This window comes from Melanaphis sacchari, unplaced genomic scaffold, assembly GCF_002803265.2.
Source record: "Melanaphis sacchari strain LSU unplaced genomic scaffold, SCAv2.0 Contig14_pilon_pilon, whole genome shotgun sequence".
NCBI lineage: Eukaryota > Metazoa > Arthropoda > Insecta > Hemiptera > Aphididae > Melanaphis > Melanaphis sacchari.
The window spans coordinates 220,127-364,305 of NW_020270656.1; the positions used below are offsets into that span (position 1 = coordinate 220,127).

General features: G+C 26.2%; 3 protein-coding genes across 7 annotated transcripts; 2 read left to right on the forward strand and 1 right to left on the reverse strand.

Moving 5' to 3' along the window:
* Positions 1-12,318: 12,318 nt before the first annotated feature.
* On the forward strand, positions 12,319-55,722 carry LOC112591943 (putative fatty acyl-CoA reductase CG5065). The gene is made up of 8 exons (XM_025335908.1): positions 12,319-12,986; positions 34,826-35,268; positions 43,559-43,813; positions 47,280-47,535; positions 48,688-48,880; positions 52,615-52,854; positions 55,187-55,444; positions 55,503-55,722. Exons 2-8 carry the CDS (start codon positions 35,020-35,022, stop codon positions 55,573-55,575), a joined length of 1,524 nt encoding a protein of 507 aa, XP_025191693.1. The 5' UTR covers positions 12,319-12,986; positions 34,826-35,019; the 3' UTR covers positions 55,576-55,722.
* Positions 55,723-56,392: 670 nt separating this feature from the next.
* Positions 56,393-70,768, reverse strand: LOC112591942 (glucose-6-phosphate exchanger SLC37A2). 5 transcript variants are annotated; one of them, XM_025335902.1, is made up of 17 exons: positions 70,644-70,768; positions 69,442-69,614; positions 69,261-69,337; positions 68,929-69,147; positions 64,883-65,052; positions 64,683-64,761; positions 64,390-64,525; positions 64,230-64,311; positions 63,926-64,146; positions 62,701-62,793; positions 59,337-59,423; positions 57,555-57,653; positions 57,396-57,486; positions 57,176-57,324; positions 56,914-57,115; positions 56,730-56,830; positions 56,393-56,558 (listed from the first exon to the last, which is right to left on the reverse strand). In XM_025335902.1, the coding sequence occupies exons 4-17, from the start codon at positions 69,027-69,029 to the stop codon at positions 56,514-56,516; spliced, it is 1,656 nt and encodes a 551-aa protein (XP_025191687.1). In that variant the 5' UTR covers positions 69,030-69,147; positions 69,261-69,337; positions 69,442-69,614; positions 70,644-70,768; the 3' UTR covers positions 56,393-56,513. The 5 variants fall into 5 exon arrangements, with proteins under 5 accessions (XP_025191687.1, XP_025191688.1, XP_025191691.1 ...); XM_025335903.1 differs by lacking the exons at positions 69,261-69,337; positions 69,442-69,614; XM_025335906.1 differs by lacking the exon at positions 62,701-62,793 and having other exon boundaries at positions 68,929-69,337.
* On the forward strand, positions 69,626-103,031 carry LOC112591944. Its single transcript, XM_025335909.1, has 2 exons — positions 69,626-69,739; positions 102,670-103,031. The coding sequence occupies exons 1-2, from the start codon at positions 69,688-69,690 to the stop codon at positions 102,972-102,974; spliced, it is 357 nt and encodes a 118-aa protein (XP_025191694.1). The 5' UTR covers positions 69,626-69,687; the 3' UTR covers positions 102,975-103,031.
* The last annotated feature ends 41,148 nt before the right edge of the window (positions 103,032-144,179 follow it).

Here is a 144,179-nt window from a genome sequence, read left to right on the forward strand (position 1 = left end):
GTATAACCATTTAGACGAGACGACGGTGCAGAGGATTACGCGCGATGGCTATACATACATACCTTCGGGCTATGACGTTTTATTTAATGATAATAATAGTAATAAAAATACACAGAAAGAGATAGGAGCCAGACGAATCGTCGTCATCGTTAAATAATTCGTAAATGTTCGTCATCGTTATAGTGAGTGTAATACACTCAGTGTGTATACGAGTTCCTGTATAGGTAATGTATGTTTATACAGAGAGAAAGAGAGATAGAGAGTAAGTAAGAGAGAGAGAGAGAGAGAGAGAGAGAGAGAGAGAGAGAGAGAGTGTGTGTGAGTGAGAGAGAGAGGGGAGTGAGAATGAAACAGATAGACAGATAAAAACGAAGTACAAGTACCTATATATTATGTGAGTGTATAGAAAGTGGAAGTGGTTCCTGAAATCTCATCTGGTTCTGTCTGTGGCGGCGTAATAATGTAATAACATATTATGTGCATAACATAATGTCTGAATGAGTAAACTAAGTACGCATATATTATAATATTACGCACTTGTGTGGCAGTGGTGGCGGTATTAGTTACATAAGGACTCAGGACACGACGACGATGATTTTAATAATAATACTATTACGTAAACGTTATATATTTATTATTACGTGGTCAAATCTTTTACGTCCGTCCGGAGTGGACACGGTATACGATACGTCTTGGACTTCTGCTGGCGGCGGCGATCGGAATCGTTTAACACTGACCGCGGAACACGATGGAATGTATCGAAACGGAAAATAAATAAATTAATACGTTATTAATTTTTATGATAACCGTTTATAATTTTACGTAAAACAATATAATTCGTATAGTACAATACAAGTTGCTTATTATTTGGTCCAGTGATCTCTGTTAAAGAAGAATGAAATAATTGATTAAAACAATTACAATGTATTTATTTTTTTATTATTCTGATCCGAGTAGCAATGGATATACTGGTTTAACAATAAATTGTATTTTCATTTTTATGTCTAACGTCATCTTTAAGAAGAGTAAAATTTTTCTTTTCGAATAAAAGAGCTGTAACATTAAGTATAAAGCTATTCACAAGTCGTTCATACGCCATTTAAAAAACTACTAAAATACAACGTACCTAACAACTATTTTTTATAAGCGTAAAAATTTAACGTTTTTACTGATTTAAAAAATGTACAAATCAACTCTTGAAAATCTAACATGAGATTTCTCATAAGTTTAATTTAAATAAAATTAAGGAAGTATCTAGCGTAAAGTAACATATATTATATAAATGTTTAATGAACTACTGAAATTAGAATTTTTCTGACATTACACGAAATTAAGATTTATAATAATATTTATTCACTACTAATGGCTTTTATTATTTTGTTATTATTTAAAAATGTTAATCATATAAATTTGAAATATTCCAGAGTTACTAAAATTATCATTTTCTATACACAATAGCATTTTATAAATATTTAAACAATTAATTTTAAGCTATTTAAAGTTTCAAACTTTTTTTAAGTGTTAATCAATATACATATTATTTGGTTTTGGTTGAAACTTTAAAGTTTACTTTAAGATCTTGCATAAGTTATTCTCATAGAAATTTAAAAATATTAAATATACAAAGGACAATAATATTGTCCCTTGCAAGAATTATTGTTGTAATATGAGTTTAAAGTTAAAACCACAAAAATATTTTATAGTTAAAAATTTTAAATCAGTATTATTTTTCATTTTTAGAACAATGGCTTATAATTGAATTCAAAATCCCATAAGTTGTTCTAACTGAAAATTTCAGAAGTAAAATGCACCCTTTTTTGTAAAGGAATTTCAAGTTCCGATTACACCTTTATTTTATAGTGACCTATACAAGGTACATTCGACGTACGTATATCAGAGCGAGTTTCCTGGTTAGAAAAAAAAACTGTAAATGTATTATAAAACTTGGATTTCACAAATATACTAAATTTTTGTTAGTATTGGCTAATAATGGTGACTGTCGTTTATGCTTATAAGAAATTAATGTAAAGAAATCGTGATACATAATACGCCATCACATACCATCCACAATCAGCGAATTAACGGGTTGTTTACGAGGGTAATGTTAGTTCGCTGTTGTAAAAGTGTTTTATTTTATTATAATATAAATTATAATTTATAATCAGCTACTGTTGTAAACTTTTTATATGCTATTCTTATTTGTTTTATATAATATTACGATTGTTCAGAGTTGACGCGATATTAAATTTTTAGTATGAATAGGTATTACAAACTATATAGTATAAAAGTACTTTTGAAAAATGAATTTTAAATTCTGGATAATGTATAGATTTTATAAATTACAGCAGTGATTTTTTTTTTTTTTGAGTGAAAATAAAAATGTAGACATTTTTAGATAATATTATGTAATAAAAGATTAATTTATATTTATAGTTTGCAGGTACACTGCAATGGTAATTTTCTAGTTTTCCCAATGGTTGGACCAAAAAAATAACCATAGGTGCAATTTTTGAAAAATTGACTCTTAGATCCATTTTTATAATTCATTATTGCTTTAAAATATACATGACGTAAAAAATGTTCACTATATAAACATAAGTTTTTATACCTTGTCTGACTTTTAACAAAACAAAAAAGAAGATATTATAATCAATTTATGTTTTGGTGTAAATTTTCGGAAAATTATTTCTATAAGCGTAATTTTTTTAACGTTTATTATATTTGTAAATTGATCACCTTTCTATATATTTAGGCACAACAACGTGAATAACTCATCATTTCATTTTCTGCAGCATAGGAATATTTTGCATTTTGTAGCTTTAGCGTTCTACGAATCAATGACTGCGGATTGCGGAGTCAAGTACCTCTTATACATTTTGTAAACTATAAATATCATGTTCAATTGTTCAATTATATTATGGTTAATTAACCTGAAGGTATGCTATTTTCGAAAATTTCAGTCAGTTATTTTCGAACAAATATTTGTTTTTCATGATTAATTAGGATAACATAACATATTAAGTAAATAAAATTAAAAATAATATAACAGTTGAAAAAAAAATCAAGGAGTTGACTAAGTTGAGTATTGTGTATCGTGTATATTGAGATGTATTAAAAAAAAAAAAAAAAAACTGTATCCTTCCAGTTGGCCAAGCTTCAGATACGCTACTGGTTCATAGTTAAACTATAGTTAAACAATTAATAGGTACCTATATTATAAATTACGATTAGTCTAGCCAAACGATTATCTAGTTAACAAATATTACATAATAATTAATATTATGAAAAATTACCGAAAATAGTTTCATGCAAAAGTATTTCAATTATTGTTATTTTGTATATTTATATATTTTATTAGTACCTACCATCGAAATTGTTTGTAAAAAATTAAAATATATATTTTTATGTGTGAAACGAGTGGCGTTCGTTCAAGGTTCACGTACATACTATATTTATATATCTAATAACGCAATCTTTATTTTCGTAAATCATAACCTTATATTCACGTATATTTTGTATAACTATCGTGGCCTTTGAATGATAAAAACCTATTTTTTTTTTTTTTTCATAACCGTATTATATTATAATATATTCTAATGAGTTAATTATGCCCGATAAAAAAAAAAAACACACAAAAAAAATCGATTTTACTATATTATGATGAGTAATAGATATTAAAATATTATCTATTAATATTATACTGTGGAGTGGATACTGCTTAAATATAAATAAAAAAATTGAATAAAAAAAATTGTCATGTATTTTCTATTTTCTATTTATAGGCCGGTTCAAAACGATGACCACTTGTCATAATCATGATCATCTACAGATTTTAAGTGGAGATTTAAAATTATCCATCATTCGTGATTCGTAATTTATTATGTAATATTACTATATTAGACATGTGTTTCATTGATTTCTTTTCAGATTTTCTCGAGATGAATAATTCATGTGATAGGACATTGGTGCGTGCGGGAAATGGGTTAAGTCAACATTTAGAGTAAAATAGTATTACAAGTGTATTTACTCAACAAAAATATAGGAGCAAACATTTTCCATCGTATGTTCTAAACAATCAAAGCTCTACTACTGTAATTGTAATTTGTAATAGTAATTGTTTTGTAAAGACTTAAAATGCGATTTTATACGAGTAAAATACTAAAATACTCAAATGGTAAATGACTTAATATATTTTTATTTCAGTTAAAAAAGTTTGCAATATACATACAGATGATATGTTTTTATTACATTTTTACCATCGATCATTATTATACGTATAACAAGAAATAATAAATAAATATTAAGATATGTGATATAAGTATTTACAGCGCTAAAATATTAGGTCAGAAATTCACATAGATTATTATTAAGCTTGGAATATATTTTTATTATATTTATTATCACATACACATAACATAATATATTGCTCTACGGGATATAATATTGGTTTTAGTTATAAATAAATGAATATATTTTTTATTTCTTTTTTTTTCAATAGTTACCAATGAGGAACTATTAAAATCAAAATATTTTTATGCACCCATCTAATCTACGATTTTCAAATTTTTTGAATTTGCTTTAGAGTAATCGTTTTTTGATTTATCAACAATGGCTCAAAAATGTACTCCAAAGAATGGGGGAAAAAAGTAAAAAAATCACGGTAAATCCTTAAGAAACTTTTAAATATTTTTATTTTTTTCTGTTATTAAAAAGTTTATAACTGCAGTAGTGTAATGAGAGTACCAAATTATTATAAATTTTAAAACCCATATAAATATATATATATATGTTATAAGGGAATATGTTGTTTCACAAAAATCCTTGGATTCACCTTCTTAAATAGTTGAAATTAGAAATATCTTGCCAAAATTTTTAATACTTAGCTGTTATGCGAGAATAACCAGTTATAACCTATCCAACATGTAGTATTTACACCAAGTCGCTCTTATATGCACTTGTATAATTAAAATTAAATCAATAAATAAGTATTTTAAAAGTACCTACTATTGACTTGACAATCATTTCAAACCAACAACCGAAGCAACAGAAAGCAGATACGCTACAATAGAAACATTAAAAACTTTCAAAAAATATTTTTATTAGGATTTTCAAGATAAAATTTGTTTTCGTGGACTTCAAATATAATTTTGAAAACTTTAATATTTAGTATTGATTAAATAAATATTTCATTGATATTTTAACTTAGGTAAGAATTGTTTTTTCTTCTATGTGCGTTTTGTTTTATTTTTCAAAGAATATTTTTACTTTTTTAATGCGCTTTTTGGTGTTTGATTTTATTATACCTCTCGCTGATAAATTTTCCACTAGCACCCGTGTTAGGTTAATAATATAGATAAAATAAATAAATTGTTGAAAGTAGGTTAAAAGATACAGGGCTTTGCTCAAAATCGTTTTTGTACAAGCAACAATTTATCATTAAATATTAAATTCAAATTTATGATAATGTATTTCTACTCGAAATCTACAACCAAAGTAGAATGAATTCTCCAATATTTTCTGTTTAAAACCAAGATAAAATGTAACTTTTAAACTTTTAATACTAATCGCATTTATAACATATTTTTACAACATTTTTCATGAAAACCAATAACTTTTTATTAAAATTAAAAATAATATTTGCGTATATCATAGTAAATAATATTATTATGCATTTCCTTAAAACTAATATTTTTCCTTCCAATGAAAATCTGATTTTAAATGTGAAATCGTCAATGCATTTTAAAAATTAGTCAAATTTTCATCATTGAAAATCATAGGAATCGAGTTAAAATGATTATTTTATTTATACAGTTGTAGAATAGCACTTTACTAAATATAGGTAGTTTAAATTGATATAGATTTACTCGTAAATAGCAAAACAAAAATATGATTACGAAATATACAAGATTATAGCGATTAAGCTTGTATGTGGAGCAATAATTACTTCGATTAATTTACAGTTAATTACATGGTCCACTGTAGCCTGCATGCATTATGTACTTAAAGCTTAAACACTACCGCAGTCTCCTGTCCCAAAGGCCATAGAGACACATTAAATCAATAATTTCGAGTATATATTTTTAGGATAAATATTGAGTACTGAGACGAGCTAACACGGGAGCTCTGTATACTATTATAATAGGTGTGAAATTTTGCGCATTGTCAGTGGATCACTGCAATCACTTCGTTTTCATCGTTCGTCCTGTATAAAATTAACGACGTGTGACAATACGTTGCGAGTTTTTTGAGATGTATTAAGTGTACAATGCATATTATAATAATATGACCTCTGTGATCGGGAATAAACACCGACATTTCATCAGTACCAATACTACCACTATGCGGTTATTTCACGCTTGCATAGTTTATTGTTTATTATATACAATTGTATCAAAATTAGAAAAAGAAAAGAAAATACAACGTATTATACATAAACGTAGGTCGAGTTAACGGTCTAATAGGACAAAACGACAACAAAAATAGTCTGTTTGAAGAATGAAAAACTACTTGCATATATAACTGTATGTATAATATAGGCGTAAATTGGAGGGATGACAAATCGGTCATGCTACGATATATATATATATATATATATATAATTTAAATAATTTGTTCAGGCTTAATCAGTATCAACTGTTTGAGTAAAACGTTGGCCTATGATGAGAAAAAATAATGATTTTACGTATAACAATATATCGATATAGCCAATATCGATATCGTGTTTGAGTTGTTTAACACGTTATTATTTAGCTTGATTATTGGACGCGACTTCCTATTATTTTTTTTTTCTCATTTGAAGGTTATTAACAATTATTACTTAAGTCCAAAGGTTTTAATTAACACTGCGCGTATAATATAATGAAACCATTCAGGGACAGATTAAGTTCCTATGTATTATAATTTATAATATATCGCATATTACAATTACAGCAGACTATAAAGCGATTAAGTGACGATATAAATCGTTTTCGCATAATTTTTAAGTTCATTGAATATTTTACCACTCGTTATAAACCGATAATATAAAGGTTTAAATAAATAGGCGAAAAAAAACCGATCATCACACTCAAGATCCAGTCAATAAACGATGTATTCAAACCATTAATTATTCATTGTTAATTAATCACCTGTCACCGCCATGTGGCACTCCACAAATTGTAAATAGTAGCGATTTTTTTCACTAATTTTTGTACGGATAATATTAGTACTATCGACTATCGAGCGAGTGAATATTCGTTGATTTTTAAACCTTGGTTTTGAGCTTATTAATACTACACACTCGTTGGCGGTGGATCTAGTAACTCTTAAGCTGTTATAACATAATGATTACTGGATGTATATTAAATATAACGTTCAAAAGCCGATTGATTCACTTACATATATTTTAAGTTAGTAGCGAATATAATTGTTCTATATAGATCGATTTCAAGTATTAGTCGAGACAATTGGATTTCTTTACTCCTGGAATATCCGAATGTCGACCATCTGCAGCAGGTACCGAAGTAGTATATATGTACGTACAAACAGCTATTATTATATGAACTGTGAACTGTAAGTAAGTGTAATCCATTACTACGTTTAAATAATAAGTTTAATTTATTCAATAAGTATCTAATAATCTAATTTATTAATTACATTAATTACTGAACAATTATATTGAATTTTATTTTTTCAAAAAATAATGGTTGTTAGGTCCTATGGATCAATACTATAATAAGTTCCGTACCTATACTCTATTATATTATTTTAAATCTTTCTTATGTTCGATTTATATTATACTGATTAAAATCGAAAAATTCTCATTAATGTTCTTAAGCTATGTTATACATAGGCACGTCATGTTGGGTATTTTTATATGCATACAACACTATATCTCCTCTCCAAACGTGTTAACGCAGACATTCTAGCTTGTTTGTTTTGATTAAAATATAAATAATAAATAATGCACATTTTAATTTAAAAAAATAAATAAATAATAGTATACTCTTGAGTATTATCCATACTTATAGTTATAATTGTATAACGACTTAAAATTGATAAGACAGTGTATGGTGAATATTAAATTTAATAAAATTATGAATTCAAATTGCATTAGTAATTAAATTTGGATAATTGACTTTGAATAAGATGAGTGAAGTGTTATTCATTGTTATGTCATCCACTAGAAATATATAAATATACATGATACATGTTATTTATGTATTGATAATAATAGACAATTCAGTTTTTGTGTAATTTAATTGGAAAGTTATAGCACTTTATAGCTAAATGTAAGGTTGTACAAAAGTTTTTCTCTCATTTAAACAAGTTATATTAGTATTTAGTATTGACACAAACAAAAAAAAATATCCCATTATCCCACCACTGATTGATTGATAAAGAAATACAATTTTTTTAAAACCAAAATAATTTGGATATTTTCAAATGATTTTCCTTAAAAGTTATTTTCTGGTTTTGTTAAACAAAATCACAATATTTCAAACTGATTTAATTATTGAATAATTCAAATTTACTTGATCGTGTACCTAAAAAAAATTAAATTTTGACCCATTTTAATGTAAATACAATTTACCTAACTTAGCTATCGTCGATTTACACATAATAATAATATATACCCAAAACCAAAAGAGTATTAGTATTCCTACTTTTGTTACTCTTATCCATTATTGTTTATAGTATATATAACATGAATACATTTTCAATAGACTGCGTGAAATACACACTTGTTATAGATAAAAAAGTTAAAATAATGGAGATACTGAAAACCAGATTGTCAGACAGAACTACAATTGTAATAATTCAATGATATGAATACGGAAAAAATCTGTTTTAGTTGAATAAAAAATAATTATAATGTTATGTAATATGTCAGAATTTAATGAACTTAAACGTGAGCCTAACTATTCCAGATTTTCAGTCAATGCTGTATTGTATTATATAGAATTAAAAACATCACACGGCTATTAGATTGTTTGATAATAAACGTTTCGAAATACAAACTTTATAACACACTGTTTTTATAATTTGTTAACTTAATTCACTCTTTTCGTATAAACCGTGGTATTGAAAAAATAAAGGTGATCATTTTACAGTCAAGGTAATAATCTTTTAATGGAAAAAATGTATTTATCGTCTATAAGACTATAAATTTAGCTTTTTTTGGTCCTTTCTTTCGTGAAACTGTATTTCAACGGTATAATTTAGCTATTACACAACAACTAACTGTTATGCTGAAATGGCACTCGTACAATTATTGGATCACCAAAGTCTTGTTAGTCACTATATAACACTGGATTGCATAAACAATCATTAAAAATTTGAAGAATCAGTTGCGAGCTTATGATCCCTTAAACATGATGTAGCAGTCCACGATTGGTCCATTCAATTTTACGGAGCCATTAAATAAATTCTGCATAAGTATATTTCAGTTTTTCTTAAACTGTCGTTAATATTGCCTATACCAGACCCCCTTACATATCTGGCGTTTAACTACAAAAAAAACGATCAGAAAGCTAACGTCGACGTGTTGGAGCGGAAGTGATACGAGAACATTTTGGTTTTACACGACGATGATGACGATGATGTTTTATTTTCACCGTTTTAAGTAAATACATTCTCTGCTCAGAATAATGACGTGTATTCTATTTACAGGTTTAAAGTCCATATTTATCGTACCTTGTATTTTTTAATTTTTTTTTTTTTATCGTCTCTGCATTGTTTCTGCGAACTTTGATCAAAATCGTTCGAACACTTCAAACGTTTACTTAGACGAAAAGATTGTTTTCGTTTCTCGTAACACTAAATTTTTATCAGCGCCGCTGTCGGCGAATGTACATTGTACGTGCAGTATTATAATTATGTCAGGTTTTTTCCCCACTTTCCAGGTGACCGTAGATATTCTTGAATAGTTTATTATCATTTTTGGGATTTTAGCGAAAATTAGAAATGTTCCTACTAGTTTTAATATCATGTTTTGTTCTGAATGTCTGATTAGTGATTACCTATTGCTTTTTTAGTGCATGTTTTCGTGTAATGTATAGTAACACTGAAAATAATGAGAAATGCTCCAATTTTCATAAAATCAATATTAGTTTTCACTTTTAATTTTAATTTAAAAATCAACTTGAAAACACTTCCAATTATTTATTAAAAAAAAAAAATATATATATATGAACAGATAGAAATTATTGGTTACATAGTACACTATATAATGTGGCCTGGTGTTATATGCTTACTTATGAACTTTTGACTACGCACACTTGTATTAATACAATAATAATTATATTAAAATTATATGTGTATTATGAAGTTTATGTACTATAAGTGTGTAATAAAAAAAAATGATATGTCAAAGTAATATATGGTTTTACCAATATATATTATTATTTATAAATTATATTTAAAAAAAAAAATTCAGATTTTTTAACCTTTTCATTTTAGATTCTAAACGAAGTGATGAATGCATTGATTTTATCAATATGTTTTTTTGTGTATGAGTACACGATAATTTTTTGATAAAATACTTTGATATTAAAAAGTTAGCGTGGTTTTGGATGTAAAATTGGATCTAGTTTGTAATTTAGAGATGTCAAAATTAATCATTTTTAAGCCATTAACATCCATAAGAAATGTTCGATTTTTTTATAAAATATGTCGATTAAAAATTATTTATTTAGTAGAAATACTTAAAACTTTAATAAAAAGCTTCTCATAAGTTGATAATTTCTCAATAAAAAAAATACTGAAAATCTATGATCACAACATTTTTTTATAAATATTTATGACACTTCATATTCATCTGTAAAATAATTATTTCTCCTCAAATAATTTTTGATATTTTATTGTATCTCACAAAAAAAAAAAAAAAATAAAATAAATATTAATGGATATACTAAACATTTTCATTAAGTGTTTATAATAATATTATTTTTATGATACCATATTATTTTCAAATGTTTTTAATTCATTTTGAGTTATTTATAAACAAAAGAAATTTTTGATATTTTTTTTATAAATGTTGAATAAACATTATTTACAGAGTAGAAATGTTTGAAAACTTTATACGAAATCTCACAAAAGATATTCTTTTATCTGTATGAAAATATTAAAAATACATCGATATACATTTTTTTATATGCATTTGATGTAAGAATTTTGACGAAAGTCGTCAAAATCGCAAAAATATATAAATTATTTTGTAGTTAAAAATTCATAAAAACTTTTCTTTGTATATCTAAGTTTTAAAGATTTAATAAAATATTCTTTTTAAGTATCAACATTTTGGCGAACCATAAATTCTAAAATATATATAAAGACAATTATTTTTTACTAACATTCTAAGTTCCAAAGAAATTACTTATTGAAACCATAATTGACGATATATTAATTATTTTATTATAATTTAAAAACATACATTAGAATTTTTAAATTTTACTATCCGCAATAACATTTTTTAATGTATTTTAAATTATTATTTTTATTTAAAGGTACTATGAATCTATTTTTACCATTTTATGATATTTACAGAAAGATTTTATAACATTTTGAGTAAATATGTGTATAGTACTCACTTACCTACCCTTTTTTTTTTTTTATCGAAACACAAACACAGCGAATACCTTCTATCTATACTCGAGCACAATAAAATTTAGCAACTGCTCATTTTACATTTACGTATTATGCAAATAATATTATATGAACTCCTCGAAAGTATGACAAATAATAATATGCATATATAAATTATACGAACACAAATATACATATGTAATATCAAATAAATTAAATAAGGTTATTACCAATGTTTACATATTATGATTCACCGTTAATTTATAGAAAATTTTGATCGTTGGGATTGTATACATCTGGCGAATCGTAAAACAAACATTATACGTACTTACCTATTATTATAAGTTCCTATTATTATCGATAAAATGTCAAGGGGGTGAGGGGAGGTGCTGGGATTTCATCAGGGGGACTTAGCCTCCCGCCGAAAGTCCAAATCACAGCGCTACAATGCGCATCTATTTACTAAGTAAAATACGTTGACCCGTAGTGGTGGTGGTGGTGGTGATGGTGATGTGGTGATATGATAGCGACTTAGGTATAGCCCCGGAGAGAAACACGCGCGCATTTCACCGTATAGGTATATAATATTATACACTTTCTCGCGCGTCCTTCCTCTCCGGACATCGCCGCTGCTGCCGCCGCCGCCACCACCACCGCCACTTCCATCGTCGCCGCCGCCGCCGCCACCGCCACTGCCGCCGCCGCTGTCGTCGTCGTCGTCGTCGTCGTCGTCATCGCCGTTGCCGTTGCCGACGTCGCCGTCAGTGTCCGATTTACTTCCGGCCGACCCGACGGGCCACTGCGCAGCACACACACACATACACACACACACACACACACTCACGCACACGCACACACTAGTGCATACACACACACACACGCACCTACGCTGCACACGCGGACGGGCGCGCACAGAATCGCGCGAAGAAATCGCGTTCGACGACGTACCATTACACTATTGAGTCGGCAGTTCACGAACCCAGTAGCTTCTCTAAATGCGACCGCGAGAGACACACATAAAAACCTGGAGATTCCGACTCTGATCGTCCGCGAACACAACGAATCGTAATAATAATACAAATTAAACATTTTTTTTTTTCTGCCGTTGTTGTTGTCGGTTTTTTTCGGATCGTACTTCACATAATATTATCATAATATACTAACACGCCGTGTTCACCTGCCGAGTCGGTCGCACGCCGCCACCCCTTCGCGCCGCTGAAGAACCGCGATTTTCTCCGCTACCGAGTGTCGCCGGTGCTCGTTTATTTTTTTTCTCGAGATTTTACGGTTTTTTTTTTATATATTTTTTTAGTTTTCTCTGCTCTCCTTAATATATTACGTCGTTATTGGACGAAGTTCACCGACGATTGAATCTCGTCTTTTTTGCTGAAAACCAATCACCGCCTCAGTGCGTCCCCCAGGTACGTACACGCGTAATCGTTACGTCTCGTCGACGGTTAGCGTATATTATAAATTAGACAGTTATCATTATATTTATTATTATAATATTTTCTACATTTTATGCATTATTACCATTTATATTTTTTTTTTTACCCGCATCTTTTATGCAACATAATTTTAAATATTTTTTTTTCTTTTTTCGCGATTTCGGTTTTCCTCAAATCATTATCGGTACTATTCAGCTTGAGGAAAACCGTACCTGCTTAAGCATACCCGCGGCCGGTAGAACAAAGGTCTGTAGATTTTATTTTATGGTAGATGCCTCTGTATTAATACAATATATTAGGTAGGTATATCATAAAACAGTCTATGAGCAGAGATTAGAAAAGGATTACGGGGGTTAATCTTCTTCAAATAATTCCTAAAACCCTTGACCAACTGCAAAATAATTACATGTTTGATAATTATTATTATGTTATTGTAGCGTAATAGGTGTTAATATTGAAATGATTTTAATTAAATAATCAAATTTAATTATATTTTCGGGATTAATAGTTATTCTTTAAGATTATAGTATTTTACTCGATAAAAATTAAAAAGTTCAACACATTTTTGCTATAGTGATATTATATTTGATTATTATTAACTGTTTAAACTAGGATCTTGTATTGGAAAGTGTATTATGATACCTATGTGCATTTGTTTGTTTATTTAAATTGAAACATTTAATATATATATATATAATATAATTCTTCTTAAGTTGTGTTTAAATCTCAGTCTATGGGAAAGGTGGTTTTAGATAGCGAGGTATGGATGGTGACTGAAAACCGCTGCGGTTGCTGTTGTTAGCGATTTCTAATCTATCCATTATTAGGTAGGTTAAGTTAAGTATTGCAATTCGCGGTGTATCTGACAATAGTCGAAGTGTATGTTACTAATAATAGTAAATTAATAGTATTCGATTGTTAGAGAGCGGCGGTAAGGTTATTATGATTTTTGATGATCAATCGTGACACTAGACAAATGTTGTGCTTGTCATTGTTTTCGATCTAGTTTTGTGTCCGTCAAGACGCGTGTTCGAAAACGACAAAAATGTTTATAGATCGTAATTTGGTTAGGTTTTAATTTCTTGTTCCCTCTTATCATTATAATATTATAATACATTGTATGTACATTTCGTATTATATTATAATATACAAAGGTACCTGAAAACTTTTATCGATAGCATTCCAAAAACTGTTTAATCAATCGGAGATCATTAAGTCGCGTGTATGAGAATATTGAAAAGTAAATGCGAACTTGAAATGACGACCGAACAGACTATTGAATATTATGTATATATTCGTATTCTCATTTATTAAATACAGACCCGTCCTTATATTTGATTGGTGGTTAATCAATGTCGATAGATGGAAGTTTAGCGTTAAAGACTTTCCGGAAACCTATCAAAGTACACGTTTCAGAACAATAAATAAATAAATTATAACAACTAGAAATATCACTGAAATAATTTGCGATAAACGTCGATTTACTTATTAATTAATATTATTAGTAATACTATTTAAACAATACTTTACGATATTAAAAATAGTTTTTTTTTTTTTTTTTTTAAAAAAAGGATGTCTATATTGTACTTTTAAAATCTCATTTAATCGAAAGCGTAAAAAATAATCTACACGACTAACACAGGTGCGGATCCAGAAGTTGGGCCGGGTAGGCCTGGGCCCACCCAAAATTTTCAAAAACAATAATTTTAATTTTGAATATTGGCATTTGAGTTGTTATTCTAAAATTTGTTCACGTAATTGTATTTCAATATTTTTTTATTATTTTTTTTTTTTTTACTATTATCAGTACTGGACTATTTATTGAAATATTTATAACTATATGAAAATCATTCTTAATTAAATCATAATTTTACTGTATTATCTTTTATGGTTAAATTTACGGGCCCATCCAAAAAAATATTCCTGGATCCGCGCCTAGACCAACACAATAAATATGACAATATTATGGTTATTTTAATTTTTATTGATAAGGCACTTCTATTTTTTGTTCCAATACGATTAAGTAATAAAAAATTTAAACATAATAACATGTGTCACCAAAGTAATTCGACTAGGTATGTTCTTTTGATTATGCTATGTGTCACATTCAAAAACTCGTTTTTCGTGTAGAGAGACTGATTAAACAAGATTGAATGAAAGTTTACTTTTGTTTTATACCTAGGATTTAAACAACGTAATTGATTTATTATTTTGTGGAAATAGGTTTCTTTTCATTAAAAAAAAAAAAAAATGTTTTAAATTATAACAATTAATAAAAGAACACGCGCGGAAGTAAAGACGATTTCTATAAAATGAATTTATTGCCCTTATTGCATCTTCAACGTTCTCCGTCACCACAGGTTTCCTTCAATTTGTCAATCGCTTCTTACGTTTTTTTCCCTTCCTAAGTATACCAAAAATATATTAACACGTTCTTCTTTCTGGTGTCTGTTCGTCTCTTGAAACGAACAACTATATAGCGTTTACTTATGTGCACAAGTATCTCGATGTCGACAGGACTGTCGTCGTAAAACTGACGGAACATCAAAATTTCATGTTTGTTTTGACCTTCAGCTTAAAATTCAAACACATGTAATAACTATACATTTTATTATAATATAATAATATAGTAGTTATTATGGCTGAGAATATAGTTCTCAAAAAATTTGAAATTATGCGTGCACCCGTAAAATGCACTTATATTATTTTTAATTTAAATAAGTTTTAAACCAAAATGTTTATTAATAATAATTAAATTAAAAAAAAAAAGTTTTGCAGGACTGCTCGATTTTAAGTTTTTTACACGGATCTTAATCTAAAAAAAAATAATTATTCTTATTTAACTCGCTATTTCCACTCGTGTAATCTCGATTTTTACGACGTAGTACAGATCAGTTTGAAAAATTATGATTGGTATAAACTTTATTAGCTAATTAGAAAATTATTAAAATTTTCTTTAATTAATATAAATAAACTTAAAATAAAAAAAAAAAAAAAAATGAAATCTTCTTCGAGTACATAATATGAAACGTACGTCATTACTCATCACGTATGTATAATGTACGAGTATAACATACCGACATATCGTTATGAACATAACGCAGTTGTTATGCTTTGAAAAACGCAAAGTGCATCGAAATTCTATCCCTAATAATAATAATAACAATAGGCGTGTATTGGCAATTTGCGACGGACTGCTATCGCAGAAATTTATTTTGCTAATTATTGTCCACCGATTTAATGGTTTTAGATTTAATACGGCGATTTCAGTCTCGTATACGCGACACGACGATTCGATGACCGTTATAATAATATCATTATACCTTAACAATGTAGGTGTACAATTTTTTTTCGCTATAATTCGACTGTGAGCACTATTGCGCAGTGGAGTATTCGGAAATAGGGTAAGTAGGTACTAAAAAATATATGATTTATTTACGGTCGGTCAATTACTGTATCAACTGGCGCGTACTATGAGAAATCAGAACGGGCGAATCTGCAGTAGTAGGTATCTATAATATTATATAGGTATATGATATTATATTCGTACTGAATTTAGTAAAATGAAAAAAAAAAAAAATGTTATTGGTACTGATCAAAATATCGTATTTTCGCACGCCGCTGTCAAAACAGACGTCTGTGTAGAAAATTGGTTTTCGTTTATATATATAACATAATATATACGTAGATAGGTATGCGCAGGCAGTCAAAGAGATTATTTTATTAGATATTTTATACAGTGTCATTGCCGAGCAATTTGTCGTAGCCGAAATATTACGAATTATTTTTTTAACATTCACGCGTTACGGTTAGCACTTGTAGTCAGTAGTACGGCATGTACTCGTATATACTGTAATGGGATATTTTTATCGAACAAACATCATTCATTCCATTCTACTGCAGCGCGTTTCCCCTGCGCACCCTCTCACGTCAATTACATTTGTTGGATTAGACTCAATTCGTACGATCCTTAACAACCACCCCCATAACGGCCATTTCCAATGGAACTACATGTATAATGTATATACAATATATACATAGAATAAAGCCTATGTGTAGGTATGTATGTATTATTATATTTTCTGAGAACTATTTCCGAACATAATCGAATAAACGAACGACGGAAATACTGCTTCGAAGTCCCCGCCAATGCAACGCAATAAAAAATATTATAAACGTATTTATATATAATAGTGGTTTTATTATTTACTGAATGATCCATTTAAGTGTAGTAAAATTCATTTGTTCGAACATTTTTTTAACTATTTTGAAACGTTTTTATTATTTTACTAAATCATTATATGTCATTATCGTGTATCCTATAGTGGTATAAGAATAGGTATATTTTATAGTTAAATTTCAGTACATACAGCTCTGCTCATGAATACTTTAAACACTTAAGTACTATAAGTTCTGACTATTCGTTTAAAATTTTATTTTTATAAATCAAAGTAATCCGTAAAATATTATACATCGGAATATAAAATTATATCAATAACAAATTGTTAAAAAAAAAAACACTTTTTTAAAATAAAAATTTCAGATTGCCATGACATAAAATAATCAATAAACATTTAGTTTTATTTTCAGAAAAATTAAAACGTCTTGAAATAATGAGTATAGGCACTTCAAATAATCACCTTATACCTATATAATATAACGTTTTCACTTGGTTAAACGTTTTGTTTCAGAAAACAATTACATAATGGATGTTTTGAAAACATTTAATAATGATAATATTAACAAGAGGTTTATTTCAAAATTTTGAAAATTCGCCAAAATAATATTTTACACAGACACACATACCAATGTATACCATAGTTGCGGTGTTCACAGGTTTCAGCAGGCTGCGTGTAATATGTTATCGGGGAGAGTTTTAAAATTCTATATGCTATATTATTGTCGTTTTTTATTAAAAAAAAAAAAATGGTCAGATTTTAATAATTTTTTTTTTATTAATATAATAATATTTTCTGTAACAAGTTATATAATATTATGTCATTGATGTTTAATATTTTACATTATTTTTGTTCATGCGGTTCTGTGATGGATAAAATATTTTACTGTATATATTACGAGTACGTACATAGACAAAAGGTTTGTAGTCGTGTAAGCGTATAGTATGCATAATATTTGATATTGTACTCAAAACAATCGATTCGAAATGGACGACGATGATGATATTCTATCCACCGACAAAGAGCATAACGAATAAAATAATAGTATTAAATTGTACAGAATAATTCTTCTAACAGTAAACACTCATTGTTATGTCAAAAATCGTTGTCGTTTTGAGAAAAGTATAAATATTTTTTTCATATAATTCAAAGTTGTAAGGCAGCAGCACTTTTGATATTAATCATATTTCTCGTACTTAAGTTTTTACTTTTTTGAACGACAGCTCACAATTTTTATTCGTTATACTTCGAAGAAGTTTATTTTTCTGAGATTTTTGATGAATAAAAATCGAATGTTGACTATCTAATTTAAACTTTGAACACATTTATTAAAAATTAACTTGTTTGACATTCAATTTTTAAACGCATTGAAATTATCGGAAAAAATATAATACCTTACACGTTGTGCAGGTTGTCGTCTGAGTCGCACGCCCACGAAAATCCACTGAATGACGTAGGGGGTTTTATCTCCCTCTAAAATGTTGTAGAAATAAAAAATAAAAATCCTGCAGATAGAAATTAACCAACCATTTCATTAAAATATTGACTTGCTGAATAATTATTATTAAACGAAACGATAAATTAGAAATTCTATTTTTATTTATTTAAATTCTCAAAAAAATATTATACTATGCTTTAATTTTTCAATATCGTCAACGAGTATTGTAAACATCGATCGATCGTTCTGTTATAAAATAAGCGGTAGGTAACTGGTTGACCTGGTCGATTGTCACCGCCACCGCTACTGTCAACTCGTCGACACCCGGCAGCAATTTTACGTTTTAAGTGCACTTATTATAACATCGTCATTACGAATATCATCGCATATCATGTTATTACTTATGTTGTACACAGTACTATACGGTGTACACCCACATCGTATATTCGTATATAATACATGTGTGTGTGTGTGTGTGTGTGTGTGTGTGTGTGTGTGTGTGTGTGTGTGTGTGTGTGTGTGTGTGTGTGTGAGTGTGTGTGTGTGTGAGTGAGTGTGAACGCGTAACACTCGTGACTCGCGTGTAATTATATTACGTATTATAATACGTTGTTCCGGTCGTAAACGAGATTCCGGTTTAAACCTACGTGGGTCGTGTGTACATGTGTACGGTATTTTATACCGAGGATGTGTATGATAATGTAATAGTGACGCGTCTAGAAAGTTTCGATTCCTCGAATTCGTGTATAAGGTGTAACGACGGAACGGCGATAGTCCGACGTCTGCCGCGGTGTGTACATAAAATGATAACATTATACTACAATTAGGAAGTGATTGGTAGGATTTATCGATCACGCGCAGTTCAGCATCCACAAATCTTCTTTCGGCGGGGATCGACCTTCTACAATATGTAATACGAGACGTAACGGGTAAAGCCGCGGTGGTACGGCCCAGTGACGGACTATGCACCGGCGGGATATTCGGATTTTATGCGGTGGGCTGGTACGTAGTGAGCAGCAGTCCGCTGTTCGCGTAAATAATAATAAAATTATAGGAATTCCTGCTCATGACAATGGTAAAAAATACGTATATATACATGAATGTATTATCGAATGATATTGCAGACGTCGAAGACTACGCGTGTCATTATTGACATTGTTAAAAAATAAAAGTGATGTATAACATAAAAAAAAAAAAAACTATTTACATTTTTTTAAATTTAATATTATTTTATTATACTTATCTGAGAGCAACTCGTCCTATAAAACTTCAAAACAAGCATGCATTTATATATCGAAGAGGTGAACTAAATTAAGGGCCGGTCAAAACAAAGTTTTCCCGACTGAGTTTTTCTTATAATCTACCTCTGTATACGGCTATCTTTCTCCTCCTATTTCAACGAATAATTCATAAATAACAATTTATATTAATAGTTTGTACGATTTTGTTAGACTTTTTTCTTAACGATTGTGAATAGTTGGAGTGGAAAGTCTGATGCAGCAAGGTTTATTGTGTTTGAATTTTTCAATATATTACATTACTGATGTTCTATGAACCAAGGCAGTTAACGATTCAAAAATATGTAGAAAGATAATAATTGTTTTCAGTATAATTATCGAAGAAATGCGAACAAGGACAAAATCCTAACTAAAAAATATTTAACCAAGCGTGATTTTAAACAAAAATCAATCCATTTTTGAGTTAGCCACCTTTTTAGATAGACCTAATTATCTAATTCGAAATTAGCTCATATATTCATGTTCTATGTGCATATGCGTATAATTAGGTGTTATCGCAATATTGAAAATTAAAAATATTTTTATTTACCCACGTGTTCACCTATTCCAAAGGTTCTAATTTTCTTTTAAATTAAATAGTTTATGATTATAATATTATGTGTAAATATATTTTTTAAATATGTAATGACGTAGAAGGTGAAAATTTAAAAATATATAGGTATATTATATACATCGAGGGCATGTACCTTTCAGAAACTCCACTTAGTTTAATACATATAGTATTAATACGATAATATATTACATTATGGTACATCGATAATAAATAACACATTATAAGTTATTTTTGAAAAATTCTTCAGGATTATTGCCAAAGTGTCAAAAATATAACTTAAAGTTGACTTTCTTAATATCTTTTTATATTTAGTACCCAATACACTTTCTTCTATTTTTTTTTTTCTAATTGACATCTTTTATGTAACGCATAAATTATACCAACACTTTCAATAGCGTTAAATGTCACCATTTTTTTTTTTTTTTTTTTTTTATTATAAACTAATAAAATAATGTTTGTAAATATATGTTCAGAACGACTATAAATTAACACTACAACAACCACGATGTCTGAGCGACTAAATGTAAAATAAAAGATCAATTTTTTGATTCTAAAATTGGCGAGAAATAGGGTTCGCTTTAGGTCATTCGTATTGAACGATGAAAACCCCTTTAAGGTAAAATTTATAAATTGAATTCACGATGAAAATTCTAATTTGAATTTAAATTGTTTTTTATTTTGAATTAGGTAATAGTTACCATATAAATACATACTTATATGTATAATAACCAAATTGGCAAGTTGATAAAAAATATTAAAAAGAATATATTTTATTTGTTTATTTATATTTAAAATAATTGACAATCACAGAGTGATTAAACTAAAGTGTAATTAATATTTTATTTTTACTACATATTTTAAGGGTAATAATATGTATTAACGTGATTTTAACTTAAAATATTATATTAGAAATTAATTGAAAAGTCAAGTTATTGTTAAAATTAAAATGAATTCTTACTAACTGTATAGTTTGATTATTATTAATTAAATTAAAAAAAAAAAATTAACTTTTTAACTAGTTAAGTCATTGAGTAGCACACACAGTCAATACTCACAAATGACAATAAATAAACACAAAATTATATAATTTAACTTGGTTTACAGTGTTTACACACATAATAGAGAACGAACGAAAATAATAATTTCAGTCTCGTCGCAACGATATAACACAGTTTTATGTATGTATCATAAATCATAAAAACATTGTAATATAATTTTATAAACAGTAGTCAGTTACTCAGCTATAACTGTTCACGGTTGAACGTTAATGAAATTATTTCGTTCATCACGCATCGCAATAAAAGGATAAAATATAATTTTGTTCCGTGCACATCATGCGTGTCGTATTACGCGATCACAGCCCAATCGAAAGGGTGGCAATTCAAACTAGACGCACCGCTGTATAATAAATAATCTAATCATTTCGATGGTTTATTTGAGTGATTCACCAAGCATGCTCACCTACATTTTTCGTAGCGACAGAACACTCTTTGGGCAGTATAAAAAAATCTTCAGTTTTGATATATAATTTTAAGTAGATATGTATATTTTAAATATTCCAAAAATCAGAATTTGAATAAATTAATTTTTAAATTAAAAAAAAAAAACAAAAAAAACGGGAGTGGGTGTTCTTAGTAAATCACTATTCCGTAAAATATGGTGAATATATTAACAAGGTGCTTACGTGCTTACGTACACGACAACCGGAACTGACCGGCTACACGCCAGGTCGGAGAATGGTTGACGGTTACCGTTTTTCGGAATCATTGCGTTTCAACAAGTCTACACGATTACTTTCGGTTACCTATAATATATCGCTTATATAATATATCATAATATATTCCCACGTAACATATTGTATCATAATCCTGCAGATATAATAATAAAATGTACTAAGTGTCTACTAAAAACTCGAATAATGTTCTTAACTTAAAATTCGACAATAGATCAAATCGTTCTGGAGTCACACTAGGGCCCTACAACTATTCCATGAACGGCGAATAAATAGTATAAATAGTACACAACTAGTTACCTAACTTACTAAAAATAAACGCGTTGGCCATGTTATTACGTAGGTATAAAGCGAATGAAAACAAAATTTATCGATATAGTTTTGAATTTTCTAATTTACGCTAAAAAATCGTGAGATCTATTAATGTGTACTAAAAATTACTCGAATAAAAATTACTCGAAGATGGAAAACCAGCAAAAACTACAAGATATAACTCTCATCTGGAGTATTTACTGTTACATTAAACGAACTGTGTGCTTGCAGGAAAGCATACAGTCTTAGAGCACTCGCAAAATAATACACTTCGAATTGAAATCCTGGCCATAGTGATGACCTTGTATTAAGGTATATTAATTGTACGAGACGATCCGCTGGGATAAATAATATCAAACAATAATTTATAAATAAACGGTTTACGCTTTTACGGTAAGCTAATGAAAATTCCGTTTTATTCATGGGCAAAAATAAATACCTAGTTTAAATTTAATATAAATAAGAGCCTCAGAACGAATGAATTTTGTAAAAAAAAAAAAAAACGTTTTGTGATACTGTACAAGATGTACGCTAGGTATATAACGTTGTTGTTCGTATTGCTATTCAACAGACAGTTCGGTAGACGGAAAAATTCATTTTAATATAGATACATATACGACTCACTTTTGACACACACATCAGCGCATGTTGTGTTTATGTTTTTTGTATCTTTATATTTATTTACTTTTTTTTTTTCCTTCTACCCATAAAGCTTTACATGCACGTAATAGTATATATATAATATGCATATTATGTTTAATGTTTATGTACAATATGTACGTATGCAGTCGTCTAATGTTTTCGATTGAAAATTCGACACGCGATATCTCTATTGTCGTCGCCGCCGTCGCTTTTCACGTAACTTTTATTTGTTTATTATTGTATTTTTTTTTTTTTTATCGTACAACGCCGAACGGGTAGGAGGGCTCTTTACCTGTTTCTCGTTTCTAATCCGTTTTTCACATGCCACTCCGATTTCCCCACAGACAAAAACACGTCGTGTCGTTTGTTTATTATAATGTAAATGTATTATGTAGGTACATAACGTCGGTAGTCGATTTATTTTTCCATTTATTATGCTTGCAAGCAGAAGCCAAAACCGTACTTTATTTCAGCAATAAAGCAATAAAATATCTACACCATCAATGCGGGTAAGTGCAGACTGACAAAATTATTGGAGTGTTACAATCTGTTTCTCTTTTAAACATAAAATATCATACTGCACGACATAATTCTTACACGTCCGAACTCTGCTTGTAAAAATATATTTGTCTGAATTTGAAAAGTTAAATTTAGGAATGATAACTTTTTTAAATGTATCACTAATATGCGTGACACGTCGTCGATAACTCAGTTTAATAATGACAATAACTATATAAAAGCTTATAATTTCGAACATCAAATAGGTACCTACGTCTTACATAATATATTCAGTAAACGCAAATTATTACACCCTAACTCTGATATAGGGTTAACCTAACCTGTAGCAATAATGTTGTTCGGTATTATTTATTTCAAAGTCAACATATTGCGTTTGGATAATAAACACATATTAAGCGTATCAAGGTATAAATAATATGTTTATTCTTTTAGAAGAAAGTTCAAATTTATTTTTATTTAAATAATAATATGTTCAGCTTTCTAACCTTCACTTGCATTTTATAATGTGTATTTTAATTCCACATATTATATTATATGCTGCAAAATCCACGGCTTCAAATACGTAGGCATATTTTAAAATAATAAAATCTAATCCATAGGTGGTTCGTTTTATTTCTGGATAATTTATCAGAATATTAATATTTTGTTTCGGAAAAAATGATTAAAATTCAAGCCAAAAGAATTGGCACTGAGTATAATATATTGAATTTATTACATAGTGATAGTATACACAACATTACGTATTTACGAGTATAATTTCAGAAAGGAAATCGATTATTGTCAGACCGGCATATACGAAACGTAGTAATGTTGCAGACAATATTTGCGTATTATAAGCTTCTCGTGATATAATTATAATAAATATATAAGTATTGCCTAATACTATAATAATTATTTATTTATTTTACAATTATTATCAATAAAATCAGATGATTATATAATACATTACACTTAAATCAAAACAGTCGTTAGAATAATTATTGACTTTGTAATAGTTTGACGGGGGGGGGGGGGGAGAGGAAATAACAGTTGAAATTTAGTCGACATTACATATAGGCACTTACCTATATAGTAACTATAATATATATTATATAACGGTTTTACTGTTATATTATATAATTAAATTACATAGGTACTTCGCGAGGTCGTCAAATAACCTTTCCTGATAAAATGTATTTTATCATGTAACGGCGAATTTATGCGACAGAAGTTGACAAGTACATAATATTATTATGTAACGCACGCGGTCAACAATACTCGCACCTCGGACGCTGCAAGTCACACAAGTTCTGTTCTATTTGGAACGTAATTATCCGTCTTCTATGCGCATACATTACAACACGAGTATACAATGTGCATGGATGCAGTTTATATTGCAGATGCACATGCGATGGTACAGTTACGATGTAACGCAGTGACATTAGACTGTATTGTCTGTAAAAATTTAAGGCGATGATATTGTTTGTACATTTATTATATTGTGTAGCCGTATAAGTTAATGCACGTAGACATTGCGGGTGGTACGTGCAGCGTAATGTACACGTAGTGGCTGATTTTGTGAAGGGGGGCTACAAAGAGGTCAACGTTTCTAAAAAACTCCCTCCTCCCGTAAACTCTTGAACGTATTTGTTTCTTGTCGTCATTTCGTTTCGTGCCCTTAAAGCGTCATAAATTGATTTAGTAATCATTAAGTTAAACTTAGTTTTAAACAAGCCTATCGAAAAATTATGCCATCGTTGTTTGTTGCAATAATATATAATATTATATTATAAAATAAGAATTCTGCGAATAAAACTTTATATACTAATAAAGTGGAGGTATGATGGGGAGAAAACTCTTCACATATCTTACTCTTAAGCGATATAAACCCTATACAACCATTGGTTATGAAGTTTTGCAATGCAAGCATATTTTAGCTTCAATGAATTGATGGCGGTGGAGAGGATGTAGCGTTGTAAGCAGATTACGTGCCTTAAATTATTATTTTTTAGTCATCCATAACTATTTCATTTTACACCAACAAGCTGTAGAGCCTGAGTGTTTGATGCTCGGGTGATGCTGATGTATTCTATAAAATACAGGGATTCAAAACTGGCACCACAGCAGCGATAATGTTGAAGTAAATAATTCTAAACAGAAATTTTAAAATTACTTTTATGCTGCCTGTAACGAAAACGCCTATGCGTAATACAGAGTACAGACTTCATATATTTTGTATAGACAACCTTTTCACTAAACTATGTTTTTTACTATTTTTTATCGTTATAATTTTTTAATTTATTATAATACATACAAATAAAATTACAAACGATTAACTATAGTTAGTTATACTTATAAGTATTTAAACTTCTGTAAAGGGAAAAGAATGACACAAGGATACCGATCAAAATGTAAAAATTGATGGTCCCCTACTCCGTTCATACACAGCATAAACTATAAACTCGTTTATAACTAATTAACTAATAATTTTTAGTTCGAAATTTAATTTGTGTGTACCAATATAGTTTCTTTTCAGCATATGAAATTAAAAATGTATCACACAATCATAAAAAAAGTAAAAATGAATAACTATTTAGTATCATTTTTTTTTTTTTTTAATTAAATGTTCTATTTTTAAATTTACTTTAAACTATGTTAAAAAAAAAAAAAGTTAATAATTTTTGAGACAATTTGAGTGTTTAGTGTTTACTATTAAAAGTGTATTCACTTTATGTACAGAATATTTTCTCTCTATTATATTATGTGATGACAATGCTGTAAAAAATTACGGCGACAGAAAGGTTTTGTGCGAGGAAAATATCAACCTACCGATAGCAGATCCTATATAGGAATAATTAAAACCAATGAATTATTCGGTGTGTCTAAATTGTGCTACAAAATTCTGATCGCAGCGGTCTGTGAATTATGTAATAGAAATTTGCTCGCATTTCTCGGTAGTACTGTACGTCAATTATGGTGGGACCGCATATAACAATAATATTGTTATTATATTAAATTATTTACAGTTGGAATGGAGCAATATCTGCACAAAGACGATCTATATACGAATTTTGTAATTATACATTCATACATCCAAAAATCTGTTTTGTAGGTATATAGGTAATAATTAGTAATTACGTATAATTACAGAATGTTTTATTAGGCATAATAATCCATATTATTTTATTTTATTTATTCAAGTTCTGATTTTTTAAATTTTCAAATATATTTAAAAACCGCATTTAAAATTCTTGAGATTTTTTTGTACTACTTTAAGAGTATGCTGTGGTGGTACAAATTTCTATTATTAAATCAAAACCTCTTTTTTATTGTGAATTATTTAGTGGATAACTTATTTTTAAATATTGATGTATACCTAATTCAAAATTAGAATAAGTATTTTCTCAATTTTCAAAATTTTGATACTTCCTTAAAAATAATCTAACTAAAATATAAAATATTTGAAATTGAGTATAGTATTTATAATACTTATTATTATTGGACCATTATTTTAAATTATAAAAATTAATAGATTAACATTAATTTTTATAATTTTCAAATTACCATTAACTCACTTATCTTCTCAGGTTTATACTCTAAGTCTATTATAACCGACTTGTTATATTTAGTACACAGAGTTAAATAATTCAAAAACTACTAGTTTGAATTTTGATATCGATACGCCCAATATTTCAGAATATTCGCTAAGTAGTTTAGGCTAATTTATCAACTACGAGTATTTTTAAAAGATAGTTGGTTATTTGAAAACAAGAAATTTATATTTCCACAGTAAACTGCTTAAAGTAGTACAAAAAACTCTCAAGAGTTTTAAAATAGGTCTTTAAGTGGAACTCAACTTTTCAAAACTCAGAATTTGAATAACTATATCATTGAGGAGAAAAAATTAAGTGAGCACGATTGGTTATTCACTCAGTAAATAGGTAAATATTTTAATTTGTAGAACGATATTTTTTTTTAAGAACAAAATGCTTGGAGAAACGATGTTATTTTACGTCATCACAACAATAACAATATAATAATATAAAAATTTACGCGAGTAAGTAGGTACCTGTATAATATAATATATATATAATATATATATTATAATATCACTTGTGGTTGTGTCCGGAATTAATGCTAAAGGGACACGTGAAATTGTTTAATAATTAACATAATGGGCCATACTGTCACGTGCGAGTTATAGTATTATCGTTGCGATCATGATGTTTAGCTGTTTAGGTACAATAATAATAATTAACATAACGTACTATGGTTCTATGGTTATTATAACAAACAGAAGTCTTACTGTTCGCGGAAATCGTTGTTTACGGATTACAAATTATCATACATCGTGTATCACTGTATCAGTGATATAATATACATCTCGAAAATATATAGATCGTCTCTGGAAGATTTAGCAGTTTAACATTGAAAATAAATTTAATTGTTTTCTTGGTGATACAATTTGAATAGCTATACTGGTGCACTTTTTTGGGTTTAAGCCTCAACTAATGATGACTGTGTAGCATGCAGCCGTTGCACGCGCACTTATGTCGTTCGATAACATCAAGACAAAGTGCTGTGTTTCAGAGACGCTTTACCTTCTCATCGCCACCCCTAAAATAAACTAATCAAATTAACAATATCCATTACTGGCAGAGGATTTTAACTCTAAAACAGTTTTAACGTTTGACAAAATATCATAAATTATATTAAATTCATCAATTATTTTAATATATCTACTTAATTATTCAAAATATATATCTACACCACCATTACTATTAAGTAAATAACATGACTAATATCCACTATGTATTATAACCCGTGACAGCAGTTTACAAATTCAAATTTTAAAAGTAGTAAAGTAAATAAAATAAAACGCTAACAATTTCTTCACATGGAACTATTTAAAATTTCTTACATAATTTAATACCGCTTTTTAAAAAAATGTGAATTTGAAAATGGTATACAACGATTATTTTTTTATTTTTTACATTTTTAGAGCAGTGGCGCATCTTAATCACCTCGCTCCCTTTCCAACTAGTTTTGTCAATTGTCCCTTATAATTCCATAAGTTTGGCTAGTATACAAGAAATTAAGCCACCTCGTCCAGATGATAATACGATATAAAAAACGGTTTCAAAAGATCGTTCAATCGAGAATATTTGAAGTTTCTGGGAATCATTTATTACTTTATCGTCGTCTGTCTTCGCCGTGTATAATATGTACATACCATGTAATGTGTGTGATATTATTGCTGCAATCTTTTTCGCTAGACGTCTCTCTGTTCGATTACCGTTGGGTATAGTCAAATTTTTATCTAGATAACGTCTACAATCATCGATCAAACGTCAGAGGGGGTTTTGTTTGCGATAACTACACTTCTACGTCGTTTTTCACCGTCAACTTGGTATAAAAATCGGTTTATCAATTTCTATTTATTGTAACCGATCTGTTTATTTTATTAGCATATTATTATTAGTAATTTTAATATTTCATAAAACACGACACTTTGTTTAACGTAATTGCAAGGTAAGTAAAAACGAGTTAAATTCTATTTATTGTATATCTCAATAATACATTTAGAAATTTTGATGAACTAAGAACTAGTGATGCACTAATTTCTCCGCATATGGTGTCAGGTCAAGTACGTGTACGACGTAATAGCAGATATGCGTCTAATAGTTTCGATTATGTGTTGTAAGTTTTAATAACTACAGAACATTGATTGATCGTCAAATTCAAAGGTAAGAATATATGACTCGTATTTTATTGTTGGTTTTTTTTGTAATTTGAATATTATAACGAATTATGATCATTTTTAATTTTTGATATTTTGCATACTGATAACTAGAGTGCGGATTTCTATGCAATTGCATATTTTTTTCACTTTTACTTTTTTGGATTCTTGTCAGTTATCTTCACGAATCATAACAATTTGAATTTAATGGTGAATTTTTTTTTTTTGCATATTTCTGCATATTTAATGATTATTGCATATTTTTGCATATTTCTACAAAATTCGAAATATATTGCATATTAAAGCAAAAATAAAAATAAAAATTATGTAAAATAACATTTTGTCAAGTAGAAATATTAAAAATAATTTTGTTGACATTAAATTATAACCATAACGCAGATTTATATGTAATCAAGTATTATTTTATTTTTCATTTTTTTTAGATTTTTTTCAGTTATCTTCACAAGTCATGAGAATTTGAATCTAACGGTGAAATTTTATTAGTACATTTCTGTATATTTTTACAAAATTCGAAATATATTACATATTAAAATAAAAATTTTGTATATACTTAGTTTATTTAAGTAATTAATTATCTTAAGTTGTTTAATTTGTAAATTGTATATAAATAAAAAAAAATTTTTTTTGCATATTTATTGCATATTTTTATGATTTTTACTGCATATTATATGGCATACTTCGATACCTTTTAGTGCATAAAAATCCGTGCTCTACTGATAACTGATAACTTTGAAATTTAAAAAAACCGACAAGAGAACATAGTTAATAGTATTCTTGTCTATAAATTAGATAATTGATTGAGTTACTATAGTTTTAAAACTAACTATTTAAAATGGATTCTGTAGAATTTAAATTAGCTTTGTAACAATTACTTATTTTGTACCTATGTGTATATAGGTACATACAAATGGTACAATGTGTAACGAAGAAGATACATTTGGGATGGCGAGAATATATCACGTGCTTGTAGTATTATTTCAAATTAGGTGTACTAAGCGATATCATCACTCTTAAATGATCACAAAATTTATTATTTATGGATATTTAAACACTCATATTCATATATATGTATCAAAGTTGTTATGTCCAAACTCGTTGGTTCATATATCAACGCAGGAATGAAAACGTAATGTATCTACCTATTAAGCGTAGAAAAATCTTTATTCAATGTTAATTTGAAATACAAAAATATAAAATATAAGACGCGGTATTACCTAACCTGACTCAAAAATAATGATAAAAAAGTCAGTGAGTGGTGTTACAATCTTCCTTTGAATATCTCAATTGCCCCAAACCGTTTTTCAAACTCTTACATCGGTGTCTCCCATATTTAAGATCGGATCACAAAGAGTGATGGTCGTAGTGGTGACGACTTAACTGTCACAAGGTGTTTCATAACATGATCTAGTATGCTTGTCGGCTCGTATATCCTTATCCATGGAACATTTTGTTTCGACTTTTCCGAGAAGAGACGTGTTGGTCATTTATGAAATGTTGAATTACAATAATATGTTTTACGCTCTTTTTTCCTAACCTCAACATGCATGTGTTATTAATTATTTGATAAAAATGTGTTGCCACATTATTTGATATAATATTTATTATACCATAAAACTATATATATATCATAGAGTTTGTAATAATTGCAATATGAACTCAAATGTTGTATGTCATATAAACACGAGCTATTTGTTTTAATATTTTGTTGAGTTATATTTTTCAATTTAAGTAATAATTCGTATTAAATTATTATTATTATTTTTTTTTTTTGTGTGTCAATCGATTTGATTGTAAAATATATAATAATAGGCAATAGCCATTTATTTTAATCGAGCCCATAAAATTAATTGCCTTTTATTACAGTGCAGAAAAATGATTTTATTTTTAATTAAAAACTAATTTACAACTTTAAAATGATTTTATATTTTAATTGTTTTAAATATATATATATAATCAATAATGTTTTGCATACTTTTATTTTCAATTTTTACACATAAAAAAAATCAATAAATATAAATAAAATTAATCAAATAAGTTATAAAATATTTTTAAATAAGAAGTTTTTTTTTAATTTATTGCTGAAATATTCTAGTATATTATTATTATCGTTGTTTATTAGTTAAATGATGTCTTATTCAACAAATAGACAAAATAAAGGATATCGAAAGGTCTAACATTAGTTTTAAAAATACTCGTTCAAATTTAACTTGTGTGCGTATAAGAACATATTTGTATGCTATGCACAATGTGTTGAATAAACTAGAAATAAAGTTGTCGTTTGTTCAAAAAGAATTTCAAATGTCACACTCACAATTCAATTGGTTTAAATATGCATTTTTCCTTTTAGATGGGTCCTTAATGTTAAAAAATATCAAAGAGCCCTCGGAAATCGACGGGTAGTCGGGTGAGTCGAACCGACTCTGGAATTACTAATATAATATTTAACATTTGTTCGCACTACTAAAATATTTTTAATATAACTGAAATGTATTCGATTTTATTGTTAGGTAAATTAACAAATGATCATGTTTAACAACTTAGATCTTTTTTCATAGATAAAATAATTAAAAATAAGTAACAAAAGCATAATATTTTTACCAACTTCAATATCACAATGCGTAAGATAAACACAGTCTGTTTGATAACGATGCACAATATCCTTTTTGAAAATACAAGATCCATTATCGTTACAATTGCAGCGCGTACCAAACTACTTTCAATTAGTGCCAAATACCCGCTAAAATATTTAATTTAAAACCAATTATGAATTAATTAATTGATGTGATGAATTTTTATTTACAAATTATAATTTATGTAATGAAAATTAGTCTTATAAATGTAAATGTATGATTTGATAATTTAATTCAGCGAGTGTTGAGTTCGGAAATAATTAATATTATATTTATAGGTAGGTACATAAATGTATTAAATAGTTACATATAATATGAATACGTAATTAATATTGTTATTTATTATTATATTACTTTTGCTCAATCTCAAAACATGATTTTTCGCGAGCAGGATAAGTGAGCAAAATAAAAAACCAGCTACTCGCGAATAATATACGCAAACAGTTTTGTGTGGATTAACTTTGAACCTATAAAATTAAATCAATTTAGTCTTTTAATACTTCATTAGACTTTTGATAGTACCAACGTTAAATATCGTCTGTCATATTTATTCATCACATTACGTAATAGCTGCCAATTCATTGTTGCCAGTAACAATTTTATTGTATCAGTCCAGGACTAATTTATAGAAATAGAAGCCCTATGCACTATGTACTTTGTAACCTTATAATTTAACAAAACATTTTGTTATAAATTTTAGGCAGCTGACAATTAAATACAAGCTTAATCCGTAAATCACAATAACGTTTTCAATTATATGCGTTTATTTTTAATTTAAAAAAAAATCAACAATAACAATGTTTTTAAACGTTGATTTTTTTGTAGCATAATTGAATGACAACAATAACAGAATCCAGCTTTGCTTGTGTCAAAGTAGAGCACTTGGAAGTTTTCATGTTCAAATGTAGAAAATGAGCATTTAATAGGTACCTACTCATTAATATTCGTATATCATAACGTAAACACGTCTATTTTTTGGATGACCTTAACAGTTTGGAATCGTTACGCTTGCACATGTGTAAATCAGAGCCGGTATAACAGCACAATTAAACCGATTTTTGGATAAAATGTAACAAACCTCGTGTATAAATATTTAAAACAAAAATGTTAATAAATATTACGAAATTAATGGTCCTGAATATTGAACGATTATTAAAAAAAAAACCGGGTTCAATATCAGTCTATTATAGGTCAAAGTCCTGGAATCTCGAACAACCGTTTCCAGGTTTCCAGCGTTAAAAACTTGTTGCCAAGTGTTGAAATGGAAACTAATCAGATTACGGAACAAGGTCAATGATTTCACGGTATAGACAGGTACACTGGAACACTAAAAACGTAAAGACGGAGCCTAAGTTGAACGGCAAAGATTTAAAAATATTTAATTTAAAAAATAATTTTCGGTTTAATAAGTACAATCGGAAGACTACCTATTAGGAGCTGGTCGAATTTTAAAATTCATGTTTTTTCCGCAACATTGGAATTTAATAAATTGTTTAAGCAACTATCTGACGTTTATATAAACAAAAAAAATTTTAAAAATTAAAAAGACTAGACATCGATAATTACTATAGTTAGTTGACAGGTCGTTGTGCAAAGTACTTACACATCAAATAAAAAGTTAATTATTGTCGAATTTGCAAAGTAATAAATACATAATATTTATAAAAAAAATCATCATACTAGAGCAAATTTTCAATTTATAAGTAATAGGAGACTAATTGAGGGTCAAAACACGAAATGCTATAGATAAATTGTTTGGAAACATGAAACTCGTGGAAAGTAGGATAGACCTTAACGTTTTCAACTCTTAGTCTAGTACGACGGCAACCAATAATAATATTACACATAAAATAAATATCATTTGTATATCAAATTAGATGTCGTATTTATACTATGCTTAGTTTTTATATGTTTTCAAATCAATAAGTGGCCGTGAAAAGAGCTCGACATTTGCACGAAAAGATATTTAAAGATCGATGTAAAAAACGGCGATACAGAAAATGTTATCAAAAATATGCGTACTTAGCTGCATACGTAATACCTATATAATTGATTAAGTTGGGTGTATATAGTATATTATATGCTATATACTATATAATACACGCTATTGTGTTTTTATTTACAAATTATATTTCATATATGTGTTAATACATTATTTAATCATTTTATTCGCTGAGTGTTTAATTCGGTTAAATTATTATACCAAAAATATTTATGTATACGTAATCAAAAGAGCTCGAGCATGTATAATGTGTTTAAGTTCAAAACAAAATAAAAAAGGTCAAACAAAAAAAAATTAGTAGTTTTACACAATCAAGCAAATGTTAAAAGTTTATAGGATATAAATGACGAATTCAACAATTTCATACTTTATCTCAAAACTATAAGTAAGCCGTTTAGGTATGAGTTTTAAAATTTAGTTTATTCAAGTTAAACCAACGCCGGACGCGTTGATAGTTTAGACAGTATTTTTAATTACATTGTGAGATACGAGTATACCCACCAAAAATATTATAGTATATGATAGAAAGGGAATAGACATTTACAAGTCACTCCCTCTTACCCATCTTGTCAAGACGGTGCATTTCATCTTAAACCGTGGTTATAATGCACATCTTTTCCCCAATATCCCCACCACTCCACAGACGTCGCATAATGTACTATTCCATTCCCCCTCACTAGGAATATTCGATACATTATACAGCTATAGTCCGCGTAATACGTAGTCGATGCACTTTTAAATTAATTAGGTGAATTTCTATCGTTGCAGCGTCATATACACACAATTATCGGCACACGATGACAGGTCGTTCGACGGTTGTCAGGGTTTAGCAGCAGTGGTCACCGAACGTCTGTACAGCTGATACGTAAAATCATAGCAGTGCGTCTACAGAGATCTACAACACACATTATCTCGTTGAATATATATTATATATATATATCATTTAAGTTCACTTGATCACGATGATGACCGACAACAACAACGACCTCGGCTGCCAGGACTGGAACGTCGCGCCACTCGCTGACAGGAGAGTGGTCGACTTCTACGACGATGCTTCGGTGTTCGTCACCGGTGGCACGGGATTCGTGGGCAAAGCTCTGATCGAGAAGCTTCTCAGATCGTGCCCCGGCCTGAAGAACATTTACCTGCTGATCAGACCTAAGCGTGGCAAAGACATAGAATGCCGTTACCAGGAGCTGTTGGAAAATCCGGTAAGAAAGATCCTAATACTACGTACACATATAATTAGTGTGCTTTTAGTTTTTAATACTATCTGCAGGCTCGCGAACCACGTCATAACGAATATTTACGATCATGAGAACCTACAATATTGTGTTGTCAGCTTTAAAACAATATAGTTAATTTTTCTGTTATTAAATTTAAAACATTTTTTTTGTCTAAGGCATTTCATAGTATTTTATTGATGTTTTAATTTTTAATTTGAATATAATCAAAAAAAAAAAAAAAAAAATAGGTAGAAAATTCTTTTATTGTTTCTGAATAATAAAATTACCTAAATATATAGTATAATTTTGAAATTTTGAAATTCACTGTTTCCAAGTTTTAAACACAATATTTTGAACTTTTCAATAAAATTGATTCATTTCAAATACACTTAATATTCACGTAGAAAAGTTTATTTTCTAAAATGAATTATTATTTTGAATCAAAATAGAGGAATAATATTATATTGATGAATGAAAATAACGTTATTTGTGTTTCATTAAAAAAATGTTGGTGAAGTTTTTATTTTAATTTATATTTTCTTTATACAAGATAAATTAAAATATAATATAATTCATATTTTTAAATCAAAAAACTTGAACATTTACTACGAAATTCCTTGTAAAATAGAGAAATTATAAAAATGACGAAAATACATGGAAATATATTTCAAATAATGTAATAACAATATTTCTTCAACGTTTCAAGTCTTTTTTTTTTTTTTTGTTTCAATTCAAATAATATTGATTTTAGAGACTCCACGTCACATATATACTTATTTTCAAAATATTTAGACTAATTTAAAGTTATTGTTATGAAACTAACTGTTTTATTGTACATTAATATAGATTTAAATATATTAATATTAACAATAATATTAAATGCGATGTTTTTGACAAAAATTAATTCAACCTATAACGTATTAGAAATAAAAAAATAGATTTCTAATAGTTATATAAATAAATTATTAAGTATACTTAAAAATATTAAAAATAGAAATTAATTAAATTTTTTTTTTTATGCATTAATTAGTGAAATGTTCAAATCTTTATGACGTCAATAATTAAGAAAAAAATATTAACAAGTATTTTACAACGGCTTTTATTATAGAAAAAATAAAATCAATAAAAATCTAGTAAATTTAATTAATTGGTAATATTATAATTTTTCTATAATTAAATCAGGTTCTTTAAAGAACTAAAGAGAAATTAAACAATTTTTTTTTAATATTTCAGAAATTTGATAATTTAAAATAATTCTTAAATAAAATTAGTGTTTCTATCATGTACAAACGTAACATACAATTATCAATTATACAATTCTAACAATAAATATGATTTTATTGCCTACATTAGCTTATTGTCTGTTTTTTTTTTTTTTAAAGTCTTTAAATACAACACTTATCGAAAATGATACCGTCGATAATTGCTCGTACCAGTCATCTCGAGTTGGACATTTAACCGAATTTTTTGTGAATGTCCTAAATTATTGTTTTAAATTAACAAACAAATTCACATAAGCATACTTCTTTATCGATGTTAAATACATATTTCTATTGCCTATAATATAAGAAATACAAAAATAATACATAAGACTTTGCGGATTTATTAACAGTTAATATTTTAATAAACAAATATAGGTAGGCATTTTTTCTAAAACAACAAAAGGTCAAGAACGTGTGTTACCTAATACTTAATACTGTTATTGAAAACCTCTTTTCTTAATGTGTTAAAAAAAAAAAAAATTAAGTTTTATAAATTGTGTAGCTCTTTAATAGATTAAACATTTTTACCATGAATTGATAGTTGACACGTCCATAAAAAAAAAAAAAAAAAAATGGCTATTGTAATTCATACTCTATGAAACGACTAATGCAAATAGTAATGCGTACGGAGCGTTTTGACTTTCGACAAAATATACACACGAGAACTTTCAATTGATATTTGATTTGTACTCATTTCACGACATACGGTGCACATACCCTTTAGGATATAGGTAATAGGTAATAAGTAATAACACTAACAATAGTTACGTACATCATAAACTTGGCATTATATATATATATTATGTCATTTGAAAAAATTCATTAAAATTCTCAACAATCGGTATAGACCTAAACGATTTTATTTACACGGGAAAGTCTCTTCGATAACACCACACATTATAATATCGTAACACATACATTTTATTATCCACTGTTCGTTGTTTTATTGTTTTCACATAATAATATTATCGCGTTAGTTTTATTTCAGAAACATTAATTTTGAACTCTAATGAACCGCAGTTATTACGATTTGCGACAACGCTATCGTATTACGATATCATAATATCTCTCGCTGCGCACTAGGTAGGTACCTACAAACCGTAATATAATAATATTTTTACTGTACGTCACCGACCACCAATATCCTGTACGCCAACATCATACAATGGATATATTTTATCTATTAGGTACACGTACCTACTTATAGCGGATACTCTCGTTTACACTTTCTCGTGGCCGTTATAATTACACACACGCGTGCTGTAAATACCGACCAATTTATATTTCCGTTATCGATTTGACCTAATACAATAATCGATTGTGTTATACGTAAATTACACTTAAATTAATTTTTTTTTTTTTTTTATCAATGAGCAGTTCTATTGCATAATTTCACCACACCTACACATGGCCATGGGCGCTATAGAGAAAATTTGATATACCATCACAATAGTATGGATGTCCATCGTACTTACGTCGTTCATATAGAACGCGATATGACGTATGTACGATATAAACGTCGTATAATATCGTTGCGTTGATTATTTACGTTTACGTGACACTCGATTGCTGATTGCAGTGCTCATATTGATATTATATAATATATATTTTATTATATTTACTTTAAAACTATTATCATATAGTAATAGTTTAAAACAGAGGAAGAGAACAGCTATTGCTATCATGGGCGTCCCCAGAAATTTTTCTACGGGAAGTGGCAAAATTAATTAAAAAAAAAAAAAAAAAAAAAATGAAGATTTTTTTATACATTTTATCTATAGAACATTATTGTTTTTCGTCATTTTTACATTAAATTATTACGTAAGGTAACAAATTTAAAATTCTAGGAAAGGGGAAAAGTGCCCCGTCTTGCCCCCCCTGGGGACGTCTATGATTGTTATTCCTGATTCGTTGCGGTTTTATCGCATTTTCGCACACACAATATAGGCCTACATCAAGTAGGCTACACACATGAATATTTAATCATGTTATACATTATGTAGCTAACACGATAATATAACAGTATGGTTCGGTAAGCGTTGTAAATCTATGTGGATTCTCGGTAAATATATTTTTCGTGTTATCGTGGTTTGAAAGAAATAAAATAATAATGATTTCTTTGCAGAAACCCAGACCAATAGGTTATTTTGTTTGCTTTTCCGGGATAAATAAGTTTTTACAGTTCCTATAATTTATAAGATGAACAAACTAATTTATTTTTAAAACATTTTGACCCAGCAACTACGTAACCAAAATGCAATTTGTGCATTACTAATAAATAAATAATTAACCATTTACACGAAATGTTCATCCAGTAGGTTTCTAATAAATAGATAATTATGTATCCTCAACCCACATAATTCTGCAAACTGACGAAGTTTTAAAATATAATCAGAATATCTGATACCATTATAGGTACGATGACAGATTAATATAGTTGCAGTTGATCTGACGTTCACCAAAGGTACAAATATTACAGATTCGCGATAATGTCGTTCGAGTAGGAAATAGCGATTAATGTAGCAGGTGTCTTAAAAAGCTTTGTCTCGTTACCCAGTATACGATTAAGTGACAAGTGGCACTTTATTATGGTATTGAGTGAGAGATTGACGTGACGAGCTTTTTTGTTCAAAAATATGTCTTTTAAGAAAAACTCTCACGCTTAATAGAGTGATCAGATTTTGATATGATATATAAATTTTTTTTTCTAAGAAAAAACTTACAAAACACTTTTCACCTAATTAAAAACTTTAAATTTTTTAATTTATTATACATTCCATTTTGAATACGACAAATTTTCACAAATTTTGTTTTTTTATTAATTATTTTTACTACAATCAACGCAATGAGAATCAAAGTCCTATGCGCTCAGTAAATAATCGTAATTTTTCTTTGAAAAAAAAAAAAAATAAACAAATAATGAAACCAAACAACTCGACGAGGCGTAAGAGTTTTTCCTGTAAAATGTGTTTTGAATAAAATATCAAGCTTTTCATTTTTGATAGGCGGTGCCTTTGAAATATATGCCAATTGCAATGTGTGCATAGATAACTCGGTACTCGAATGCAATCTCACTCACAGTTGCTGATGATCATTTAGGACTAAGTAGTAACACAAAGAACACAGAAGACGCCGACATGATTGTATATTGCAAAAAATAAAAATGTTGTCACTTATTAAGTTAACTCGATCGGGATCCTTGAAGTGTATTTAAACTTAAACAGCACTGTATTTTATTCAACACTAAAAATAAATACATCAAATCAATAAAGGCTAGACAATCAAAAACACAACCAAAGGGCTATAGTCCTTTTACCTCCCCTCCTCTGCTCCTAGGATAATCTGGGATAAACCATTGGTATAAACCACTATACGTTTTCAATAAATACAATATTATACCTATCTCTGAAATAAAGATATTCGCAGTTTTTTATACTCACGACTTTTCACGGAAAAAATAAAAGCACGGGGAGAGGGGTCCGCGTTTATGGCTTAATAGGACAGAAGAGCACGTAATCCGATCATATCTCTATAATTCTGTATGATGTGTATTATAAGTCCCAAATAGTAGTACTGTTATTTTGGTATTTTCCAGACTATAGACCGATCGACAAACCATTATTATGGTAGATAAATACAGAGTGTGTAAAATGCTTATTAGATACAACGACGAATACTAGGCACAAATTATGTTACTGTATAACGAATATTTGATGTTAAATAGTTCGCTATGACAATCAAGTGTCAGTAATATGATATCAAAGTATCAATATTGTATCACGTAATATATCAAATACCAATGTCATATTATCGAAAATAAATTTATTGGTGATATTTTTTAGCACTCGTAATAAAAAAAAATTGTACAACTTTATTATATTTTATATTCTAACACAATAAAAAGAATAAAACAATAAAATATAAATTTTATTTAAGTACTTATACATTTACTATACAGTTGGCGATATTAGATTCAATCGTAAAATTTATTTTTTGTTCTCAAAATATAAATATATATATATATAAAGTATGAACTATATCTAATGTAGGAGGTATTTATTTCGCCATCAATATCATCGATATGTACTTAACTACATCCTTACATCAATATTAAAAAAAAAAAATTGTTCGATATCACTCAACATCACTATATATATTATGTAAGACCTGATTTGCTAACTTAGCAATAGGATTAAACAACCACGCAATTACTGGGAGGTACATTGTAGGCTCATCATTTCTATGTAAAATATTAAATGTTATCATAGTTATTACTGCGACATGTGCAGGTTTCAGGACCACGTGTCTCGAATATATTTAATGTTTATTATATAGATATTGACGATCGGTGTCAGACGCACGTTTGCGAAAAGTTACTTAAAGTTTATAATAATCGTATAGAAAGGTATCCCCTACTCAGTACATAAAATAACGCTGTCATGCGGCACGCCAAACTATATATCTACTTGACAGCGACATCAACTACTTAAGACAAAATTCAAAACATGTCGTAATCATGATATATTATAAACATTGTTACAAGTTGAAAATAAGTATGAGGGAAATCGTATACGCTTTGGGTGTGCTAAGTTTTTGGTTCGTTGCATTCATGGTGGCTAGATGGGCAACCGCGTCTCTATTATATTTTTTATTGTGTAAATATACATACTTATACCATAAAAACATTACACCATTCTTTAAGGATAATTTAAAAATAAGCACAAGTGATGGGTTTAATTCTTATATAATATTTACAAATTTAACATACCTTTATTTATACCTTTAACATACATTTCAGCGGTTCCCAAGCTGAGAGGCGCGGCTCCCTCGGGAGGCACAAACGCTTAATAGTGGAGACGCGATATAAATATTGATATTATGTACATGTTCACTACAAGTACTTATTTAGTACTACACACTAATAAAAATGTTTGTTACATTTATTCAAGGAAGGCGCGATTGAATTTTTTTTTATTTTTGTAAAAACGTGAACCAAAAAAGTTTGAGAACCGCTGGTACATATAGATTAAAATGAATACTTCCTCCACTATATTTGTCATGAGTCCGTCCCGAATGAGCGCATTCATATGATAATTATAAAAAACAAAGTACGAAACCTTTAAATCGATTTTTATTTGGTTTTAGCCAAAAAGTTGTAACATTTTTATCGACTGTTGTCTCGTATATTGGCATATCGAGATATTCCACAATAGTAAAAATACAAAACCTTTAAGCATGATACTATCATAGCCATAAAACGATTTTAGACTCTTGTTCTCTATGTAAGTATACAGTAATACAGTAAGCGTAAAATGCAGTTTTTATAACTCAAAATTCAATTGTTAAGGTTTTAATACTCAGTAAGTACCTACTCGGTAAAATAACCATATATTGCCCATATAGCCATATCTATACAATATAAAAATCGATTTTACATTGCACTTATTTAGTGCCATAGTTTTCAAGATCATGTAACAAGAACATGAAGTATTTTAAAAATATAATTCCTAGTCCTCGACATTATGGTGAAAATTACAATTTAATAAAAGTTAATGTAATATAGCTAATAAAAAAAAAAAGAAGTAAGTAGCCGCTCTGCTAAACGGTAAGTGTAGAGTGAACTTCATCATCGAAGAATTAAATTTAAATATGAATTTAATGATAAATAATTACATACGAAGAACGAATCTAAGCGAAAACGACTAATCGGCGGTCAGTCTATATTACTAAATATATTTTGATGTGATTTATTTATGTTTCTATTATAGTAATTTATTTTAGTATTTGCAGTGATTTTATAGTATAACAATTTAATATATTGTAAAATTAATGCTGAAACGCTAAGTAATACGGTAGATAAAATTAATTTTCGCCGAAAACGTAGCTTTTGAAAATGTTATTAAGCTTATAAAGAATGATAATATACGTTAAAAGTCTTTTGAAGTAACAAATTACATTTTTGAATCACAAGCAAAGTAATTAAATTCATTATTCTTTGTTTAAATATAATATAATTTCGTTCAAATTTGAATTTAAAATGTGTAAGTAATGGGTACCTCTATATTATATTATAACAGTAATCATGCTTATATATTTTTAAATTTTTTGATTACATAGTATAAACTATCAATGAGAAACCTTGCATTAAATTTTCAATGCGTAACTATGTATAAAAATTGAATATTTTACAAATTTTTAACTACAAAATTATTTGCGAATTTTCGTAATTTTGAACATTTTAAATTAACATTCTTCCAACTTAAAACCACCCCTATTTATCTTTAGTATTTTTAAATAGCTATAATAATAACTTATGAGGAACTTCATATTGAAATTTCATTTTTATCAATATTTAAAAAGAAAAATCTAAAAAATAAAAATAATAAAAAATTTCAAATGTCTATAAATAGCACAAAAAGAGTCAAATTAGAAAATTATTTTATGTGTAAGAAATAATAATATAATATTTTGAGAAAAATTCGAGTATCTAAAGTTACTTATTTATATCAAAGCTCTGAGAAATTTTCATCTTATACCTACCTCATAAAAGTATAAATTAGACACAATTAATTACTATTAAAAACCATCCTCAGTAGAAAATCGAAGCACTTTTTCAATTACTTATCGCATATTCAGACACACAAAAATATAAGACATATCATCTTAAAATCAACACACTCATCGTTCAGCTCAAAATCAACTGTTAAATAACCAAATATTATTACATATAACAAGTGAAAACCGTTGAATACAACATTGAAAACACATTCAAACATCTTTTCGTGACCACTTAAATAATATTTTTATGAATAATTTAAAAATATTCTGTACAGATACTCGAATGGTATTATAACATGGAATGATTATTTTAAAATATGGCAAATATTATTTGAAAAAATAGCCTTAGTTAATAGTTTTGAATACGTTTTTTTTTTTTTTTGATTTTAAAACAATATAATATGCTTAATACCTATAATTTTATTTACACGGTGCGTGTGATTTTTCTTGCGCAGGTGTTCGATCGCATTCGGTCCACGGATGAAGCGGAAAAAGTGTTCGAGAAAGTGGTGTGTATCAGCGGTGATGTATCCGACCCCGACCTGGGTCTGAGCGCCGAAGACAGGCAAAGACTGTGTTCCGACGTGACAATCGTCTTCCATTCAGCAGCCACCGTCAAGTTTAATGAAACCCTCCGCACCGCCGTCACACTCAACACGTTGGGCACGCGACGCGTCGTCGAACTGTGCCGGTCGATGCCAAAGTTAAAGGTATGTACTCGAGAGAGGACTTTGGAGCTAGTTTTTTCACGCCAATTATAAATTAATGACGAAAATTAATCAAAAACGCTGTCTCTCACAGAATCTCCAGACCTCGCGCGTTTTAAATAAAATCGGGAAAAAACAGATTATGATATTTATATAAATTGAAAATCAGCAGAATGAAATAAAGCAATTTTCATATTCATGAGACAAACAAAAAAAAATAAATATTTCTCTAGTCGTTAAAACTTTTAAATTAAGTTAATCGGAACAATTGAAAAACAGCGTTTGTACGGTAAAAATAAAATAATATAATAAATAAAGTTAAAGTTGAGCTAAGAAAATAATTCGAATACTAAATGATATACGTGGTATTTATATTAATTAAAACAAACTCAACTTATTAACTGGTTGATATAAAACTTTGAAAGCAAAAAACTTTTTAACTTTGACATTAATTTAATAATATGTATAATATTATAGTAATAATTGAATATCGTCTGCGATGGTTGAAATCAAACAGTCGTTCGGTTATGATTTTAAAGTCTATCCCCAGCACAAATTCTCAATATTTTTATAAAACCGCGATATAATCGTACTTGATACGTAATTATTTTATCGTGACAACATAACTGCAGCTTTGTCGATTATTATTGTTTATATTCAATATTACCGCCACGGACATTAATACACGTCTATAGGGTTTATTATGAAGATGAGTGATGATATAACATAATACTACATAAAATTATTTGAAAAAAAAAATATGAATTTTTGCCGAAGTCAAACGTTATGTAGGAACAATATATTAATATATTAATATAATATCTGGCATCTACCTATATTGAATTACCGCCAACAACTAGTACTGTAGAAGGGTTATTTAATACTTTGCGCAGAGTTAAGACATGGCTAAAGACAACAATGAATGATGAAAGACATGATGATGGGCTTTCCATGATAGGGAGAAAATTGAAGGCAAACTAACTGAATTCATTAGTTATGTTATAAACTCGTAAATTTATTTTGTCTTAAAAATGAATTTTTTATTTTCATATTAGTATTTTACATTATGATTCCAATACAATATCTGTAGAGTAATATTAAATATATAAATATAAAACTATCTAATTGTTTACTTAAAGCACAGTACTTTTTTTTTATTTTACCATGATTTATGCGTTTAGCTGTTTACCGCCCACACGAGATTTTGAAAATATTTTCTACTTAAAAAACGTAAAATCGACTTGATCGTGGATTGGTTACCTATTGTTCGATATTTTCTACTTTAAATTTAAATCGATTGAAAGACATAAAATAATTAAATTTAAAAATATTGTTTTTTGATTTGATTTGATTTTTCTGGACAATTTATTCTAGTTATATTTCAATAACATCAATAGGTTTAGTATTTTGTTTCTGCGAAGTTCAAGAAAATACATATAGAAATATATAAAATTACCTGGTAGTGGAAATTTCTTTTTATAGTAAATACGCGTATTTATTAGAGCTATATATACACTATCGTAAAAACTAAAACTCGTACACCATATTAAATATAATTAGGTATATGATGACTATATTAGCATACTATGTATGAGATAAATTTAATGACACGCATAATATTGACGTATGTATATTAAATATTTTTAGTGGAAAAAAATAAAATAAAAACATTAGAAAATAAAACGACAGTTGTTAAATTTATATTGCTGTCATATAAAAGGTTATTGGTTTGCGTGTTTAAAGAAAACCGTATGACGTTACATTAGTGTGGAATAATTGAATGACGTCTTTCGTTTTTGTTTATTTAAGAGTACAGCGTGGTTTGATAACTACCGCTTAAGTACTGTTCGACAAATCGTTAGTCACAGTAGATTGGTTTTTTAAAACTTTAAGCACAATGGTAATAAACGAGTCTGTGATGGAAGGGGTGGAGTAGAAACGTCTGTTTAAAATCGAAAATAGTGTTTATAAATGATAATTAATGTGTACATAACAGCAACCTTTCGTTCAAACAATTGCCTCCTAATATTGAAAATGTATGAGTAACAACAGTTATTTAATATTTTGATAAGTAACTCTTATGCGAATTTCATGTGGCCCGGAAAATTAATGTTGCAGTATAATAAACGCATGTACAATTGTGCATTAAAATATAAAATATGACATTGCGGTGTAGGTTTTAGAGAGCGGTCCAACAGCTGTTTTTTTATCTCTAATTAAGTGCTCATTATATAGTCTTAACTAAAACTTATTTTGAATTATACTTGAGAGAACGCTGCACCAGATTGTTTTTCTTCCGTTTTACAAACGTATTTACAACATAAAAAAATTATGTTCATCGTGTTGTTACAGTTTTATACAATAGCCATTAACAATATAAAAAAGAATAATCAAAAAAAAAAAAAAAACATTCACAATCAAAAACATTATTTATGTTTTCTCGTGGATTTTATACGGTATTAAAATTTTTAAGCAAATCATATTAATTATTAAAGTGCAATATCTTAAATAGATACCTATTCACAATTTGCTTCAAAATTAAAATATGGTGAAAAATCTTCGAGAAAATATAAATAATGTTCTTACCTGTAAATTTAGTAATAGGTCCATTCATTCTAGTATTAACGCTTACTATAAAAAATCAAAAACTGATAAACACAAATTTCTTTAACATACAATATATTTAGCTATAAAAGTTTTAAATTAATATAAAAAAAAATATCAACTTAACCAAATTAAAAAAAGAGGTCTCAATTTTTTTTAACCGTCACTTGATTCCTGGGTTACACATATAACGATTTTATACCTTTTATTTTGTTTTTAAATTACAAACAAATATTTTGTTAAAAATATATATCACACGCTATTTCTTTTTCATTACATAATTAAGTAACTGTGATAGTTTAGGTTACAAATTATTACTTATTAGATGCTTACATCAATTAAATTATCAAATCAAGAAACATTTATTTATATATATATATATATATATATATATATATATATTTAAATAATTTTTTTATACAGTCAGAAAAAAAAATGAATATATAAATAAAAAACTCATTAACTAATTAATTTTAATTTAATTTGTTATTTTATAACTAATTCTTTTAATAGGTCATAATAAGTAGTTATCAAGTTAATTTTAAAATGAACTTACTGGTTACGTTTGAAAACATCAATATTTTAACTTAACTTTAACTTATAAATTACCTAGTTAATGCCCACCTTTGTGTATTCGCAAATGACAATAATGACGACGGGTACGTGCTCGCGTTTTCAGCCAAACTAGCCGAATAAACACCGTCTACACCCTGAGCTTTTCCTACGAAGTTGCTGTGCTATCATAGCGTACCAATGACACCACGTGAATGCACAAAAACAATTCAATAATAACAACTGATCAATAATATAATATTTTGTTAAACTACAATACATATACACTTACATAATATAATTGTCGTCGTAGGCTATGATTCATGTGTCGACTGCGTATTCGAATGCGGATAAGGTAACGATCCAGGAGTCGGTGTACAAGCCACCTGCCGACCCCGAGTTCGTGATAAACTGCTGCCAGAAGATGTCCGAGGACGATTTGCGAGAGATGGGACGGCGGATGCAGGGTAAACACCCGAACACGTACACTATGACCAAAGCCATGGCCGAGTGGGTAGTCGCTGAACAAGCGGATGACATACCAGCGGCAATCGTAAGACCCAGCATAGGTATGTTATGTTTTATTATTTATGGGTACCTATGTGTGTATGTCAGGAGTGTCCTTTAATTGTGGAGAGCGAGTGAATTTTCTACCGTAAAATAAAAGTATTTACATTATATTGTACAACAATAACATAATTAATGTACAATGATATTAATAGTCTTTATGTTCATAAGTACGCATTTAGTTTACATTTTTTTATTTTTAATCGTGATAATTATAAATCATGATGAATTGATTCATTACCACTATTATACAGTTAAATTGTCGCGATAATTAAATCATAATATAATCAAATAATTGATCTAAAAAATATGAAAAAAGAAACAAGTGATAAAATTTACTACTAAATAACCGAAACTATAATAATTGTACGTTTGTACAAAAATAAATCTTTTAGATAGGCGATCACATAATCCCTTTTCCTCCATCGCCGTTCTTTAATGGTCACTATTCAAAGACGCTCTCACACTTGGGTGTACAATAACGCCAACTTCCATTGATTGCGTTAGAAAACTGTTATAATTAATTATATGACTAATTTAACATAATTATTACGCCTTTGCACATTTAATGTAAAATTTTATTTGCGGATAACAACGAATACCTACGTTATACTTATATTTAAATATTTTTAATGTCCTATCAGATGCGAATCACGTAATCTAACGTATTCTTATTCAATACAAATAAGCAAATGCGTTTTCCGGATTTGCATCTGCTAGCATCATTCTATAATAGCTCCCTAGTTGAATAAATCATGAATTTTAAAACTAATATTATTTTAGAAGTTATAATTTATCCATTTTTCAAAATAGTACAATACGTTAATCATATAACTGTTAAAACAAATAAAAAATATTCTCCAAAATATTATTAATTTTTAATTGTGATATCTAAGTATATTTTAGCACTAAAAACGCACCAGAAACATTACAAATAATTAATCTGCGCCAAAATATATTTTCAACAGAATTGTTTATACAATGTACACATTACGCATCAAATTTTACACGTATTTAAATTTACATTTGTTAATTTAAATTTTTCTTGAGAAATTGAACTGCTATTCTCCAATATGAAAACCTTTACAAGAAAAAATACTGCGACAATATGATGTGACAAAAATGACGATATTATATTAAAATTATGTTCAAAGTGACTGCTGCTTGGAGAGAACCGTTCGAAGGGTGGGTAGACAACATGAGCGGTATCACGGGCATCATGATGGAGATAGGACGAGGCACGATCAGAAGTATCGTTTGCGACCAAAAGCTCCGAGTGGACATCATACCTGTCGACATTCTAGTAAACACGCTGATAACGTCTGCCTGGCACACGGCCACATACAGGTAAAAACAAAACGGAACACTTAAATGATTAATAATTGACAATTTATTATTACTGGTCTAAAAAAAATTGAAAAAAAAACTGATTCGCTGCGTCTGAGTAATGCATTATTAATCGTAGCTCGATATTTTTTTCTGCTTACAATATTAACATAGTTGGTATTTCGTATCTCGAAAAGATTTCAGTCTCAAAAGCATTTTTGTCATATTTTTATTTTTTATTTTTTTTATAACTACGCTTCAGTCCTACTATGTTTATACGTATTCACACTATATATAGATTATCTATATAATAATTAATAATTAGTAATTACACTAAAAGTTAGTGGTCATTAGCCTCGAAACATTTGTGAATTGTATAATTTAATTGACATTATTTTTTTATGCAAGTACATTGTACATGTATAAATAGTCAATCAAATTAACACTTAAAAAATAATATTGACAGGTACATAAGTTATATTTAACATGGTGTTTAATAAATAATTTATTAGTTATCAATAGACTCAATCGAGGATGATACGAAAAATAGTTAATATGAGTTATTTATTCATTTTAACTTCTTATTTAGAGGTGAAAAATAGAGCCTTACAGAGGTGTAGAACAAGAATAGCTGACTCATATAATTCGGAGTTAAGGACGAAGAAAAAAAAAAGTAGAATTTAAAATACATACCGTTAGTTATAAATACTTAGTGTTTATTACTAACATTTATTAATTAGTTCTTTTTCTATATTTTAAGAATTCGATTTGATATTAAATGAAATACTCTAAAACCTATTGATTCATGACAGTACCATATTTCAAGTTTTTGAGGAATTAGAAGTTCAGACTCTGAGTATAAGTTGTATTAATAAAGTAAAAATAAATATTTATTAAATTTACAAAACACTAATTTAATTTTAAAAGTGCATTTATGGCTCTCCCGATGCCTATGTCAAAAAATTATATCGTCATGAAATAAAATTTTAAAATGTAAGAACTCATGTTAAAAAAATGATAACAAGTATGGATTTTACATTATTTTATGAATGTTGATTATATCAATTTCATTTTTGCATTGACATTCTGGATATTAATAAATATTAATAATATGAAATAGGACCGACATTCAAATACTTTATTAAATTTATTTTAATAATCAAGCATCTTGACTTTTTTTTATTATAACTCAACTGAATTTTACATAATGTTTGTACATAACTATTGTACTGTAAAATAATTCGATAAAATTCATAGAAAAAAGTTTTAAGTTTTTTTTTATTGAATTCTGGCGTTCAAGATAACTAATAAATAAAAATACTGAAGTAGTTCTGAAAAAAAAAACATTGTCTTTGTTATCATCCGAGTGTATTGGGTTTATTGAGACTACATTTTTAATAAAAGTTTTATAATGTTGACTGCTATTATAGAATTGATGTATAGTAAAGAGGATTGAAAATCTTTATTTTTTTCAATAGTAATGGTATTAAGAAATATATTTTCTTTGTGTATGTTTATTTCTTAAGACTTTTTTCTCCCTAGTTTTAATTTGATGATATTCAACATTCAAATGAAAACATAGATATAGAAAACTGTTCAGGCTTCCAGATGAAGTTTTTTTTAATTATAATCATTTTATTTTATATCAAGATTATTTATTTATTTTTACCATTTACCTTGTAATGTAGATACATAATAAATTATATTAAAAAGTCATTTAAAGTTTAAAAATACATTTCTCTTATACTATTATAGAAGAGTAAATAGTTACAATGAATCGTTCGAATCAAATTGACCTAATCTCTGCGTACTTACTTACTTTTATAATATCGTACTTCTCGGTGATATTTTCAATAATTGCATGTCTAAAAAATAATTAATTAGCCTCCATGTGAGTATATTTGTCTATGCCTGAGTTGTAAAAAAAATGTGGTTAATATTTTAATGTACCTACTACCTACAAACTATCGAAATAACGCTGTCGTGTAGATATCATATTGACAACAGTCACTATCTATATAGGTTTACTATTTCAATGACTTTTTATATAAAAAATAAAAAAAAAAAAAATGTTTATACAGACATGACGCTATTTTTCGAATTCTTTAGACGTAGCTTTCAGTTTCACATCCCACAAAACCTTAAATCACAATTGATGTGTAAATAAATACTTATAAGTCGGTCCAAGTCATACTCAACACATATCTATATATTATAGTTTCGCTTACAATGAACGTCCCCAAACATATGTCTAATGAGTTATAGTGGTCCCCTGTCACTGTACATATATTATATTAATAGAATATTGTACAAACAGTATTTTGTCGATAAAAGCGCGACAGTCGAGCTTCGGTAATACAATATTACAAAATAATATATTTACCGTGTTTTCTAAAAGCGTCCATCCATTATAAGTGCTTTCAATGACCGTCTTCCAAAATCACTTTCCATCGTATGGTATATAAAATCACTGTACAGCTGCTAAATGTGCAGCTTCTATTTATAATAGTTTAATATTAATTGATAGTATTAAACCTAAATACATCCGTTCAGATTAAAAGCCCATAAATAAATGCGACGCATTAGTAGATCAATAAAACAGAAGAAGGGAGGGCGATGATACCGTTATTAAAATTAATTATAATATTTACACTTATTAAAAACATAAAAATAATTTTAATGATAAAAAAATGGTATTTAATTAAAATTAAGTATAAAATATACATTTAATGCTATATGCTAATACATAATATTTACTTGTAAGTTCCCATTGCTGTTGATGCATAATTACAAAATTATTATAGCAAACGCATTAAAAAATTCCCGGAACACAGACAACTGTTATTATATGTTATAGCCGTTATAGATATACTGATTTTTAAGTTATAACACTTATTAAAAAAAATTAAAGTTCACAACATTTTAGGACATATCGTATAACTATCTAATTCGTAATGTTAAATATAATCCTACGATTTAGTAATTTTTTTAACTCCATTATTTCTTTTTTTCTAATTGACCACAGTTCTAAATACGTTAAAAAAATATTTCAAAAAATAAAAAACCCGCATGTGTTGCAGCATTCCAAAATGTCTTTATGCTTCGTTATTATTGCAAGTGTTTTGTCGTTTATCACTATATCAGTTATCTAAAATCAGACATCATTCGTGGATGCTGAACGCGTCAACATGTTTAGCAAGCATGAATTCAAGGCTTTAGTCCCCCAGGACTATTTCTTTAATCGCAACATTTCTCACAATGTTGATAAATAATGAGCAAAAATTATCTAACAGGTAGGTATTAAAATTATGTTTTTTGTCTTTCCGGAAAGAAATATCATGGCCTCGTCCCACGTTTCAGATTTCTAGAACCGTGTTCCAGTGCTTATTAATTTATTACTTATGTATACTTACCTATAACAGCGAGACGTCCTCTTGCAATCCGCACCAAATAAATAAAAAGAAAAGTCCCGACAGACAGATTCATAATCGACGTACAGCCAAAACCACGATAGCGCTAGGGGTTTGCGATTTTCACGGCGTTCCTCTTGTTGTACTAAAAAAGAATTTCGTGAAATTAAGATTTTAAATTTTCGATTTGTAATTTATTATGTGCCTGCCTATTGCTCGTTGAGTTACGATACATAGTGTAATGTATAATTACACGACGACGCTATTCGTGTCGGTCGATAATGAAATAATGATATGAACCGACAATCGACATTCGTTCGTTCATTGACGACGTTCGTGTTTCAGGCAAAACGCAGTCCGGGTGTACAACTGCACGTCCGGAGCTTTGAACCCGCTCCGCTGGGAGGAACTGGGTAACCTGTGCCAGTACCACTCGCTGACCGCGCCGTCCAAGTACTTGCAGTGGTATCCTGGCTTCTCGTTCCGCACCAACCGCATGGTGCACAGACTGTGCGAAATCCTCTTCCACTTCGTGCCCGCGTTCGTGCTGGACATCGTGCTACGTCTCACCGGTTCCAAGCCTATGTGAGTATTATTATTGAAGTCATAGGTACATTAAATAACTAATGTGATTAACTGGCGCTTACGAGTCGCGTAACGGTGAGACTGTAAAATTTGGGGAGGAGGGGTTAGCCACGGTAAAATAAAAAAAAGGAGGAAAATAGTTACGCGCTCAGCCGCACTGCTGGAGGTGTCGGGTTGATGGTTAGTCACTGTGTGTGATGTACCAATATGTTAAATTTGAATTCAAAAGATGAATGATTTCATACGAGAAACCATCTGTCAGCCTTTATTACAAAGAATATTTTATGATATGTTTGACACATTCAGTATCTATAATAGTTTTATTTCTTTTCGAAAAAAAAAGTGTCATCTCAACGAAAAGTACTCTCATTTTTACGAATCAAAGTTTCAAATTTCAAACTTATTACCGACATAATTCAATAGATACTATAATTAATAAATCTGATGACCAGTATATACACTGTCAATATATCATATAAATTACACTTCTGTAATATTGTATTTTATTTTCACACTTTAAATCAGAATCTGCATACAACTATACAATAATAATAATTTAAAAAAAAAAAAAAAAACCGAACAAAGAACAAGTTACAATGAGCCCAAAATAACAAATTTAGATATGAAATTCAACGGAATAATAGATTTTATTCTAGGATGTTTTAGGTTTCCAGTAAACTAAAAAATAACTAGTTAGAAAGTTAGCAAAATAGTGACTTTCTAACTAGTTAATGGCCAGCTCTAAGTAATCATTGCCGATCATAATACTATATTATAATAATCGTATTACTATACCAACTTATATATTTTATATTAGACATTTAAAATGTAAAATTTCTAAAGTTTGTTAAAGTTTTTCGATACGAGATTTTGTAAAAAAATTGTAAACCATTTTCTAAATGTTTATTGGTCAACGCATAACTTCATACAAGAGTACAAGACACAGTTAAAATTTTATTGACATTAGTAAACTGCCAAAAATTTGCTTTATCAAATTTAATTTGACACTACACCTCAACATGTGCGTAAACCTCATTATTATTAGTCTTGAGGTATGAATTTAATGATCTAAAAAACCTTAAAAAAGCATTAAAAATGTCGAAAAAATTCAATAAAACATACACTTGAAATGCCAAAAACTATAGTATGAAATTCACTTAAAATGGTTATTGATTTAATTTTTATATTTATAGGATATTATAGGATATTATAAATCTATTACATGTATAGTTACATGCACAAGAAAAATATATTAAAATGTTGATTTAACTTGAATTTTGTATAATGTTATTCACCTGAAACATTTTTTTAAATTTTTTTTTATGTATTTATTTTGTTAATAATTAGGTTTTTAAAGTTGTTAATGAACGGAATTCAATTAAAAATACCAAAAAATGAACTAAAAAGAAAAATATGACCTAAAAATGCAAAAAAATACAAAATAAAAGTTTCATTATTTTGTTACATAATTCAAATTGTGTACTTATAAAGCTACGTTTCACAATCGCCAAAAAAAAATGAACTTTCCTTCAAATTCACAGCCCTAAGTTTATTACTATACGATTTATATTTACTCCCTTTACGGCTACATAATATCATATATTCATATGTATACATAATTGCCTATAGTCATCTCCTTAATAATATAATATCAGTTAAAACTTAAAGTACATATTATATTGATGTATACGAGATACAACCGAACAAATAAAAATACATTCATTGAATTTTTCAATGCCTATAAAAAAATATGGATTAGTGTAATAAAATTGTATAACTCATAAAATTAAAACTTAAAAAAAAAAATAATGGTAGACAACGTTCAAGATTTTAATTAAAATTGGCTTTCATAGATTTGGTATGGATAAGATAAGTAGTGATAATATCGCAGACTAGAATAATTTCATCAGTCAAATTGCATTCATTTTAACATCAATAATTTGTCTTCTTGATACTTTTATATTGAAAAAATTCAATTAAATATTTATAGGGATTTATCGATTTTAAACCATAATTAGAGTTTTACAAGCTCCTTTGATTAATTATGTGTTTTTGGCCCATACTTGGCTACCAGTAGTGACCAGTTTGTAATATGGGTAAGCACTAAAAACCTAAGACACCAGTATACCTTACACTCCTTACTCATAGAATTGTAATAGATTTCAATTCATTTATTTTGTGACGATGGTGGAGTTGTTACCCACTCTCATTCATTCTTTTTTAAGCTTTATTAATCAGCGTTGAAAATAACTAACAAGTAATCTTGTTCTTACCCTAAGTGATGTCAACAAACTTAAACGTAATATCTAATACATTGTGTGCTGTTCCACAGGATGTTAAAAATTTATCGACGTTTTAAAATGGCTGCTCGAACCGGCGAATTTTTTGCACTCCATCAGTGGGACTTCATCAGCAAGAACATCCAGGAACTCAACAAAGACATCTCATTTGTTGACCGGCAAATGTTCCCCATAGATATCACCAAAGTAGTGTGGGATACATATGTCAGAGATTATGTGTTTGGTATACGGAATTATGTACTCAAAGATCCACCATCGACCATTCCTCAAGCGTTGAGTAAACTACAAAGGTATAAGAATAAACTGGTATACCCATAGATAAATCATTAATAAACCATTTTATTTTAGATTTTATTGGATGCATAGAATGGTACAATGCGCGTTCATTGGAATTTTAATACATGTCCTCAAATCAAAGTGATCAGTAACAAGATTTTATTTTTTGTATAATATTAACTACAAATATTATAAATCATATTATATTAAGTTATGTTACATGAATAGTATTAAGTAATCGAACATATATTTTTTTTTTTGCAGTGTTACAAGACAATTTATGTAATATTTTATTATTTTATGGTTTGAATAGTATAATTTTAGTAGTAAAATTAATTTTATCGATCATATCATTACAATATGTAAAAAAAGTTATATATATATTATATACCGTATAATATATTAATAAAATACCTACTATTGAATATTGATATAAGATAATAATTTTTCAGGCATCATTAAGAGACACCAATAATAATAGTTAATAACTGCAGTCTTTTTGTTGGTTTTTTAAAAATAAAATAAAACCTTTTTCATTTTTAAACACGGAATTATGTCAATAGAATTTAAAATAATCCAACGATATGTCATACAAAGCACAACTTTAAATAATTATAATGGTATCTAAATATCATACCAGTGAGCAGTATACATAATGTTACAAGATCACAGATCACAATATATAGTATTTAAAAAACTAAGTTGTGTAGATATTGTCTTGTCATTCAATCGATTATAATAAAAATTAAAAAAAAAAGTAAATCCATTGTTAATCTTTAGGAAAAACAAAATATTAAACAAAAAAAAAAAAAAAAAAAATACACTAGTGTAAAAAAAAGAAAAGTTATAATCATAATAAAATTGAAACTATTTTAAAATCTCTAAGAGATAAAAATGGAACGAAGAACTTAATATTAATACAAATAAATATTACTTAGGAGCTAAAATATACATTACAACCATACAAAAAGTTAATTTTTGTGTATTTTTTCATTTAACCAATTGCATGAAAGCAAAGACATTTTACAAACTAATATGTTTCATTCTTCATTTAAGTCTTATCAGTTGTAGGGTATTTTGGAGCTAGCCAACATTCTGGAGTTCTCGCTTGACTAGTCGTGTAAGCAACTGAAAAATAATGATTTTTCAAATAATTAGATAAAATAAAAAATTTAAAAAAGCACAAAGTACTAATTCATAGAAACCACTACACATCATGTATAATATATATATATACTGTTATAGCAAACAAAATATTTTTAAATATTATACATAACTGAAATAATGAAATAAACTTACCAATATTGCAAGTACATTGGAACTCATAAGCATATAAAAAACACTTGTCCAACCAAAATGGTCGGATATGTAAGCAGCCAGAAGAGGTCCAACGGCTGCTCCTAATTTTTAATAAAAACAAATTAATAATTAAAATACACCCACTTTCAAAATATGTAATAACTAAAAATATTTATGTGTATACCTATTGATCCAGTGCCATCAATAATAGATGTAACAGTAGATAATGCTTTGGCATTTCCTTTTAAAGAGCTGTGTGTTCCTAGCTCAGCAGACACCGCAGTAGTAATCAGAGCATATGGTCCATTAACAAGACCACCAGCAATAACTAATAAAGCAATGTTCACAATCAAACTGACCGAAGACAACAAATTGTAAATATATAACTGAAAAACAGAATGATTTTATTCGAGATAATCTAAGAACAAAATAAATTAGGGACTTACAGATGGAATGGCCAAAAACAACATGACTGCACATGTACATGCACTTTTTCCAAACATATCACTGAATATTCCTGCAGCAATTCCACCGAAAATACCACCAACATCAAATAAAGTAGACAAATCTGCACTTTGCGAAGGGCTATAAGTGGCTATTAAAAAAAAAAAAAAAATTACAATACAGTTCATTCATAGATTTAGATTAATATTAGCAACAACGTACAAGAATTCTTGATATAATTTGGTAACCAGTATAGAAAAGTGTAACTGACTAGTTTTGCAAAGAATAAACACATCGAGAATTCAACTACACCCTGAAATATAAAAACAACTATGACCAAAAATGTATCCTTCAAAAAAAAAAATACCAAAATATACATACAGGAATTTTGATAGCGCCAATAAAACCAACAGCTTTTTTTGGTGAACCATTTAGATGGGAAAGAATTGGGCTACCTTCAGTTTTTTCTTTGACCTCGTCCTAAAATGTTAAGCAGATTACATAAATTTAATATTTGTGAATGGTATGCTAATATGAATCCATCACCTGTTAAAAGCTAGAATTATACTGAAAAACTAATATTACAATATAATGTATAGTTTTAAAATCTAAAATTACTTTAAATTAATATTAATACTATAGTTAACTTATTTACTAAATAATTTAACAACCATAAATAATTATTATATACAATTATAACCATATTTATTATACATCTATATTTTAACAACATGAATACATTTGAAAATATTATAATTTTGGTAAAACAGAATTAATGTACATGTATAATATATATTTATTAAACATTAAATAATAGTATATTAAGTCCATATTCAAAGACTAATAATTTGTTTTCATTTATTTTTTTCAAATATAAATTACTTAGTTTAAAAAATGAAGATGGACTACATATATAGTTCTTATATTCTATTGGTCAAATAAAAAAACATGAAAACTTGAGATTCTTCATAATAGGTATTTTTATTTTTAATAACCAATACATAATAATAAGTATTGAGGTCAATAAATTGTATTACAAATGGTTAAAAATAGTTAAAAATCATAAGACAATAAAAATTAATTCAGTGATCCCAATAAGTGATACATTGATCAAGCAAAAACTGGCCACTGCCGTGAAAAAAACACACATATATAATATATATATATATATATTGAAATGAAATAAAATTATATTTAATATAATTAAATCACATTATTCATATCTAATTAAAAAATAATTCAGAATACAAAAATTTTCTGTCTGTTTGTCGCACAATTTATATGATTACGCCATACAATTTTTTTCAAAAATTATTATTAAAAAAGCTTTAATTGTTATTTGGTACCAATATATACGTTATGACATGATATTACTTAAAAATTTTAGTGATTTAATATTACATTTAGTAAATCCCACCACAACAATATTGTACTGTGCAATGTGTGTAAACATTTACCAAAAATCTCTTTAGATAAATGAATTTGCATAGTACAACTTACAAAAGTTTACAGGCGTCTTGGGTAATCTGAAAGCAATTGAAGTCTAGAAATGTGCAACAGGCACCACACTGTTTACATTATTGGACATCACTGGGCAAAAAATGAATAATTTTAAACATCAGTTTATCATAGAAAGCTTTGTTTACTTAAATCAGAATTTTAATAGTAATATATCAATAATGATATAATTACTAATGTCTATTCAGTATTCAATAACAGAAGTTATATTGTTTTTATTAGTTACCAGGCTTATACCTATGCGGTTTTAAATTAAATAATTTTAGTAAACAATCTCACTTGATACTTTAAAATTACATAATAAAATAATATAAATTAAGTAAGTTATAAATTACAGAAACATAACGAGCAATTTATTACGTAATTATATATATTAAGAACGTTTTCTCAAAAATATTGCAAGATAGTTAAAATATAATAACAAGCAATAATTTTTATTAAAAATGATTAAATTTATAAATCACAAATTAGCCATAGAATAAAGAGGAAATTATGTAGATAATAAAAACTGCAATTCGTAAATTTGTGAAAACGTACTATAATAATACTAACATTAACTAGATAGAACTATGTTTTAAAAAAACATAAATTAAATAAATAATTAAATAAATTGAATAGTTATTAAAGCAAAGAATAGAACTTTACCTTGTTAGAAGGTAACAATGACAACTCCTTAGATGAAATATCGCCAAGAGGTATAGAGACCTCTTGTGGGGAAGTACTGGGTTTTTTCTAATGAAAACAAGCATAACAAAAGCATCAGAATGTTATAAATATGTATTATTAATATATTATTTATGTTACTCAGATACATGCTGTTAAGCAATAATGCAGAGTAAATAAAGCTATAAACATTGGCCATCGTTTTTTTGTTTTTTTTTTTATATTAAAAATATCTACGATTATGGCATACTGAATGTTTAAGCTTCAATTTAATATTTAAATTCAAGAAATTTTGAAAATATTTCAAAAAAAGAATAAATATTTTGCACATAATATATAATTGTATAAAAGATCTTATCAATTACTTAAAAAAAAAAAAAAGTTAAACATGAATATTTTAAGATCAAAAATTAATAATTATACTACTGAAAGTATATGCTATAAACATATATTGATTATATATATATATTATTTCTATTATTATGATACAAAAATGTAATGAACATAATAATTACACCACAAAACATCACAAGCCAAATTATTAAACCAACATTCAACATAATAATTAAAAATAAATGATATGAGAATTTGTAAAAACGAACCATACTAAAAAAATAAACTGTAAAATAGACAAAAAATACAATGCAAAATACAATAACAATTAAGCACAAATTTGATTAGATTAATGTCAACAAAATTTTATTTTATAAAGGTGTAATGAAATACTTATTCAATTTTAATAAATTTTACTTTTATTACATCTAAGGTAAATCATTAAATCAAAATAATTATTATTTTACATTTTTTGTAAATTATTTTAATAGATATTATCTTTGTTTTAATCTGAACTTAAGTAATTAATGAGTGATTAACATTTATAATACTTTTTTTATATATACTTAAATTTAGAGGAAATAATCAAAAATTTCAAACTGAAGTTATCCTTTAAGTACACTGTCTAAACATAAGAATACTTAAACTACAACAAAATAAGTACATTAAACAGAGATTATTAAATATTTATGGGACTAATATTAGTTGTAAAAATTAAGGGTGTATATAGCAAATGTAATAGCATGTTAAAATTTTTTAAACTGATGTTTAATATTTAACTTCATAATTACCAAAATAATGATGAACAATAAAATATTAATGTGCTGATTATCTTAATTTGTGGGATCTCCAACCATTTTTTACAGCGGGCCAAAATTATTTAAAGATGATTAAAAAGGTAACACAATTTAAGATTGATAATAAACTTATTATTTTAGTTTTTTTTATTATTTCCACTATAATTATAGTATTACATTTAATTGAAATGAACAAAAACTACAAATGTTATTGTATAATATATTTTAAATATCACAGAAAACAGCAGAAAATTGATAATGAGTTTTGTATACTTATTTGTAAATTTATATTATTATTAATAATGTTTTAATACTAAAAAAAAAAAATTGAATTATATGAGTAAACAAAATCAATAATGATTTTTATTTTATTGCATTCAAATATTTTTGTTAATTATAAAATAGTAATTTCCTTGTCCAATTTAAATGTGCGAATATTCTACCAATACAAGGACTGTACAATTAATGAAAATTCTCTATAAAAAAAAAAATAATAATATTGATGGTTTCTTAAGATGTCTATACATTTTTAAACATAAAATATGAATACATTCTATGTATTTTGCAAAAATTGAGTTCAAAGTTTTGAATAATAATGATAATAATAATAATATATAGAAAGTAATTTATTAAAGACGTTATTAATATTTAAAAAAAAAAAAAATCAAGATTTTGAAATATTTTTCTACAAATTGCAATGATATATATTTCTTAACATAATCAAAAATATGAGAGAAATCATTTCATTCTAATAAAAATTAAAATAGCTGTTCAAGATTATTGAAGAACTTAATAATGATATATATTTAAATTTGTATCAGAATATAATATCAGACTGTGTAACAAAAATTTAAAATTGAATATAATAAATAAATATAAATGATGAATGACTTTAAAAACCTGATCATTTTAAATTCCTTGTCTGTATACAAATATATAATTTAAAAACATATATATTAATAAAAACACACTTGCCAAATTTAAAATAAAGTGTTAATAGCATGGATATACAGCAAAAAGCTAAGAAAAAATACTAAAAATTACAACATAAACATTAATCACAATACCTTGCTTTTTCTTTGAAAAATAAGTTGATAGGAATCGACGACACGAACAAATTGGCGACAAACATTCAAATAATAAGTTAGTTAAAATAAAAATAAAATTTGGTATCATCAAATCAGTATTTAATTAGAAAAATATATACTTAAAAATGTCATTAAATAAACCATTAATGTATTAACTTAATTAATTTTACAATAATATAAATTTAAGAATGAAGAATATATTTTGTAAACTGCTTAAGTTATTAATGTTTTTAATTTTTTTTTTTTTTCAGATCGGACATAAAACACTGCAAATTTAATTAAATATACCCAGGGAGATATTCAGTATGACTAAAATATAACTATCATAACATACATTTTAAGCTACACTATTAATGCGAATAAGTAAAAATGTCCTTACAATTAATATATTTATTACTTATTCATGAAGTTTAAAACTCTTGAGCTATATGTAAAATATTAATGATTGAAAGAAAAATTAATGTTAAAACTAAAAAACTAACATTAAATTACATATTAACTTAAAATAAATTTTAGATTTCTATTAATATTAAAATTAATATAGGACAGATATTCTATTTCAAAAATAAATTAAATTATTTAAATTAACTAAATACATTAAAATGTATTATTCATATATTTTCAATTTGGTGGTAAATATGTTTTTAAAATTGTAGGCTTAGCATAAACAAATTATTTTATACAAAGATTTATCTAATTATTATAAAAAAAATTAAAAACATTTAACAGATCACAAAAAAAAATGTCTTAACTGCTATAGTTTAAAATTTATAATACTCTAAACCAGATATTAATCATAAAATATTTTTAAATATAAAATTAAATTTAACAATAGGTTTTTTTCCTTTAATTAAAAAGTATAAAGATATTGCCTTTAATTTATTAAACATTATAAAAAACAAAGAATGTTAATAATTATTCATTATACATAATAAAATAATGACAGTTAACAATGAGTTCTTTTAAAGCAGTGTTAGGTATTTAATAACATTACTTTTATACACATTGTATAAAAGATTTATAAATGAATGCTCCATGCATTTAAATGATATAAGAAAAAAAAATGTAACACAGGAAGGAACCTTATTAATAGCACAAACCCAAAATTAAAGCAATACACTAACATACCTCTTCTGAACTGCCCTTCAATATTTCATTTTCTTCTGGTATGTTATAGTCATGATGAGAAGATTGTCTTCGTATTCCATTTCTCTCTAAGGCCTAACCATGTTGTAATAAGACAAAAACAAAGCCCACATAAAGCATTAAGAAATGACAGAGTTATAAGAATTGTTTAAAAAAAAAAAAGTTAAATATGGTTTGTGTATTGTAATTATTATCATAATAAACGATTCCTTTTTTAAAAAGAAAAAAATTGCAATTATAATAATATTTACATTACACGAGGAAATTGAGCAATTTTAAAAATAGTACCAGTGCTATTGTTGTGACATAATACTATAGACACATATTCACAAAATCAACATATTAAACTAAGGTTATTTATTTTAACTACTAAAAAATTATTAGAATCTCTTACAATTTGTCTTTTGTTGAAATTATCAGTAAAAATATCCCTTTGAATTAATGGACCAAAAAAGTATTAATTCCACAATTTTCATTCAGTATCACTATTTTAAAGTTAATTATTACTAAAATATAAATGTTTTCTTTACTATGAGAAGAATGAGTTAAAGTTATTATTTTAAACATACATTTCACTTAAATTATATCATTTTTTTACTATTTTTTACTTTTAGGTCAATATTTCACTAATAAATTAAGAAATTATCATAATAAAAAAAAATAGTAATAAAAATAAAATTTTAAGAGATACCCAATTTTTACACTTATTATTATTTTAAAAAGCAAAAGAACATTTTACACACTTAAGGGATTTAAAAGGTTGTCTTTTAGTTATTAACACATATAAACAAATATAAACAGAAATTTTTGTTTTCAAATCAAATATAAGCATAATAAATCTACTTAAGCCTAAATTAATATGTTTTTTAATGACCAAATTACAATAAAAAATAATATATCATATTACTACTTTAGTAAATTATACGTAATTTATTAAATTAGTAGTATACTTGTATATACATTTTACAAGAATAATTGTTATAGTTTAAGTCAAGAAACGTTACTGATTAAAAAACACTTTAAACACTTTGAATTCAATGGTACATAACTTTCTATAGACTTCATATTGTAAAATTAATTTATATCATAATATATTGTTTAATAATATTATTAAAATTGTATTGGGTATCTAAATTTTAAGGATACAAATAACATAATAAATATAGTACAAGTGAATAAACTAGAAATTATAAGACAAACATCTTACCTTGTGACCATTCTGGACTTTTTCATTCAAATGAGTATCAGTATTGATATCAGTTGGATGGACCACAAGAAACAAATAGTTTAGAATTCCAGAAGTAATTATAAATATTCCAGGAACAATAAATGATAATCCCCAGTTGGATTCAACATACAAACTGGCAAGTAAAGTACCAATGATATTTCCAATAGATGTATGAGAATTCCAAATACCAAATATAAACCCTAAAACACCATAAATAAATAAATAATTATGAATTTGAGAAAAATAACAATTTATAACAATTAGTGTTTATTTTTTAGTTAACCTCGGTTTCCTTTGCCAAACCAATTGCCCATAGCAGTTACAACACCCGGCCATCCAGTAGTTTGACAAATACCACCAAATATCTAAAATGTTTAATACATAATATACTATTATTATAAAAATATTTATGTTTAAAAACTACAATAATTTCAGTAAAATACCTGAACTCCGATAAAATACCACATGGAATGTATATTGTAAAAATGAGCTAATCCAAACATTGAGCAAGCTGTACCTGATAAAATCATTCCAATTGTTAGAAAAATTCGTATGTTGACGCGTTCCGCAATTAAACCACTAAAAAATAAAAAATAAAATGTAATTAAATATAAACATCATTGTAAAAGTATAACAAAAATATTATTTTACAACAAAGTATAGTAAAACTGATAAAATAGTTGATACCTATATTAATTTATAATTAAAATTTAGTAATTTTTTATAATAATAATACCTAAAAAACATTGCTATCGCATAGGCAAAAAGAAATGCTGAATCCAATGTTCCAAACAAAGCACTGTGATTTTCAGCATCTGTAAATATTTAAATGAATAAAATTAATATGTACACATAGCCTTATTCATATCAAACATAATTCAATAATTAAATTCCAGATATAGAACAAATAAATATAAATTAACTATCATAACTTACTAAATGGAGCCCAGTTACACCAATCAGGATCTGTGTTGTTAATAGGAGCAGGAGTGGTAACTTCAGAACAGTTTTGGTACAATACAATTTTAACAACACTAATAGGTTTTCGAGATGCATGATAAGCCGCATATGTGATGAAGGTCAAAACAAGAACACTATATTTATAGCTAAAACCAATCAAAACAGATAATAATACTAAGATAGTTTATAATATATAAGTTTAACATAATTTATAATTGTATAATGGATAAAATATTATAAAAAATATCCCAACACAACAATATCAATTTGAATTTTGTTTTTTTACTAGAAGCGTGTAGAATAAATTTAGATAATACAAAATCTAAATATTCATATTTGTATTATTTAATCCACTTAAAACTAAAATAACCAATTCACTTTTAACATTGTTTAATATATTTGTTAATTATCACTTATCACTAGAGTTAGGATGTTGATGACCTAAAAAACACACAAAAAGTCCCAAAAAAAGTACAAAAATGCCTTAAAAACTTCAAAAATTTACCTTAAAAATTATCTAAAAACTAATTAAGTGAAAAAAATGTATTTATAAATAATAATGATTATTAAAGATATATAACATTCAAAGTTTCAAACAATAAATCCAAATCCAATGTTAGATTTTAAATAAATTAACTTTGTTTCCAAACTTGGATTTAACACTTGCTCTAATGTAAAATTTGAAAAAAATATCCCACATTGTACAAAAACTACAAAAAATAACCTAAAAGATAAAAAAAATGACTTGAAAATGTTGAAAAATGACATTAAAAAACAAAAAAAATGCATTTATAGCTAAAAATGCCTAAAAATACAAAAAAATGCAAAATAAAATTAGAATATTCTGCATCAAGAGAGCATGAAACAAATTTTTAGTTAGGATAGTATTGTATATAATTAAAGGAAAAAAATGCAAGTCATCAACATCCTAACTCTACCTATCACTTATTACAAACTGAAAATATTAAAGCCACAAGTAAATTATAACATTACTTGTTACTTATTTTAGGAAATATATTTAGGTAAAAATCTGTCAAAAATTTAAACATACATTGTAACCAAGATACTTAATTAACTTATCAATAATAAGTAGAAATAAAATAAAATGATTAAAAATTATCATAAATAAGTGTACCTAAATAAAAAAAAATAAATATTTTTTAAAACATAAAGGTTAACTTATTTAAATTTAAAAAAATTTAAACTATATTCCTCTAGTCAATATTCGAGTTAAGAGGTGGGTATGACATTCTCACAAAACAGATAGGTATATAATTAATGGTAAACTCAATATGAATAAAAAACTAGGTATTACCTACCGCTTAATGAAAACTGATTGCCACTGAATACAGTTAATAACATGAATAGAGTATAGATAGTTATATACTTAATCAAGAAACTGCAAACATTATTAGAATCACAATTATATTTAATTAGTATTTCATTATTCAGAAATAATTTACTTGTAATATAGGTAGATTATTACGGTAAGTAATTTATTTTATTGACAATAACACTTAAATTTTTCATCATCAAAGAAATTAATAGGATTATAAAATACTTATACAAATATTGAAATTCATTATAGTATAAAAATAATCCTTTAATATGTTTGAATACAGTATCTTTGAAAACAGAATTAAAAATTAACTGATAGATAAATAAATAAATACATAATTTTAAAATAATAGCAACAGGATACATTTTAGAAATTTGTATGCTACAACATTAAATAATTAATACAAATGTTTTAAGTTTAAAAAACCCACAAAAGAAAAACTATTAACTACTAATAACATTTTGTTTAATACTGAAAAATTACAAAATACTTTTTACCTTAGCTTAAAACAAAATCTCAAGTAAATATAATATCATTAACTATCTACGCTAGTTTATATTTTATTTAAGATGAAGTCTACTTAAAATATTTTATTTATAAAATCTATTTATATTTTATTAAAATAAATTCATAGGTAGATAATATTAATTATTTTTTTTTTATTAGCTTAACTCAACGTTAAATACTGTAAACTTCTAGAACTTGATATAAATGAACTAATTACACAAAGTAATAGTATTGCTTTTAAATTATACAAACATACTCCAGTTACTTTAAAAATAATTGATACACAGTTATAATTTAAAAATAAACTAATTTAAATGTGTAATATATATTTCAAATTAACATGATAATAATTAAGTCACAAATATGTGTTCACTGAAACTCAATTGATTTAATACTAACTTTTGGTTAACACAAATATTATGCATGAATTTTCCTATTAAATATCATCTGCTAAAAATTATTAAATCAATAAGAATAATTTGTGTTAAAAAATATTTATGTTTGGTTAAAAGCAAAGTTTTTAATCCAAATAATAATTAATACTCAAATTAATATGAAAGAAAAAATCAGAAATTTATTTTTATGTAAGAAATATGATATGTTATTTAATTTCAATAGTAAGTTTGACAATTTTAGAGGTCATAATCCTAATCTTTATACTACGAATTATTCTACATGTATGACCAATATTTATACCAAAAAACATCTATATTAGAGATTTTAAAATTTTAATATTTAAATGAATAGCATTTTTTTATAATGGATTTATTACATGTAATTATTTGTATTAGATATGGATATATAGGGTTTAATCTACTAAACTAATAGTTAATAGTTATATAATTAAAAAAATAATAGCCTATCATAATATTTTATAGAATACCTAGACTACTAAATATATTTTTCAACTTAATTGATTTTAAAACAATTATTTGACCAATTGTATATCTTAAATGTTTACCTGTATAAATAATAAAAACATGTTTTAATAAATTAATTAGGTACAATTATATTGATAATTTTTTTTTTTTTTATTGAATCGATCTCATAAAACTTTAATAGATAAAATAAAACATTTATTAAGTTAATGTTGGATCATTCCAGTATAATTAATGATCTACAAGGTTAGATATAATGAGTAATTATCAGTTGATGATAGAGTTGTTGGATACAAATATTTTATGCCAATAAATAATAATTTGTTTATTTTTTATAAATAAATAATGTAGGTATCTACTTTAATATAATTAACAAAAGATACCTGTACAGTTTTATTTTATTTAAGCACACAAATAATTAAAAAATATTATAGGTATTCCAAATGCTTAAACTTAATTCTAAATCAAAAGAAAGTACTACTTAATATACTTATATAATTTACTTTTCATTATACTATAACTGTATTATTTTAATACAGATACAATTAAATCTGTTAAATGGGTCTTATAGAAAATGTGTTTTTTATTACAAAAACTTGAGACTTTATACAAGTCACATAAGACTCGGATTTTAAAGATATTCAAAAGTTTTAATAAGTATTTAAATAGGTAATCACAATTTTTTAAGTACTTTGAAATATGTTTTTCTATCATTATATAAAATTGATTCAGAAATCAAATTCCTTAGAAAAAAGATTTTCTTTTTTAAATAAAAAGAAAATGATCAAAATCAAATTATTCAACGAGGCATGGCTAATATACTTGTAATAAGTTTTAAGTGTTGAAATAGTTTTATTTTATTTTAAACCTATGGAAGCCAAACAAGATAAAAAAAAATTACCTGAAATTTTACCTCTTAATGCAGAATCAGATGCACTTAACTACCAACTTAAAAATAAATTTGATCTTATAAGGCAAATTCAAATTATATCTGTATCGAACAAAAAAATTTAACTACCTAAATAATAAATATTTTGTAACTGTTTTAAAGTGTAAGGTAGCAATTTTAATCTATCTCATAAAAATTTTCAAATAATAAGTAAAAAAAGTACCTATACAAAATTATTAATTGTCATTATAACAAAACACAGAAAAAAAAGGCTTTTTAATTCAGTAATGGCCAATGGTCTTAGGAAATCTAAATAAACATTATTAAAAAAGGAATGTAGTCATAAATATTGACTTATCCCTAATAGTTATCGGGAATATCTGTAATAGAATACTTTTAATATACTCACAGATTTTCACGGTCGATGATCCGGCTGAGTCTGGGACACTTATCGGAAATTTTTTGCAGAATCTGTACTCCATATGGGACGGAGTTGGTCGGAGACGACATGGCGATGGACGGATGATTCCTCTTGTTGATGATGCGTGTGCAATATTTGAATACGCTCCAGTGAAGACGCGTAAAGTCAAATGCTTTTCGACTTTAATGAGAAACGTTCGGGAGCCGACTACAAGAAACGGAAAACATTGTTGTAGGAACTAAATTGAGCGGACGGCGTGGACGTGAACGACGTTTGCATGTCGAAAAATGCGTTTATTATAATTACAATGAATTTAGTACCTATTTATTTCAAATTATAAGCTGTCGGCGCCGATGCCGTTGGTGAGTAGGCAGAAAAATTTATTTCAGCTCAACGGCTACGGGAAGAAAGAAAAGAAATAGAAGAGCGCGAAAAAATAAAATTTAAACATAAACTAAAAAAAAAAAAAAAAAAAAAAAAAAAACAGAAACTTAGCCGAACCGGTCGACGACTGTTTATTGTATTTTACTATTATCGCCGTCGTGTGAAAACCACGAGTTATCAGCGGTGACTGTATCAGTAGTCTGCGGCAATATTATGGTAACAACAGTTGTACCGGCCGTGGCGTAGAAGTGGTTGTGACGACGGCGTGTGGTAATACTGGCGACCGTCGACTGCACGCGCGAACAGGCAGAAAGCCGGAAAAATAAATCAAAAAAATCAAATGTTTTGGCGCCGCGCTTGCAAATGTCAAATGATAATGTAATTAAATACTATTACATAAACATGTCATGTACAGGTACCATTTAGTATAATGATATAAAATTAATATATTAATATTTAGCATGTACTAAGAGGTAGATATGCGCCAAGATCAGCGGTGAATTTATAATAACCCAACTGCCGTGCGAGGCCCGATCTATATCATGATATATTTATATAATACAATAATTATTAAATGCGTCCGTATTCAAATTAATAACATGTTTAGCGTATAGGTATACAATGTATAAGGTACAACGTACAAAAATAACAAATAATATACGTGTATATTATTACGATATATGCATAAGTAGTTTTAACGGCGCGTGTGGTATTATGTAGACATCTATAATCTATAATATTATGATATAATAAATTATCTAGCTGTTGTCTGTTATAATAACTATCATAAATTGTGAGACAAAGATATTTTTTTTTTATCTTAAAAATAATGCGTGTGGAAATAATTATTATACTATTCGGACGATAGCGAATGAAACAACGATGTGTATATATTAGGTACATAATCTGGTACCAGTAGAACCTAGTATGTATAACGCGCCGCGAATAATAAATTGTTACAAGTAGGTATAATAAACTATATCGCATTTTAATAACGCCGAACATGTCACTAAAAATTAAATAAAAAAATATATTGTAGGCACATATTTAACGCGTACCTAATTTAAATGACTACGCGGCTATAGGTGTTATTAAATCAATTGATCGGTAATAATAAAATAAAAACAATATTATATATTATTATGCTTATCAGGCGAGTGCGTGGTAAAAGGCTATGATATAATATTTTTGATTTCGCGGCGGCCAACTGCAAAAGTGGGAAACGGACGAAAAAAACCGGCAGTGATAATAATAAAAAAAAGTAATAATAATAATAATAATAAATAACAGTAAAATAATAATAAATAAAATATCATTACGATGAATGCGTCGTCGTCGGCGGCGGCGGCGGCGGCTGCTGCTGCGGCGGCGGCGGCTGCTGCTGCTGCGACTGTTGTCGGATCGACGGCACGGCCGCGGTGTACGAGCGCCAATTGGAAAATGATACGGTACGCGTGTCGCTTCTTTTTAATTTCTTATTTTTCCCTCTTATAGCGCGCTGCTTCCCCCCGCGCGACCGCCCACCGCCGCGCGATCGCGTTCAAATCGCGCGCGCACCGACGCCGCTGCGGGCGCGCGAGCGATCCGTTCGCGCAGTCACACCGAAAAGCTGGCGGCAGAGTAAAATACGTACAGAGTGATCGTTTTGTCTACGAGTGGTCTATGGTGGTCTATGCGAACGCTCTTCGTCAACAGATTTTATAGCAATAATAATGAGATACGCCTAACTGATATATTAGATATCACTATTCGCCCATAACGCGCATAGGTACTTAACCCTAACCCAACCTCGTATATTATGATCCACCTATGGTCATCCGAACTTGAAAGAGTATCGTAATACCAAATCATCACAAGGATCGACCGTTTCGGGTTGCTTATGTATAAGACGTAAACTCTAAGTTCTACACCACAATGCCTTAAATGTTTTAATATTCCGTCGAACATTGTAGGATCAATTATACGCTTGTAATTAACATCATAACCGTTGCATATACACGACTTCATAGCAGCAGTTTAATGTTACTGAGGATGTGAATAGTAATATTGGTGTATATATTAAACGAGGCTATGGATGACCGCCGATGGGACGACGAGCAATGGCCAATGAACACCCTGTATGTTGGTATGTACAACGACATTATATACCTATGAGGCATGGGCTATGTGTATATATATATATAATTTATACATTTACACACGTGCATAGTATTATGTTATACAGAGTGATTATTTTTAAGTAAACACTTGTTATCTTGAAAAGTATTTACATTTTTAAAAATAGTTTCATATATTTGGAAGTCATTACAAACATTTTTTATTTTTTTAATGACTTAATTCGTTTTTTTTTTTTTTTTTTTTAGTGAAGTATTTTGCTGAAAATTTCAATAGATAAAATGTTATTTCAAGCGAATATATTTAATTAGAACTAATTTATTAAAGTATAAAGTTTAAATTAATAGAGTGGTATGACATAATTCACATAAGTGTAGATACCCTGAAAAATGTTGGTTTATTATTGGTATTCCATTAATCTATACTAACTATACTTATAAAAAATAATCCTTATTTCGATTTTTATCAGAAAAACATTCCACTTCAGAACATTAAATTAAAAATCTACTATTCTGTCATTGAAAAAAATTGTAAATATCGTTTTTTTTTTCAAAAATATTTTGTGTATTTTTTAGTAATATCGAATGATGTCAATACAATTATTTTAAAAAACAATTATTATTCTTTTTAATAAAATGGGTTTTTACCTTTTATTATGAATCACTCAATAAAGTGTATATACAGAATGATGAACGCGCGGAGCCGCAATATAGTGTCGATCTAGTATACTTATTCAGCATTTATTTTGGGGACGATCACGACGGCGAATAACTTACCTACAATACATTATGGCTAATGGGTGATTACAAATGTATGTGCTATGAACCTATATTTATTGTATACATACATTTTTAATACACACGGACATATATATAATAATATAATATAAACGTATAATAATAGCATATGCCATTACACCTGTTTATTATTTGAGTATAGTTAGTATTGGGTTATTATAGGTACCTTAATACTAAAATAATATAATAATAAATTATTTGAGTACATATCAAATTGTCTATTGATAAATGAAATACGAATTAGATATTAGATATTTATCTAATTATTAATATGTATATTATTTAATTAAAAATTGTTTAAAAATACATATATAATATATATGTTAGGTATATCTTATATACAGAAGTATAATATTTTGTATTGTTAGATATTTATTAACCAGAATTCCCGAACACATACAGTCATGATAGTATCACACTTTTTACATCCTTATTAAAAATATCTGCCGTTTAATTATTGTAAATCTTTTCATCATTATAAAGTATACACAGATCACACTAAGCCACATAAATATACAGTAAAGCATACTACATTCACGTTTTACTGGAAATATTAGTTTTTTTTTTTATAGGTAGGTATGTAATTGTTATTTATGATTCTTTATTTTAAATAATTAAACATATTTTTATTCATTATACCATTTTAATAAGTAAAAATCCTTCGAATTATTATTTTTTTTTATCATATTTTGTTTTACGGTATCTAATTATATATAATATGATTTATTCAGCATTTGTTCTTGACATGCATAGGTAATATTTGTAAGCTACTCTTCATAGATGAGTACTGAATACTTACCTAAAAAGTAATTTAAAAAATAAATTACTGCTTATATTGAATTCACAGTATAATATGATTTTTATAATAATTTAAATACTAAGTGTGTATTTTTTTTTTTTTTTTGTAACACACTTTTTTGTTGTGTATCGTGTATGTTATTCTCAGAATAATATTAATTATAGATTGATAAACTCCATCACTACATTATGTCAATTTATCTCATGATCGTGCTTTATCGTTTCATTTTTTGTGACAAGCGGACAGCGGTTATTATGTTGAAAATTAATGTATGTATAATGCATATACAAACTAAATTATTAAATAACCAGTCGGCAGTCAGTGTAATTATTCTAATGTTTTCCGACGTTTTTTTATCGAATCCTTATGTTACACGTAGATACAGAAGCATAGAACATATGCGAGACTACGAAAGCTATAAAATCATAGATACAGAATAATCTTGAATCTTAGAAATACTATTAACTCATAAACAATATACCAATTGGTCTAATTGTTACGTTAATCATATATATTATTCTTAAAATGAGACAAGTGATCAAGAACAATTGGACAAATAATACAACCATTTAAAAAGTGTTGTATTAACTGAGTGGATGGACCACCGGGTCGGGTATTATTTATTTAGGTCTTATTAAATAAATTATTGAGTCTGAATAACAATTTTCAAGAGATATTGACTTACTAAAAAAAAGACAAGATTCATAAAAAATGGATGCTTCATATTTCTCTGCTCTTTTCCTTTATGATTTCCTTGAAAGCTATACTGGGAAATACAAAAAATGTTTTTGTTTCGTTTGCAATTTGTGTTTTATTTTTAATCAATAAATGTGATTTTTTTTTTTTTTAGTTCTAGCTGTACAAAAAAACAAATAATAATAATAACATATAATTTTAAAATCAATAAATTTACCTCCCTCTGCAGCGTATGTACAATCTAATAAACCTATGCAACTTGACAAATACGTATACAATTATATTGAATATATATATTTCAGTCTTAAGAAAGATGTGATTATTACTATAATAAGGAATTCATTTAATCCAACTATCAATTTTTTACTATAGAATAATATTTTGAATGTGTATTAAATAAGATAAGAATCTCCAGTTCTCAAAATATGTCAGGATATATCTAGCCACCTATGATTATTTTATAATTTTTATTGAGTTTACAGTAGCCAGTAGATACCTATATATATATATATATATATTGTAACCAATATGTACGGCTTATTATTCTGCATAATCATTATCGCCGTCAATGTATATAATATTTCAAACTCAAACGTCAGCCACTTCAATGGTCAGGTCAGCAGCCCTCGTTTCCCTTCATATCCCTCTCTCACTTCATACCTACGACAAACTTTTATACCACCTAGGTCCTCGTCTGTTCGACATCCAACGCCACCGTTCTGTCTATATTATATATATATATATATATATATATATATATATATATATATACCGTATTCGCACACACTTTTTTTTTTTATCGAATATTAATTATTATCGCGCACCATAATATGCAATACACACACACGCTGTGTAGTATATGGACTTTATGTTTTCCTAAATACACAATGACGTTCACTATAAATTATAATATAATACATCACATACATACGAAGTGCAGATATACGTGACGCGCGGTATAGGAAGGCAGAAGTGTAGGTCGTGAATATAGGTTTAAACATAAACATCGTACAATATTGAATATACAATATATAATATTATAAAGGCACCCGGCGCCGAAACACATCGTAAAGTCAAAATTCAATACAATGTTAATAAATAACATAAACCTATTGTATAATAACTATATTATAATTATTATATTATATTCACTCGATAAACCTACGTATTTTTAATTAATAAACAGCTGTCTATGATAGGAGTGGTTTAATTATATAGTTAAGGCTTCTGTTTTTAAATTAACAATATACAATAAATCCTTTCTGATTTCTTCGATAAAATTCTACCTTTTAAAAACCAAGAACAATATTAATTATTACAATAAGTCGAATTTTACGTTTTAACTGAATAATTGAATATATATATATATATATATTTAAATGACTATATAAGTATATCTTCTTTGTGAGTAAAGTAAAATGATTTTGCCAGAACGATTCTCATCAAACCTCAAGGACAAGTGTACACTGATACGGCAATATCGAAATATATAATATTTCATGACTTGACTCTTGTCTGTATACACGTATAAAAAATAAAAATGTATAATATTGTAATATATTGAAGTATATCATGGTATAAGCATAGCTTGCACGGGAAGTCTCACTAATTAATATTAATTTTAGACTTTGACTTATAGCTACACAAATATTTGAACAATTTTATTAACTATTATCATTTCTATGAAATTTTAAACACGTACCTAATAGCTATATAACTATTTATATAATCATTAACCAATAATAGACACGTCCTATATATGAACGTTTATTTTCACTAAAATACAATGACGATGATAATATGACATGCATACTGCAATACAGTATCCTATGAATAAGTATGAGTTAATTTATTTAAGTTAAAGAATTTGTTCATTCCCTATCATTTTCAGATCCTTCACTTTTTATAGAACGTGATTTTTTGCATTAAGATTTAAAATTCTTATCACGTTATCTTATTACTAAATACACAGATATTCGATTTATTATTTTTGGTTGTTTCATTTTTAGAAAAGTTAATTGGAACATTGATGACGTTATATGATAATTTTGTTTTACAACCAGTAATCACGACGATTAAACTATATTTAGATGGTTTAAGTGTTGATATATTACAATTATTTTTATAATGGGTACCTACTTATGTAAATGTCCACATAACCAAATTTCTAAGTACCAAATAGGATTTAAGTTAATAACCATGCATATAAGTTTTGTTTAAGATAAATATTAAAATACGTACCTTCTTATACTAGTGTATTACTATAAAAGTATGTAATTACTTTTAGGTAATTTTCTATTTTTACTCACATTAGTAAAATTATTCATATATTTTTATTAATATTTGTAGGTACATATTCTTTAGACAACATATAGTGTAGTCTACATAAATTACTTAATTATTTTTAATTGTTTACACATTTATTGTTCAATAAAATATATATTAATGTACATGCAGTGTTCATATGAATATCCAAAGTCCTTAACTGTAGAAGGACCAAGCAATTTATCTCTTCAACCAATATTTTTATAAGTTACCTATATTCACATCACACTACGCTACACTTACATGTGTTTCCATTTTACAAAATATACAACTTCACAAATTTTCGTTCAGTTAACGTTAATATTAAAGTGACTTGACCTATTATCATAGTCAAAGGAAATATACTACAAGTATTGTAAATTTTACAAGTTAAAAATGCTTAAAAATTAAAACGTCAAAAAAGCTAACGTTTAGGTACGCCCGCGCCTTACACACAAATAATTATCTTACCTTTAACTTTAATAATAAGCAAATCCACTTTAATATTAAAACTATCTACATAAAATTAATTTTACTGTACGAAAATTTACTGTTTTATGTTTGAATGCTGGAGGCAATACAAGCGGGTAAAGGTATAATGTACTTTTAACAAATTCGGAGCATAAAGCTAAATATGTTCGGAAAGTGGTATCGTAGTCATGTTGATCAATAATTACTATGTTATATTTTTAACGAATTATTTCGGATATTTATTCTAGATAAATTTGACTGGTTTAAATATTTAAACTCCAAGATGCTTTTTATCTTTAAGAGATAGAATATCGTTTATGTAATATATTAGTAATTATAGTTGTCGTGTAACTAAATTAAGTTACTAACTTACAATTAATAATTATTTTACTAATATTACGAAAAATAATATACATACATATTATCAGGATTGTAAATAAAAATTAAACATAATAATAATTATTATCGTTCCCGTAGACTTAAAAAAAGTATTTCATGAAATATATTTATGTTAAATATAATAAATAAATAAATAAATGTTTTATAAAAATACTATTAAATTAAAACAGCAAAAATCCATTATTTGTGACATATAGTTTAGTGTATAAATGTAGAATATTTATTATATATATATATATTTTGGATACTAATCGGTGTGATGAATATATCGATTTTACTAAAATTTGGTTGTTTTATGTCTGTGTATACAATGAGAAGTCGAAAAAAGCTTCAATTTTAAACTTTAAGAGTGATTTTGGATATAAAATTGTATCTAGTTTGTACTTAAAAGTAGTAAAAATTAAAAATTCCTGATAATTTTTTTTATAATCAGAAAAACAAATAAAAAATCAAGGAAAAACAAAAATTTTTACGCAAATTCGTTGTTGTTATTAGAATAATTGTTTTGTAATAATGGTTACCTTATCAAATTTAATTTTTACCTAGTTTAATGCGGTTTGTTGTAGCTTAAGTTGTCGAAGCATAAGAGCATTAAAAACAACTATAGATATCAAATTTATACATATTATATTGTTGTATGCAGTATTTATACTAGGGATACTTGCATGTTTCATGAATATAATTTATTTTAATATTTAAAAAGTGTGAGAGTGCAACTTTCTAATAAGTAATAATTGTTTTATATAATTTGCAGTAATCTACATTTTATCATTATTTATAGAAAACTATTAATTATTTTAATTAATGACAAATTACTTTAATAGCTGAATTAAAAAAAAAAAAAAAAAACAGATCCTGAAATATACTTAATGATTAGGTTAACAGACCGTTTTCACTCAGAATCGTTTTTCGCTTACAATGATATATCATTTATATCACGGATTTAATTTTAACGCGTCTACAAGAAAGACCCATTTGACACCTAACAGAGCAGTACCCTCTTGATTACATTTTTTTATACTTAGATCTGTAAAAAACATACACAAATGATAACTTGATACACGAAAATACACCTATAGGACTATAATTATATCGGGGCTTAAGAATTATACCTGATATAATAAATTAAATAGAGAGATATTAATTTAAATATAAGGTTATTACTTATTATTTATTAGTTTATTACCAAAAATAATAAAAATATTGGAAAATAAGCCAATAAAAATTGTATCAAAATAAATAATTGTTTTGTACATATGAATATAGAGTAATAATAGTATGTAATATTAATTACCTATAACATTTAAAGATTGTTACTTAAAAATTTAAATTTAAATATATAAATTAAATAAACGACTATATTATATATATTAGTTAAAGTATTGTGAAACCTAAACAAAATTTAATTTACTTCCAAAAACAGTTGTGGTTACGTATTAATTATATTTTTTTAGAATACTGTAAAAAAACTTATGAAGAACCTTAAATTACATTTTCAAACTTTTTGACATCGGTATAAATAAAAATGTTATCAATATAAATTGGAAAAATTTAAATATTTTAAAAGTCACAATAAATAACTCATAAATATCAATTATATTTTGTGAAAATTAGGTCTCCAAGAATCATGTTTAAACATTTTTTAATTACAAGTTACAACGAAAACATTAAATCAATAGATTGTAATAGATGGCGTAAAAAATGTTATACATAACAATTAATAAAAAAAAAAAATTAAATGTAATTCACCAATAGAAGATAATTTTTATTTAATTTATTAGAAAATTTATTTGACTCTTCTGTATTACATTTGTAAACATTTTTATCGTAAGTCATATTATAATTTGACTAAGCTATTTTTCTTACTAGATAATTCTTAACTTACTCTTTTTATCTTACTTTAAGTGCAAATTAAATTTCAAAAATAACTTTATCCTAATGGTTAACATTAAAAATGTTTAGGTATTTCTCATCCCATTTTAAGTAGGCAGGTATTTTAAATTACCTACAATATAATTGTTTAATTCGAAATGTTTTGATGAAATTAATATTAACTAAATAATATTTAAATTTATTTTCTTAATCATGTTTATAGGTTTACACTATACACAATTTATTATAATATTTAAATGTAATTAAAATAAATTTTAATAAAATTTAAAATAAGTAGGATCTACCAAACGTAGAATCAAAATAAATGCATATAAAATGTAAATAATACTAATAACATAAAATATAGCCTATTGGTTTATGTTTTAATGTATATCATAAATTTATAGTATTAAATTCTTTTGCACAAAATTGCTAAATTTTAACTAAAGTTAAATTTTTAACTCAAATACTCAAGTATTATGGTATCAGTTATGTATATATATAAATACTTTTTTTTATAAATAGTATAATAATATATACAATATATTAGCAATCACTAGTAGTATATTTAAATTTCAGAAGATATATTAATATTATATTTAATTAGTTAGCATCTCAATTTATTTACGAGTATTATAATATAATATATGTATATACCTAATGTATGAGCACTAATTATATAAAACGTATGATAAGTATTTTGTTTATTTTAAATATCATGACAGATCTATAAAGAGTTTATATTTATTATAATACGAAGAATAAGATTAGAGTAGCAAAACAATTTTTAAGGGTTTTTAATTTTATATCAAAGTATAACATATAGAGGAAGAGGACTTTACACATTATTCTTTGTAGTAATCAATTTTTATATTAATATTATTAAACACGAAATAGAACCATATTACAACATCTTTTGTAGAAATCTTAATCATATTATAGTGAATATATTTTTAGCATAAATACGTCCGAGATGGAGGGATGTGATTCAACACTCAAAACACTCCCTGGTTATGGCCACTGAGCGGATAAAAATACTGGACTGGATAAATAAATTTAAAAATAATTAAAATTAAGCAATTTCTTCCATTATATATATTATATATTCATTTGTAAATATATATACGTAAAAATAAATTGTATTTAATGTATTTAAATTTTTTATAAAAATATGTTTAAACTAAGGCCTTAGCTACTGAACTTATTACGGTTAATAATAAAAAAAAAAATTATGCTTTGACTAAAATCATCAATAAATGAATTCACTATTTTATTTCTCAAAAGAAAATTATCACGTTGACAACTAATAAGCTATAAACATTTTATGTGTTCTCGGGAAAAAATTTCCACTTAGTTCCGTTTTCGAGAATTGCACGTCCCTGGAAATGATGATTAGTTATTTCATCTCTTTATCAGAATAAATTAAAAGTAAACATTCAAACAATTTTGATAATAATAATTTTAATGATAATATTATTTTTTAAACGCTGGTTACTAATTACTTTTAGTCGGTTGAGAGGAGATAATATTTTAATATTTTATTATGTCATATTTTATTTGTTTCGCAATGTTACGAAAAACTCTTACAGGATAATCAAAGTAATTCGCTTTGGAATTTAATTCGTGATTTTGTCGAATAATTAAAAATATTGTTTTTGAAGAAAATAAATGACTACTTGTTTAAACAAAAGTTTGAAAAACTTTATTATTTATATCACGAAATCACAATAATTTTTTGAATAAAAAACTAAAACGGATATTGTCTTGGAACCATTTTATGAATGCGATGATGTATCAAATTGAACATAATAAGTAATATAACACTGACAAGAAAGATAAGCGTAGGAAGTCTCAGACTAGATTTGTGTGTCCGACAGTCGGTTTTTCATTTAGTATATCCTATATCCGTCTAGTCACCACTCATTCGATCGCCATACTTAAACTTCGTATTATATACAGAGTGATTCATCAAGCACGTTCATTCCATTTTTTTTTTTTATTTAATAATGAATTTATTGAAATTCTGATTTTTGGAATTTTTGATTATTAAAAAACACTATATTTTCAAAATCTTGAGATTTTTCGTACAACTTAAAGAGTGTCTTGTGGCAATACAATTTTCTGATTATCAAATGAAAACAATCCATTTTTTATTATTAATTATTTATAGTGGACACCTTTTTGAAAATTTATCTATCCAATTCAAAATTCGAATGTGTAGTTTTTCACTAATTAAAATGTTTATACTAAGCATACAAGTCCTTAAAAATGGTTTTACAAAAAATATAAAATAAAATTAGTGTTGGATCTATTGTTTATTATATCTTGATCATTTTTATAATAAATAAGTGTTAAATAATATGATATATTAATTAATTGCTAAAATTTTCAAGTCACTTTAGTTCTTATATTTTACAAATCCATTATAATGGACCTATTATCTTTAGTAGGTACTATAAGTATACTTAGTTAAATAATTTTAACGCGTTTAACGAGTTGTTTCCCAAAAAAAATTTCTAGATTTTAATTTATAAAAATAATTTTAGTACAAATTTAAGTATTAGAAAGTTATCAAAGACGACACATGAAAAATATTTATTTTTAGTCAGAAATTAAAAAAAATGGTCAATTTTACGATTTGACTTCATAAAAATAGTATCATTTATGTTTTTACTTTTAATTTATATAAATTTAACAAAACAACATTTATTGTTGTTAAGTATGAAAACTGTTTTATTAAAAAATGTTCAGAATGACGTGTAATTATATTTGTGCTTGTTATTATATTATAATATAACCAAATAATAGCTTCAAATTATAAAATTAATTTAAAAAAAAATTTTCTAAAACGTTAATAGATTTTGATATTATAATAGTTTTTGATAAATGAATCATTTTGTATAATATTGTATTGAACAATTTTATCAATTTGAATTTATAAAAACTCTTTTATATTTTTTCCCAATGTGTAATTTTTTAATTTTTAATTTATATTTTTTGTAAATATGACGAAATAACATTTATTCTTATATAATATAGGTATACTTTTAATATTGTTAAAAATAAAATTCTGGATTTGAATTTAATCTCTTTATATCTATAGCATCAAATCGCGTAGACTGAAAAAATCAAGAGACACAATTCTGTACTTCAAACCCAACTCGTTTGCAGTTAATTTAAGAATTTGTGGTTTGAATTTTGAATTTAAATCGTCAACATTTAAAAATAATATATGCTAAAATAATAGAAAAGGGGGATTCTCGTTTGAAAAACAAAAATTTATACTTGAATTTAGTTGTACGAAAAATTTTCAAAATTAAAAATATACTAAAATATTGAAGAAACAGAAATAGGAGATACAACATGATTGGCGAATCCGGGACCACCTTTATATATACTGAATATTTTGTTTAACCTAACAGTTTATAATGTATTATAAAAATATACGTTTATTTTAACATATGCATATTGCTTCTTTGATATATATATGTGAATATTATGAAAATATATCATTATTCATTGGTAGGCGCAAATCGTTTATTATATAATTATTTATTTAGCACGGTTTGCTGAATCTAACAATAAAATTGTTCAATTAAATAATTTATACTATCAAATCTCTCAAACATACGACGTATATGCAAATATAAATTAATATGTATTTTAGCTTATAATTTTGACGTAAAGAGTTTATTGATTTATAATAATCTAAGAAAACTTTCATGTAATAACATTGAATTTGTTTCTACGATTATCATTTAAATTAGGCACGCGTTAAAAAATTTGACCGTGAAATCGTATTCTAATCTATTACGACCTTGTGTATTACGATCCTCAGTGTACATCAGTGCTTTTTAAACTTTCCTAAACAATCTTTAGGTGTTTCGCAAAATTTTGTTCAAAAATTTGAAAAATGACAAAAAATGAGTTATTGTGAAGGAACATAGTGTGCCATATTTAAAAAAGTTTGAAACCTACTGGTGTATATACATAACGTACCTGGACTGTTACCGTTTTACATTATATTGATATAGCTATATACCTATAGTATTTTAATTGTTCATGATATAATCCATTTATCTTTCTTAAACGTTTCATTTAAAGAATATAGTTTATTTTTTCTCAATAATTATCAACGAATGACTTTAAATAATTATATGTAGTTACACTAAACTGTGAAGGGGAACAATGAAATAAAATATAACCAGCGGAGTTTGTATACAAATTAATTTGAATGTAAATATTATTAGACATAAATATTATTAGATTAGTGTTTATTGTTATGACTAAAATAAATATTAAGTAACTTACTGATTTAAACTAATACCTAACTAATTTATATTCATACGTATGTTATTTGTAGACAACATTCATTGCACACGATTAACATTTGAAAATTTAAAAATTTAAAACTATTTAATTGTTGTATAATATAGGTACTATTAAAATTAGTTTAATGTTTTATGAATGTCATTAAATGTATACAATTGCGTTGTATGTTGTGTATTATAATTGTCTCGTCATGAAAAATAATCGTTTTTATTAAATCGTCATGTATGTTTATAATATTTAACGTGTATGTTATGGAAAACTGTGATAAATTGCATAAATTAAATGTTTGTGCTCTATAAATTGTAATATTATAATATGACCTAATTAAGTATACAAGTATAAAACTAAATAGTGGATTAATTTTAATACTGAGACTATTAAGCTAAATACATTTAAGTAAAACTTGATTTGAAGAAAAAAAAAATAACTATAAAAAATAGGTACCTATTGCTAATAATTGATATTATATTATACTCGTATATCACGTGCAAATCATGTGATATGATTTGTTTTGTTATCAAGCAAATGCATAAAATATAATATATTATAATAGATATAATACCAAAGGTATTAAAATCCTAAAATATTAACATTATTTAAATTAATTCTGCTTAAAATTAGTTGATTGTATAGATAATGTCTACCATATTAAAGTATTTTATAAATGTGCAATAAAATATAATTAGGTGTAGGTTATATCAAATTTTAAATTTAACTTGAAAAGTATTTCAGAAGTCAATACTGAACATTCTTTAAATTTAATATAAAATCATTAATTGTATTTAAAAACGAATAGATAGATATGTCGTACCATAAAGTACACGGTTACAAAAATATTAAAGACATTTATAAAACGTAAATATTTAAATACTGGTAGGTACATAATATTATCAAAAGTTTAAAAAGATCATCGTTAAATACTGATAAACAGTTCAATTTTAAATTTTCTTAATTTATCCCGAAATCTATGAGAACATTTAAAAATGTTAAAAAATTACTTTTATAATACCTAGGTATAATTATGTTAATATAGGTACTAAAATAAACAGTTTATCAAAACTTTAAGTATATAAATTGTACAATATAAATACAATTACTGCATATTTTTTATTTGTAGTTAGTAATTTTATAATGTAATCAGTTAATGTTGACGAAAAATTACTAAATAACTAGGTTTACTTATTTACCAAAAATGCTAGCGTAATACAATTTGTTTTTTCGATAGAGTTTTTAACTTAACAATGAAAAAATAATGATATTACTAAAAATAAATAAGGAAATATTATATTCAATTATATTTTACGCATCATTAGTAGTATCATCACTAGTAGAGAGTGAAGGGAAAAAAATGATTAATTTATATAATATCTGGGTACTTTTACAAGATTCATAATCATACCTAACAATATCTAACAATAATGATCTGAATGTTCTCAATTTATTATGGGTAATATGCAATCATTAAGATCAGGCATATTAACACTACCTAATACTAATTACTAATTGTACGATGACAATAGTCATCGAGTCTATTCGTATTTATTTCAAATTGTAGAAGTCACCTAATACATCAAAGATCTCTTAGATTATGGTATGGTTAGTCCGTCTGCGCGAATAATAACTATTATTATCATTGAAAGGGTCCGTAGTATAATAATATGTTGTGTATAAAAATATCAAACGACATACTTTGTTTCCATTGTACGAACATTGACCTTTGATGTTTGAATTACAGAAAATTGAAGCGTGAACGATAAGCACGTTACGTCACATTATTTGGATTTCTGCATGTTAATAATCGTCTTATGTATATACGAATGTTAATGTTTTTAAATCCAATAACTATATTATAATTTATACATCATAATAATAAGACGTATACTGTTACACATTATGTGTCACCCATTCATGTGTAGGTAAATACAATTAAAATAGCACAAGTCGTGTAAACTTTGACCTAACAATATAGTGTTCTGATATACAATGTGATGCATATCCAGGATGGATTCGACGAGTTTGCACTTTATCATTATTGTTATTCATTATTATTATTATTATTAATTTACAACAAATCAGAGATGTTTTCAAAACTTAACACGATAATACGCAGATATGTATATAGTTAACTATAATTATTGAGATTTAATGATAGACTAACACTAGGTACATTGAATATTAAAGAGTATAATGATAAAATTCAGTACCTGTTGTAGTATAATTTGTAGGTACTGTCATCGTAGAGCGTAAATTGATTGCGCCAAAATGACTTTTTACCTGTAAGAAATCTATCGATTGCGCCGCATATTAACTCCGCCAAATATTTTTACATATTGATTCCGCCGACTAACGACTCCGTCGAACTTTTTTACTTATTGATTTCGCTGGCTATTAATCCACTGAATATTTATAAATTATTTACTTTAATAATAGCAAAATGTAAAATGCTTACATTTACATTTATGTTAATATTTTATTACATGTAGGTACCTACATTGCTACTTTATACTTGTGTTATATTTTTCGTTGTAGACGACAATAAATTATTTTTTGAAATGTTTTTACTGTAACCTATACTGTTAATTAAATAATATATTTTATATAACCAACATAAATAAAATTTTCGGCGGAATTAATATAGACAAATACCGGGCGGAATCAATTTATACACAAATAACAGGCGGAATCGATAGCCGACGTAATTGATATTAAAACGGCAAAATCGATAACACCACTTACCGTAGTGCAGCTATACTGGAAAAGATAAGTCAATAAAAAAATTTATTTAGAAGAAATGTAAATCGTGCACGAAAAAATCGTAAGCCCTACAGTTCAAACTATCTATCAAACACTGAAGTATTATAATGGTCTTTACTCGTCAACGTCAAACAATTCGGATTTAATTACAATAAAATTGATTAATTTACGTTCAAAGATGGTTTAATTTTTATAGTATCTCTGATAATAATAATCTCTTTTTTTTATATACTTTAAAACTAAAAGAAAATAATGTATTATTATTATTATTATTTTATTAAATTACTAATGCACTAACTGTAAAATAGTATGAGCCATGAGGTATGTGATATAATATATGATATGATATATACCTATAAATAGTATTGCTATTTAAAGACTTTTTAAATTTTGCTTAAATAACCTTAACAGTATTGAAGTCAACAAGCCAATATAATATTATTATATAGCTTAATTCCATGTCGAAACCACATAGTCGAGTCATGTAGTTATAAACATAGTGTTATCTAATGAAAAATATTTCTTTATTCTTTTCTGTGGGTTAGTGGGTTAGAACAATTATTTTTATGATATTTATTTATTACCAAAGCACAGAAATTGAAAATACTATTAAGGTTATACATTCCTCGTTACAATTATACGAATATTATACTATACTGCACATATACACTAATTATTAGAAGATAAATATACAACAGGATGTGAGTAATTAGACGGTCTATGCAGTCTTTTTATCATCGTAACAAATAGTAATATTTCAAAACACAATAATTTAGTAGAATATTATGCGGGTACATTGAAATATTTTCATCCACTAATTGATAGATGATTATTTTTTTGTAAAAAAAAAATTAGTTCATCGCACGTTGGACGGATTTCTGATTTTGTTAAATAGGTCTAATTAAAACATTACGTGCGAGTAGCCTTGAATTCAATTGGATGTATTAAATCTTAACACTTTCAATATTCGTATTACGTCAAATATTTTTAAAATAATAATTTTATCAATTTGCAAGTATCTATAAATATGAATTAAGTATTTCTAAACGATAATTTGTACAACTTATAAATGTATGGTAAAAATATTTAGTATGATAATAATACATTTAATTTTAATGTTTTATGCAGACATTGCAACAATTCATAATTCGTTTAATTAAAATTGTATCTAATAAAAATTTTCGATTAATATACTCGTCAATTAAAATTTAATTGAAGCACTTTAACTGAACCAAAAAATGTATAGCAAAAAAAAATGACACATTATAAAAAGTTTATTACCTAGTTTCTTTGATTCGATTAGAATCAAAATAATTGAAATATAAAAAGACGGTTCAATATTCCTTGTTTATTAAGTAATTTGAATATTTATTATCTATATTTTATTGAAAAAATCATGTGATATCATAAAAATGATTAATTGCAAGACATTATTATTTTAGCATGTATTAGTATAATACACAATTAATTGTGTTTGTTTTAAATTATAACGATGTAAATAACGATTGTGTTTTATACGCATTTTAGTGTGAACAATCGAAATTTTTAATTTCATAGTTTATTATTGGTTTCTATTTTATAAAAACGCCATAAGAAATATAAATTTTCAATTTAAAAAGAAAAAGAAATTATGTTAAATTTGTATGCAATTATTCTTGCCACGCACACCTACACATACCCATACAATATTGTATATATATACATATAATTTTTTTAAATATTATATAGACTTTAAGACCCTAATCTTAGCATGTCTTTTCTAAAGTTATGATATAAATTGACGCTACATCTTCCTCTCCATCAACACTTTAAAAATAGTTAATCTATTTAAAAAAAAAAAAATTAATCAATAGATATGCGATTATTATATATAGTAAATGCGTCACATGTTTAAGATTTTAAGACTTCTAAGAGAAGTACAAAATTTGTGAAATTTGTATATTGCTTGATTAAATAGGTCATATTTTAAATGAATTCGATAAATTAATAATAAATAATGTAGATATTAAATTGTCGAATACAGTATTTATAGTAAATGTTTAATATCAAATAAATAATGTGAAGAAAAATAAAAAACTTATGCAAAGACGCAATTCCGTTAACTAATTTTATCTGGTCTAATTTTATTTTTCTTGTTATAAGCCAGGCCTAGGCTAGGACTTGTCTGCCAAAATAAAACGCGTTCATCGTCGCACACATGCACGTCACATATTATACATATTATAATACTACAAAAACAACAAATAGTTTATGCCATTAACTAATTCTCTCATACTTGAAACGACCTTGACCCTATAACATTAAAATTATCAAGTTTTATCAAACAAATTTACACGATTCCAAACAAGAACGCTTATTGTAAATAAATCGTTTTACCTGCGAAGCAGCCAAGCTTCGAAAAATACAAAAATAAACAATATTTTAGTTCGAAATACGCAAATCTAGTGCGTTAATGCGCGAGGAACGCAAGTGTGTAACAAGGAATCTTTACATAACATTCAGTATCATAAAGTTTTGTTAAATAGTTTATGTGCACCGTTGACATGCGCCAGTGTGCCAGTGCAGTGAACAAATTATGATTGAATAGAATAACTAAATAAACATTTGATCAAATTGGCTCTTTATATAGGTATATATATATATATATTATAAGTATATGACACCAGTACAAAGAGAAGATCTCCAAATAAGAATATAGAATATTTGTACAATATTAAAGAAAATGTAACAAACGAGTATTAGCAAATATATACAGTAGAAGGTATGTATAAGGTTAATATCTAGGGTATCTGACAATAATATTTCATGCAAAAATGTTTAGGATTTGGTTCTTATTGCATTGAAAATCATGAACACAAACACTTAAAATTTTTTGTAAAAATGTATATTGTATATGAATGCATGTAAATAGATATTCAACTAAAATTGCATTAACAAACAGAAAAAAAAAATATTAAGCTAAATAATACACGTATGCAAATATGCAATTATAAAAATGTATTAAGTATATAAACACGTTAACAAATAAATTTAAAAAATATAACGTAAATTTGTATGTTTTAAATGTATTGAAATTACAATACAATTTAATTAAAATTAATTATTAGTAAAACAAAATTCCACATAATACGAGAGACGATACAGCAGACGTATCGATACGTATACTAGCAATTAGCTATCAAAAATTTTAAAGTTAAAAACTTAGAACCACTCTATTAGTTACCTAGTCATAGCAATCGACTATGCCACGCCAATGGAAAATACAATAAAAAAAACCTGAAAGTTCCTCGCAAATATCTTATTTTTAAATAATGAAGTTATTAGATATTTTACTATCCCTAAATGAAAAAAAAAAAATAAATATATTCCAAGTCGTACTAAATTTAATAAATGTATATAAACAGAAGTTATCAATATAAAAACATATATATTTAATTTATAAAAAGGGGGAATTTTTAAAATACTGTTAGTAGATGTCTACATAATTTATAAACATATTTAGTAATGAAGAATGCATATAATTAGCTTCAATTCTAGAGTTGGATATAAGAGTAAAAAAAAAAATGTTATTAAAAGAATAATATAGGTAGGTGCGTAATATCTATTCTTCCAAAAAAAAGAATCAATAAGATCTACTACAGACGTATGAGTTATAAAATAAAATACATTTAAAAAATACTATTGATGGGTATGCAATAACTAGGGTTCGGAATTTGTAGAAAATGCTTTTCTTGAGATGAGTGTAATAATAAGATAATATTATTATATATAAATATTAAATACGTTTTGAATCGTTCTGATTTCAATGAAGTAAACTTGTTTTTGATTTTTTTCACAAAACCTGCTTTTTATTGTTTTTTCCCTATTTGTTTCTTTTCTTTTAATTTTTGCTTATTTTTCTTGAAAATTTAACTTATTTATACGTTATAAACTAAAAATACTATATTATTATTGTCAGAAATTATAAAATCGGTAAATAAACTAGTAATAAACGAATGATTGATAAAATAACTATCGTTATTGTGCCGAAATCGTATAGTTTTAAAATTAGGTATCTAAATTATATCTGCGTATTTCTATAGCACATTCTAATACTTTAGTTAACCGGTAAATATCAATCAGTGAGGTATAGTGTTCTAAATAATTTCTCTATAATTGTTATTAGCACCCACCGACAGGATGAGTTTTAATGAAAGTAACTTGACCAAATATATGGTAGTAAATTCCATTGTTTTTTTAGAATTAAATTTAATAAATATTTTTTTAAAGATTTATTTTGCTACAAAATCCGAGCCCTACTGTCTTAGTAATAACTAATAGGTATATATTATAACACTAGCTGATCCTAATGGCATGACAAATGAAAAATAACTGTGTTTTAACTTGTAATAAACTCCATTAAATGTAAAAAGCTACACAAATTAACACAATAATTTGGGAGGTTTTAATTAAGTATAAAATACAGGTCTAAAATTATATTAATTCATTTATAATAATTATTTTATATCCAGTAAGCAATGGCAAACTCCCACTAATAATCAAAAAAAAATATTAGTTTTTCATGTTTTTCTTTAACAAATGCCTGTGTGAACCCCTCTTTAAAATGTGAATTTTCACAAAATATTTTCTTAGTGTTTTTATGTATAGTAATGAATAAATTCCCTCGAAATTTCAAATTAATAGGTTTTGGTAGTTTCGACTGTAAATCGATTATGAATCAGTCAGTTAGGAGTTCTGATTTTATACTTACAGATTTTATCTATAACTAATATAAAATATGCTTAATTAACTGCTTCGTGTATAATATAATAAAAAACATAATTTTAATAGGGATCAATCTTCTTTCTATACGATTTCCTTAACATCCGCTTAACCTGCAAAGTTCAATGCATCATTACTAAAAAAATATCTGTAATTATTTTGATTGATTTGTGCAGTAATTATAATAATCACAGTAAAACTTATTTGGTTATAGATTATAATACCATTTGAATCCTTTTAAAAAGTGTTTTTAACAAATACAATTTTGTATTCATATTATAATTATATTTAATAATATTTTATAGTACAATAATATTATTATGTATATTATGTGTAAATACGACCTATTGGCCAATTATTAACATTTCAAAATAAATAAAAATTATGATTAATTCGTCAATACTGTTCAACATGATAACACACTTATAATTTATAAATTATTTTAGTATCTACTACTTCGATGAAATAACCGATTAGGTACAATTAGAACCTATTAGTTTTATCTAAATATAAAACAATGATTTATTCTGTGTGTATAAAATAGGTATGTTCGGTTTACATTAATTTCATAAACTATTAACTATTAAGATTAAAACAATAAAAATTAATACCTTTTTTTAATTTTTTTTTTTATATATTTTTTTTTTACATTTTAGGTTTAAATAATAAGTGAAATTTTATTAGTAATTATATTATGCTATAAGATTAAAATATATTATAGACCTATAGAAAATAATATATATTGGTAAAATATTGCAATTATTATTTTTCATTGTTTTTTCCACAAAAATTTTTATTAATACTTTGATATAATAATATTAGATACTTTATATTTCTGTTGATGCACATGGAATTTTCCTTATCATTTTGTAAGCAAAAGAAACTCGTTGTTGTAATATAAATACAAATGATAGCTTCCTATAATTTGTACATTATAATATTATAATCAGATCATAACTACTATTTAAATATCAAACATTCTACAATTCTATAAATTAATTAATTTATTATAATCATATACTATTCTCAACTGCAAAAAAGTAAATTAAACTTAAGCTTATCATGTTAAACGATTTTAACATGCATCTAATTATTTATTTATTTGCGTATACAAAATTATTTTTAGTAGATGTTAAATAATACCATGAAATATGTTATTATACTTGTTAAATTCATATAATATTATAATAATTAATAACTGAGAAATATATTTTTTGTCAAAGAATTAAGACTTTATTGTATTCCATTTATTATAGTATTACACATTTCTCGTAATGTCAATATTATAAATAAGTACTTAAACACTTATTAGTTATTATTATCTTTACATAGGTAATGTATCTATTTTATAACAGCAAACTTCCTTTTTAGAAATGTTTGCTTTTTTTAAATAAAATGAAGCGATTGTCGATTGACCTTCAGTTAATTAATGAAACCCAAATAAATATGTTAGGCTATAAATGTGTTCATTATATTATCTACAAAAGTATTAATTCTTTTTAATACTTGATAAAATAATTATTGAAAAAATGAAGTACCGCCTACATGACAAGTTTAAAAGAAGTTTTTAAATACCTATTCAATTTACTATAATTTATTTAGTAATTTAATTACTATATATCAAAGATTTCAAATCTTTAAATGGCTCAAAAACTACTTTTTGGAATATTGATTTTGATATTTCAAAATTTTCAAAAAAATTTTCAGCTTAATAATTTACAATAGAAATTTAGTGTTTGGGTCTTTATTTGAACAATAGACATTTGTGCCCCACAAAATAATCCATAAGTAGTACAAAAGAATCTTAAGTACTTAAAATTATAGTCATTACTCATTAATTATACATATTTAATAATTCCAAAAATCAGATATCGATTATCTGCGTTATTGAATAAAAAAAAGATAAGCATTTATTAAAATGATCTTGATTAAAAAAAAAAAATGACTAATTTATGAAGATAAGATTTATTTGATTATCTATTATTTATTGTACATGACTAATATTTTTAAAGCAAAGTCTGAAAAATTTCGATTTTATTGGGTAGTAGCCAGCAGGAAGATCACCGATAAGTACTACATTTTTAAAATTCAAAGTACTTAAACAAATTTTTAACTTTAAAAAATAATGAATATTTTAATAGATCAACAATTAAAAATCATTCTTTGCAATTTTTATTCAAATAAAAAATAAGACATTATTATTACTAGCAAGGTATAGAAGTAGTTAGTAGATATAGTACCTACAATTAATATAATCTAGAACTTATCACATATTTTGACATGATTAACAAAAATTTTTAATTATAGTTTTTCGTAAAATATCGGCTCTTATATTACTTCTAAGTCAAATAGTGCAATAATTGTATATTTACACATTGCACAATTGCGTTTTATTTATTTTATTGCAAGTATTATCTATCCACTCGCATACCTATATGCAGCATTTATTATAATATCATATATAATAATATATAATGCATACAATGATATATAATTCTGATACTATATTAATATATATTTTCCAAATTTTAGATAATTTTTTTCATAATAGTCTATTAAGTACCTACGTTCTTATTAATTATTATGCACTTAAAAATAAAAATATTAGTGGATAAGAGAGGGAAATGCTATTTATGATAACAGCTCTAGATAATTTAATAATATATAGTCCTTTTTAAATGGGATAATATGAGATATTATAAAATTATATTGTTAAGCATATTATATAATTATATTGTTAAGCGTTTAGGTAAACGTATTTTGCGGTAGGATGAACAATATAATATAATATATATACATTATAATATAGACAAACGGAATAGCGTTTTCTAAACCAGAAGTCGATACCTACGCTATAATACGTTTATATTAAAGTAATTTGTTTGAGCGTAATAAACAAGGGTTATAACTTATAAGATAGCATTTTTGAGTACCCACTTGAAACACTAACCACACAATCTAAAACATACCTAGTTAAGAGTATTCGTGATTTAAATCTAAACGTGTTAATATGCATGTTATATTGTTATACAAGTATGGAATTGAAATAATAATTGTGTTACACATATATTTATAGGTAGGTATACACACCTTCGCCGTATAAATGCGATCGATATGCTGCGGCTGATGATTAAAAATATAATTATATAAAACTTCAAGTAAGTCTGAAATATAATGATTATTATTTTTTTCATGAAAAAATTGTTCCATACGCGTTACAAAAACTTTTATAATTGAGTTCAAAAACAATTTAATATCTACAAAATAAATATCAGATATTATTCGACGCTTATAGTGTTTATACACGGGCTTAAAAATCCCATGATATCATTTCATCTAAAAGGAAAAATGGAAACCATAGTGATTGAAAAACATTATATTCAATAGATACATATATTTTTACATATAAGTAACTGCATGGTGTATAATATATTATGCCGACATTTACAAAATCCGAAAAAAGTTTGTAATAAAAATAATAATTTTACATATATAATATTATGAAACACTGTATGTAAATTAAAAAAAAAAAAAGCACAATAATAATAATAGGAAATAATAATAAAAATATTAATAATAATAAAAATAAATAAATTTATAAAAAAAAGTTATTTTTTCCTGAAAATTTTGTCTTTTACATATTTGGTAAAGGTAAAAAAAAAATTAATTGTATTTCATTCCTGTACAAATTACAGTCAAACTATTGAATGATAAACAATGTATTTGACTAGAAATTCGGCAGAATCTATTTGCATTATTTTTTTACTTAAAATTTCCAGTTTAAAACATTTTTTATTTGTATTGCAGTCATGATCACGAAAAACTCCTGTGAACAAATAATAATTATTATTAATTTATTTTCATTGACTTATTGAAATGAATATTTAATACTACAAATATTAGGCCAATGTATAATCTAAAGAACAAGTTGTGATTTAGTTATATTGATAATAATAATCAAAAGAAAAAAAAATAATAAAGGATAATAAATTTAAATTAGACGGAATTTAAAAATATTATTTATTTGCTAAAAAATTCAATCAATAATTAAAAGTGCAATTGTTTATTTAAAGTTATTTAATACCAATTAGTAATACTTCATAATTATTGTGATTTTAAATATTTCAATCGTATTCTCAGGTTGTCGTTTAACAATACAGTTAACGTTGTTTTCAGAATTTAGTTTACCTATGAAGATTTAAGTACTAGGGTACTTGTCCTATTTATACATATGGGCCGCAAATTGACCAGTTATATAATTAGTGTTTCAGTTTTAAAATTATTTTCAAATAATCACTTATAATCACTACTTTATAAAAATGTTACACAATTTTATGTAATAAATTAAACGTGATTATCTTTTAATTTTAATTTTGCTAAAATTCCAGACAACATATTTTTGGTTATCTATGGCGATAAGTTTAACATTAAGAACCATTAAAAAAAAAAGATATTTATATATACATCTAATGATAGGTTAGTAGCTGAATTAAGAAAAGTGTATTATTATTTATTATATATGTCATATGTGTACAATGTACATGGGTTTTATGTATTTACGTTAACGGTCATAGAGGTTTAACAAATTGTTTTATGTGACAATAATTTGAGACGTCAGAATAACTAAAATATAATTTATAGCTCCAAATAATTAAAACTTCATTATATAATGACTGGATGATGTTTTGGCAAAAGAAAAGGTGAATATTATGCTGACAACAATTGGAACACAAGAACTAAATACTGAGATCCGACCGTTGCCAACAATTCATCGCTCCCTAGACAATAATAAATTGTACGTATTGCATATACTGCATGATAAGTATACATACACGATATATAAATATATATAAAATGATATGCAAGATGAGTTTTTACAACGGTTATTATTTAAATGTTTTTACAAAAATAACATAATACAGAATTCATTACACAAACAACAAATCACGTACAAAATGCTAAAAAAATATTGTGCATTAAAGTAGATATTGTACCTTTCCGTGTCTAATAATCATACATCTGTTTAGAGTAAATATTGTATTGTTTGTACGACAAGATATTATATTATGACTTATTATTGTTATCTATACCAGTTGAACCGCGAGTAATAGGTAATGTTTTTTTTTTCGACAATAGTTTTATAATTATAAAATAAAAAGTAATAGTATTACTTATTGGCTAATAAAATATTCGTAAAACATTAACATGCTCGTATGTTCATATTGTGTATTTATTATATACATTGTGTACAGTTTATTATAATATATCAAATGCGACGATTTTTTCAAAACGATTTCTAAAGTAATATTTTAATAATATGGTTTCTTCCGTCGCGCTTATCAATATGCAGAGTGTATCTGGAGGATGAAATAAAAACGTTAATGAACAATATCGCCAAATCTACCATCAACATTTTGTAATATTATAACAACAGCATGAATACTCGTATATAGGAAATGTACGATATTACTATAGAATAAATCGTATCCGCTACTAGACAATAATACCGTATGCGGGTGACGATGTTCCATACGCAACTACCTGTCGTATAATTTATTTTAATACGACCATCGGGCCAGATATGGGTTAAAATTATTATTTATTATAAGCATTTTGTGTTACATATATGCAGTATATTATATACACACACCTGAACAGGTGTACCTATTATCCTGTACGTTTTACCGTTTTGACCCGAAACGGTCCGTTTGTCATGCACCATATTATTATATTACAATACGTAAAGGTAAGGTGCGAGCGTCGAGTATCGTAATATTTTAAATTTTTCGCGACGAAAAGGATTTCGTGATGTGCAACAATAATACGTGACAATTTGTTAGTCAGCCGCCGCCACCGTCGCCGGTCACTCTCTAATTCGTACATATTATTTATACTATACTCGTCCTCGCCAAATGTCCATTCGTTTAGCTGTAATACGTACAATCGGCCAAAAATGAATCACACAAAACGATTAAGAACGCTCACACAATAGATTGTAGTTCGACAAATCTCCCGGGAACCGCGGTGTTTCGAAGGTCAAAATCGAATGAACAAATTTCACAGAATTATATCGATAATATCGTCATTGTAATATAATAATGTTTACGATCATAAAAAGCCATCTTCGTTACACCAGTTTTATGTGATCGGGAGACCGAATTGCAATATTAATTTTCCTGCAAGTTTTCAATATACCTTATTGTTAAAGTTCAAGTACTATGTTAAAAGAAGTTTTCATAAATTATTAGAGTCAGCCCATATTCATTACGAACGCCTAATTCTCCACAGTGTGTCGTTTTAATAATACATAATATTTATTACGAATCCGATGAAGGTAAATTTTATGCTAATCAATTCTACAGTGTGTATTTAGAATCTTATTTCCATATAGGATGAACGAATATTACGCGCCAACAATCATTCACACCCATAAAAAATATATCTTGAAAAATATCCCATTTATTTAATCTCATATCCACCACATTCCCGACTGACGACTAGATTTTAAGTATAGCAAATTACAATAAATTACAATTTAGTATTTACGAATATATCTATACGTAATAAGTGATATTATAGTGTTTAATTCTGTCCAAAAATCTACGTAATTCATCATTTATACATATTATTATGCATGCAAATATATATCATATAGGTACATTAAACAAACCTGATTGATGTCTAAGAAGCTTTCACGATTTGTATGCGTTTGATTTCTTTTTTCAACTGTACGTATGTTACCTCCAACTTGCGCTTTTGGACGGATATTTCGATTTCAGCGACCTTCTTCTTGAAACGGCTGTTTCTGGCCGCCTCGTTATTCTTCTGCCTCATCTGATAGTAGTAGTCGGTGGTTTTCGATGAGCAGCTTGAAGACATCGTTAATTCTATAACAACGTTAATGTGAAAAAAAATTTACAATATTATAACACATCAAAAATCTATATTGGATAACGTGTCAACAAAACACGTTGTTTTGTGATATTTCTTTACAAAATATCATACTGTCGAGTGATCCGAACACGACCATAAGCACTGCACGTGACGTGCCAATGAACCGAAATAATTATCGTCTTATGTAGTCCAGTGCAGCAGTCATGTCATGTCATGTCATGCGGTGTCAAAAATTGTCATTAAAAACCCATTACTGAGCTATGGTCCAGGACCGAATCCCATTGATGTGTCCGGCTATTGAAGCATAGACGTTTCCTAATTTCCAAATGTAAAATATAACACATGTCTTTGTGTATATGTTTTTTCAGTCATTCTAGGAATTGTTTTTGTTTGTTTTCAGAGATGATAAATATATATTATATATTAGAGGTATAATTTATGAAATATATTCTTTCGAACGTTTCGTGAAAACAACAATACGACATTGATTAGAAAACGGATGTATGAAAAATGGTTAAAACATTTTCAGAAAATCTTTAACGTTTAAACAAAAGGTTAAATTTATAGACTTCAATTGGTATAGTTTATTTCGATTGACATTTCTGAACATTTACGTTGACAGCAAACTTGGCACGCAGCTCAAAAACAATACGCACATTTGGGCCAAGGGAAATAATGAAGAGAACGATAATGATCGCGAATCACGTGAATTGCAATTTCGTAAAAACACAGGAGCTAGAGAAGATTTTATTTTCGATTTAAAAATTTCATCACACTGTTTATCAAAAACAAAATTGCAATATTACAGCAAAATTAAATTATTACATAGACAATTTAATATTTTTACCCTTTTATGATAATTATGCACATCAGTAACCATAACACAAAAATGTCTGTGTACACTTGAATATCATACAAAAAATGCTTTGAAGTAAATAAATAAATACGTTTTAAAGCTTATTATAAAAACTAAATTTCACACCACATAACTTTAAATTGCAAATTGCTTAAAACTTCTAGATCATATTATGTTCCATTAATTAAAAGTTTATCTAGTGTACTGTATAAAATACTTAAATAAACTATCACACACTTATATTTAACATAACATAAAGTAATGCTTTTTCATTGCGATGTATTACTACTTTATTAATATAAAAATAAACATTACATATTACTTGGACATTTTTTTTTTATTTTCTGCAATTAAGATACAGTTTTTTAAGTTACAGTAAAATTAGTATTATAATATTTCTAATATTATTACTGATGGCAATGATTATATCATACTTCATTGAGTATATATTTTGTATTCAAATATTATAAAAGTACATAATATTTTTGGAGAGTTTGTGAAATTTCAACGATAGATAAACGTACTTAAAAATTCAAATACACGTAAATATAAGTACCCATATATAAACGAATGGTTATCATTATATTAAAATTAAAATAATACACATCGATAAGTGTAAGACGGTTAAATTAGCGTACCGTACGACATGATAAATACCTCACGGGGATCGTAAAATCGTTATAATAATGCAGACAGTAATTACCTCGTTAGTACAGACGGAGAGCAATCGGAGAAATCAACTCGGAGATCGGGAACCTGAGATGGCACGACCGGCGATATAGGTGATTGGTCACTGCTGCTGTGTATAGTAGTAATACGTAGACGGGTCTTCCGTGACGGTGCGTTGCGGTTTCGACAATAATCTGTCAAGCAGAGATCTCCGATTTATATATGACCGTCGGACGCGGACGTAATCGAACCTTTACCCCAAAATCGTATTATCATCCCTTCCGAATGCGATCGCTCCACCCTTTCTCGCAAACCGGTACCTACCAGTGCGGGACGATCGTCGAATCGCGTAGGGAGCCGATATCGTAGCGGAAACGATTATCATATATTATTGTGTTGGCCACGCCGACCTTTTCTCTCTCAACTCTTCCCCTCCCCTACTAATCCACTTCTCTCACCCACCCACGCATACCCACACTCACACACACCCTCGCCTGTCATTCTCTATTTTTGCGTCGTTCGCGAAAATCGAATTCTGTATCGGTGGCGGCACAGAGTAAAGAATAATACACACACACACACTCATATATATATATACATACAATATGAATGTATATAGTAGTCTGTCGTTTATAACAATTGACGATATATTATATTTTTATATTATCATCACTTACAGCGCGGCAAGAGCAGAACGAACGGCTTAATTTGGCGCCGAAACTACAACAACTGCTATAACAAAAACGCCGACCACCACGGCTCATGCTGTTATTACGGTGACGTGTTGTCTACAATGTATATTATTATTTTATGTCGGTTTGAATTAATATTATGTGGAATAAATGTTATTGTAATTGTACCCCTTTAGGATCGCGGAATACATTGTAAACGGATTTACACGATAACTTCAGGACAGATTGTCCATATATTTAAAAAATAATAAAACCATATTTTTATATTTGTAACCCATTAATACAATCAAGTTAGTCAATAATACACGCTGCTAATCCCGACGCTCGTGGTTTAATATTTTGAAAATTATAATATAATTATTTTCTATTTGTAGCTCAGAGTATCGACAGCTTCCGCATAAGGCATCTTTAAACTTTTATTTGTAATAAATTTGAAACAAAGTACATTTAAATAAATACGGACAAAAAAAAATAATTAAATTTATTTCCATCGATGATTACATACAAAATACTCTATATTATTTTGAATTAAAATTGTGGTTAAAATTATAATATAGTGTGCTATCGATTTAGTGTTATTTTTATTTTTTCAACTATAAACTAACAATTTTCATTATATGATTTTTCTTTTATTTTTATAAAAGATTTCAATTTAGGAAATCGGAAAATAAACTGTTTTACTATTACTAACGTATCAAAACCATCTACACGTAGTTAGGAATTTTTCTGGACCAACAGAATACAACTATAGAATAATGTTGTTTTAAATAATATGTGTGATAGTGTATTTTAAATTTTGATCATCAGTAACATTTGAGACACAAAGTGTATGGTAAAGTTACAAACAAAATATCCTATTCGAAAATGACAACCTAAATGCGCTAAATAGGTAGGTACAATAGGCTAATAGGCACATATTATAGTTTATCGTTAGTTATTACCAATTATCGTCATGGCAACTCATGACTTCGTGTCTTTACGTGGAGTAAAATTTTATGATGCAATAATATAATATTATTACTATAATGCGATACACATAGTTTAATTAAAATATCTTTCATTGTATTCGTCTCGTTCAAACTGTTTGCTAAGTTAAAAATATAAGCTTAGTTTTTCTATGATTTGAATTTTAAACGCAGTACAGTTTGAGTTTATTTTCTAAAAAGCCCAATTATATATTAATAACCGCGTGGCCAGAAACAACACTTTATTTATTGGCCAACATCCATTTCGGTAAAAATGTACAATAAAAATGCACACAACCCGTAGTAAGCCCATCCAAACTTCCGTCGCTCACGTTATGCTTTAACTAAGAGACATATAAAATTCACAATAATGAAAATAATAATAACAATAATAATTGAATTAATAACACCACTGCACGTTGGGATATTCAAATATCCATCCTCTATTGTAAAATATACGAGTAGGTACATACAATTCAAAAAATCGGTTAACACGATATCTGCTTAATTTCTATTATTTTCCAAACTTTTATAAAATTGTATAGGTGCAAGGTTTAAATAATAAACAAATATTTTTCCTCATTTGTACGACAAAGCTACATACTATGACAGTGTAGACCAAATATAATTAATACGAAAATAAAATATATTATGCTTGTATAGAAACATTTAAGATAAAAAATTTACTCTACTCGCATCTTTAATTTTTTTTTACTCATTTTAATTTATATAGTTATCATGCAAAAGTTAATTTAACCTATCGCATTATTATATAATAGTAATAAAATAGGCATAATAATATTTGAGGTGATAAACTAAGTGAGGAGGGAGGGAAATAATGTTCATTTCCTAATAAATTCTTAGTTTTACCACATTTTGTCTCTCTTTTCCCCATGAATGTACTCAAAATCACGCTAATAATTAATAATATATACATTTATTTTATACTAAAAAATTTTTATCAAAATAGTCTCGTCGTCTCTGTTAAGAATCGTTTTTCATATCATCGTATGCAATGATACTTTTATACTTTTATATTACAGTGACCTACGTAATAGTGATGATAGATTCGAAACCTATTTTACAGCAGAGTAACTTTGCCGGTTTTCAATATTGTTAACAAGTAAACGGTATGCTAACATTTTTTTAGTTAGTATTTTTCAAGATAGTCTAGTTTACAGTTTACATAAACGTAATAATATACATATTAAGTATAACTACGCAATCGACCACTTATTAGCAATTATGATTCATGGACGAATCCCCGTAATACATTTCCCCGTTACGCTTTCCCCGTCCAGCGATTTTCCCCGTTAGACATTTCTTCGTCAAAAGAAGGATATACAGGGTGATTTTTTTATCAAACAACACTCATTATTTCCAAAAGTATTCATTTTTTTGAAAATATTTTTTTACATAGTTTCAAATTGTTAAAAAAACAACATTTTTATAAAAAAATTATATTTTTAAATATTTTTTATCCTTATAATTTTTAAAAAAATGAATACTTTTGGAAATAATGAGTATTGTTTGATAAAAAAATCACCCTGTATATATAAGATATAACAAATAAAGATAGTATAAATGTTTATATAGCTTATATTGCACCTTGTACGGACAAATTAACTTAGATATATATTTATTATTACCTATAGGTTTTATCAAATATAAATTACCTATAAAGATTTAGGTACGTTATCGATGTACGTTATACGTACAAAAATAAAACGGATCCGGTATGCATTAGTAAAACTAACAAATTGAAATGGTTTAACAGTGTCTCGATAACCGTCGCGAAGTTATATTATTTTATGGAGAAAAATACAGTGTATCCCTGAAATACGAGAAAAATATATTTCAAATGCTGACTTTGCCTTAAATGTAAAACAGCTAATGGCTTTAGCATTTGTACCGATACCTGACGTTGAAAAAAAATTTGACGAGTTAATGTCCCAAAGTTTTTTTGTAGAAAATGAAGAACTATTGTTTCCATTGACAGACTACTTTGAAGATACATGGATCAGCAGACCAAATAGACGTAGAACTCGACGCCCACCTACATTTAGTTTAGCACTGTGGAATCAATACGACGCAACACTTGCAGATTTGCCAAAAACAAACAACTCCGTCGAAGGATGGCACAGAGCATTTTCGTCATTGTTAGGTGCATCTCATCCAACAATATGGCGATTAATAGACGTAATAAAAAAAAGAACAAGGGTTAACGGAAATAAAAATCAATCAATTAATAGCAGGGCAAGAACAGGTAGCTAAAAAGAAAAAAATATACGAAGACAACCACACGGATTAAAAAAATTGTAAATTCTTACCATGAACGTAATTTAAATGAATATTTAATTGGAATTGCTCATAATTTACAAATATAAGGTATTAATTTTTATTATAATTATTGCTCAAAATTTTTATTATTATTTATATATTTATTATTATTATTATTATTAAATAACATTTTACAAATTATTTTATGTGTCTGTAATAGTGTAATAACGTATACCAGTAGCATTAATTTTTATTATAATTATTGCTCAAAATTTTTATTATTATTTATATATTTTTTATTATTATTAAATAACATTTTACAAATTATTTTATGTATCTGTAATAATGTAATAACGTATACCAGTAGCATTCATTTTTATTATTATTTATATATTTTTTATTATTATTATTAAATAACATTTTACAAATTATTTTATGTGTCTGTAATAACGTATACCAATAGCATTATTTTTTATTATAATTATTTCTCAAAATTTTTATTATTATTAATATTATTATTTATATACTTTTATTATTATTATTAATTAACAACATTTTACAAATTACGGGGACGGGGAAATGTCGCACGGGAAAACGTATTAGACGGAAAAATATTTTACGGGGAAGTGTTTACGGGGAAGTGTTTACGGGGAAGTGTTTACGGGGAAATGTTCGACGGTGAAATGGGGACGGGGAAATGACCCGTTACCAGCAATGATACCTAAAAATGATAGCTATTTAAATCCGAATAGAATTATACAATTTACTATACAGTTTCAAAAATAATAAATTATTTTGTGATACAGTGTATTTTTAAACCGCAAAAAAAATGCGAAAACAATTGATTTTGCAATATTTTGTTATTGATGCAAAATGTGTTACCGATCACTAGCTCTATTTGATACGCATAACAATATATTATGTAATTCTTGTGTATTTGAAAAATAATTTGTTTTGAAAATATGCATTTATTTATACATGCACATTATAGTACATAATATATTATATAAAACAAAACATTTAATCCGCTTCACAAAAATATCGGTTGCCAAATACCGTCGCACACGAGTACCTATATTACAACAACTTAGTGGTAGTGTGTATTTATGTCTGTCATCAGTCACCATTAGAATAGAACGATGTTTTAATTTTATTATAAGCTCTACTAAGATTTTTCAATTTGAAAACCACAAACAAAACATACTTAGAAAGTATAAAATGTATTAGATATTAATTTACTTAATTTATTTTGGTAAAGGATTTAAACAATTTCACAAAAATATGTATTTCACTATGATAAGTTACCATCAAATAATAATTAAAGGAATCTTTATTAATTGGGTTTACGTTATAAAACAAAACACTATTTTAGTAAGAAAACTTATCTACATAGATAAATACAATAGTTCGTTTAATTGTAATATTTAGGACTCGGAATTTATAGGAGCTAAAAACGGTAAAATATGCATGCATATATATATAATATATATACACAAAAAATGTTAAATATACAACAAAATTATTTAAAATACGGGAAAAAAATCTTATGTTGTTTATTACATTGTATGAAATCAAAATTAAATAAATACAATTAACAAAAAATAATAATAATAATATGCAAAAATCAATTAATGTAAAATATGAAAGAATAAATGTATAGGTAATATTTAAAATACGACGTAAGCTAGTTGACATTTTGATATCTTATTAAACTAAAAAAATAGTTTAAAATAATAATATAAAATGTCAATAATGTATTCATGTACGACTTTGACAATGAATAAGTAATAAATAGATTCACAAATTCTCAATAAGTTAAGTCAACAACTTATCAACTATAAGATAGTATTTCGGCATCATATTAGCGTTATAGTGAATAAATACAAAGTACACTATTGTCGTCAAATCAATATTCGACTGCGACGATGGAAATAAATACCTTTGTTAAATTTTAATACATTTTATACTCAAGGTTTTATATATAGGTTAAGAAAGAAAATAAAATCTTTTTTCTTTTTTAGAAAATATTAAATATAGATATGCATAATATATATCTAACCTAACCTATGCATATAATAACGAATCATCTTTTTTCTAGTTTTAACGAAATATGCAAAATATGCATTTTAAATTTTCTACTTTTGAATTTACTGTTGTAAAACATATAAAGAGCATACATATGGAACAATATCTATCTTTTAAACTTTCAAGCCCATGTAATATTAGAAACTATTCCTATTAAACAGAATAAACAATTTTTTTCCAATAATAAGAATCTACTCAACTACGTATTACTTTAATAAATGTTAAAAATAGTTTACAGCCACCATAAATCATTTTCATGAAAACATTTCAAAAATAATTTTATTAAGCTCTGTTACAATTTTATTCTGAACCAAAAATGAGTGTATACTCAAATCCATTTTTTAACGTAACAATACAACAACGTATATTATTTTAAATTACAAATAGGTATTAGTATTGTTTAAATAAGTAAGAGTGAATGTAAATTGTGTCTAATGAGAATTTTGCCCCCTTCTAGGATGACGTAATATATTATTATCAAGTAAGTACCTATATGTATAAATATTTCTGTCTAAAAAACGAGGTATAAAAGTTTATGAAATATTGTTTTAAAATTGTAAAAGAACAAAAAGCGTATGAATAAAAATATGATTTAATAATGATAGAAAATCCTCTTTATTTATTTTGTCATACACACCAATATATTTTTATTTAAAATAACAAAAAAGACATCTCTATGCAAACCTAAAGTAGGTACCTAATATACCTACCTAAAAAACCAAAAATTTAAAGTTTTTTGCATGATACTTGTTGATTGTAATATGACCAACGGATTTAACAACAAGTTTTCATGTAATTTTTTTATTTAATTTTAGCTATATAAATTAGAAGAACATCCTAATCATTAAACGAAAAATAATTTATTTAATTTTTATATTAAAATATAAGATTGTTTTGTTATCTAGATCAAATATTACTTCTAACTTGTTTTTGTATACAAACAATAAAAATACATTTAGACGTTAAGTATTCAATTATTATAAAGAGTTCACGGTATTGTGTATATATTAGGTAAGCAAATGTTGAAAAACATGAATAGATAACTATAATATTATAACTCTTTATGATATGTACTTAATGTGTATACACATTTCTATTCGACAACAATAATTAAGAATAATATATACATTTTTTATCTTAATTATGTATAATATTAAATATTTATATGAAAAATACAACAATTAAGTTCACATTTTAACTATTCTACATCAATAACATAATAATGGTTGTTATAAACTGAACCGACAACCTTATTTATCCTTTGTATAGTACTTCTACGCATCAATAATATTTTGTAGTAATCAATTTAGTTTGTTCCGCTTCCTATATTTACTCTTCATTTTTATTTTATAAACTATAAAATCATACATGTTGTACAGCCATCATTTATCAAATATTTAGATTGTTTAAAATGTTGACTATTAATTTCATCGTCGGCCGAGTTGTTACAAATTGTAACTAACTGTAACTTACAAACATCAGCTATTTCGACAAAAATTTCATTGTAACAATCAATTTTCCTTTTCTTTTCTTTTCTTTTCTTTGTTATTAAATTTTTGTTGGAATTCGCCTTCAACGTGTTTAAAATGTATAATAATGTATATATCGTTATCTCTTACTTATCGTACCTCTTTTAGTCTATTGAACGACAATACAGCATGTTTAGTTTTTTTATCATTGTTTAACAAACAGCGATGCCTAACGAATGATATAGATATATAATTTATATAACCATACACACATTATAGTTGAACTCTATGTGTCTATTGCTTTAAAAATATTATTTATGTTGTTCGTATAAAATAATATTATAATGACCTATGTAATATAAGTATATTCACAGAACATTTCACATTCAAACTAACTCCAAAGATGATATGCTACGAGATTTTTCAATGGATTTTTCCAAAATGTATTCTTATCTTGAAAATTATAGATGAATAAAAGTTTAACTTTATTAACTATCATCATAAAATTATACTTGTAACATGAACTTAAGTTTCAATTTCATTATATTATTCAATTTTACCACACCATCGTAAAGTATACAATATAAAATATAATATATATAATATATAATATACATTGTAAAATATAGCATTTGTAAAAATAGCAAATATTCTTACCGTGCTTGACTATTTTTGATTCGTATACGCACACTGCAATTACATAGCAGGTTGCAGTTGATTTTAGATTTTGTTGAATTTTTGTATCCATAATAGTAAAGCCTCATAATATTAAATCGATGTATATAGTTAAACGTATACAAAACTGTTTAGAAGCATAAACGTAAAGTAAATTATTATATAGTTAATTTCGCGAACACGTCAAAAGACTAATTTCTATACTACGGAGCCCTAACAATAAACATTGATTGACAATGACTGATGACTAACGTGATTATATGGACATTTCGATTGTCCGATCATATAATGTATTGTGATTTGCGAGGCCCTCTCAGTGAGGGGTCAGACGGACGTCGGACTTATTTCGTTTTAGATTCTGAGTGAATCAACAAGAAATCTACCTATACCGATTTTACAATGATGACGATTTTTTTCCTCGGAAAACACGTTAAAATATTGTTAGGTACGACACGTGCAGACTACGATAAACCACGATTATAAAGATATAATGTAATTTACACAACGATAAAGAAAACGCGCATGAACGCATAACATATAGCTCATAAGATAGTGAAATCGTCTTCTAGTTTTTGTACACAACGAAATGACAAAATCAAGTCGCGGACTCATACGCGCACCAATAAACATAATATACATGTTTCAGAGAACACTAAACACGTTGTAAATTATAACACGGCATATTATTATTATATACGTTTACCGCGGCGTAGATACAGCAATACAATACCTATTCAGGCACAGTGTGATATTGTATTATGCACCTATACATTAAATTTGTACACTTATATTATAAGTATGTAGAATTAATAACGCTTTTTCGAAGACTCTAACCGTTCGGGAGCGTGCAGTGTACAGGTGAAAAACGTACCTACCTATGCATACACATAAACAATATAGTACATACAACACATCATATTATAACACAACGTGCGGCACGTGGTATACAGTTATACACACACACACACACACACATTGTATATATTAATATATAGGTGCAGCCGGAGTTGAACACGCTTTGCACTCGCGCGATACAAACATTTTATAATAATAATAATAATAATAATGTTATACATTATAAGTATAAAATATACCGTACACCGCCGTTTATATAAATATATATATATTTTAAACTGGGCTGCAGGGTGCATTATACATAGGTACCTACCTATACGTATATATAATAACGTATAATATGATATCATGTGCCGTGCGTGTTTTTCTTTTGGCACGAGTCTGGCCTACATCTATATCATATTGTATTATATTGTATCCGAACGTAAATAATTATTACCGTTTTCGTCCTCTTAACCCCATCCCCCTCGCGCTGCCCTTCACCCCTGGGCCAGAGCACACACTCGATCCGCCGCGAAACCCGGACAAATATTCGATATACAATGACACACAAAACGCGCGTCCCCGCGGTGCACCGGTCGCTGGTGACACACACCGGGCGAAAAAACTTCCTTGTGTCACACCTGCTGATCGTTTTGCTGCTGCTGCTGCTGCTGCCGCTCCTTCTGCTGCCATCGCTGTGGCTGCGGCGGCAACGGGGTAAACGCCGTTAGTGGGTTAGTAGTGCGGCGGCGGTGCAGTTCGCGAATCGCTCGTACAAATAATATATATAAATATATATATATATTATATTATATTATGTTATTATCATAGCGGCTCACCTCTTGTGTCGGCCGCGCTGGCGGGCGAGTGGGCGGCGGGGGCGACCTTTCAACGGGAACCGTAAACACCGAACATAATATTGTGTGACGCGCAGCTGCTCTCGGCTCCTCCGCGTGCGGCAGCAGCGCGCGTTGCGCCCGTGCTTACGACACGCACGCACGCTGCACACACAATAATGCTCTCCCGACCCATCCCTGCCCCACAGCCGCTCGTCCTACCCCTTTACCCGACGAGGGACCGGGATGACGTTTATTGTGCAGCGGCGACATAATAATAATAATAATAATAATACGAGAGCGTCGCGGTGGCGGCAGTGTGCCAACGCGCGTGCTGCAGCTTCTCTCTCGCTCTCGAACTCGTTCTCCACGGTCTCGACCGAAAGGGGTAGTGTGGTGAGGACGAGGCGTAGTCGTCGTCGTCGTCGTCGACGCCGCCGCCGCCGCCGCCGTGTAGGCCTCGGGTAGGTGGTACTCGTCACGAATATAATGTACAGCATTATTTAGGCGATGTTATTGTGTACACGCGTATTATAACGATGTGATGCGAAAAAAATATTACAATATAATATGCGCACTCGTGTACGTGTGTAGGTGGTTTATCGTACAGTAGGTACACGTCGTTATATTGTTGTATACGTTTCGTAAAACCCCACGCGACGATCCCGCGCGCGCTGCATCACCGACGGACAACCGTTATTCTCATTATTGTTGTAGTTGTAAAATACGTTTCGTCTATAATAATAATATGTGTGCATGTGCACTGGGGTGCCCGAGGTCATGTGCGCGTAAATGCATAATTTGTGATGGCGACAACGATTCACAGCCCTCGCGGTCGTCAGATTTCTCGATTCGGCGGAAACACCGCCGCCCGCTTCGAAAGTCCCACTATCCGCAATTTTCCCCCAATGGGCAAATAGGGTATATACGACAAAATCCCGCTGCGCTGCAAAGAGTTATTTATTGTATGTCGATTCGCTGAACTATTATATCGAATACCTGTAGGGATGTTGTCCGGTATATGTATACGTTGTATAGACGCAATAGATGTATATATAGTTTTGTTATATATTATTTCTCCGCGCTGTAGGTTTTATCTTATATGGTCAACTTTAAACGAGCAAAATAAATGAACGACCTTCAATCATAATTATGATAATAATTCAATTTTTTTAATACACGAGACATTGATGTAAACGGCTCATTCTTTCGTCATTCGTCAGCTTAAAGTTACATCACACAAAGGTATACCTATGTAAGAATAGGTAAACCGCACAAGCATCATAACTATAGATAATGCATGAATTAATAATTAAATGCCTTTTGTTATCACTGAGTTGGTAAGTACTTCAGTGATCAAAAACTTATATTATTTTCAGATTTTTATTACTTGAGATTTAAATTATAGTTTAAATGTTTAATATTTGTAGTATCTATTTAATATCTAACACATACATAAATAGATTTATATTTTATAGATAACGTTTTATAACAACGCGTACTTATATATCATAATATATTTTACATTAAACGTAATAATATTTTTTGTTCACGGTGGATTACCATAAAGTTATATGTACGGCAGTCGTCAATAGTTAATGTTATATAATGTTCAAATATTAAGCACTCGACTGTATTTGTTTTTCGCCGGTGGGGGTCCGCGACCAAGTATTTTCCACGAGAAGACTTCTCGCGTACCTAGGCATCGTCGCCACTTGAAAAATAAAATGTCTTTTGAAATCGAATTTACAACGGCCGTTGTGCGCGTGCACCTTTCCACAATACCATCGTCACGGTTTTGCTTGACAAAAACCACCAGCTTTACAATTCGGGCACGGGGCACTCTACTCCTCACTCCGCCAACTGGTGCGCGGCAACAGGCTATATTATTATACTTCGGCAAACGCCCGTTCGTGGTTTTTCATACACTGTATTATGCCTGCTAACTATGCACAGATGTTATTTTCTAGTGTTTTCGAGGGTCCACATACGAAAATTCGGGCAGACAACACTAGTTTAGACAACACTATTATACATATAATCAATCTTTTCTGTTGCTGGACGAGGTTCGTTTAAATTTTTGGAACACTCAAATATTGTATTACGAATTACTATCTTCGAAATAGCGATGCAGCGTTCAATATATTATTATATACATTATCAATGAAACTACAGCAAATGATTGGCAAGCCCCTCATTTGTAAGTTATAACTTATAATCATATTGTTTTAAATACGTTTATAAAACTTATTTTATATTTTTTATGAAGCTTAAATGGTCGCGGTGCGAGTTCAATTTTTTTGGAATTTAAAATTTTAGTTTTCTTGCTCCGAACATTGAACACTCCTTCAGATTGCTTACTATACTAAAGCCAAATCGAGTTTCCAAAGTTTTTATTGAATATCCAAACCTAATAAAAAACTTATTGTGGGATTGTAAACAGAGAGTAACTAAACATTATTATAAACGCTCCCAAAACTTGTCTGCTTATTGCGTACGCATAAAATAAAATTTTAAAGTTCAAGAGGTAATATTCCAATGTTATATAAATATAATATTTGTAATTCATTTTTTTCAAATATTATATTTTATTTTACATGGTCGTATTTATGCTACCTATAGTATATTTGTTTTCAATTTCAATTTTGTATTGTTCAAACTTTCAAAGACAAACATTTTATTAAAGGATCAAAAATATTATAACTATTTGTTAAAGCTTAGTGATCTAAATTGATTATAAAAATAAGTTTAAGTCTATTAAATTACTTTAATTTTGTTATTTCAATGCTTATAATAATTAAATAATATGGTGTGAATAAGTATTATATTATTTTAATACAAATATAATTTAGCAAAAGCAGTTAAATTTGTAAGAAAATCAACTTGTTACTTATATAAAAATAAAAATAAATTTTTAAACATTTTTTTTTTTTTTTTTTTTAATGTTTATTTGATAAATTATTTATAAACATTATTTTTAATTTTTTTTTTGATTTTGTGAGATAAAAATTTCAAAGAATGGGTGGGTACCAAAAATGTGTGTTAGCCCTTGGTAAATAATTCTGTTACCACGCTACTAGTAAATCACTATCCAGTATCCACCACAGAATTACTCTCCTAAATAAGGTATTCCAACCGTAATACTTATACATATAGATAATCTAATTTTTATTTGGTAATTAAAAATATTATGTCCTAACAATACATCTATTTCAGTTACTTATTAAAATTGAATGAAATATTTATGCTGATTATGATTTAAGTATTGACTGAAATATATGTACAAGAATTTAACTGTCTTTTATGATATTTTTGTTTTTCTTATATAATTAGATAATTATTTATTACACATACTAATATTATACTATATATTATATACAAAAATATAGACTAAACAAGGTTTTTAAATAAAACAAATTGTTTTTTATTCATTGATTTAACTTCACTGCAGTTTATTTCTAGAAATATAAGACCTTATTTAATTTATTTCACCATTTATATTTTATTCTACCTATTAATCCTACTATGTAAAGCATTTATAATATTAGGTAATTACTTATTATTGTACAATGTACAATAGGTAGGTAACACATTTTTTTCAAAAACTATATATTGTATTATAATAATAATATAAATATTTATATATATAATATAATTCCTAGTACTTAACTGTATTTATTATTATTCAAATAATCCTTCAGTAACAGTGGCCATTGAATTTTAAATTATTAGTAGGTATATTTATTACACAATTTAAATTACAAGGTTATTTATGGTATGAACATTTAAGTCATAAATATTGTATAGACTATAATTAGTTAGTCGTTTTTAATGAAATAAAATTACTAAAATAACTACTTAACTTTAAAAATAGTTTGTATTTTTTATAAATAGTATATAAAAAGGACGTTTCATCCGACACAAACAAAAACCTAGTACATAGCAAACAACTGAAAATTAGTTCTGCTTAATGCAAATTTGCCATGTTGTACCTACGTTCAAGATGGAGAGAATAAAAGTGAATGTGAAGGATTTGTGTTGTCAGAGATTCTAACAAGATGTTAGTAATTACCACTTCCTGTCATAGATCTGTCATTCGGTTAAAATATGTTTTTCTTTCTTTTTCACGAGGTATTGATAAGGTTATTATAATTCAACTTAACATTAGTTTAAAATTATACGAGTTACATTGTATAATAAACATAAACTAAATTAAAATTATTTTCTTGTGAAATGTATAAAAGTTAAGTAAGTAAGTACTTAAGTACTTAATTGTACTTCGTAAACTTATTATAGATAATTTCAATCATGCTTATTTTTCATGCGAATTCTTAAATTTAATCAATATTTATTGTTTGTACATGAATAACAGTTACATAATATTTACCCGAATGCTGAGTTATGAGTTATTACGAAATTTATTGAATAACAAATAAATACAAATTAATAGCATCAATATATAAAATATTACATACTATGATGTTTTTATTATGTTTTATTTTTAAACTATAAAATTAATATATCAAGCATAAAATTGAAAAAGATTTGACATAAAATTCATAAAATAATTATTCCATTTATTTAATTTTTATTGAAAATAATGCTTTAATAATGATTTAAATATTTAACTAACAAAGCTAGGCAATATATATTTTTTAATAACTTTTATTTAACTTAATTACTTAGTCATTTTTCTTAGTTAATTCTACAAAATTATTTAGATATTTATATTAATTATTTTCATTAAATAAATGGAAAGTATCCAATGATTTTTTTTAAAAGTATTTATAAAATGTAATAACTTACAAAGGTCAACTGATAAACCAGAGAAGAAGTTTTACAGTTAACCATAACTTTGAAAAAACCATATTATTAAAAATTCATAAATTTTTCTTAAAATTTATTTCACATTTCTCTAGTAATATTTATATATGATATATTACAGTTGAAAATGGGTTTAAAGTTTAAAAAAAAATATACTCTAATTCATTGTTAAATTACACCAAGATTAACTGTTCTTCAGTTAGTACAAAATACGAGGTAAGTAATTAAAAAAAAGTTTTAACACAATATTTAGTTACTCAAATTCATTTATACTTTGAAATAATTTTCAATTATCTAATTCATTTTTTTTTTTAATTGTTCCATAAAAATGATTAATATTCTCATTTCCCAGTTTTGATAATTATTATGATTTCTAATTACTGAATATTGCTTACTAAACGTTTTAACTATAATAACCAACAGGCAACAATTCATATAAAATATAAATGTAATATTAAATAATAATATTATAATATATAGACAGATACATTTTTTTATTTTTCTGTCGTTTAAATTACAATAAAAGAAAACTATCTACATAATAACATATGACCTAGTTTGAAATTAAATTTATTTGATTAATTTGAGTAGCAGTACTTGTGTACCTATAGATATGTGACATTAAATAAACATTTATAAAGTCTATATTATTAGGTATATGTATATATATTTAACCCATAGACCATAGGTATATTTAGTAGTTTGCCTAATGTGTGCAACGGTGTTTTTTGCAATAATTACTCATTTTATAATAATGTTTCCATATTTTGGAATACAATAATAAACTTAATGATTCCACTTCAAGTGTCAAAATATCGCCTCCCTTGCAAATACATTAACATTTTATAATCATACAATAAACCATATGCAATAGCTTCAACGGTTCAAACTGGTAACCTACTCTATTACATAGTTTAAAAGGATTTAAATCAAATGCATGGGCATACGGGAGTACATGTAGAATATGAAACTTGATGCGTTATATGATCGCTGAGTAATAAAAATGACACGTTTACCAGATTATGCATCTCTTGTCAATCTACCACACTATATGATAGATAGACATAGAAATATAATATATATTGAATAGCTGTATAGAAGATACTCTTAAACTTTGTATCATAAATCATAACATATATATAGTATTATAGTATTGTAAATACTAAACAAATATACAGGTGTATGTACGTAAAAATAAATATAGTATACAAGAAAATCGAATATTTTAAGTATTAAAGATTCTAAATAATTGACTGATGACTGATTTGTATAAACATCGTTCAGACTTATGTATAAGATACTTTTACTATACATAATTTATATTAGAATAACTATTCTTGATTATTTATACAAATAGTGTTTTGATTATTCTTTTGTATCTAACTAATAAGATAATTAAGCTTAACAGCGGTTGACGTGACGTAATTTATAAAGTATTTTGAAAAAAAAAATTTTAATATTAAAGAAAAATACTAACATATTATAATCTTCAATGTTCTTTAAATATAGGTATTTCAAATGCATAGTGCAGTGTATCCATGTAGGTACGTTATTATGGGTACACGATACAGATATATAGGTACATAGTATATTTAATATATACTGAATTAACATAGGTATAGATACTTACATATATCTATTGAAGTATTATTATTCATGTATAATTTTATTCTATAATTGGAAAAAAAATATTATCTAATTAACTAATTAAAATCAAAATTTTGAAACACTGTCATTTTGTATTAGTATATATACTTTGTTTTGTTTATTCAACTTTTTTACCTCATCGATAACTTGATATCATTATATTCTACGTTTTCATTTCTTAACCAATGTATTCCAATACGTCAATACTTAAATAATATTTTTAACAGTTCTTCAATCTTTGGAGTTTATACTACAAGAGATATACTTATTAGTTATTCTAAGTTTTAATTATGTACTGACAAAACGGAAATACGGTGTATAATAGTTAATAAATACTAAGTAGTAAAACAAAAAATTTAACGTGATATTTTTTTTATTTATCTGTTTACATTGGGTTGTATTTGATTGAATTGAGTTTTAAAACGATTTAGCAATTAAATATAGTAGATTTATATATTTAATATATAATTAAGAATTTAAATATAAATTATTTGTTTAGAGATATTTTTATTAAAAATATTATCTTAATATATCAATAAATTGATTTATCATATTAAAGATGAGTCATAGCTGTCATAGGTCATAAACTATAATACTAATGAGAACTAAATTTAATATTTCGACACTCTAAACTGTTAAGCAGTAAGCACTAATGTTTTTTTCATTTTCCCTTGACTGTAAAAGATATGTACAAGAGAATAGAGATAAAACAGTAGGTTTAATAATATTTTTAAATTGTATTCCTAAATTGTTGAATATTATAAAAGTCTCAATAGGTAGTCAATACAATATACAAATATATACTATTTATTTAAAAAAAAAAAAAAATAAAAAAAATAATAGGTACACAGATTATTATTTTAATAAGACTGGAGATATTAAAACAATTACTTTGATATTTTAAGTTTGAATTCAATTTTTATACATTAATTTATTACCATATCTATAAACTTTTAGAAGTATAAAAACATATAAGTACGCTTAAATAATTATTATCTTTAACAATAAAATTGTTTATTTAAATACAAATTAAACTTACTGAAGTTGTGGAAACATCAAAGAACGTAAAGACCTCATACTACGTTTCGTTTATACATATTAGATACACACTCTTTAAGTACCTATATCATAATAATAAATATTAAAACATATGTTTATATATATTCATTAATCTATCAATTATTACCATTAATGAGTTCAACGGGAATGGTGTAACGCGGGTATTAAATCATATAATAGCACCTCGTCAACGATAAAATAAATTATTAACATCATTTAATTTTTAAATTAATTACAATAAACTATGAGGTACTATTTAATGTTTATAGTTGATAAATCACGTTTTATAAAATAAATTTAATCTGCAATAACCTTGCGTAAATAGTATAAGTTACTCCAGATATGGTCATTATTCTACTATTTTCGTTCTTGATAACCGAATCATTGACTTTGATTCATTCATCTATAGCTATTAACTCACAATTTGCTCGTGCAAAAGTTTAACACGTATAAACTGATATAGAAAAGTATAAATATCTACCATTCTGCCTACTATAAAGAATTTTAAATCATGAAAATTAATAACAAAAATTATACATTAAAATAACAATACTATAGGTTTAGATACAAACGATATTTTTATTCAAATCGATAAATATTTTTGAGCCAACATATTTGATAAAAAAAAAAATAGACCATTTTCCTTTTATTTGATAATTAATTTTTCAATAAATTAAAATATATCACTCAAATTTAAATATAAAAATTAGTAGTGCAGCACTATAATACAAGTACTTAATTATTTTTAAGATTTGATGAGATTGAAAGATAATAAAATACAAGTATATAGATAGTACTTGAGTACCTAATTTACTTTAAAAATTAATTTTCTTTCAATAGTTTATAGATTATAACACAAAATACCTATATTTTCATTATATTTATGGACCTTGAATGTTTATAAAACATTGATTGTTATTGATAAGATTTGTAAAATATATTGATATTACAATCTAAACTTTTCTACTCGTTTTCATTTTATTAAAACATAAATAACTGTTTTTGAAAATTTATTGTATTTACATAGTACAAGTAGTTTTAAATTCAAGCTAAAAAATTAAATTGTAGTCTATAAAATTTAAAATTATTATTCTATTTAAACATTCTTTCAATAGTTAATATAATGCAATAATTTTTGAAACTATAATAAACCAATTGCTTTTGACTATATTGCTTTTAAACTATAGAGAGTATTGATAAAATAGAAATTATAATTGAATATTTTAATTTTCAAGGCTATTATATACGTATTAGAACAATTCATATTTATAATATATTGGTGTAAAGTATTTTTGGAAGGTTTAAAAGTCATATAGTTACAAATTCACGCGTTTCCATACATTTATTATACACGCAAGTAAACAATATAAATTAAATTATTTAATTCACAATTATTATTAAATCAATAATGTAATTAATTAATAAAAAAGTTTAGTAGGTATTAATATCTAGAATAGGTACAATTTAAGTTTATTTTTGTTATCACTAAAATACAAATAGGTATAAATAAATATATATTTATCTATTTTTATTATACTTATTAATTATTATACACACTATTTCTACTTTAATATTTTTTTCACGAAGATGACGAAAAATATTTTTTTTATTTCGAGTTCAAGCAAATTCAAAATAGTAAAATACCATTTTTATTGATATTGTTCAATGTTAATGGTATATCGATATAGTAAAATAAATTATCTATATAATACACGCGTGTATACGTAATATATAATTTATATTATATGCATCTATGAAACATGTTGATCAAATTTATTGCTCTAAAAATCATTCATTGAGAAAAAACTCTTATCAATAATCAAATAGTTTCTGCTTTAAGCTATTATAAGTACGAATAAGTCCCATAATATGATGATTAATATTTACTACCTATCAAACATACTCATAATATCAATATGTAATATAGATCAATGTCTAAAATAATTCAGTTTTAAGTATTTTTATACTCAATCAAATTAAAATATTTCATAAAAAGTGTTCAATTATATCCGCGTCTCAGATTTGAAGTGTAATCCCACCACATGTAATATAAATTATAAATATATTATATGGTATAACGTATTATGTTGTCAATTTTATCGTTTTTACGAACAAGGAAGAATTAATTATATACACAGAGTGATTGTTCTAACAATAAACACTAATAAGGTCGAAAAGAATTAAGATTTTGAGTATATTTTTTAATTTAATCTCTAATCATTACAAAACGACAAATTTTAAATCATAATAATATTTTAAATTTCAAATATTTTTCTGATTATTTTTTGTATAAAAATCAAATTTTAAACATTTTTTGGGGTATAACCCATAACTTCCTACTCCGTTAATCTAAACTTTGAAATATTAATATTTATTAAGTTATATCTTATTAGCTACTCATTTAAAATTTAAAATTTTCTTTAAAATATTCTGCTTAGAAATGTGAAATTAAAAATAAATAAATAGAATATAAAAATTAAGTAAAACTATGTTTTCGAAGGTGTTTATATTTTTGAAAACAAGGAATTTTTATGTTAAAAATAATTACTCAATTATTATTCTGTATATATTATCTATATTGACCTTTTAAAAAGTGTACACATCAACTCTTTAAAAATACATTATTATTATGTACTATAAGTGCAAAAGCTATCATACTAAATGTTATAATCGTTAAATTTAAGCGATAGTAACTGTGTACATGATGAATAAGTTTTATCGTGAAATGTTTTATTGTGTTTCATCACGTGACTGGTGCTATGTAGTTCATTGTTATTATAGCGATAATACTCAACATAATATTTTTTGTGTATATGTGAATAATAAATATGATTGTTATTTATTACACATTTACTAAAATATAATATCAATTAAATAATTAACATCTATCGTATTGTACAACAAATCTAAGCTAAGTTGTTAGAGAATAATTGTTTTCACTTTTACAGTGAACAATATTGTAAGCTAACAATTAAAACCTGGGAAGTCACTCTGCTATATAATAGATTTCAAATGCACCATGCCATCGAGTAGATCATTGTAACAGATGTGTTGAAGTTGAATACAATTATAAATCATTGCAATCATTGTATAACTAAAGAAAACGATTCCGAGCAGAGATGATAGTTAATTAAATTATAATTTAACATAGAATATAGAAACTTAAAAATAGTCTAAAGACATAAACAACTTGTATATTTGCGTTTTTTTTTTTTTTTTGATGAGTTATGTAGTCATATACATAAGTAATTGAAACTATAAAGTATCAACTGTAAATAAATATTTTTTTTTTAGAATTACATAACATCAAAGTGAATATACGTTATGATAAAATTAAATTTATTAGGTAATGAATTTTTTTTTTTTACTTACCTGTGATAATATGGACGTTAAATTTGTCGACATACTTATAAAATAAAAATTTACAAGTCCGTATATTAACAATAAATTTAGTAAATTAACTGTATTAAAAAATGAATCTGATTTCCATTACTTCAAAATAAAATGGGTAAATAAATAAATAAAAAAATTACATTAATAACTAATAAAATTACACGAGTAAACTATGTAATATGTATATACACTATATGTATGTACTACTTATGAATGGAAATATATAATTTAATGTGTTAAATGATCGATACCTAAATATAATAGTTATGTATTAAATTTAAACATTACCTTTACTCATTAAAAAGATATGTGCCATTCTAACATTTAGACTTTAAATAAATTCAAATTCAATATTAATATAGTAAAATATTCAAATGTATATTTCATACTAATGTAGGTACTATGCTTACTTAAGTACATAGGTACTTCAATTTTTTTAAATTATCTAAATTATAGTCAACTGAATTACAAAAAAATTAGTTAGTATCTAAAATAGTTACTAAAATATTATTTTACCATAACAATATAGTGTATGAATCAGAAACAATAAAGACAAATTTATTAACATATAGGAATAGGTGTAAAGTAATAAATGGTAAGCATGTAAATGAGAGTTAAATAAATGTTAATTGAACATTTTTAAAAATCGAGTACGCATATTTTAAAAACTATAATTGGATTACATTTGCTTAGTTAAATATCATATAATTGTTTTTTTTTTTTTTCATAAACTTTTATCTTAGTCTGTAGATTGTGATGCATTGAATAAATTATAATACAATCTATACGCAACCGTGTTGTCAAAAAGTATACTTATACACTATACATAATATAATTTTACTGATTTAATAATATTCATTTAACAATTATGCAACATTTTAAGAGGAATATGCGGCAGAAGACTGTTTAACATAAATAACTATTAAATGCATAATTACTAATTTAAATAATTAGCGATTAATTTGTTTTAACAAAGTATTCAATATATCACCTAAAGAATTGGTTGTTAAAAAATAATAATTTTTTAAAGTTATAAAGTATCATAATATATTTACCCATCCAATCTTAAATAGCATTTAAACCAAAATTCAAAGACCCAAATATCTTTCAATACATACTTTACGTAATGAATAATGGTCGCTGTTTTGATTGAAGACTAAAAAAAAAAACGTGGTCATAAAATAATGTGTTCATTACCTTGAAAGTATTGTTTTGTAATTAGAACATAAAATAATTTCTATTTTATTCCGTTTTATTTTTAATTTTTAAATACAATTTTAATATTATCAGTTAAAACTAATTTTTACATATTTCATAATTTATAAATAATAATAATAATTATGTATTATCACAATATAATCATGTTTATAATAAAATATAATTTATACTTTAATAATTTCAAAAATTACTAAATAATGTACCTAATATTATCTTCAATAAATACAGCATATTTTTACTTTTCTTATGAGATTAACATAACTTATATGATAATAATTTATTTCAAAGAAAATAATAATAATAATAATAATTAAGAAACTTTGATTACAAAAAAAAATTCTCATAAATTATATGTAAAAATTATGAATTTTAAAAATATAACTTAAATCGTTAGATGAAAAATAATTATTATTCGTTTAAATATCAATATATAAAAACACAAATTGTTACTACAAGAGTATTAATTTTCAATATTTTTAATTACTTTATAAACAATTTATGGAATCTTGTCGAATATTTTATTAAATTTTCAAGTTAAATTTTTCTATAAACAAGTATTTTATCATACATAAATATTTTTAAAATTATATAAAATCTAAGAAATACTAATTGGTAAACATTTCATGGCAACATGGTATTACAGTTATTTATTATTGTATACTTGAAAAAAATAACAAAATCGGTTTTGTCGAAACCTTGAGTTACTGGTATATTCACTTTACTTACTCAGTATTTTTTTTCCTCACAGTTATTTTTAAAAATACAGTTTTCAAGATGATCGTTCCAGTATTAATATGATTGAGATTATCAATTATTTTTTTTTTTTAAATAGCAAAAAAATAATAATAACAAGAAGCAAATTATAATATGTTATTTATTTTTTGATCCTAAGCGAAGTGATGGAAAACTTCTTTGTTTTTCAAGATATAATGCGTCAAAATTACGAAGATTTGAAAAATTTTCATGAAATAGATATACGTAAGAATTGAATTATTTTCGTAATTCTTTCTTCTTTATATATTTTTTTTAATGAAACGCAATATTAGTTATTTTAGTTCAATTAAAATAAACCATAGAATGTTTCAAAATTCTTCTATTATTTATATTACTATTTTAAAAACAACATTTTCAATATTTTTTCTAATTTTAGATTCGGAACGGTGCGATGAATGTATTGATTTTACGATGACGTGGTGGTCTTTTTTTGTCTATGTACACTATAAGTTGTGGATAAAATGCTTTGACATTGAACTTTGAAAGTACTTTTTAAATAATTGGAGAAAACGAGAATTTTCACGTTTAACTAGTTGTCAACAAAATGTATTTCTTAGTTGTTTTTTTTTTTTTTTTTTGAGCTATTTGTAGTCAATTAAAATTAATATAAGATTTCTTGAAACGGTTTTTATTTTATTATAAAAATATCAAATATTTTTATGCACGATTTTTTTATTGACATTTAAAATTCTAATTTTAATGAAATTGGATATTTAAACGAAAAATAATGATTTTTCTCTTTAATACGACTTTAGTTATTATTATTTTTTTTATTGTGATTAAAAAATAAATCTAAAGGATGTCAGATTATTACTTTCGGTTCTTTTTCTCTCTAACCCACGTGCTAAATTGCAAATTTGCTTTCATCAGAACCAATTATCTTGTGCTGTAGTTTTAACGTTGAAGTGAGCTGAAAGCTATTAAGTTCAAAACTTTTATAAAGTAACGTTTTATAACGTTGACTTCTTTCACTATATTTCAATTTTTTTGCGATAGATGTAAGCAGTATGCAAATTTTAAACTATAATAATTTATATAGTCATATAAACTAATAATATTAATACATATTAATGGGTATTGCTCATAACTCATAAGACGTCATAACTGACATCAAAATTTAAATATTATAAGCCAATGTTAAAATATAGATAACCTTTTAAACTTAAAGTTTAATAATAAAGCAATTCACTTTAATATTTAAACTAATAATACAAAATTATTTCTATTAAACGCAAATGAGTTATTTCGTTGGCCCCCCAAAAAAAAACAAAAATAAATTGTCCGTTGCATCTTTTTAATTATAGTGACTTGACATATTTCACTGTTTGTTTACTATTATTCTCTATAATATATATATATATTATATATTTATATTATTATATATATATTTTTAAATATTTAGATTCATTCTAAACTGACATAGCAATGGTAATACCTAATAAAATATTTAACTGCTAATATTTACATAAATATATAAAGGATAAGAATCAATAACACATTATAATATATCTTTAGAATCCTATTATTAATATATTATTTTTCATAATATAAGTAGGTATTTAATTTTTCAAAATAATTTGATTTGTCACTCAAATATTTTGATTGCTTTGATATTCACGCATACAATATTAGCTTGATATAGTGCAAATGACAAGTGAATTACATTATGACGTCTATCATACAAAACCCCATCTATAGAACGATCGGTTTGGTTGATTATAAGTAAACGCTAAACAGTAAGTATAATGCATATAATATAATCTATATTTTCCGAAATCAATAACATTATTACATTGCTGTTGCTGTTTGATTGAATCAGATAGCTTATCCCGCTGAAACGGACAGTTGTCATCCGTGGCGGGTTCGTGGCTATTTTTCTGTATGAATATTTGTTTTCTATTATTGTATATGGTTTGAAACATTTTATCCTTTTTGATTTTATCACTTCTACGAAAACAATTGTTATTTCAGATATTGTCCAAATAAATACATGTCGCGCATCATCAATGAATTCGCGAATATAAGTATTCAGTATTGATTCTATACACGTATTCACTGGTAAAAGCAGTGTCATATATTAGTTCCGATTTCACGCGATAAAAGACAGTGTTGGCCCGCTGGGTGGAGGGGCTAATTTTTCATCGCCTTTTATGTAAAAATGATAAAATCTCACAAGAAAAAGCGGGACTTGGACTGCTGTAAAGTAGGTAGTAGGTTTGAGGTGTACCTGCTCCGTCATTGGGTTGTAGGTTACTACAACGATTGTGTTAAATTTAAATTCAATGACAAAAACCATTGTTCACGAAAAACGATTTTGAGAGAAAACGGCGGTGTATGACCACTATAACAGCCTCTATTTCTAAGGATATTTTATGATACATTTATATTGATATTACTGTAACTTATCAATTTATAAATATATATAACTATAACTTATTTTTCTTATACAGTAGATTTTTTAACAAAATCTCCACATGCATTATATTATATAGACTATATTATATTAGGAAAATATATTATTGTTGTTATAACATAAAAGTCTAGATAAACATTCTAAAAAACGGCATAAATATGTTCGTATAATAAATTGTTAGAAATAAGTCTGAATATTTTAAAAACAATATCATACGTATATATAAAATAATAATTAACGTAATGCAGACAAAATAAAAAATAATTTTCTAGTGTTTTGATAGAAACAAACGTTTTAAACACGAATAAAAAAATTTCAAATTTCAAATATTAAAAGGATTCAAAATATTTTAAAAATTATATCATGTCTAGAAAATGCTAATAATATTTCCTAAAAATTTCAAGTTTCTATGGCTGTTAAGTTTTGAATCACAACCAAAATACAAAATCATTTTAGTCAAAAGCTAGTATTTATTACATAAGTATTTTCATTTTCCATACTTTTTTTAGTTTTTTCCAATCATTTTAAAAAGTACTTATGAATTTTTTCATTTTTAACTTCTCAAAGTTCAATTGCCTTCCAAAAACCACCCACAATATTAAAGATTGAACTGATTGAAGTATTATTTTCTTCTTCAAAAAGTTTCTTTAAATACAAAAAAAAAACACACACACATCACTGAACTCGCTCAGACTCTATGAAATACGCTTTCAACATTCCTACATACCTACAGCAAAGTATAAAAACATTTTAATCAAAGGAAGATTAAAGTGCCGGTCGAAATAATCTTTCAAATATAAATAATAAGTCATATTAAATTTCTCGTAAGTAATTTATGTGTCGTATCATATACATATTTATTAAACACAATAGATAGAATTACTACAACGTATATCGTATTAAAACATTATCGATGTATCTATAATATGATTTATTTATTATTATTATTATTAATGTGCAAATAGTACGCGTCATATATGATTTGATTTTTGTCCTGCTCATACGTAAATATATAATATTCGAATGATGATTTTTTTTTTTGAATTAGTCGCCACCCCACGCGGAGTTCTATCCACCCACCGGTATTCCGAGCGCATCGATGTATATAGTTATTTGTTTTGTACTCCTATATGCGGACGTTATTATTATTTTAACCATATATGACCGGGGCACGTGTTGAACCCAAAATGCGTGTATAATGTATTTATAATAATCAAAGCAAACCCTTTCGGTCAGTCACAAAATGCCGCCTTCACTGCTAATGGACCTGCACTCTATATGTTTGTCCTTTACAATTTATTATTATTCGCACACCATCTGCAGCAGCAGCCGATCCGGCCGGACGACGATGACGTAGAAAATTTATTCAAACTGCTGTATACGAGTGTAGCTTATATAGTTATACTATAGAATATGTATATTATTGTATAGATTATATAATATATGTACCGCACGCACACGACGTATCTTGTTCACCTTATTATTATTATTTTTAGCATTATATTTAAGTATACAGTCAACTGGCAAATGAATACAAATGTATGTAACGTTCTATGTACATATTTATTACATAAGTTGTCTATTCGACACTCGACTAACTTGAGTGTCAGTTTAGTTCATTAATCTAAAGACGCTGTTTGCGACTATCCTAGAAAACACAATTTATTGCATTCTATATATGTTTTTTCTATAAATTGGCACGCAGTAAATTATAGTTATTACATCAATCCTTATAAGACATTAACCTCGAATACGATATTTGAGAATATTTTATCACTTATTGTACATCATATACACGCGTATACAGAGTGACTTTGCAAGCATTTTTCTTATTGTACCTGTAATGAATTTATTCATATATTTAAGTCTTTTATACCTTATACCACAAAGCTATTCACATCGTCTACGATAAGTTGGTAATGACTCAAAAATTAATAACTATAACAAAATATTAACAACATAATAAATATGTCAATGTGTGTTGTCGTGTATATAAATATATATATAACATTACACATATATGATGCGTATGCTGAGACAACGCAATAGTGGGTATTATATTTTTATACTCATCGGGTGTGTCGTGTGTGTATGCTTTTGTTTTATTATATATATTATGTATATCTAACAGTACATATATATGCTTATACACTAGATCAACTAGAAATATACCATAAATAAAGGGTAATGGATGGGTAAATTCAGGCCCTGTATAAATATACTCATAATAAGTGGTTGAAAGAGTTCAAAGATGATTCCTATGTGCTGTTGCGTTTAGAAATAATATCCCCTGTTTACCACACGACTACACAAAATTTTCTTAATATTTCAAGTCTTACTGAACGCAGACATGCAACAATCGAAAAATCTTTGTTCAACACTTTTAGCTCTCATTGATTACTGTAATGTGCTTTGCCGCTCTATCCACTCACATATTCTGATCCATACCCCTTTATCACTAGTCAACTATCTTAATAATCCTCCGATTATATGCCTAATGCGCACAGCTAACCATGACCTCTCTTTTTCATTTTAATTTGCGTAAAAAAAATTTAATGTAAAATTATCATATCTCCGTGATACACCGTATATATTTACCTTGTTGTATACTAATTATCTGTTTACAATTATTTCATTAATTTTTGTACTTGTTCTAGTACTTATATTAAAATTAAAAAGTACACAAGTAGTCTTAATGTCTATAAATATACTACATTAGCTTTTGCTGTATAAAAAATAAAAGTTCATGCTAACGCACTATACGTTCCCTACTTTATTATTATAAATGTATGTTCATTAATTTTATTTTTATTCTAAAATGATAATTTTGTGAAACAATTGAAAATAATGTTTCAAAAAAGGTGAACAAGTAGGTACCACTCTGTTATATAGTAGGTGTCGAATGAGTCACTATATGATGGATGTGGTACCTTTGAGTTCAATAATACATTGTATATGAAAAACGATTTAAAAATATGGCCTATCATATTAATTCGTGTCATGTGTTGATAGTGGTATTAGGTTAAGTAATTTATTTTAATATAAGTAATACCTACAGTTAATTGAATTAATTTTTGTGAATCCTCGCTTTGAAAATATTATTGTGTATATAAAATAAAATAATATATGTGAATATTTTATGTCTCTACAAATAATTTTTTTGAATTGTAATAAAATAATGAATACTGTTGTTATTCATAGTTTAAATATGCGATTTCGTCTAAATTTGAATTTAAAATATCTTTAAATAAAATTATATGTATATATTTTTTTAGATTCTTCATAATCTACTTATGACTTATGAGTAACTTTGAATAACATTTTTAAGCCTTAGCTACAAAAATTCCACATTTTATAAATTTTCAACAGCAAAACTATTTCCAAATTTAATCAAAATTTGAACTTTAAATACTTAATGCTAAATAAAAAAATCCTGGAAATATATTGTATATAATATTCAAACTAGGCGTAGAGCTTTGCATATTTTTTCCTAGCTGTATCGTAAAAATATTGAAAATTCTTGTTTTAGAGTTTTTTTAAAGCATTCAAAGTTAAAATATTAAAATTTATAAAATTCATAAATGTTTAAAAGTTTAACACAATGCCACTCTTACGTTTTATTTAGAACAATTTAAAAAATAACAGATATATACATAATTTTTATAAAATTAATCAATATCATAAAAATTTGTTAAGTTTTTGTAATTATAAATGTATAACATTATACATTTTTTTGGTGGTTAAACCATGAAAATATTATACGTAGTTCCTTTAAGCTGCTCTAAGGGCGTCATAAAATATCGAAAATAAATACATGTGCAAATGCAAAAAAGAGCAAATACTTAATTATAAAGAGTATCTTTCACAATTGTGTGATAAGAACAACAATTATTATATTAATTAAAGGGTACCTAATTAATGTAGATTGCATGAAAGCGTGCAGTTTTCAACAAAAATTTGATAGAATTATATTTTAAAATAGATTTTACTAAATTAAATGAAAAATATTGACACTACGAAACCAATGTTTGCGAAATAAAACGGAAAACCGATCATTTTAGTTGACTCTTGGAGATGGTGAGTATGAAAGGCGGGGTATACTTGATGGTCGGATATTACTTATTAATTAATAATTATAAAAGCTAATAGGTATACTCGTATGTATATATCGTCGGTGTATGTGTACTCGGGCGCATACATTGTCGGGACTCGAGACTTTGTATTATTCGCGCCAATATAGGTACATATATAAATATATTATGTAGTAGAATATACCAATATTATAATACGCTTCCAATGTGTGTTCACAATAGCTATTTTCCTTTATTTTCTTCTTCGTATTTACCGCGGAATTCGAAGATTTCTGTCTCGGGCCGTCATCGGTTTGGCGCGCCGCTACAGTGGTAGAGGACACCAAAACAAATCTAAACGTCGCGCCGTCGCCGTCGTCGGGTGTATATAATAATATGATATATATTATGAATGCCCCATAACAATGCATAATATAGGTCGCCGGCACCATAAATATGATGGGTACATAGGCCGCAGCTATGCTGGAAACAGCGTACACATCAAGTTTTGAGACACCGTCATATAATAATAATAATAATACGTTTGTGACGCATATCGCCCCGAAACGGGTTTAAAAATGCGATAGTTTCCGAATATAACACGCGCGTTTGTCATCCATACAATCTATAGGTCCAGTGAATCAGAATGATGAAATTAGCGCGATTAACGAACTCGAGCGGAAATCGCGACGCGCATCGCCAACGTCGTCGTCGCTGTCCGCACACAATATAATATAAATACGAACCCGGAGCCTGCGTACGTATATACATATAATAATGTAAAGGTGACAGTTACTGGACGTTTCGAAAAACCGTCGAACTCTCTTTCTCTCTTTCTTGGCAGGCGAATATCCGTACACACACACACACACACATACACCTACATAATAATATAATATATAATATTCGGCTTCGGTACCGACCGCCGCACAATGGACAATGTGTGCATTATTAGTACCTGCCGATGGATCTTCCGAACTACTGAGCGGGTAGGTAGGTACGGAGTTTCCGCGAAACCGCAAATTTTGTCCGTCTTTACACGACCACAACTATATTATTATTTATTATTATTATTATTATTATTATTATCATTATTATTATTGTTGTTGTACACGATACGCCGCCCGCCTCGCGTAAAGGTCGCCGTGAGCTGCGCCGCGTGGTAGGTACCTATATACCTTTCTCTTTATATATATATACATATACATTATATTATATTATAAATATAATAAATAATAAATAATAATATAGTGTCGACAAATTTCTCGATCACGTCGCGTATTTTTTGCTTTCATATACAATATATTATAATAATGTGTGTATGCCTACGTATGTTATTGTTGTAATATGTTGTTATGTATTGTACGACCGCCGACCGGCAACGCGAAACCTTATATATTGTAATGTAGTACATGGCTGGTACCTTTAGATGTCCGTCTATCAATGGGCTAAATGTTTCCGCTTCCTTTGGTTTCATCTCGCAAGTGCATATTGTCGTGACGGGCGTCCCACCCACAGGCTATACGCAGAACTCCGTAGTACAGTCATCGAGCCGAACAGCTACCTCACAACACTATACACAATAATATTTATAATATTTGTATGTGCATTACTCTATATTTGTACATAATGATGTACTTGCATACATATTGTACGGGTTAGGTATGAGGACAGGACAAGGATAAAAACGGAATCAACACGTTGTAGTGACGACGGTGTTGATAGGATTTTTCGGTGCTATTGTATACACAGAGTGATTCACTATAAACATGTTCATTCTCTCTTTTTTTTTTTACATAATAATAAACATGTATTCATATTCTGATTTTCGGAATATTTAAATTAACTTAAAGACCATATTTTCAAAGTTTTGTGATTTTTACTACTTAGGGAGAGTTGCATTTCTATAGTAGAAGGTAGATAAAACTTTTATTTATAATACGATAACTCCCTTTTTAATGTAAATTATTTAGATATTCGAATATTTGAATATACCTAATTCAAAATTCAAATAAATAAATCGGTTGTTAAAATATTTTAATAAAAAAATTAACTCTAAAAAAGAGGTAAATGGGTACCGCTCTGCTGTACTTTAGGTATCGAGTGAATCACTATTATATATATTGTGCTAAATTTAAATTCAATGATTATATCATTGTACGCAAAAAACGATTCTATCAGCCTATAGCTCCTAGTAATATGTTTTTTTGGCTGAACTATTAAAGTAATTTATTTTACTTTAAATATTTTAGTAAGTTGATGCAATTTTTTTCGAAAATATTGGATTTATTATATTATTATAAAAATATATATTTATACCATATTATATAAACTTATATAACACAAAATGTAATAAAATCTTTCTGTATATATTTTAAAACAGTAAAAATATGACCATAATATAAATTGATAATATCATAAAATAAATCAAAACTGTCATCCCATATAGTAATATTCATAATAATAAAATATAAGTCCCCGTGAATAATGTTTTTGAATTATAACATATAATAGTTAACAACATTATTTGTCGTTTAAATTATTAATTTCGTTCAAATTTAAACATAAATATCTATTAAAAAAAACTGTCTTTATTTATTTTTTTAAATTTTATGATGTCAGTAACATGAACTACTTATGAGGGATATTATATTAAATTTTCAAAACTTAGATACAAAAAGAAAAAAAGTTTTAATGAATTCTAACTAAAAAACAATTTGCAATTCTTCGTTCACTTGACGAATTTCGTCAAGATTATAACTTTCAATGTATGAACAACAACAAAATTGTCTGTATGTATTTTTTTTTTTTTTTAAGGATCAGTTGAAAAACTAACAAAGAGCTTTGTATTAAAATTTTAAATCTTTTCAAACTATGAATTAATTTATTAATTTTGTGATTATTATAAATGTTGTCAAAATTCTAAGTTTAAACGCTTATAAAAAAATATTGTGACTATAGATTTCAATATTTTTTAATTAAAAAATGTAAACCACCTGTGAGAAGCTTTGTAATAAATTTTCAAGCATCTCTAGCAAATAAATAATTTTTAATCGAAATTTATAAAAAAAACATTTTAGCATGAATAAAAACGATAACATAAACAATCGATGAAAATTTTAAGTTAGTCATTTTTGAGTAACATCATAAAAAATAAACTTGATTTTGTCGAAAATTGGATTTGTATTAAAATTCTCGTTTTGCCTTAATTCTTCGTTTGTTTTTCCCGATTATAAAACTAAGTACTGAGAACTTTTAAATTTGACATCTCTAAAGCACAAAATAAATCCAATTTAATATTTAGAATAACATTTTTTTTTTTTTTTTTAAATCAAATTATTTCATCAACAACTTACCGTGTATAATACACAAAAAATCACATTATAATAAAATCAATACATTCGTTGTTCCGCTCAAAATCTATAATAGATTTACAAAAATAAAAAATACAATATATTATATCAGAATATAAATAGATAAATACTATTATTATATTTAACCATTTTTATAAATTATAAAATAAATATTTATAGAGTAATATTAATTATGAAAACTTTTAAATTACCAAAGCTCTTATATTTTTCAAACTTATTATCACAGACCTATACCTAAGCCTTAATTCTTAGTTAAAAGACAATCCTTAAGAAATACAAAAATATTTTGAAAATATGGTCATTAAATATAATTTCAAAATTTCAAAAATTAGGTTTTGAATAATTGTATTACTGAAAAAGAATAAGCCAAAAAAGGTAGAATGCTTGGAAAATCATTCTAATTATAAGTAAAATATTATAGTTAGGGCCCAGAAGTTAATAATGCGCTCAAAAACACTGATATATTATGCACTGAAATTCGCCTATAAAACGATTTTTAAATTTATAAATATAAATAAAAAGCCTTTTAATACCAACATTTTTATTTCAATTTCATTGACTGATAATAAAAATATAGTTTTAAAATACATTTAAAAATAGAAATTTTAATAGAAAGTTACAGAATAATATAAATTATTAAATGAAAATTGTTTTTTTAAACATTACTATCCACAATTAAAGACTTTGATTTGCAATGCGCTGTCAAACACAACTACAAATAAAATGTATATGTTATTTATCGATACGTCTTTTAGAAGTAATTTATTTTGACAATAATATAATATTTAACTCTAATATGACTTAATTAACAACGAAACATACTTTACTTTATTATTATGCTTTAATTTTATAGGATCATGTGGTAATTTGTATTATTAATTTATCAGTTTTATTTAATAGTATTATTAAATTATATAATTTTATTTATACAAGTATATAATGTATAGTGTAGGTATATTACATATTATTCTACAGTTTAATCCTTACTCAAATTAAATATAAATATTTTTAATATTATATTTTAGAAATAAATATTGGCAATTGGTAAATTGTTCACTTTTATAGTATTATAGTATAGTTATAGTAAATAATAGTTTGCAACGATTTTATTATTGATTTTAACCTTTTAATAAACTTAGCTGTCATCGACGCTATTAAATTTTGAAATACGACATTTATATACCAAGTGGTAATAATTTTCGATACTTCAATTGCTTATAGAAATAATTTAATTTAGTTCCTTCAAAATTTTATAGGAATTACGAAACTATAATATGACGATATAAAGATTAAACTCTATAATAAGTATCACTTAGAAAACTCAATACTACGCTGTTGTAGAAATATATATTTTAATTTCCACGTTATAATTTACTGTAAACTAGTTTACAATTGATCGGCTTTAAATTGTATTTTGGTAATTAAGTTATATGTTACAACATATAGAAAAGTCTACATTTTTTATTTTTTTATATTTTTTTATTTTAAACTTTAGAATAAAAATCCGTAATATAAGGGATCTTATTTTATTTCTATGTATTAAAACAGAAAATTTAATAAATTTTTAATCACAAAAAAGTTGACAATTTTTGTAGTCTTGAAATTTTTTATTAAAAACCTAACTTTAAACACATATAAAAAAACTGTGCTAACATAAATCAATACATTCATCGCTTCTCTCAGAATTTAAAGCTGTGACGTTATAAACTGAACTTTGTCTATAGTTTTTAAATCGACAATTGATATATTATATTTTATTCAAATTCAAAATGATACCTATAGAAAATAGTTATTGCACAATATACTTACTATTTACGTATATAAAATAATGAGTATTTTTAGAGTTTTTATTTGATAACATAAAATTTAATTTATTTTAACAATTATGTAGTATATGATTCGTATATAAAACGATTACAACTTTATTCAACACATATTGAAAATCATTACTTACTTTTTTTAAGTCTACTTAGTTCACCAAATGTAAGAATTATTTTTAACACTACACATGGATGTAGCAACAGATAATATGTTAGTTACATGAGTTTTTAATTTACTCATTTGTGTCATTGATTTGACATTCATAGAGTTTGATAAATTGTTCAAATCCACAAATCTGGCTCTGTTTGTCTCTGACCATGACATGTAAGTAATATTAATCACACTTAATAAATTAATAAATATATACTTAAGTTATTATATGTAAAACCCATGCATAAAACGTTATAATATGTACCTACTTGCAATTTTCTCTTTAAACGTTTTTATCCCCTGGTGGGTTATATCAAATGTTATTCATAATATTCTTTAAATGATATAGGTATGTGTACGCGTGAGTAGTTGACAGGTACCACTTCAATAATGAATATTCTATATATTGGGAAAAATCGATAAAACACTAAAAGGTAGTCCAAGTACCTGCACCAGTTGGTGTACTCGATGCTTGTCACCTTTTTTTTTGTTACTTTTTTTCTTAAGAGATTTTACGTTTACACGAACTGTTATTACTGTTATATACCAAAGGTCTTTATTTAACATATTATACTTTGTAGTAGGTGTAGATGATTATTTGCTTATTATTATCTGACATTTATGTATTACAAAATTGGTAATTTTCATTTCCAATAGAGTGGATGAATATTAAAGAGTATTATAGTTACATTTTCGTTACTGCGAAATTAGTTCATTGTAGTGGAGTTTTCTGAAAATTTAAAACAACTATTACTTGTACTTGTATTTCGCTTAACTAGCTCTACTCAGTAAAACTATTTATTTTATCTTTTTTTTTTTTTTTAATAGATACATTATTTTTGTGAATTTAATTTTGAATCTGTAATACAAATAAAAAAATAAAAAAACCTAAACCATAAAAACAATACATATAAATCCATTATTGATTAGTATAATAATATTAACTTGCATGTTTAAGTCAGTACTTATATTTTGACATTTTAAAGTTTTTAAGAATTAAAAATGTTTATAATAAAATATTCGTGTAGTTCTAAAAAAGAAAAATTTTAAGAAGCATCATTGACTTACATTTAATTGCAATTCGTAAATGAAATATTTAAGACAAACATTCAAATTTAAATTGTGATAATCAAATTCATATTTTTTCGAACAATATAGTATTCATAACACATTTTATATTCAAGGTAGGTTCTATTTTATGTTATATTAGTTAAAATATTCATATTTTTTTTATATTATTATTAAAAATTTTTACGAATTCATTAGTAGAAGTTTTCTTTCAGAAATATTTAAAATTGATTTTGATGAAATTAGTATTTTTTATCATACGTTTTTAGTTTCGAAAATGGGTGTATGTATTAAATATACACGTTTTAATAGTACGTTTAATAATCAATAGGTATATAATAATTATCACTTAATATTTTAAAATTTATCAAAAATTATTTTTCGAATCGCTTTATGGTTATAACTATATATTTTAATTTTAAATAATAATTAAACTTATATTAAACTTATACTAAAATGAGCTTAACTGCCAGTATCCTATCTTGTTATTTTCCTTTTTAGTAGGTATATAAATAATAGTATTTATAAATTATTTATACCTAATTACATTTTATGATGGTGATTATAAGTTTATCTATATAAGGTGATCTACATAATTAAGTATTAGATAATCATAATCAATGCATTAGAAAGGTATAGTAAAATTTAAATAATATTTAATAAACGAGTTTATTAGTTAAATATAATATGACAGGTAAGAATTATTTCCATAAAATATTTAGATAAAACAATTACAAAATAAAACATATTTTATTACTTAGATATGATAAAACGTTAAAACTCACGTGCATAAAATAATTATATAAGATAACTTCAATGAACGGTTTTATCAATTTAGAGTTTTAATTAAGTTTTTTTTAAGTGTTAAATTGTTGTATTAATTAAAACTGTATACATAATCAATACAAATACTTTAAATCCTCGTATAAAATTATTTGTTAGAATGAAGTGCTTTAAATCGACATTAATTATTAGCCCAACGACTAAGATCTTAAGCGCCCTTTCGTATTGTTACAATTAATACACCTACGATCGTTTCTATTGTGGCGGTAGTGTGGAGTGGCAAGGGTTTTCTATATATATAGTTAACTACGCTATTGAATTAATCCCTTTGGCCTTTACTAACCTTTAATAAAGGATCATTTTTCTATGGCATACTTACAATACACCAATTAGCTGTATTATATGTATTGTGTACAACATTTACTGAACAATGCCTAATCAAATGATTAAGTATCAATCATAGTTCTTAAACGTCGAGTAAAAATGAAATGAGGAGTGAGATGAAAAATTGATACATTTTAAATGGAACTGTCTATTGATCTGTGAAATCGTATATTTTTATTTAGTGAATAATAATTAGTGTATCCTTATCCTGAGTATCTAATAAATTTAAACATCGATAGTAAATTATAATTAAAAATCACGAATAAACCAAATGAAAAAATAATTAACTTTTTATAACTATTAAATTAAATAAAACACGACTTTTAATTAAATAGATAAGTAATTAAAACTTTTATTTTCACAAATATATTTGAATTGAGAAAAACTTTTAGTCTTTTTAATTTATTGTTTTATTTTAACATGTGCTGATAATAGGTACCAATAAATCTTTTAATGTTGACAAAATTGTTGCACGAACCAGACAGGGTAGCTAGCTTTTATCCAAGATGCGCCAAATTGTTTTGTAACATTATGTAGTTATTATAAGTGAAGAACGCAGAATAATCACAAATGATTTTGAAAGTCTTTTTTTAATTTGACATAGAAACTTTTCAAATTGTCAATCGTACATTCAAGTTATAAAATAATTTTGAAATTTTTTTAAAATTATATCAATTTTTCCCATTCACATTTTATAATATAAAAATTAACGACTCTAAATAACTATAATAAAACGAAATACATTTATTGTGAGTATATTCACTGAAAAAATATCATCTTAAAACGCCATGTGTAACGTCTTATTGTTACAATGTATTATTAGTAATAACTTATTACTTATTTTATATGCATTAGATACCCGAGTGTGTCAGAAGAAAATCATACTGAGTTATAGAGTATAATAATATGTGACACATAATATGATACATTATATAGCAATATAGATTGGTTAACTGTGTTTTAAACATTGAACTTTTTTTTTTTTACATTTTTCCTCTGATAATAATAATGTGTGTGTATATATATATATATATATATATAACATTTTATTATTTTACTTGAAAAAATAATTATATAATAATATAATAAGGTTAGTGTGATTCATGGACGAATCCCCGTAATACATTTCCCCGTTACGCTTTCCCCGTCCAGCGATTTTCCCCGTTAGACATTTCTTCGTCAAAAGAAGGATATACAGGGTGATTTTTTTATCAAACAACACTCATTATTTCCAAAAGTATTCATTTTTTTGAAAATATTTTTTTACATAGTTTCAAATTGTTAAAAAAACAACATTTTTATAAAAAAATTATATTTTTAAATATTTTTTATCCTTATAATTTTCAAAAAAATGAATACTTTTGGAAATAATGAGTATTGTTTGATAAAAAAATCACTCTGTATATATAAGATAGTATAAATGTTTATATAGCTTATATTGCTCAAAATTTTTATTATTATTTATATATTTATTATTATTATTATTATTAAATAACATTTTACAAATTATTTTATGTGTCTGTAATAGTGTAATAACGTATACCAGTAGCATTCATTTTTATTATAATTATTGCTCAAAATTTTTATTATTATTTATATATTTTTTATTATTATTATTAAATAACATTTTACAAATTATTTTATGTGTCTGTAATAACGTATACCAATAGCATTATTTTTTATTATAATTATTTCTCAAAATTTTTATTATTATTAATATTATTATTTATATACTTTTATTATTATTATTAATTAACAACATTTTACAAATAACGGGGACGGGGAAATGTCGCACGGAAAAACGTATTAGACGGAAAAATATTTTACGGGGAAGTGTTTACGGGGAAATGTTCGACGGTGAAATGGGGACGGGGAAATGACCCGTTACCGGTTAGTGTACATATACTAACCTAACCTATATTTAAAACATATTATCAAGTTTTTTCTCCGTATTATATTTTAAAAAAAGTGTAGTCTCTGAGTACAATGATGAGGTTTGTCTATCATTATCTTTTTATACAGTTAATCTTATTTATTCAATCTTAAACTTTAAAGGTGGTTTCTGATAGCAAATTAGATCTAATTGATTCCTTGTAAAAAGGAGAAAAGTTAAAAGTAAATAATTCTCAATTCTATTTAAAAATAATATTTAAAATCGATTTTATTTATTTGAATATTAATAAGAATTGTTATGCTCTGTTAAATAAATATAAAATGTATTGCATAATTTCTCATAATTTTTATTTGTTCACAGTTTTTTTTTTAAAGCGTTGTAATTTTGTACTTAAAACAATTTAAAAGTCATTTGATTAATATTTTATTAAAATTTAAAATATTTTTAAAAATTTATATATTTACAGTTTAAAAATAATAATTTTAATTTAATATTCAATTAACTTTTTAGAGAATAATTCGAGGCTCATTATGGTATATTTTTGGTGTTAACAAGTGACTCTCATAAAAAATTAAAAAGTAAAAGAAAACTTAAGTTTTTAATTTTACCATGACAGAAATCATTGGCACAACTTATCATATAAATATTTTTACTTAAAATTGATAGGCAAAGTTACCATAATATATACTTGTATATTCTTCGAGCAGAAAAACGATGAAACGATGGGCACAATTTCCTGTATTATTTTTATTAGATGGGTATCTGTGAATTATAAACATAATTTCCGTCCGATTACATAAGTACTTGAAATAATGTACGCAATACATATATTATTTACTTTGTTAAAGTTTAAAAAATTTCTATTTTTTATAAATAGATTAATAGATACAAACTATATAACGTTAAATGCAACTTTTATTAATTTAGTTTAATTTATTTTATTGTTTTTTTTTATAAATCGCAAATGAATAAATATATCATTTACGTTTTTATTTATACCACCATTACAAGTAAAATTAAATTAAAATATTATGAAATTTTATTACAACGTTATTAATTGTTGAAGACGTGTTGATGGCATCATGGTAGAGACTAGTGACGTAGATTTTATTATTAGTTCTTAATTATACGTCCAAATTATTATTAAATATAATTATGCGACAGTGTATTTTCCCCAGCTTTATGCGACCTTTATTAATCTCACCTTAAAATGTGAAAACGTGAATGTTAAGAAATTTTAATATTATTAAAAAAATAATTTAATCTGTTAAAAATATTTTAACGTAATTTTAACAAATCAATAGGTAATTCAAAAATAAAAATGATTCAATTAATTTATCAGTTTATGATTAAAATCGATTAAAAGTAAATAATAAATTTTTGTAACTTATAGGAAATACACTGGAATATTTAAGTAAATAGGTAGGTATACTGTTTGAGTACCAACAGTGCTAAAAATAAAACGTAGTTGCGTTAGGCTCATAAACAACCAATTACCGCTGATCGTAAAGAAATAAAATTGATTTAACTGAACGAATATATAAATATTATTTATACTTAAAATTTACTGTTTAAAAATTGAAATAAAACATTATTAAAAATTATACATATATACATAAAATAGTTTGTAAACGCTAAAAACATGCCTTCTGGCATCTTTTAATTAATCAGATCCAACAACCAATAATAAAAAAACTATAAAAGGTATTAATTAAAATTTAATTAAATTGTGGGTTATAAAAATCATTTCAAATTTTGTTTGATTATATTATTTCAGATGTAGTTTATTCGCAGGCCAATGTGTTTATTTTACATTTGAATCTTTTATTAAAAACAATAAAATTAATTAAATACAGTTTTTTTGTAATAATCTGAATAATTTTTTTATTTTTTAAAAACTCAATTTTTTTTCAACTGTTAAAAGTTTTTTAATACTATTTTATTTAAAACTATTGTCTGTTACAGTTAAATATGAATATACATATATGTCGACAACTACTATGAATTATACGTCCATGTCACCCACCCCCTCCCCCACCACAAAAACTGTAAAAAAATTTTATTTAAATATTTTGTACGTCATTTGTATTTTAATAAGTGTGTTTATAGTAAATATCTAATGTTATTACTCATAATTCATAAATAATTATATACCATATATTTATTTCATTTTATATTTTACTCGTAGTTATGTAGATATTATATTATATTATATTATGTATTTATACTTCATAATTAGTCTCAGCTCGCAAAAACACTAAAGTCCTTACTTGAAATCAACTTCATAAAAAGTATTATTCATAAACGACGTGGAGAAATTTTTGAAATAAATGACAATGGGCCAAATATTATTAGTTAATGTATTTATTATTTTGTTATTTTACGTCAAAAGTATTGAATATAAGTTAGCAATTTAGTTATGTTATAACGGTATTACTAACTAGAGGCTGCAAAAAAAAAAAAAAATGATAGATAATAAGATAAGGATATAATAGCGAAGTATAATATGTAATATTTTATTATTCATTTTTATTTAATAAATATAGTTTTAATTTATTAAATAAATAAAGAAATAAATAACATGTTGATCAATTTGCTTTTTTTAATTTATTAATGAAAATGTTTAAAGTATTATGAAATTCTAACTTTTGATTAGTTCATATACGTTTTATGACAAACTTTTGAATTGAACATAATATTCAAATATTTCAAATTCAAAGGATCAGATTTTTAATTTATATCTTTATTGACAGTCAAAATATTTAATAATTATTTTAAATGATTTAAATTAGTATATTACATCTAATTAAATTTCTCATAGTTATTACTTTAAATTCAAAATACCATACAAAAAATAAATGTCAATAAAATGGTATTAAATATTTTTTTAATCTTGTGAAATGGGATTTAGACAACTAGCATAATAATACTATGATAGCGCGAGTATCAGTTGGGATAGAAAGCTTTCCGTACCTCCTACTCACCTTTTCAATTATTTTGCTAACTAATGGCAGTCTGTATTATTTCTGGAGTTATTTTGAGTATTATAACAGTATTAAATTATTTTGTTACTATATCTGTACTTGAATGCTAGAACTGATAAAGTGTTATCACTGAAAAAAATTGGGCCGCTTAAATTTTGGGCGCTCTAATTAAAAAATTCAAATCGCGTCTTGGCTCATTGATTATAGTACAGGCACACTCACTGTCTCTTCTGTGAAAATTTTAAGTTATAAATATTGAATATTTAAGTAATAGTGTTAATTGTAAAAAAATTATTTACATTTTAAAGAAAAGTAAAGTGACATTATGAGTAAGTGGATGCTACATTGACTACATCATGAAATTTTAAATGCATTATCTAAATTTTAAAAAATTTACAAAACAATAAATTCCTTAAATATTTGATATGTACGTATTACGGTAAAATTACGAATACCGGTAAACGTCAAAAATTGTTTTCCAATTATGTGATATTTCTTCCCCTGTTTTATACTCGTAATAAAAATAATTATTATTATTTAAGTATACATATTAGGTACTTTATTAGCTACTAGTATTACTACCTATTAGTATATAATAGATAAATAGATAAGTACACTGTACAAACATTCAAATTATTATTTTTTTTTTTTTGTTTTTTAACAAGTTATCCGCAGTACTGAGGCCATTTGTCGTGACAATACTCACCCACACATCCCTAGATGCTCCCACTTTACCCATTTTCTCCTATAATGACTGAAAAAGAGTAATCGTAAATGATACATTACTTTAGTGTGAAATTGAATGAAATGAAAGTTCCATCAAACTAAACGAAGTTAAAAAATCTGTCCTACCTTTTTTTTTTCTCCGTCAACACCATTAGACATGAAATCTTCATTGTCTCAGTGTAAAATACAGTCACCTCACTCACTCCCACTTAATGAAAAAAGAAGACTTGTGCATGTTGTGGGGTCTCCATTACCGTCAGACGTGTTTTTACCGAATACAAAATATATGACAAGGAAAGAAGACAATTTCAACTATCTAATCACTAGGGCTCGGATTTTTATGCGAAAATTATTGTTAAAAAAAATAGGCACTCGAAAATTAAAAAATAAAATTTTTATTGTGTGTTAAAAATCAAAACATTAAAAAAAAATAAAAAATATATAAAGTAAAAAAAAAAAATACGATTTAAATATTAATATTTAAAATGTGTATTAAGCATAAAAATATATATTAATTATCGAGTGAGTACCAACATGATGTAATAAAACGAGCTTCTAAATTATCAAATTGAAAACTTCTACAATTGTCAGACAACATCGTCTTGTACTTCAAAAAACTTCTTTCCACGTCGGCTAACACAATGGGTGCGTATTTGAAACAAATATTTTCCGGCGACAACTCTACAAGGTATTCATTATCGTTATTTATTTCTCCGCTTATAATTACTACAGAAATACTATGATATTATGTTGGCTTGATCTTATGTTTTCAAAATCAGATTAAGTATAATATTATACATTTATCTATATATATAAGATAATAATCCTATTATTATTCGACGTTATACGTCTGACACCTAAAATTCCTATACTAAAATATTTTGTTTTATTTGGTCGAATTATATTTGTCAGAAATATTGACATGTAGGAATACATCAAACTTTGAGTAAAATTTAAAATATTTTATTTAGTTTTTATAAAATATGCACATTTTATGTAATTATCCAAAAATATGCAATTATTATGCATTTTGATAAAAATATGCAAAAAAAATGGTTTGATATTGTTAATATTGGTGGAGAAGAAAAATTGATATTGGATATTAATATCGACAGAACACAAAAGCAGTTACACTCTCTCAACTTTTAACTCGGAATCAGTTCACTTTATGCGAAGAAAATTTTTTACAATCACCAATAATATTTCCAGACAATGAAATTGGTTTTCGTCAAACAGTATCAATAGTATCACAACTGCCTTTGACTGGTGAACAAGGCTTGATAAGATGCGAATATTTGAAAAAAAATGTATTATAAATCGATGAAAGTGCCAATCCAAAAATGTATTGTATAATTCAAGATGCCACAACAATAAGCTTGCACAAATAAATAATTATAATAAATATTTTTGTTATAATATTTAGTATAATTTAAATGTATGTGTGCAAAATATAATAATTATTAATAATATAAAATTGTGTACCTATTTAATATTATGTAATAAATATACTTAAATATTACTATTATAAATTAGTATAAATCAAGGTGAAAAAATATCAGTTATAATTAGTAAAAATTTCGGATTTTTATCAACGCTAGTTGTTTATCTTAATATTTACTAAATTTTGTCTATAAAAGTCCAAACTACAAAAATCATTCAAGGTTTTACCAAACTATTTTGTGTATACTAGGTTTTACCGGTATTCGTACTTTTATCATAATATACGTGCTATATAACATGATAATCTTCTATTTCCAATTATAAATTTAAAAATTTGAACAGTCATTTAAACATTAAAAATTGATGGTATTTTCACCGACCAAAATAAGGGTAAAACAAATGTACCCATCTACATTTAATAAAAATATGTGTATACAAATATATGCCAAGAAAAAAAATTTAAAAATAGCTGATTTTTTTTAGAATAACTAATGAGTTTTTGTAACTAAAATAATTACAATGCATAGTGTATATATATATATATTATAATATTATATTACATAATAGTCATAATACTAACCTAGCTTAACTTAGACTACCTTAATATAGACACATTAGATTAATCACTAAAATTAAGCTGTTTGATTTAAATTTAAAAAAAAAATGCAATAAATCATCGGTGGACAGTGGTCAAAATAAAGGTGTGCTTAAATCATTGTATTTTATATAGGTATTCTAACGGATGGTATTTATTGTGCAGTTTAGGCATAAACGTGCATGCGACTGTATGCAGCGCGCGTCATTATAATAATAATGACATTCGATGTATAGCTAACACATTATATTATATAGTCGCGACGATAGGTATTGTATTTTATTATGAGTATTATATAGAATGTTTGATTGAAAATATATTATTATTATACAGTATACACCACCATTGTGGTGGTGACGCGAAGAACTTTTGTATGTTTAAATAGAAACGCGTATACCTACTGCTCCAATCATTGAAGCTCTGCAGCCGTCCTCGACGTCTGCAGTGGTCATTCGCATACTTACCTACGTATAGGCAGAATACGTTTATACAGCATATACAAACACCTACCACCACATACACATTTGCATAAATATTAAACACTAATACAACGAGTAACGACATAAACACAACACTCGCACACGAGTGTAGAGTAATTTATGGTCTCCGTTTTAAGTAATTTATGGTTTCCACTCTAAACAACACTATACTTTAGAACAATATTCTTATTATTCTTATTA

What these genes read in the sequence shown, in the direction of transcription:
- LOC112591943 (XM_025335908.1), top strand. Translation starts at nt 35,020, where the DNA reads ATGATGACCGACAACAACAACGACCTCGGCTGCCAGGACTGGAACGTC. An exon ending in GGTCGATGCCAAAGTTAAAG is followed by an intron (nt 43,814 to 47,279) that starts GTATGTACTCGA and finishes TTGTCGTCGTAG; the next exon opens with GCTATGATTCATGTGTCGAC. An exon ending in CTCACCGGTTCCAAGCCTAT is followed by an intron (nt 52,855 to 55,186) that starts GTGAGTATTATT and finishes GCTGTTCCACAG; the next exon opens with GATGTTAAAAATTTATCGAC.
- LOC112591942 (XM_025335903.1), bottom strand. Translation starts at nt 69,029, where the DNA reads ATGTCGTCTCCGACCAACTCCGTCCCATATGGAGTACAGATTCTGCAA. An exon ending in GTTTGGCAAAGGAAACCGAG is followed by an intron (nt 64,147 to 64,229) that starts GTTAACTAAAAA and finishes ATGGTGTTTTAG; the next exon opens with GGTTTATATTTGGTATTTGG. An exon ending in TTGGCGCTATCAAAATTCCT is followed by an intron (nt 57,487 to 57,554) that starts GTATGTATATTT and finishes TTTATATTTCAG; the next exon opens with GGTGTAGTTGAATTCTCGAT.
- LOC112591944 (XM_025335909.1), top strand. Translation starts at nt 69,688, where the DNA reads ATGTCAAATGATAATGTAATTAAATACTATTACATAAACATGTCATGT. An exon ending in CATAAACATGTCATGTACAG is followed by an intron (nt 69,740 to 102,669) that starts GTACCATTTAGT and finishes GTTTTTTTGTAG; the next exon opens with AAAATGAAGAACTATTGTTT.